At 37.7% G+C, this 144179-nt stretch overlaps 3 protein-coding genes across 9 annotated transcripts; 1 reads left to right on the forward strand and 2 right to left on the reverse strand.

The window, feature by feature from the left end:
• Nucleotides 1-30074: 30074 nt before the first annotated feature.
• Nucleotides 30075-90166, reverse strand: LOC129729985 (uncharacterized). Its single transcript, XM_055688920.1, has 3 exons — nt 89617-90166; nt 45433-45508; nt 30075-32841 (listed from the first exon to the last, which is right to left on the reverse strand). The coding sequence occupies exons 1-3, from the start codon at nt 89735-89737 to the stop codon at nt 32679-32681; spliced, it is 360 nt and encodes a 119-aa protein (XP_055544895.1). The 5' UTR covers nt 89738-90166; the 3' UTR covers nt 30075-32678.
• Nucleotides 90167-114982: 24816 nt separating this feature from the next.
• LOC129730760 (uncharacterized) lies at nt 114983-123015 on the reverse strand. Of its 3 annotated transcripts, XM_055690318.1 has the most exons (10): nt 122186-123015; nt 121501-122025; nt 119920-120095; nt 119605-119851; nt 118972-119498; nt 118195-118914; nt 117981-118128; nt 117811-117918; nt 116934-117657; nt 114983-115723 (listed from the first exon to the last, which is right to left on the reverse strand). In XM_055690318.1, the coding sequence occupies exons 1-10, from the start codon at nt 122403-122405 to the stop codon at nt 115717-115719; spliced, it is 3402 nt and encodes a 1133-aa protein (XP_055546293.1). In that variant the 5' UTR covers nt 122406-123015; the 3' UTR covers nt 114983-115716. The 3 variants fall into 3 exon arrangements, with proteins under 3 accessions (XP_055546293.1, XP_055546292.1, XP_055546291.1); XM_055690317.1 differs by having other exon boundaries at nt 116934-117918; nt 118972-119420; XM_055690316.1 differs by having other exon boundaries at nt 116934-117918.
• Nucleotides 123016-127318: 4303 nt separating this feature from the next.
• On the forward strand, nt 127319-131578 carry LOC129728794 (ATP-sensitive inward rectifier potassium channel 11-like). Of its 5 annotated transcripts, none has more exons than XM_055687254.1 (7): nt 127319-127529; nt 128660-128697; nt 128796-128884; nt 129039-129211; nt 129838-130067; nt 130186-131160; nt 131217-131578. In XM_055687254.1, the coding sequence occupies exons 2-7, from the start codon at nt 128689-128691 to the stop codon at nt 131385-131387; spliced, it is 1647 nt and encodes a 548-aa protein (XP_055543229.1). In that variant the 5' UTR covers nt 127319-127529; nt 128660-128688; the 3' UTR covers nt 131388-131578. The 5 variants fall into 5 exon arrangements, with proteins under 5 accessions (XP_055543229.1, XP_055543227.1, XP_055543226.1 ...); XM_055687255.1 differs by lacking the exon at nt 127319-127529 and adding an exon at nt 127849-128149; XM_055687252.1 differs by having other exon boundaries at nt 128660-128884.
• The last annotated feature ends 12601 nt before the right edge of the window (nt 131579-144179 follow it).

Here is a 144179-nt window from a genome sequence, read left to right on the forward strand (position 1 = left end):
GAGTCAACTTTCAAGCACTGCGGAACACTTTACCTTTATTTTGCATACGACAGCAACAGATACCATCGTATGCTGCAGGATATTTTGCTGGCACAGTTACCGGAGGACAGATCGGAGAGCTAATTTATTATGTACGGCCAAACAAAAAATTCGATGCTACCGGTGGTGCGATCATCAGCGTTCTGTGGCACACATTTCTAGTTGAAAAATATGGAATCAGTTCTTTTCAGAACTATGGAGTCTTGGATATAAGAGTTTTGAGAATTTCCACAACTACTACTAGTGTAAAATGTTCATGTATTTCTCAATCATTTTTACAACAACGACCAGGGCACCAAACATAAACGTTCATCGCAGCAAGATATAACCCTCATTATAAGAAATTCCACTGCTAAATTGGGTGAATTTCCGGTTCAATTGTTCCTTTGTGCCCACTCGAACACCGTTATCGGTCAAATATCAATAACGCAAATTAGTTAATCTAAGAACCAGAGTAATTTTGTTTCGTTTCTCTTTCTCGAGACTGCGTGGCCACGCCTCCAATGCAAAAATCTACAATCAACTCGACACAAAAGACTGCGTGTAGAACTTTTAACTTCTTTCTTGTTCTTAAGACGACATCAAGTGGAGCCCTTATACCTGTGTTAGATACACGGTGTATAACAGGCGTAGTGGAATATGTTAGACAAGAGTTAAAATCGATATTTATATCTGTCCTACGTCACCATTTCATACAACCCCTAGGGCTGTATACCTTGTAGTATTTTTTTTATACATAGCGTATAGGTATTTGACAAGGTGGTGTGCTTAAAACCAAAATAAATTTACTATGAGGAATTTAGTGAACTTAGTGTAAATACTATAATGAGCAAATAATGTTATCGGTGTAATTCCGATGGATCGATCAGTCTATAATACAGTCATACCTCGATATAATGACACTTTTTTTTGTTACGTTATATCGAGGCACGAAAAAAAAATCACCAAGCAGTACACTTTCTTATGCCCTTTTAGGAAAATTTTCGTAGATGAACATAATAAGTTACGAAAAAAGATCAATTTCACCCCATTCACGGTACTTATAGGTTTAAAAACTAACTCAAAACATCTATTCAGAACATTATACACTCCAAAAAAATTTTTGTATTGTAATTCTAGGATATCCAAAAAAGTTACGTTATATCGAGTTACGTTATATCGATTTTAGTAAAAAGAATATGGACACGTTTAAGCGTTAGCATAGGTTAAAGGTTATTTGAAGACAGATACTGACGGTTCATCAGTTTGACAAAATTATTGACTGCTGATTTTCATCAGAGTTGCCGAAACGCACAGTGAGGAATAGCTAGCCATCGACCCAAAATTGATGATGCGAACTTCATTTCAAATAACGTTTTCCAATAGTTGTATGATATTGAAATATCAGAATCCAAATTTTTAGAGCAAAACGACAACATTTAAATTTTCTTTGATTTTTCAAAGTGTACTAAGTCAGCATTTTTTTGCGTTTTTCTTTGAACAAAATGCAATGTCATGAAATTTGCTGGAGCCAGAGTTCGGAAAAAGTGCCAGAATTGTGTGAAGGCGAATAATAAGAGCATTCAGAGTACAATATTTCCAGCTATTTCAATCTATTCTATCCCTCATACAGCATGCTCTGACAAAAACTTTTTACCGTGCCGATAGCGGTGTGAATCTCTCGTTCGTTCAAATATCAACTACTTTGCGCTTGCTTGACTGAAGTCTCTGTTCAAAATTCTATCAATTCGCTGGATTGATAGTGATTTTCTAATTCCTGGTGCTGAAATAACTATTGGCCATTGCTTTCTTGTAAAATGGTTTTATAGTAACACTAATTAAAAGAATCATGCTTCATCCTGTAGAGCACCCAATGCTTGCTGTAGCCTGACGAAACTAAATAGGCGCTAAATGTTTGATATCATTCACTACTTTCTTGAACGAATGAATGGCAAAGCATGACAAAAAGTAACACCAGCCGAATCAGTAAAACGTTAAATTTGGGGTAAGGGTAACTAGATTCAATTTAGTATCACTGCAAAGGCTGAGAGTGAGTGTACAGTTTGCTTCATTTCAGGCGTATTCCAAGCATTGAATGTGAGATTTCGGAGCTCTGGCTGGATTTTCAAGGGTGTCTTTAATCTAGACGATGTCTAAGGAAAAGTTGTCTGTTAAACAGTTAAACAGTGGAGAACAAATCTTTATCATTGGGTATTGTATAATCTCATCGTAATACGCAAAAAATAGGCGGAATTAAAAAATTACGTATGCGGGGGCCTAGTGTGGTTGGTAACGTCTCCGCCAACCACGCTCGACGCCTGGGTTCGAATCCCACCGCCGATATAGGTGTCGATGGTTGTGAGGTGGCGTGATCCACTCACAACCAACCCAACTGGTCTAGATTCAATTCTAGCCGACACCGGGAGATTTTCTGAGGCGAAAAATCTCTGGGATCACGCCTTCCATCGCGTGAGGAAGTAAAGCCGCTGGCGCCGGTCCGTTAATAAACGGGTCGTGAGTTAGGGTCCTAGGCGTGGAGTCGCCTCCCTGGGCGTCGGTGATTGGCCACAACAGTGGCGGAACTAGACCGACGGAAAATAAGCGAGAAAAAAAAAATTACGTATTTCTTCCATAAAACAGCGTTTAAAGTTTGAACGGCAGGGTTTGCCACTATTGGCACTAGTTTTAAAATATAGCATGAAAAAAATGCTTTCAAATGCATCTTATCCAATCCTGCGCAGAGTTGCGCAGAGTACCCTTATTTCGACAAGAAACAAAGAATGTTTGGCAGATATCGGATTTAAAAAATGTAAGTTCAAATAGCACACTGCAAACCGTCAACAGAATAACTAATAGCTCGTATCAGTTTGATAACAAAAACGTTTTCAAACATGTTTCAGTATAATAAATTTATATTTACACTTTTTTAAATTCACAAGTTTAACTCATTTTATTTCGCTATTAAACGCAGTTTCAAAAACTAATCATTGTTTATGTTCTGGATCACCAGCACTGAGTACCAAAACAATACTTTTAGTTTGTATTATTAAACACACACGTAAAAAATGATCGTGTAAACGCAAACCATGAAATAACAAATCGCCTGCTATTTTCTACAGAACAAATAAGGAATTACACTGGTCGACAAAAAAAGGCACTTCAAAAGCTTAAACCGGAAAAAATGAAAGATTATAGCTATTCAAACATTGCTATGAATTCTGGTGCCACTAGCCATTACCAAAACGCTTCAACTTTCGTGAGAGTGTCATATCGAAATTACTCGCCGGCGCCGCACGGTGCTCCCACAGACCGTTATTATAAAAAAAGCACCAAAGAATCTGAATACACCATTCGATCCATTATGACGTCCAAAATCTCTGGTCAAAATTTTAAAACCATCGTACGGTACATTTTTAAGTAATGCATTTTTGAGTGTGACATAAACACAAAATAAAGTGAAAATAAAGTGACATAAAAACGACGAAATACTTGTTGTGAAGCACGTTTGTAAAGCATCTGGTGTATTGAAAATTAGAAAAAATATTTTTGCCTTTCTCCTAAAAAGGTATAGCAATCACTTGCAAAACCGAAAGTATAAAAGTGCTCCAAAGGGCCGAATGGCATATATCAATCGACTCAGCTCGACGAGCTGAGCATTTTCTGTATGTGTGTGTGTATGTGTGTGTGTGTGTGTGTGTGTGTGTGTGTGTGTGTGTGTGTGTATGTGCAGATTTTTATTCTCACTCACTTTTCTCAGAGATGGCTGGACCGATTTTCATGAAATTAATTGCAAATGAAAGGTCTTGGTGCCCCATAAGACCCTATTGAATTTTATTGTAATCGAATTCTTAGTTTAGAGGTTATGTTTAAAAATGTGAAAATCCAAAACAACAATATCTCAGAAACCACACAACCGATTTGAACAAAATTAGTCTCAGAAGAACGGGCTACCTGAAAACCCTTAACTTTTGAATTTTATGAAGATTGAACATGTGGTTCAAAAGTTATGAAAAGAAACATGTTTTGAAGACTACTTAATCTCACTCATGTTTCTCAGAGATGGCTGTACCGATTTTCATAAAATCAGTGTCAAATGGAAGGTCTAGTTGCCCCATAAGACCCTATTGATTTGTTTTACAATCGGACTATTACTTTACCTGTTATGTTTAAAAATGTGAAATCCAGCTATGCAAAGGAACATATTCCGAAGACTACTTGGACTCACTCACTTATCTCAGAGATGGCTGACCCGATTTCCACAAAATTAGTGTCAGATGAGCGGGCTAGTTAAGGGTTAACTGATGAATTATGATTGAACACGTGGTTTCAAAGTTTGGCTGCCCTACACGTTCCCGTTTCATTTGATTATAATCGAACTTAAGCAACCGTTATGTATTAAATTGTTAATAAAACAACGAAAGTCTATTATCTCAAAGATTACATGACTTATTTGAACATAACTAGTGTCATACGAACGAGTCATCTCTCGAACTTACAAATAACAAACTTCATAACAATTTGATATGTGGCTCAAAAGTTACGGAAAGAAGAGAAATTCAAAGACTATTTAAAACTATACCTGCTTTGATCGATAAATGTGGCCTCAACATAATTTAAATGTGGTATCGTACTATTTGAACGTTTAAAATTCATTGATTCCTTGCAATGTGTTTAAAGTCTGCAAATGCACGACGAATCGGTCATAGGATATGATCAAAGTCAAATAACAAACCGTTTGAAATGATTGGTTTTATCGAAATGACAATATCCTCGTCTTTTGGCTTCTGTACATCGCCTCAATTCTGCATATATTCATATTGAGTGGTATTCTGTCATTTTCAGCAGACTTTCTGGCATCAATCTGACACGGGAAATACCCATATTGGGAAGTATTTTTGGTTATATTCCAGAAACAAAAAGTGGTCGTCTTTGAATTCAAAATGGTGTCCAGGGTCAATGTTTGGTTTCTATGCATCATCACGTTTACGGAAATATCCATATTGAGTATTTTTCGGTCATTTCCGACTGTTGCCTATAAGTTGCCATTTAGCAATTCAAATTGGTGCCTGAGGTCAAGGCAAGGAGCTAACATTGCATAATTCTGGTTCCAGAGATACTCATATTGGATAGTATTTGTTTATTTTAGGCTGTTTTTCACAAACCGGTAGTCGCCATCTTGGATTTCAAAATTGTATTTAGGATACTGGTTAAAGAAAAACTCATATTGGGTGATATTTTGTCACTTTGGACTGTTTTTCAGAAGCCGAAAGTCGTCATTTTGGACTTTAAAGTTGCCTATGAAATCTATTTCTGTCATCTGGGCGTAATTCTGGTTCCGAAAACATTCATATTGAATGGTATTTGGTCATTTCCGGCTGTTCGCCAGACACCGGAAGTCACCATCTTAAAATTCAAGATTGTGTCTGTGATCAATTTTTAGCTTCTGTGCATCTTTCTGGTTCCAGAAATACTAATATTTAATGGGAATCGTCCCTTTCAGGCTGTTTTCCAGAAACCGGAAGTTGCCATCTTGGATTTCATAATGGCATTTGGAGACAATTTCTGGATTTTGAACGGCATACTGGTTAAAGAAAAACTCATATTGGGTGGTATTTGGTCATTTTCTGCTGTTTTCAGAAACCGGAAGTCGCCATCTTAGAATTTAAAATGCTATATGTGGTCGATTTTAGCTCCTGTGTATTATTCTAGATCCGGATATTATTATATTGGGTGGAAATCGGATATTTTTGGCTGTTTTCCAGAAACCGGAAGTTGCCATCTTACAATCCAAAATGTTGTCTGAGGTCTATTATGGAACATATCTGTTACCACTTAAAACATTCACCTGTCAATTTGGTTCCATTTAGTTGATTAGTTCGCGAGATGTGCAGAAATTTGCACTTCCAGAAGAGGGAGGGGCGTAAACCATTATGGACATATTTGTTACCTATACAAACAATCACATACCAAATTTGTTTGTATTTTCTTGATTGGTTCTTGAGCTGTGCGAAATTTGTGTTTCATTTTCATGGGATCCCTCCCTTATAGAAGAGGGAGTCGGGTGTCAAACCATTATGTACATATTTGTTACCACTAAAAACATTTACCTGCCAAATTTTGTTCCATTTGGTTGATTAGTTCTCGAGATGTGCACAAATTTGTGTTTCATCCAACTATTATGGACATATTAGTTACCCCTTAAAACATCCACATGCCAAATTCGGTTTCATTTGCTTGGTTTGTTCTTGAGTTACGCAGAAATTTATGTTTCATTTGTATGGAACCCCTCCCTTCTAGAAGAGGGAGGGGTCTCAAACTATCATAGGAACCTTTATCGGGACCAAAACCCCTACATACAAATTTTCACGTCGATCGGTTCGGTAGTTTTCGGGCCTATATGGATCAGACAGACAGACAGACAGACTTGACTGCATTTTTATATGTAAAGAAGATTACAACATCAATATTTTAGAACCTAAAGAGTGAATATACATTTATTGTATTGAAGCGGTCTTGTAAATCTATTTTTACAAATAAAAAATTGAATGAGAAAGGCTGGGTCTGACCGCTAGGTGGATTAATTTAGGTTTTTTATCTAACTGTTAGCTGGGTTAATCGAAAAACCGAAAACGCCAAAAGTAAAGCCTTGTTCTAAGAAACAATTTTGCTGAAGACATGGAATACATACAACCAATTTTTCACGGCCAAATCTAAAGCGATCATGATTTTTCGAATTTGGACCACTGTGCACTGTGGGATTTTCAAATAAATCTTTTCACCAATTGTTAATGCCTTGAAATATAATACTTGGAATGTGTAAAAACTATTTTGGAAGTTATTTCATGAAATTGTGGTTGATGAACGTGCTTTGCAACAAGTATTTCGTCGTTTCTATATCACTTTTTTGTACTTTACGACTTTCAAAAGGGCATTACTCAAAAATGCACCTTACGAAGATTTTGAAATTTTGCCCAGCGATTCTAGACGTCATAACGAATCGTATGGTGTACTCAGATTCTTTGGTGCATTTTTCTTATAATGTGGGAGCACCGTAACATACCTTGTTAATATTCATGCATTCAAGAACAATTCTAATATTTGCAATTGTCTAGTGATGAAGGACACGTCAAAAAACACAAAAAGTTTTTTGCTGTCGCTTAGTGATGCTTCATCTCCAAACCTTTAATTTTTACGAGTTCTGATTGTCAGACGAAACTTTTGAGTAGAACTCCTTCTGTTGAAATAATTCCCTCTATTGACCGCTGCAAATTTTGTTAAGTTTCGAAACACCCACAAGCTACACGGAACCGCCATGAGCGGATATTGATTTTCTCCAATGAAGAGCGATCCGACTTTACGTACTGCGTTATTTACTTTGTCGGTTGGTCAATAAGTAGAACTGCCAAACAACGACGAGACGAAGTAACTACGAAGCCGACCGGTGTTGGCCAGCTGATGAAGTAAGTTCCCATGAAGCCACGAATGTGCCAGTTTTAGCACTCCTCTATGGAACACCAATCGTTTGTGGAATGTGGATATCATCGTACTCAGTTCTAGCCTCGGCGGAAGCGAGATTTGCTCGCTCATGGTCCAATGTGCAGGTATATGGTGCAACATCCTGACAGGGGTGGGCACCGCTAACCAAATATTCAACCGCCAATCGCTAACCCGCTAACGGATACAATAGCGCTAACAGCTTTACAAAGATTATCAAATCGCTAACATATTTTGTTACAAAGAGGTTCATCGCTACGGATGGAAACTTTTTTTACTATTTACAACATGAGGTTCAAATTTATGTTGTTACAACTACAATAACATTCTTCTTAAATACAAATATACACACAAAATTGAATAGTAACAACACCAACAGTAAAATACTCGAAAAGTGTGTTAAACGCCACCAAATGGTGTTACTCCACTTCAGGCATTTGAAAAGTTTTGCCTGTATTGAAATGCCGGTTACAAGAAACTTGAACATGTATGTAGATGAAACAATATTTCCAAACCAAATGGCCAGTATAGCAGCAAGGAAAACGTATCTCAATTTTGCAAATTATAAATAATCGACGACAAACACTCAATTTTCATGCACATCATAATTTATCTACAGCATATACCACCCCGGGGGCGGTACGACTCAATTATGACTAGGCAAATCAAAGCGTACGCTGAAGAAGTCGGAACGATGTGTGAAAACATTGAATTAATGGCAGATCGATTTTTCAGAGATAATCTCTACGTGCCGCCTTACCTACTGTGAAAAGATCACTCAATTTGATGTAAACATCATGTAGCTATCATTCAATATCAGCTCAGTCGAATGTTTGCCTTTTGAGCATAATGTTTGCTTCAGATGGGTTGAAAGCGATAAGCGATTGATTTGTCGAAACCCATAAGTCACTGTAGGGCCTGCTGCTTGGGGCAACTTGCAGCTTCAGGCGCGTGTTTGGATCGATCCTGCGCCACCCTGCTGCCGTCGTCTCCGTCGGTGGGCACTTTCCTATTGTTGGTATATTGTTTGATGATTTGACGGTTCGCTTCGCCTTAGCGTTACACAGTCAAAAGGAGCCGCCAGATCAAAGGAAGATGGCGGAAGTATTTCGATGATAGTTTCACCGATTATAGTCAGCCTAATGAAGAGGAATAGGTTCAACCGCTGCGCTGTGGGTAGATAAACTCTAGTTCACACGGTGGTGTTGGGACGGTTCTGAATTAGGCTAAAATCTAAATGATATGTAAAATAAGTTCATTGTTTAGCTTTAATTTTAGCCTCAAAATTATTCGAATCTCACCAGTGTGCTGATGTGACGCATGATAATAGACTAAAGTTTTTGGCACATGCAATCACTCAGTTCGATATGGTCGGTGGGTGATGGGAAATCTCTCGGGTAATTTCTCGTCGTCATAGGTTATGGCTCACCTTTCATGTGTATCCACAGGTAACCGACCGATACGACACGCCTCTGTCACTAGCTGGCAAGGTTAACTTTTGTTCCTGGCTGCATTTTCCGGCTTATTGAACACAAACTGACACCATTGTGTGTGATTTTTTCTATGAACGACGTGAACATCGATTATATTAATGGTTTATAAAGATGTTTTTTGATGGGATTGTTGGTGTGATGTGCAAAACTGTGTAAAGATTTCTGCGTATACTTTATATAGAGTATTGCAACATAACAGCATAGAAATCTAGCAATAGTGTATGAATTTGACACATTATAAGGTCAGAGGATCACTTACTCGGCGATGATTGAGGTTCGCAAAAACATATGTAATAATACTGCTCTGAACATAGGTTTAGTTTAACCCATGATTTATTATCATTCTAAAAGAAAACGTTAAAGATGCAGTCCTGTTTTCAATCCTCTAACTGTTGTCAATAATTATGTTGCAAAAACAGTTAAATGCGATTTTTGGCCCCGTATTGTGTTTCAAGAAAAAATGTTTTAGTTTTTTAAGTTTATGGTATTGTCAGTAACGCATTAGGCTTTTTTGAATAACCAAGTCACTAGTTACTTGAGTCTTTTATAACTTTTTAAAATTTAACTTTAGAAACTCATTAAAGATAAGTTCCATCCAGGATCTCTCTAACAGCAATTAAAGTATCACAGAACTGTGTAGTCACACGCCGCCTATTTTAAATGCTTGACTGCGCACTCCTCAAGCTTGATAGGGCATGGAGTTCACTACACCGTTCTGTGGAGTGCCACGCGACAGTGACCACGTGCTTCATCCCCTACCAATTCGGTGAGTGGGCCGTCATGGTTCGATGAATTCACCGAAACTAAAGTAGGGTTCGGGGTTAACGAAAGAAAAACGAGTTGATGCCTGGGGCAATACCGGACAAACTGTCAATGTATTATGTACGACCGGTAGGTTCCGTGCGGTACCTAATGAATGTTTATTGTGAAATTCGATATGGCCAATTTCTAGTTCGCATGGAGCTTACGCCTCTGGATGGGTCGTTAACGTTCAATACATATCGGTTGATTGATATGTCTAGCGATTCGACTCGGAAGTGATAATGATAACAGTCATTTTCAACCACAGAAGACAGCATGAAGCTTGAAAAGTTTCTAAAAAAAGTATTGAAAGAAAATTTTCTGCAAACACTTTTCCCTATGCACCCTACCCCTGATAGTACTAAGGCCTTCAGGGGATACGCGAACGAAAATTCAGTAATGGCGGATTTTTTCTTCATAGTACTGAAGTGTTGTCTTACTCTTAAAACATGACTGCAGTAATCAAACAAATCATAGTTCAATTTAAATCCTGAACTAGACTACCTCAACATGATCTACCACTACTCTCTCCCACTCCACGAGAGCATTACAAGCCAGGGGGTACAATCGATAAGAAAAATATCGCCAAAGTGTACTCAGAAAAAAGGGTTGAGATCCGCTGAATAAATCAATGGAAATCAAGCTACAATTGCTGGAAACATCTTTTCTAGCAATGGCGTATTTTTCATTCAAGGCTTGAAAACTGTCAAAAATTTACTTTCACGTACGTTTCGTCATTCATCAGCATGAACCCTTCGTAGAGCTTGCTCCATTTAGAATCCGGAAATATTGTTAGTTGCTGTGCCCCTGGTGGTCGGATTTGAAATATTTTGTCAGCTATTTGTTTGAAAACAATTCGCCTCTCAGTGCTAGAAGTTTCATCTCGTTACGTGAAGTTTGGAGAATGTTTTTAGCACAACAGACGAAAGAAGAAATATAGTTCTGCTCACTCACGTCGAGAACCCGATGTGGTCCGCTCTGAAAATCGCAAAAACACTGAAATTCGCCATATCAACCGTTTATGTATGCTCAAACGTTTCCGAGAACGGATGACCGTTACCTGGAAGGATCATAGCAAGCTCCGTAGTGAAATATACGATTGGCAGCAACCCTGGAAGGTATTGAGAGCAACCAAGGTGAAGCCAGGATACTCGAATCGTACTTGCCAGATCATGCTCCACCTGGTCTAACCACCTTGCTCTTCGTGCTTTTTTTCGTCTCGTATTAACCGGATTCAAAGTGAGAATCAATTTTGCAGGGTAGTTGTCCGTCGTTCTCGCAAAGTATCCGTCCAGATTTTGCTACTTTCTGGATGCTGGGATCACCGTAGAGTTGCGCGAGTTCAAGCTTCTATCTCCGTCTCCACACTACGTTCTCCAGCACACCGCCAAAAATGGCTCTTAGCACCCGTCTTTCGAAAGCTCCGAGCGCTCTCCGAGGTCCTCTTAAAGCATTGTTCATGTCTCATGCCTGTAGAGAACAACTGGTCTAATAAGCGTTTTGTACAAGGTGCACTTTGCACGGGGGTTTAGACGTTTCGACTGTAATTTTTTGTGGAGCCCATTCAGTAGGCACGACTCCCGCTGAAAATTAGCCTCCTAATCTCACGGCTAGTATCATTGTTCTCAGTCACCATTGAGCTAAGGTACACGACTTCGTCGACTACCTCAAACTCATCCTAGCCCTGTCCTAGACGTGTCCGGTCGCGCTCAGTACCACCCACTAGCAGGTACTTCATTTTAGACGTAATTATCTTCTCTGTTTAACAGTTTAGACTGAGGCACTGCCACCGTCATCCGCAAAGCAGATTAATTGACCGGATTTAACGAAAATCGTGCTCCGCGTGTCCATCCCCCGTAAGGGTGTGCGAAATTTCGCGAAATCTCGAGTTTCACGAAATTAGACGAAATTTATCGAAATTAAGCACACATTTTTTAATAAATGTTAACAACTTATGATTTCTAAACCAATTTTTCTGCTGTTATAAACTCTAATCAAGGTCCGGAAATGCTTCAAAGCTTTAAGTCTTAAAAATTTTGGAAAATCTAGAGTTTTTATTTTTCTTAATTTTCGGAGTTTTCTTGAAAATGTTCCACTTCAATGAACCTAAAATATCTCTAAGCGTTCGTTTTAAATATGAATCAATGAAAAGTTTACTTAAAAGTTATAAATTTTAGTCATTTTTTGAAGAGTTTCGAGAAAAATTTCTTTCAGTTTCGGAAACCTCGAATTTTCGCAAAATTTCGTACAGCCTTACATACCCGCTCGTTTCTAGCGCAAAATTGAACAGCAGGCAGGAAAGACCATCATCTTGTCAAAGTCACTTGCGGAATCCGAATGTCCGAATTCGACCCTACATGAAGCCGGACAGTCGCTGGAAAATTATTTGGGATATCTCTTTGTAGACGGCATTCAGGATAATGATCGTTCGGTAGTTTCCACAATCTAGCTTGTCGCCTTTCATGTACAGGGTGCTCAGGGTGCTAGACAGTGATGCCACATGAACAGATTTATATGTATTTATACAGATTTTTTTCGTATTCTTCATACAGATATCTGTATATACAGATTACAGATTTTCTGGATTGGATTTTCTTTTTGGTTTTCATGAGGTCGCAAAATAAATTTCTTGGTTTAGTTGAAAAAACAGATTTGAAAACTAGATTTCAGACCCCCTCTCCCCCTATGTAATGATAAGTAACGTTCGATATGACTCCCCCCATAAAATTATGTAATGCTGGACAACCTGCCCCCACTCAAAATTTGCAATTATGAGCAAACATCACAGTTACGTAACGGTCTCAACTGCAGGCACAGTTGTTCCCAAGAAGAAACCTGGTATAAAACGGAGTGTTCGGACTCCAGCGGTCATCAAAGCAGTGAAGGAACGTTTCCGGCGAAATCCAGCCCGTTCGGCGAGAAAAAATGGTGTGTGAAATGAACATGAGCCACACTTCCATGCAAAATGTTGTCAAAAAGGATCTTGGATATTCAGCTTTTAAGAAGCAGAAAATGTACGGATTAACTTGTAAAAATATTGCCGACAGGGTTACTAGATCTCGGTTGCTGCTGAAGATGCCCGTACCTAATAATGTTGTGATTATTTTTTCTGACGAAAAGTTGTTTACCATGGAGGCAACTTTGAACAAGCCAAAGGACTGCGTTCATGGAGCATGTCTTTGTGATATACAAGTCGATAAAAGAGCAGTCGAGCGATATCAAAATGCGTCAGCTATGATGGTTTGAAGATGTTCATCGACCAAAGGGAAATTACCATTGCTATTTATTGACAGGGATTACTATTTGTAACACGTTATCAAAGGCTTTTTGCATCCTTGCGCTAAAATGCTTTTCGGGAAAGACAGTTTTTGCTTTCAGCAGGATACAGCACCAGCGCATAAAGCATTGATTGTTCATTAATGGTGTAAGCAGAATTTGTCTTGTCTCATCAGTTAATCTGAATGACCTGCATCGTCACCGGATTTGAACCCGCTAGACTTCAGTATGTAGGGATATATGCTAGGAAAGTTGGACGACGTTAGGCATTTGAGTTTGGACACATTTCAAAAACGTTTGGAGAAGATTTGGGATGAAATGGCGAACGAAGTTGTGCGTGCGGCTTGCAATGACTTCGAAAAGCGTCTGCTAGCCGTTATCAAACACAAAGGTGAAAGACTTGAATTCAACTAAGTACATTGTAATTTTACTACTTATATCGATTCCGAAGAGAAATAAAAACTGGTTTGAGTTTTATGGCATAAATGTGTTTCATTTACACTTGCCCTGTAAATGAGGCAAATAACCCCATTCTTCCACTCCTCCGGTAGACATTCCGTTTCCCAAATCTTGACAATTGCCATTCTAGGGTTAACCGGCCACCTCCCAATTACCCGCTATTGCATCCAACCCATATCATGTGCCCAGCTCATGTGTGTCACCACAACTCTGGTAGAAGGTGTGTCGTCCATTCCTATTCGTAAGCACCATCGTCCCCGTCCAACATACCTCCTGCAGTGCTACGATTTTGTACTTGCGGTTTTTCAACTCATTGGAAAGTACACGGGTACTTACTAGGAAATTTAGAGACCGACAATTCCATGTTCCGAACATCCAATGGTTAGTCCGTTTTCTTCGTCTGGATCTTCGCCAATTTTTCTAGTTCGAATTTTCTGTTATAGCGTTCGTTCCTTTTTGGTTTCCGCGGGCAGGCTTGCAAGGCCCACGAACAACCTCACTTTCTCGCAGAAGGACAACTTGTACAACTGTCAAACGTATACGTTTTGTCTTAATTGTTCTTAATACAGGTCAGACTCGATTATCAGGAGTTTTGGAAAATATTTTCCTCCGGATAACCGAATTCTCCGAATCGATTTTCTATTTATATTTTTCTCATCCTTACCCATCCAGAACAGTCAGTTTGTTGATCAAAAGAATATTGTAGACGGTAAATATGCCAACATAAAATATACAAATTATCTAGCGACTGTATGTCGATGTTTGTCAAATGTATAAAATTTAATCATAATGAGATGAGCCAATCGTGTCAAAAAAACAATATCGCACGCAAGCCTGGGGGGCTTATGCGGTCTCGATCAACTAGATTAGTTGAGAGAATTCGTTATCGATATTGTTTTTTGGCACATTTTGCATGTGTAGGATAAGTACAACGATACACCGTGCCCCAGTGCTGAGTCGAGAAAGTTTCCGGCTCGAAAAGATCCTCGACCTGATCGGGAATCGAACCCGATGTCACAACCGTGTGGGAGAGCTAGCCGACCGACATCGCTAACCACAGAACCACGGGGACCACATCGTGTCACCTCTCTTTATTATTATTATTGTTATTATTATTATTATTACTATTATTATTATTATTATTCCCTTTTCTAATTCATCTGATTGCGTTTGTCTACATGAATAAAACTCAAACTATCAACTATTACAAATACACTTAAGCGGCCGTGTTGAACAGTTTCAGACGGTTTTTGGAAATTTTACAAGATTGACGGAAATCGAATAAATGGTACACTTCGTCAAATTCTTCGCAAATCACTAAAACAGATTCATTTTTCCCGTAGTTAGTTCGTCTCAAGTTAAGTCTTGAACAGTAACTAGATCCTAATGATACTACCGGTACATTCAGGTTGATTTGCTCCAGCAGGTTGGGAGAGTCAATGTTATCAAGTGCTCTACATAGCTGAATTTCGCCGACACTGCAGAGTTTCCATGCCAAGGAGACGGCATCGATCTTCGTAGGGTGGTGAGTTCGTTGGGTTACTCCAAGGAAGGAACCTTAGTGCAAATTTTAAAAATCGCGACTGTATAGCTTCGATTCTAGTGGTCCAACAGTTTATGTAGGGGCTCCAAATTATTGAAAGGGTTTCCAATACTGAGCGAACAAGGGCGTAGAACAGTGATCGTGCATCGAATTAACTACGCAGTATATAGCGCGAATAATTTGGTATTTCTAGATACCTAGAAATTTTCCAGCTATTTTCCCCGCATAATCGAGCCACGGATAATCGAGCCCCCGGATGATCGTGCCTCCGGATTATCGAGTCCGACTTGTACCTTCAACCTAAGCTTCCAATTGTGATTTCAACTAGGGTAGATCTGCTTAATATAGACCACTTCCTTCAGTGGACCACCTAAACTTCTTACACCAAATGACACATTATAAATATACTTATTATGATTTGTGCTTTGACAACTTCAATAATGTTCTTCATCAGAAATGTTGCAACAGACGTTTACTATAATATTCTTCATTAAGGCTGTAAAAAATGCCTTAATAACAGCCACCTGGTTTGCCATGGTTTGTTAACGTTTTCATAGAAAAGGGCTTTACCAAAAACTGTACTGGCATTACACTTTCTGAGCGAAACTAATCAGATTTTCGATGAACGGGTAGGATAATAGTGTCTTTAAAAGATAAGCAATAAATTTTACTAGAAAAAACATTTAAAATATTGAAAAAATAGTGGCCCAAATAAGGGTGGAAATAATATTGTTTTCCTTATTCCGACATGCTTCATTTCGAACAAGAACTATCATCGATATAACGCCGCGAATCATAGTTACCATAGTAACCATAAATTTGTTATGATCGTGTTATTGTACAAAATTGCTGCTGAAATGGGAAAAACGCCGAAAATTGGTAAAAAATATAATGAAGCAGCTGTTACTGAGTGTCTTCAAGCAATAAAAAGTGGTGTTTCGACTAGAAAAGCGGCGTTACAATGTTCCCCGAACCACCGTAATGTTCCGTGCAAGCAGCAAGTGGTCAGGAAAACCACGAAGAGGTAAACCAACTGCATTGACTGCCGCGGAAGAGAATTCAATTGTTCGTTGGATAACTCGGATGACACGTAAAGGATTCCCTATTACGAAGTCTACAAGATTCATCTCAGAAAACCCTCGTCATTCGGACTGCATGATGAAAGCCGGTATGTTGATGCAATAGTAAACTTTTATGTTATTAAATGCTATTGCAATATTCCTTGTGACATTTTTCTCACTAACGTGAGTCCCGTAATAGGACTTCATTCACTTCACTCTGTTTTCACCGTGAAGTGACTCCCGCAATGGTACTGTGGGTTCATGACCCGCCATCCAATACTCTCAGTGCGTATGCCAGAGTTAGTTTCATCAGCGGCAGGTACGGTTGAAGAGATTTATTATTTAGACCTGGCCCAAATTAAGAAACTGTTGTGGTCCAAATAAGGAAACGGTGGCCCTTCAAAGGAAACTGAAGCGATGAATTATTTCTTTTATTATAAGAAAATAGAGAAATTATCTTGTTGTTTTTCATGCAGAAAAGATGATAAACATGTTACTTAATGTTTTCAAATAATAAAATACTTAATTCAGTTTAGATATTTACACTTTTTCTTGCAAAATTTGCAGCTACGCTACTAAGTGGTCCATCAAAGGCAAGTATACCCTACGACGCGTCTTCTAGTCCAACCAAACAACAATTTACATTCACGAAAATGTTTCCGCACATCATATACGGTCGATTTAGCCACTTTCAACGATTCCGGATTCTAAATGAATCAAACCTTACAGCTGAGTGAACCCAGTTAAAGTTACTAGTTCAATTTTGGGTTGATCCACGAATTATCGTTTCGAACAGCCAAGTACAGCATTCAATAATGTAACAAATTTTGAGTGTACAGCTATCACGAACAGTATTTCATAACAGTGCATACGGTGTCATGAAATTCTATTTTTATCGCACAAGGCTAATCGATTTTCCGACAAAACGCTAGCATACAAATAATAACGTGTCGCTGATGTGTCATGTGTCGATTCAATTTTGGTTACCCCGGAAATGTTGCCTGCATCAATCAAAAATAGGCTTTTTCACACATACCCTTCCAGTCTGCACATGATTTGCGCTGCAACGTGGGATGAGGTTATTTTGCATAAACGAAACGGTATTATTGGATGGCGTTGAAAGCGTTCGCTGTTATGGTTTGTAATCGATTTATTTCGATAACAAACCTGTCGATCAATTAATTCATTAAGCGCTTCTATTGACTTTCCAAGCAAACTAGTTTTGATTGAAATTACTATTATTAGTTGCGAATAGACAGGTTCGACCTAAATTGAAATGCTTAAATTAAGAGTAGATGGTCTATGGAATCGTAGTATCAGATTCGTATATCAAGATTTTTTATGTTGAATCTATAAACCTGAATAAAATGTCTGTTTTATGAGGCATGTTTCCTCTCCAATACTCGAGTGATTTTTTACATTGTTTGCAATAGTGTCGAGTTGAGCTTTAGCGATCGGTGTAGAAATGCCCGGTTGCAAGCATTATTGTTATGAACAGTTATTATGTAGAATATTTTGTAAAACTACTAGAAGATCTACTAATGGACTTTTCACTCTAAGAACTGCTTTTAAGGTGCATTTTGCCGGGCACAGAAATCGTCTCTACTTCATGAAACTACAGTAAATTCCAAGGACAGCCAAATGAATTTTTAATCATTTTATGAACATGGTATTTTTGAACAATGCATTTAAACGGCTCTCAAGAAAAGGAGGAACTTTATTTTTTAGTAAATTCTGAGAGTATTTTCGCAAAAAGGCAAAGTTATACCTCGTAACCTCATTGATGTAACCTTCTCTTCAAAGTACGGGTGAAAACCTTTTAATTTCTCTCCTTTATTTTTATCTTCAGACTCATAAAACCCGGTAATTTGAACGATGCTATGAGTTTCCATTCCGTTGTCTCGATACTAACAATACTCACAGGAAAATAAATAAAGCAGACAGAAAATCTGTAGTGCTATAATACCTAGGTTTCAACAAAATGAATACATCTTCTGTTTTTCATCTTTAAGGACAGTTGAATAACCTTTACACACAAAGTATTCCACTATTATTTGCACACTTATTAAACGTGCGATTCGGAAGCCAACCCAGTCTCTGAACCGAAGCTCATCAATACGGAAGTCACCGAAGATTTTTGCTGGTCTCTAATTAGATCTTCCATGACGTTCGGTGAAGCGCGTGCCAAATTGATTGGACAGTGTAATCATGGACCCTAACCTTGTTATTATCCTATCTGCCGCCGCATAGGTCAACATATGTTCGGCACGATTTCAGACACACACTCGCCCGGTCGTAACCCGGTTAGGTGGCTTGCTGCCAGCGTTGCCAGGTATCCAGATTTAGCTGGATTATCCAGATTTTTGAACATGTATCCGAGTAGACAGCTTTGATGTCCAATTATCCAGATTTTTCATGGATGATCCAGATTTTATCCAGATTTTATTTTGTCCGTTCCGCAAAAAGGTCATCACTTCAATTTTGGCGCGAAATTTTGCAATTTTGTCACCTCAAATTTTGCGTACCCCAAAACTTTTATCCGAAAAATTAACCTTTCACCCCACGAAATGACTGCCAGATTTTTTCCAGATTTTTATTTTGCCTTTTCCAGATTTTTGAAAAAATGACCTGGCAACGCTGCTTGCTGCGCTCAGGAATGGACGGGAAAACACTAGCACGGGTGCTGCATTAGCCTATTTATTGATACCTGAATTGACGGCGCTTTCTCAGTTCCTCATGACAGGGCGGAAGGATGATGGCAGAAAGAACAAAAAGTAAGGCTTAAATAACATCTGTTGGTTTGAACAATCCCCGGACTGCAGTTCCCTATCATGTCTTCGTAGGCGAGGGGCCGTAGATTGCTTTACACTGCACAGTTGGAATACCACCACTGCCGCATGACACACGGATCATAAATTTTCAATTTTATCGATGGAAATTCAATTAAAGTGGGAGTCAACAATCAGTCCGCTGTTTGTAAACACTCGACCCGCAATTTATGGATGGTGGAATCGTTCGTCCGGTCAAGTATTACTCCGGTTACTTAATATCAGCTTATCTCATTCTAATGGTTCGCGTTCGGTCGCAAAGCTGGATGAGAATTGTTATTACCTTTCACCTGATGCTGAAACGAGTATGTTGATTATAGCTATCAGGTTTAATGGCAGGAGCGATAACTTGGGAAAAACTGAAAACAGTGAACTTTACTACTACCGTTCTGTATATGCCGTATCGAAAAACGGAGACAACGATTAAAGTGAGTGTTATAATAAACTTTAATTCATCCTGATGTCGGGACAAAGGAGAATTCTTTTAAGTTCTAGTGGACATTTTGCCAGATAAACGCTCAATTCGGGTTTGCAATTACAAACTGCCGTTCGTGGATATTGTTATACCAATTAACCACCAACGTTTCTGTGCATTGCCTTGTTTTTGCTAGGTGTAAATCAAACGACTGCGATAAAAATGTATATCAAACCAATTAAAAAAGAATAAACATCAAATCGATCATCGTGCATATACCGTACTGAATTAATAACAGGACTTTCCCTATCGATTCACAATGAAACGTTAAAACCGATTTCTCAAAAAAGAACATTTGCCCCGACAGTTGTAGGAGTCCTGTCGACGTTATCCGTTAAATATATGAGCGTCAATAGTAGGGGAAAATTGGCTGAGCAATACCGTCGATTTCCCGTACCAGGCTATTCTAACCGAAGAGGATCTTACCCTCTTTATTAGACTGAAACTTTTTTTTTTCGATCCATATTCAACCATAATTAGGTACCTCCACCACACTCAGTAAGAAAAATTAAAACACGTAATGCAGTTGCTTCACAACCCAAACAACGGTTTTACCTTCATGAATTTTAAACAGAATTATACAAACGATCCACCACTGGGGACGTAAAGAGACCATAAAGCACATCAACCGTAACGTTCCTCAAGCTGGCGGTCTGGAATTGAAATTGTTTGCCACAGGATAATCTTTATTTCTTCATGAAGCCATTAGCTTATTTGGCTATGACTCGAGTAACAAAAGGAGAAAGGTGATTTTAAGCGTAACAAAGAAAGCATGCAATCAGTGTCTTTCCCCGCTCGGATGAAAATCGTCTCGGAAATTTACCAAAGCCGGGGCTTGCAAAACAATAATACACCACCCACACAGTGTTTAAATTGTAGCGCAATTTTCTGAATTGCTTGGGACACTCTTCCTGTTTAATGTAGAGTCTAAACGGAGACGAAATCGACAGCTGACTGAATATTACTATATAATTCATAATTCCTATTTTCAAGCAATCAAAAACGACAACAGCGCTCAAATGTGCTTACCTAATTGTTATGAATACAGTGCGTCTTGAACTGTCCTACAGATCAGACGTTTTTTCGGTTGCTTGTGGACTGGTCTTTGACTGCCTATAGCTTCAAAGTTTGTGTTTTGTCAGTGTGTCTTTTAAAGACTACCTGAAAGTTATTTCCCATCAGTCTTTCTCAAGACTACCTACTTTTAAATTTAACATTTGTTTTAACTTTTTTCGTATCACCTGAAATGGCTGGACGGAAAAAGAAACCTCGCATCGCTGCGGGGAGGAAAAGAGAGGCATCTCTTTCTGACACATCGAGTGTCTGAAGTGACAATCCTTTTGATATTTTGCCTGAGCAAGAAGCTGGTGAAATGGAAGTTACCAATAATGAAACTATACAAAATATAAAATCTTTAAAAAAGGAGAAAGTTCCACCTATTGTGGTAACTATTTCTTCTGAATTTAATATATTCAAAAAGGAACTTTCAACGTTTGTTTCTGACGTTAAAGTTACCTATCAAATTGGCCGTAGAGGTGAATGCCGCTTATTAGCCGACTCAGCAAAGGGTCGTGATCGTCTTGTTCAGTATTTAACTGACAAGATGTACAAATTTTTTACATATGACACCAAGAACGCCAAGCCGTTCAAGGTTGTCTTGAAAGGTCTCACCAACGATCAAACCGTTGATGAGATCAAACTTACTTTAACAGAATTACTTGGCATAGCCCCTACCCAAGTAATTCTAATGAAACAAAAATCACGAGGCGAAAACAGTCAGAGAACTGGAATTTCCCTTGTTAATTATTTAATTCATTTTAACCGCAATGAGGTTAACAACTTAAAATTTTTTGAAAAAGCACATGCTTTGTATAATGTGCGTGTAAAGTGGGAAACTTATAGGAAGTATGGCGGAGGTGAAAAGCATATCACCCAATGCCGTACTTGCCAACGTTATGGCCATGGTTCCAAATTCTGTAACATGGACCAAAAATGTCTTAATTGTGGAGACTCTTCTCACAAAAAGGACACATGTCCTGTGAAAGAGAGTAAAAATTTTCGCTGTGCGAATTGTAACGGCAACCATATGTCAAATTTTTATCAATGCCCAGTCCGTTTAGCAATTGTTAAGGCAAGGCAAGGTAAACAAAATTCAATTTCTCAATTAAAACCAACTTCAAAACAAAATTCTCCAAGCGTACCAGTGACGTATAGTTTACCTACTCCTTTGCATACCCGTTTAACTTATGCACAGGTTACAGGTAGTTCGAACATTATACCGCCTAGTGTTGGTAGTTCGAAAAAAACCGTTAATATGGGTAAGCAAAACAGGCTAGAAAATAATTGTACACCTATCACTCCAGCTAATATTGCTGCCGAAAATATTTTTTCTAATGTCAACTGCCTGGGGCCTATTACGGCAGGTAAACTTTCTTTTTTGCAACAGGCAATGTTCGATCTTATGAACGCCATGTTGCAGGCAAAATCAATGTTTGAAGCCATTCAAATAGGCACAAATTTTACTATTAAAATTGTTTCTAATTTAAAATTTAGCAATGATTTTAAATAAAACAATTAAAATATTAAATTGGAATGCTCGCTCATTGAAGGCCAATGAGAATGAGCTTTTTAACTTTTTAACAGTAAATAATGTGCATATTGCAATTATTACTGAAACATTTTTGAAACCTAACATAAAATTAAAATATGATCCCAATTACGTGGTTCATAGATATGATAGGATTCAGGGTTCCGGCGGTGGAGTTGCAATTGTTATTCATCGCCGAATCAAACATCGTGCTCTTCCCCATCTTGAGACGAAAGTTATTGAAACTTTGGGAATTGAAGTTCAAACTGAACTTGGGATTTTATTTATTGCCGCAGCATATTTACCATTTCAATGCACACGCGAGCTCAAAAATTATTTTAAAGGTGATTTACAAAAACTCACCAGAAATCGTTCGAAATTTTTCATAATCGGCGATTTTAACGCTAAACATCGTTCATGGAATAATTCTCAAAGTAATTCCAATGGCAAAATTTTATTCAACGATTGTTCTTCAGGATACTATTCTATTTTGTCTCCGAATAGTCCTACATGCTTTTCTTCTGTAAGAAACCCTTCAACTATTGATTTGGTGCTTACAGATCAAAGTCATGTATGTAGTGATTTGATCACACATGCTGACTTTGATTCTGACCATCTTCCAATAACTTTTTCTTTATCACATGAATCAGTTTTAAACCCTATGAGCTCTGTTTTTAATTATAACAAGGCTAATTGGAAAAGATACAAAACTCATATTGAGAGAAATTTCAATAATGAGCTTGATTTGCAAAACGAAGTGAATATTGATTCCGCTTTGGAAGCATTAAAATGTGCAATTGTTGGTGCCAGGAATTATTCTGTTTCAAAGGCTCAAGTGAAATTTTATTCACCAATAATTGACGAAAATCTTCAACTTCTAATTCGTTTGAAAAATGTCCGCAGACGTCAATATCAACGTTCTCGTGACCCTGTTTTTAAAACTATTTATAAAGATTTACAGAAAGAGATTAAACATAGATTTACTCTTCTGAGAAATCAAAATTTTGAGACTAAAGTTGAAAAATTGAAACCATATTCAAAACCATTTTGGAAGCTGTCGAAGATTCTTAAGAAACCTTCAAAGCCTATTCCAGTTTTAAAAGATGGTGAACGTTTTCTTGTATCCAATGAACAAAAGGCTCAAAGACTTGCTCAGCAGTTTGAGAGTGTTCATAACTCAAATTTGAATTTTGTGAGTCCAATTGAAAATGAAGTCACACGTCAATTTGATTTAATTTCTTCCCAGAATTTTTTACCTGCAGAAATAATTGAAACTAACTTGAATGAGATTAAATCAATTATTAAAAATTTCAAAAATATGAAAGCACCTGGTGACGATGGAATCTTTAATATACTAATCAAACATCTCCCTGAGAGCACAATGGAATTTTTAGTGAAAATTTTCAATTGCTGCTTCAAAATTGCATATTTTCCCAAATTATGGAAAAATGCAAAAATCACTCCCATTTTAAAACCGGATAAGAACCCAGCTGAAGTTTCAAGTTATCGACCAATCAGTTTGCTTTCTTCAAAAAGTAAACTGTTTGAGAGAATTATTCTTAACAGAATGATGTCACACATCAACGAAAATTCAATTTTTGCAAATGAACAGTTTGGATTTCGCCATGGGCATTCCACAACTCATCAATTGCTCAGAGTTACTAATATGATACGAGCTAACAAATCTGAAGGTTATTCCACTGGAGCTGCTCTTTTAGACATAGAAAAAGCATTCGACAGTGTTTGGCATAAAGGTTTGATTGCGAAATTGCAAACTTTTAATTTTCCAATTTTCCTAATCAAAATTTTGAAAAATTATCTTACTGATCGAACTCTGCAGGTTGTCTATCAGAATTCAAAATCTGATAGATTTCCTGTCAGAGCAGGTGTACCTCAAGGTTCAGTCTTGGGTCCAGTCCTGTACAACATATTCACTTCAGATCTTCCTGATTTGCCTCCAGGATGCACAAAGTCATTGTTCTGCGATGACACAAGCATTTCCGTAAAAGGAAAAAGTCTTCGTGTCATATGCAGTCGATTGCAGAAAAGTTTAGATATTTTTTCTTCCTACTTGCAAAAGTGGAAAATCTCTCCCAATGCTTCTAAAACTCAAATGATAATTTTTCCGCATAAGCCTAGGGCTTCTTTCCTCAAGCCAAACAATAATCACGTTGTCAAGATGAATGGGGTTATTTTAAGTTGGTCCGACAAGGTTAAGTACTTGGGACTAATTTATGATAAAAAACTTATTTTCAAAAAGCACATTGAGAGTATACAAGCCAAGTGCATCAAATATACGAGATGTTTATATCCTCTCATTAACAGGAATTCTAAACTTTGTTTAAAGAACAAACTTTTGATTTACAAACAAATTTTTAGACCAGCAATGCTTTATGCTGTACCGATCTGGTCAAGTTGCTGTTCAACAAGGAAGAAAACGCTTCAAAGGATTCAGAATAAAATTCTGAAAATGATTTTGAAGCGTCCTCCTTGGTTTGGTACACTCGAATTACATAGACTTACTGGTGTTGAACCATTAGAAGCTATGTCAAATAAAATTATTAACAATTTTCGACAAAAATCGTTGCAATCCTCAATTGCTACGATAAGCTCTCTTTATAGCCAATAAGTTAGCAATTAAGTTAGTTGTAAGTTTACTTCCCCTTTTCTGACAAGTAGGTTTAAATCCCTACGAATGATAAGTCCTAATTGCGAAAGCAAACAAATCCTAACAATTAAAATTACAAATTTCCAACAGTGTTGAGAAGTCACCATTTGTGATTGGACACACATACTCATTATTTACTAATATTTATCATAAATACTTAAGCTACTAACAAATCCCCCCTTAAAAAAAAAAAATAATTGTTATGAATATAATAATCGAAATCTTCTCGTCAAGGAAATGACAGTAAACTTAGTCGGCGTGGTGTTTATTAATTTACAAGAAAAAATCATCACATGCAAATTTGTTTAGTTTAATTTAAGTACCTCATGCACGCAATAATCTAGTAACGAATACCCCGTGTCTTTTCACGTTGCATAAAAAGGTGAATTAATAAGGATTTAAAAGTTTCTGATAATTAAATTTTTTTCTAATCTGTCGAGAGTAAAATTGCAGTTGGATTGCGAAGGAACGGTGCGCAATCGCGGTACCTTGTCAGAGATATAATTTTTGATCAGAACTCAATTTATTTGATGAATTTCCTGGAGAGGGCTACCAAATGTCGTATCTGTTACAATTATTCGTGTTAAAATTTTGTGGAAAACAAACCGTGGAATACGTATTTCATTGACTTTAGTGCAAAAATTACGTATTATTCGAACAGTTGAGAAAACTCATAGGACGTCGATAGCGGTCCCGTAATTTCACTAAAACAAACTATGCTGAAGAATGGGCAGTACAAATACTACTGATATTGCATTTATAGTTGTCTTGAGAAAGCTCGCAAAAAAGCTATCGAGGGAAATAAAATTTAAATTTTTTTCGTTTATTCGTTTTTATCTTAAACTTAGATTCTATTGAACTATGAAAGTGCATGATTGTATTCGCTAAATTAATGGTTTCGACAAATTTACGGTGATTTTTTTTAGGCCATTTACTTGTACTGCATAAGTTTAAAATTTTGTGCAAAAGAGGTATTAAAGTACTACCCAATTCCAATTTGCACCAGGCTTCTTCCGTTCTCTTGATTTTTGCTCAAATTTCTTTCTCTACCTGCCAAGCCCCTTGAAGAACTAGACTTTCTCCCACACAGAGTGAGTAATTATCCACATTTAGGCGTAGAGTATTGGCCCTGACGACTCTGTTGATATTGGTTTGGTTTTTATTTGCGAAAGTGAAGGAGGGGAATATTTTTGCTTTTGTTTTCACACATAAATTGACAATTGCATATGAAAACTCGCGTAGGTGCGAACAGCCTTATAAATCTCTTTTACTTGTGTCAGGGCCAATTTCAGTCGCAGAGCTCCTTTTCACTCATCGCGTGTGAGGGGTAAACATTTGTTTGCTCTCTCAGTTTAAGAGGGAGTAGTGTTCGTTAGCATCTGGACAAATATCAAATTTAATATTATAGGAAGATTCACAACTCACCATGGGTGCGTATTCTGTAGAAAGTTCGACTTTATACTGTTTTTGTCGCACCCCAGAGCGATGAGAACGGTAACGCAATGCTAAGTTGATCGCCGAGTAATTTATTTCACTTTTCTTGCATGCGCGGATGAGCAATTTACAAGAGTTTCATTGGGTTTTTGCTCTGTCAAATTGGGAGCGTTTCTTTGTAAGAGAAACTATTACTCTGCGCTCTCTTTACAGCAGATGGTGTAATGCACTTTGAATGTAAGCTCACAGTTGTTAAGAGGGAAGAAAACTGTTTTCTCTTTACGATGAAGATGAGCAAAACAAAGCGTGTTTGCACATGTATCACTGAACAGGAATGGAACAAACACTGTGCAGCACAAACCACAAAAAAAAGTTATGTGTTGCCAAAATACGGCAGAGCTTTTTACTGGAGGAAGTGTTGCACCTACCGCTGATGCTGCCGCTATCGTAAAAGGCAACTTTTTACTTAAGGAAGTGCCTCTGTACCTAACGTTGAGGCTGCTACCACCACAACTGCTATTGGTATCCGCGGCAACTGACGCTACTGGTACCCGCAAATATTAACTCTTCAATTAAGTATTTAATTTATCCTCAAAAGAAGAGTTTTTGTTCAATTTTATATCGGATATAATGCTGTTCGTATCTCTGTGTTATCCCCGACAGTAAGAATAAAGCATTCTTCCATAACACATTTTTCACCACTGTATTTTCATTGCCAGCATATCAGAACGTTTGTGTGTTGTCAGAATAAGGCAACTTTTAATTGAAGGGAGTGCTCGTCGTTGTACCTACTACTAATGCTGCCCGCTACCGTACAAAGGCAGCCATGCCGCTGCACCAGCTGTCCCTTTCGCTGCTGATAGCCGTTGCTAAGTGAGGACTGTTGTAGCCGCTGATTTACTAGGTCCATAACTCTTTCGATCGTCTTGGGGAAAGCAATCATAAAAAGACCAATCATATCAATCAAGGTTCGATTATGCGTTTCGTTTGCAAGCAGTGTCGTTTGCAAACAGATAACAGAAGCTTTTGGGTGTTGCATATTGCTGAAGGATAAGAAAATTCAGTACGTTCTGAGGCATGGAGATGAAGTCGAATTAATAACTGTTCCAACATTCAAATTGAAGGGTAATAAATAATCGAGAACAAATCAAATCTTCAATTAGGTATTAAATTTATCCTGAAAAGGACATCTTGTTGTTTAACTAAATAAGGGATATGATGTTTTTCGCATTATGATGTTATCGCTGATAGTGCGAATAAGGCATTCATCTGATAACACAGTGGAAAGCTGTTTTCACAATGAAAATTTGATGGGCCATATATTTTGAATGCCAGCATTCCAAAACGTTAGTGTGCCCGCTACCGCACAAAGGCAGCTTTTTACTAGAGGAAGTGCCGGTGCACTAGCTGGCCCTGCCACTGTTAATGCTGATACTCGCTGCAACTGCTACTGCTGCCTGACTGTTGTAGTCGCTGTCTAGAACTAATATGAAAAGTTTACTGTATTAGCTATCATATAGGCCAAATAGTACATTCCCGATTCACTCGGTTTATAACTCTGTCCACCGTGCTTGGGAAAGTAAGCAATAAGCGACTAATAAGAAGTCCAATTTTGCGTTCTGACAAGGCTTGATTTTCCAATCGATTGCTGCAAGAACGAAGGATCCATTGAAAACGAACCGATTTATGGGAATATGGCCGAACTTCCTGAGAGAGGTACTTCTACGTCAAAAATTCAATCTGAAAATTTCACGAGTCCATGCAAACAAACCATTCCCAAGAGACGCCCCTCAACTTTCCAACACTAGGAAAAATTCGGATGTTGCTTACAACACTGTAATATCATTGTTAGTGCGGCGGTGAAATGGGGATCGAATATTTTTACTGGGTATGTGCTCGAATATCAACACATCATAAATTCGAAACAATAATTTGTACTTATCTTACTAAATCCATTGAAATCGCTGCGTATTTGAGCGCCCCCAAAGCCTGCAGTAACTAATCAGACGACTGGTGAAATAACACTCGAAATTTTTACTAAGCTCACAATTCACACTCGCCGACGTTAGCTGTGCTGCCAACCGATTGATGATTTGAGATCTTCGGAAATTTCCATAGATCTAGTTTCTCTGTTGCATGCTTGTCGATTGTTTTATCTCAAGTTTCAAACGATTTATGCAAAATAAAAAATGAACCAATTACTCTGCATATCACATGATATTAGATTATTAGGTGCCTATTTATATCCTCTTGAAAGACATTCGATTTTTTGGAAGAACAAATTTATTATCATCAGTTTTGCTGAAGACGCAGTACCTACTGATCAAACAACCCGTTTTGATTCTACAAATATTTTGCATTGTCAATGGACACTTGGATTACGAGATAATTCGAAATTTTGATCTAAGTTAGCACAAAATTCTTTATGACAGAGAGAATATTGGGCACATTTTAATATTTTTTGTAATAAACTTTCTCGTATAGAGTGCAAATAATTCTGATACAAGTTTCTACCAATAGTTGTCTCGTATTTATTAGAAACTGCATAGAAACTGCAAGAACTTTACCTAGAAGGGCAGTTAAGTACTTACCTGGAAGGGAAAAATGGATACAAAACGTGGGAGTTTCATAGAACCAGAATGAGCTATCATTGACAATCAATTTGAAGCAGATGAATAAATTTTTATTATTAGTGTGTGGATCATGTCAGCATACTTCACATTTGCGTTTCCTAAATTTACGGCTTTGATCAGATTTCATTTTGAAACGGAAGAATCTCGTAACCAGTTTTACCAAATACTAAGTGTCACCCAAAGGTGCCAGATGTTTTGAAAAAAAAAAATGTCTACAGTTGCTCGAAAACCCGAAAAGCCTGCTTGAAATCCGGAATACTTAAACTCGAAAACTTAAGCAAGATGATCGAACCAAAACAACAAGCGATCATTGTAACACTCTGTACGTATTAATGTATGCATTCTATGAGTTTGTTTACGGTGCTCACTTGGAGCCCGATTTAATAGGTTGTTTGGTATTATCTATTACACCGTCCATAGACAAACCAAAAAAAAATTAGGGATGCTTTTTGAAAAGCATTTTCTAGAAGTTACAAAAGCATATAAAGTTTTGAAAAATGATTCATTACTTGTTTTAATATCAAAGGTCATATTTGTAACGAGGCACATCGACTGATTTCGGATAAGTTTCACCTGATTTATCTTGGTAATACTTTATGGAAATTGGAGAACTAAGAGTAGATTAAACAGCCATTAGAAGCGGTTACTCACGCCTTTGTTAAAATACGATGATGTATGTTGTTTGTAAACTTTTAAGCTTCCAGCAACAGCATAGAAATATACAAACAACAATGGCATGAGTAACCACTTTTAATGGCTGTTCAATATTTTTTCTAAAAACTTCACCCATGATAAGATACACCAACAACCACAAAACCTTCCTAGAAGTCCCGTCCCGTCTGATACTTACCACATAATGCAATTAGCAGCTGTGAACGAGTGAATTTTTATACTTGCTTTCGAATTAAGTAGTAAAAATAAAAAAAAAATTTTTTTCTTATTTAAATATTCAATTCTTCTAAGACATTCAACAAGGCTCATTCACAGTAAAAAAAAGGCTCAATCATACTTCGATTATCGATGTATTTTTTCGAACAATATCCTTTCACCTCCGAACGCAACACATTTTATATTTATGTTTTAGTTTAATCTATCTCACCTAATATAGGAGGATCATCAATTGCAAGCGTAACCTTCAAATTCCCGCGCCACACTTGAACCGTAGCACCAGCGTGACAGTCGTTTTGCGAATATCCATCGAACAGTGAGGTGAAATGTTTACCCCCAAATGGCGGTCATCATCAATCATCTACAGCAGCTCAGTTTTTGCACCCTCAATTTAGCGAAAAAAATAAAACTCTTGCTTGAACTCACGTTGCTTACATGTTTTTTGTTAAATGAACTATAATTTTGTTTATTTCTTAGTTTGTTTATCCCTTTGCGTGCTATTATCAGGTTCTTTTACACTTTACACTTTTTACACATTTACAAAGGGCGCCTGTCAGCAGCAACCTAGCTCTAATGGGTTTGGTAATTCAATTAGTGTGGGAAACCAAAATACATTCGATAGAGCGTTCTGCATGCGTTGCGGAACTTTTGGCACAAATGCCGAGGCGACCACCCTGGAAGAGGCCTCTGGTTACGAGACCATTGATTAGTGGTCGGATGCTGAGGCAAAACCGATGACTAAATGGAGAACATGCAATGAAAATGGTCGGAAAGTCATTAGTCTGCAGTTTATATTTCCATTCCGATTAGTCAGCAAAGCCAGCGGGGACATGTTTTTGACGCCCTCGTGACGACAGTGAGTTGCTCCTGTCGATAACAAACGGTGGGAGGGGAAATTTTGGGGTTGGTAGAGAGAAAAACATATCACTTGTTTTCTATCATCCAGAGGGGCATCAAAAGATGGAAAATTCTTCATGAGGCTGTTGCGTGACGTAGGTTTGTCTGGAGCCAGCAGTTGATCACATGCCACCGGTTTCCCATGGTCAAGATGGCCAAGATATGAATGCTGACGTTCGAATATTCTTTGTGATTCATGGCTTACTGGGAAGTCTCACCGGAATACATTCTTTGTTTCTCTCTCTCTCTCTCTCCGTGTGGGAGTTGGATTCACTCTTCAATTTCACTTCTTCACATGATTGTGATTAGGGAATCTATTTTAGAATATAAATTTTATTGGATTCATTCATTCATTCCATTATGATGTATTGTTTGAACTATCGACGAATATCAAACAAATCAGTCTAACCTTAGATGAAACCATTTTCCCCTGTTCAGTGAAATTCATAGTATTTTGAAAAATCAGATGCTCGAACTGAATGCCAGTAAGTTTTTTTTTATTTCCACTAGGTATTACAGAAATATTATATTGTGATTTGTTATTGTTTAAAAGTGATATCTGCCACCAAATTTGGCTGGATTGTTTTCAACATTCCCGCGTTCTTTGCAGAGGGCAATTAAGTTCTCGATATTCAACGATCCACACCAAAGTTGAATCAAATAGCGGGAATTCTCCAAAAATGTATGTAATAATTAAGCTGGTTGCTTGGGAGTGAAATACATTCATACGTTTGAAAAAGATTGAACTGTCAGTCTGCATGACAATAATGGATGTTTTATTAGATAATTCAATCACTTTTGTTTAGAGGATGAACGCAAAGCTCATAACGAGTGTAGATGCCAATATGTTCCTGTTGCTAGAGGACTAGAAGTGAACGAGCAGTAACAAACATGCTGGAAAAGGGGAGATAAATCGTATAACTATGGTATAAGAACATCGGAGAGGAAGTTTGATAAGTGTGCTTAAGCTAATCTCATATTTGTTTGGGTTTTATTGGTAAATATTATTTATAAGTACTCGAGGAAAAGATTTTTCGGAGTACCTTTCTCACTCGACCAAGACACATTCGTTTTTAGAGGCTGGGAAACGGTTGCTGTCCGGTGGACGATGGACTGTCCGATGATTCGAGGGGAACTGTGCTCCGATCACTTTTCCTCTGTTGCTACTGCTATTGTTACTTTTATTACCTACGTAACTGATCCGATATCAGTCCCTAACATAATATAAATGTTTGCTTTTTATTTTAATGATCTGCTCCCATTACACAAACAGCAAATAAATTAGTCGTATCAAAATCCACTGGACATCTGAAAGTAACATTTAACGTCGTTTCACAAAGTTGAAGTTAGCTCAGCTCCTCTCAACATCGTGGGGCCTTAAGTAGACGTAGAGTAATTGATAACTAGCTGCCGGTTGGTTCATATTTTGCTTCATGGTTTTTTAGTTTGTGGTTACTTGTTTGACTATCTGATCTAGATCTTAAATAATTCTTGCCCATTAGGCTTGCATCATGACTTCTCTCAACTCATTGTTTAAAAATGAATAAAATTAACATTCTGATCAACTCAGACAATATTTTCTCTCTGTATATTATTATTATCATTTATATCATTATCATTATTATCATTATCATTACGTTGTGTTTTTTTATAAAACATATTTCCTCACATTGTTTTTTCAATGCTCTACTGTTTTGGTTTTTGTTTTCATATATAAAATTACCCTTCTGCCGTCAACATTAAAATACATAGTTGATAGATCCATAGAATTCGATTCATTCCCTTTTAATTTGATTTAGTTTAAAAGCGCATGAACCAGATTTCACCATAAAATACATTGTATTAGAACCTATTTGTTTGTTCCTCGTCCATGTGTTCATGTACGAATGTGTGTTTCAGTTTGCCGCATACAAGTCTTCGCCGTAGTTCTCCAATACCCAGTGGTATAAGAATTGCACCAGAGTCCAAACGTTGCACCGTAAATCATCAGCCGTTGTACGAAAGCGTTTTTATGTGTCACATTTTCCACCATCCGGTGCCGCTGGCAGTCGCACAAATGCTACCAAAAGAGCGACTACCAACGGAACCGACACATTGGTCATTCCGGTCAGAGCACTCACCATTCATCCCCATTTTTGGAACAGGCCCATTCGCTGACAGCGACAGTTAGAGCCCCACAGGTTACATCGGCAGGAGCTGTTGTAACAGCAGTCATTGGATCGATGGTCACAGTTACCACCACGTCGTATACACGCCCTCCGGTAGACTTGAATCAGAGACGAGCGTCTGGAAGCGAAACGAAATGGAGAGAGAGAAGCAGTTGACAGATAGTAATAGAGTGGAAGGCAGCATGTTCCATATACGCAGCAATTCTAGGCCAAACATGAAAAAATATAGGTATCTGTAGCATTACACTAGTAAACAGTTATTTTGGTGTTAACAACTTAAGCGTAGTCTTTTGAGTGTTTTCAGCCCGCTAATTCTGGAAATTTTAGTCGTTTTAGTAGAGCAGTTATTGGTTAAGCATTATTATAGAAAAGAATCAGTTTTACAAGTTGTCTAGATCGCGCTAAACCATCCGCGATGCCACATTATCGGTTAAAAAGTCTTTGGCCTGACACAGAGATGGTGTCGCGAATCAAAAATCTTTGAGATTACCCTATTTTACCAACAATAGCTAGAATGCTGTTGATATGGACATGTTATCAAGGCCAAATTTTGCTGTGGGCCCAGGGGACCCCCACAAATCAAGAAAAAATAAACTGCTTTCAATCCAAAACGAGTGTACAATATAAATCCTGTAAACATTTTTAATAGGTTTCTGATCGTTCACTACGGCTCTTTATTTCGAAGTTTTGACTGATTTTGTGGTATTATCGCTGTGTTTCATGCTAAAAATCTACTCTGTTCTGAAAGCTTGCAAATTCTTCAATACCATGTAAAAAAGTCCTATCCGCTATTTTTTACTACGATCATGCCTAAAATCCATATGTTAATTGGGTTTTATCGAAAAAAAATTGACTTGTATTTTTAGTTTGGTCCTTAGGCGTCAAGCACAAGTTACATACGGCAAAAAAAAATCTATAATTTAAACCCCTTTTCCCCTCTATGTAACAATAAGTAACGTTTTTTTCAGTTTTGAAAAAAATGTATTATTTACGTAACTGTTCCGAGTACTCGTCCTCCACCACATGTAACAATAAGTAACGCAGGCTCAACCCCAAAAAAAGACGGTCAAACGGCTCAAAAGTTAAAATGTTTTAATAGATTGAAAATTTAAAAAAAAGTCGATTTTTGGGCTAAAATATTTCAGAAACATTCATCCTAGACAAATGAAAAAATACAGGTCAAGAATTTATCGTTAAACTATAGCGATTTCAAGTATGATCGGAGGACTTTTCTACATGTAATTGCTAAATTGATGTTTAGTAAAGGGGGCAACGTATGTAATTTTACGAGGATGCGAAAAATGAACATGATCTGTGTGATTTAGACCTAGACAAAAAATCACAAGGGTTGTATGCAAAGCTACGACCGTAAGGTTAACGTAGAACTACATAAGGTTATTTGTTACATTACTTATATTGAATATGTTTCAAGTTTTAAGCAAAAGAACAAACACTAAACAACGCAAACAAGTTTCAACAATCATAGTGCATGCAGATTAAAACACTTTCAATTCTTCTAATTTAAATTTTCAATAATTTGTTTGCTGTCCTTATAAGTAAAATTGTTGTTTACTTTCATATCGGATATAATGTTGATCGCATCTGTGGGGGGACGGGATTAAGGTGTTTTTCTGATAACACAGTTGAAAGCTGTTTTCACACTGAAAATTTGACGGCCCATGTATTTTGAATGCCAGAATTCCAAAACGTTTGTGTTTTGTCAAAATACGGCAACTTTTCATTAGAGGAAGTGCCGGCTAATGTAGCAACAACCGATGCTGCTCGCCACTTCACTTGCTTTTACTAAAGGAAGAGCCTCTGCAACAGCTGCCCCTGCCACTATCGATGCTGATACCCACTGCTTCTGCTGCTAATATGAGCAGTTTCGGCTAAAATACATCTTATATAGGCCATATATTGCCGTTCCAAGTATAGTAGTCCCATGTTCTACACTGCCCATAATTCAAAAATTGGCTAATATGCCATTTTTACCAAAATCGAGAAAACAGTTTTTCGGGATGGTACACACCCTAAACAAGGTCCCTATGAAACCGATTGTCGAAAAATGCATTTGGGAAGGCAGCAAATGTGAAACAATTTTGGCTAATATCCAAAATAATTGAGAAGTTGGCTAATATCACATCTGTTCAACTAAAGAACCGAAAACGAGACAAAATCTCTTCAATTTGAGTATCGACATCTAGCGGTTAATACACTTATTTCATTCATACCTGCTCGTGGTGAAGAATTATTTCAGTCTCTCTTGTCCTCATACGAAACCAAAAGCAAAAAAAAACTGTGCGACCTCGCGCCATTCTTTCGTCGAGAGAATTCTTCGTTCTCTCCGGTACTGGTACAGCGAGGGTGTCTTCTCATGATAATCGTACAGTACCACCCGCATACGTGCAAGGTTTTTTGTTCATTTTTTTATGAATTTCATTGCTGCCCGAGTTGAAAACTGAACATCTTGACTAACGACAATCGTTTTCATGTTAATTGTGAATGGTTACAAAATTTCTGCTCAAAAATCTCTTGAATGCGGTTTTGTCTTAACTTGATTGTGATAGATTCATGATCACCTCTTTGTTTGGTCATTAAAGCAAATAAAGAATAGATGTTTGTTGCATGTTCAAACTATTGGAGCGAACTGTTTCAACGATTCACTGTAAAATCAATGTAGGATGGAAAGGCGAAAAACAAATTGCGAAAGCGTGGGCTAGGATTTGCAGCAGAGTTTTGTTCGAAGTTGCATATCTGTTCTGTGCTAATATCCAATATGTTTTAACCTGTGGCTTGTACACAAACCAGTGCGTTATTAATGTACTTTGTTTCGTCTCACTTTCGAAAGTGTGTTGTAGCCTGGTGGTCACTGGCTTTAGGTAAGGGATCTTAAGGTCCTTGCATCAAGTTTTATTTTTTTACGAAGAATATTTGATGCAACAAGAATTTATTCGTTTTGCCGCAAAACCCTTGACCGTTGGAAGCGTGACTGTTTCCTTCTGTCATAAATATTTATATTCTTAGAAATGCTATTTTGCTCTTTGATTAGAGGTTATAACAAAGAGAAGATTCAGATTTTTTTTCGGATTTGATGAGAAAAAATAGAAAAGTGGGTTGTGTGATTATCATGAATTAATAATATTTTTGTTATATTGTTATATTGTTGCACGAAACAATTGTCTCGTCGTGCTTCTCGTCCTCACTTGTGCTTCCGTATTGTTTTATTGAATTTAAAGCCATTTTTACTACCAACGAGCACGATATAATTCACATCGTATGGATATTAGCCAAATTGCACGCCGGTTTGTCAATTGACTTTTCGTTAATAATTGAAAAAACGGCTACTGCGTGAAAAATACTTAGCGGGTGGAATTTTCCTGCAGATTTCCCTGTTTCAACTCAACGGCAAGGTTCCAGCATATACGAAGGGTGATATACTCAATAAAAATGTTGACATGGACAGTCAAAACGTGTTGCACCGACAAAGAACTTTAAAATGCGTTTTTCTCGAATTGATGCCTATGGCATATTAGCCAATTTTTGAATTATGGGCAGTACACAAACCTTATGCACGCTGGGACAACTATGCTCGGTACGGCAGTATAGTACACTCCAAATTACTAAATCTATAATTCTGTCGACCGTGCTTGGCAAAGCAATCATATAACGACCAATCAGATGTCGAATTTTGCATTTTGACAAGGCTTGACCATTTTCAATAGTACAATAGTTCGAATAATAAAATTACAATTTTCTGCATTTGGAAGAAATCTTAGAAGCATTTCCAATCAATTGCTTAATAGAAAACAAAAAGCACATAAAATATATAAAAAAGACAACAATAGCGAAAATCTTCAAAATTACCAAGAAATTTGCCGTCAACTTGACGCAGCCATTAAAATTGCGCATGAAGAGCATAACCGTAAAGTCGAACATCAAATCAAGTCCTGCCTTAAGAACTTCTTCAATTACGTAAAAATCAAACTAAAAAGTAGCAACTTTCCATCACGAATGCATCTTGACAGTAAATTAAGACAAACTAATAATGAAATATGTAGTCTTTTTGCCACTTTTTTTCAAGAAATATACACCACATTTGAAGAAACAGATCGCAACCGCGAATATTTCTCGTATTTTCCTGAATTTCCGAATTCTTTATCTGTCAATCAAATATCCGAATTCGAAATTCAGAACGCACTTAAAAACTTAGACGCTACGAAAGGTCCTGGACCTGACAGAATAGCTCCAATTTTTCTCAAAAACTTGGCAGAAGAACTATCTAAACCTTTACTACACCTCTTTAATATGTCTCTCTCTGAAGAATGGAATTTTTCCAGAACTCTGGAAAACCTCATATTTAGTGCCAATTTTCAAATCTGGCGCTAAATCTGACATTCGTAATTATCGTGGAATTGCCATTATTTCATGCATTCCAAAATTATTTGAATCAATAATTAATGAAAAAATCTTTCAGCAAGTAAAAAACAAAATCACAACTCAACAGCACGGCTTTTATAAAGGCCGATCAACTACCACAAATCTTTTGGAATTCATAACTTTCACTTTGACTGTAATGGACAACGGCAACCACGTAGAAGCTCTTTATACGGACTTTAGCAAGGCATTTGACAGAATCGACATACCTTTATTGCTCTTCAAGCTCGAAAAATACGGAATGGAAACAAAATTCTTGGAATGGCTGCAGTCATACTTGACAAAACGAACACAAATAGTCCGCTTTTAAAATTCCTTCTCAAACCCAATAGAAGTAACTTCCGGGGTTCCTCAAGGTTCTCACCTGGGCCCTCTTCTTTTTATATTATACGTGAATGACATTTTCTTTCTTCTCAAATCAATACGTGTGCTTGTATATGCTGACGACATGAAGCTCTTTATAGAAATAATCAATGCAGAAGACTTCGAAATATTCCAGAATGAAATAATGTATTATACACTTGGTGCAACAAAAGTCTATTGCAACTCAACATCAAAAAATGTAATTCAATAGCATTCAGCAGAAAAACAGTAACACCACCTACAAACATTTTCTTAGGAAACCAACCAGTAGAAAAATGCAAAATTGTAAGGGACCTAGGCGTAATTTTAGACTCCAAACTTACATTCATAGAACATTATAATACAATTATCAACAAAGCAAATAGTATGTTGAGCTTTTTAAAACGCTTCGGCCACAATTTTCAAGACCCATCAAACTATTATATATTACATACATCCGACCAATTCTGGAATACTGTAGCATTGTATGGAATCCCTATATTGTAACACATGAAGAACGCATTGAATCTGTCCAAAAACAATTTCTTTTGTACGCGCTTCGTAAGCTAAATTGGACAGCATTTCCCTTACCATCATATGAAGCACGCTGCATGCTCATTAGGGTGGGGAAAAATGAACGATTTTCCAGAGCCATGTTTTTTTGGTTCCTTTTGGGGTCCCATACAACCTTAAACTTACTTGAAGTCGATTGCTTTTGTCTCCGCTTGGCGCATTGCATTTCAAATTTGTATGAAAATTTATATGGGAAAACCTACTTTTTTGCATTTACCTTTCTAGAGAGCTCAATAATGCTCTAATAATGCACTACATTATGTTAAGGTATAGTATTTTAGATGCCCAACAACTTTGCAAAAGACACTGAAGAGCTAGAATGTCCCTAAGAAGAGCCATAGCTGTTCAAAGTAGCGTATGTCGATTTAAATGCAGAAAATCTTGTTTTCTGCCAACATTACCAATGTACCGGCGTCAGTAGGATTCCCATCAGAAGTAACCTGTCAGAACAAGTTTATACACTCAGCTGGACCAAGCAAACAAATTTAGGTCAATATTCTAGGGGTAAATAGAATCTACAACGTGTTTCAGAGGTAACTTCTGATGGAAATCTGACTGACGCCGGTACACTGGCAGTGTTGGCAGAAAAAATGATTTGCAACATTAATTTCGACATACTCAACTTTGAACAGCTCTATTATTTTTTTGGCACACTCTAGCTCTTTAGTGTCTTCGGCCAAGTTGTTAGGCATCAAAAAACCTACCATATGAAGTCATGAAACTTATGGTTTGAGTAATTTTGAGCTCTTTAGAATGGAAAATGCAAAAAAGTTGGTTTCTCCATACAAATCTCCAAATAAATTTGAAATGCAATGCGCCAAGCGGAGATAAAACCAATTGACTTCCAATAAATTCAGGATTGTTTGGGGCCCCAAATAGAACAAAAAAAACTTGGTTCTGGCTTTCTGCTATCAAATTTCGTTTTTTCCATATAACGATTCCTCACCCTAATGCTCATAGACATACAAGCACTTAAAGAACGCCGCGAACTTTCAATGCTTTATTTTATCAATGACATTATTTCTCAACGCGTGCAATCTTCTAAATTATTATCGCAACTAAATTGTTATGCACCCAGTCGTTAATTTAGAAATCGTAAAATATTTTCGGAAAACTCTCACAGAACTAACTACTCAAAAAAAGGCCCAATAAATCGCATGATGCGTCACTATAATCAGCACTGCGAAAAAATCGACATCACTATGGGCAGAAATCAAATCAAAAAACGACTAACTACTGCAAATAATGTATAGAATATAAGAAAACATTGCTTGACGAAAATAAATAAATAAATAAATATATATTAGCATTTGAAATTGGACATACTTTTCACTTTCCCCGATTTTAGATTTTCATTTTACATCCCTATGTAGGTGAATTTCCTGAGAGACGTAGTTCTACGTCCAAATTCCTTTTTAAAAAGGGACTCGAATGCGCAATCCCCGATGTCTTCGGCAAGCTGTTTTGGTCATTTTGTTGATCAGACACCGCAAGCGAGAGCCATGTGAAGGTTCTACAGCTCTTCTACCATGCGCAAAACCACGCGCGAAACTGCAATAGAACTCATAGCAACTAACTACCACAGGCTGTCTGCTCTGCTATGCATAACCCATACACCTGCTGCTGCGAGCAAGCAAAAAATTAACTTGCTACAGTTCACACTCACAGGCATAGGTACTGGCTAACGCCGACTACGCACACGAATGACTGGCAAAAGTGGAACGAAAAGAGCGAATGAACTGATTCACTGATCTTCTGAATCTATAAAGATGCAGGCAATCCGGTTGCGAGCTGATCAGCATAGTTAGTACTTTGAAACAACGAAATCTTTTGAAACCGAGCGCAATGCCTGCGGGCTGATCAAAAGAGCCAGTCCATCGGAAGAACTAGTTCTTCTGAGAGCGATCAAAAGATTTCGTTTTTCCGAAGAACTGATTCTTCTGATCAGCTCGCGAGCGGATTGCCTACATCTTTATAGATTCAGCAAATCAGTGAACCAGTTCTTTCGCACTTTTCGTTCCACTTTTGCCATCCATTCATGTGCTTACTCTGCGTTATCCAGCCACTGTGCCTGTGCGGAACTGTGGCAAGGTAATGTTTGCTCTCGTGGCTGGTGGGTTATGCATAGCAGAGCAGACAGCCGGAGGCAGCTGGTTGCTGGTAGTTTGATTGCAGTTTCGCGCGCGACTTTGCGCTCGGTGAGGGGTGTAGAGCTTGCGGTGTCTAAAAATAAGCTATACTGCTTGTAAAAAACTGTTTAGAACGAAAACAGCAAGTGAGCTGTTAAAAATAACTAGTTCATCTTAACTCACTAACCGCTTAGATCCGCTCACTGTAGTGAACCATTTTTTCCACCTCTAATTACACGCAATAGGAATAAGTTCGTTGCATAAGTGAAACAAGAATACATCACTACACACCCGAGTCCATTCGGCAGTTGGCATAGCGGATTTTGCCTGATGAAAGTTGTCCGAAGCACCCAAAAACGCAACAATCAGCCAATGAAATGTTAGCAAGGTATAACATTGATTAACTATCTTGAACATGGTAAAACAATCAATAAACAATATCATAGTTCATTATTGGATCGGTTCAACATTGAAATCAAGACAAAACAATCGCATATGGCGAAACACAACATGCTCTTTCACCAAGACAACGCTCCCGCTAATTCTACTCGCGATACTACCAATAAATTGAAGGACTCACGCTACGACCTGGTTCTCCATACTTTGAAGTCATTAGGTTTAGTCCCGAGCGACTGTTTCCTGCTTTCTTGCTTGTAAAATGTGGCTTCCTGGCGAGCGATTCTAAAGACTGGAACGCGCAAAAGTTGGTCGACAAAAAAATCGTTTCTTTCAGTCAAAATTCGTAATGCAAAAATCTTCCTAGTTTTATTTTGTTAGTTCAACTCACATATTTAAAGGAAAAAATGTTCGTTTGTTATTTTGCTTTACCAAATCCAAACTGCCGTGCCTTCCGCTTAACCCCTTTCATTAAATTTTGTACAGTGGTCTTATCGACCTAATTCGTCGCCAAACGCCAGATAGATTTATTCTGCTGCTCGTTTTCGATGGATTTATAAGTTTTTTTTTGATATTCCGTTTGACCAAGTCTCAATACTGCTCGATAGGGCGGAAATCTGGGCTGTTAGGAGGGTTGTGGTCTTAAGGTACCACAACCACGTTGTTCGCATCGTACCACTCGATCGCCTTTTTTCCCATAGTGGCAGCTTGCCAAGTCCGACCAGAACAGCACATGCCTGTTACGTTGCTCTAGGAATGGTAGCAGCCGATTTTCCAGGCACTCCTGGACGTAGATTACTTGATTGACGATTTCGTAGTGATGGAAATACCGCTTTTTAGACCACACGTGCATATGGCCCACCAGGAGAGGTATTTTTTCGAGAACTTTGATAGTTTGCTGGTTTTGAAAATGTAGGCCACCTTCCCTTTTCCTGGTACGGTATAAAATTACTGTCCCGGAAGCTGCTGGAAATCAACCTTCATATAAGTTTCGTCACCCACGGTCGAACTTTGTAAGCAGATTACAGTTTTACGGACCACCACTTTGCCGAGGTGTTTTGTACGAAATCTGGGTTCGCCACCTTCACCGTCCGTCACCGTGCGCCAACATCGACAACCCGGATCGTTTCTTGGCCCGCTGCACTTAAGTATGGGAGACAATGAGCTTGCCAGTGAAGTACCTGATGGAATGTTTATTCCGTTATTCCGCATATAATTCGCTGCCACCTTCTTCATCGTCGCTGCCACGTCTGAATTACGATTGCCGCCGCTTCCAGGCTTCCTGGCGGTCGACAGGCGCTCCCCGAACACATTTGAAATATATGTTACGATTGATTTGGTCACATCCAGCAATTTTGCCAATTTGAGGTGCGAGAACGTCGGATTCTCTTGCTGCGCGAGCAGAATTTTGACACGCTGTGAAAACCCATTTTAGCAACCATTGTATACACGCTCAACTTTTAAATGCAACATTTCATGGTTTTTCTAATGCATTTTTAACAGAAATACACCAATTTGAAGTCGACTAATTTTTGCGCGTTCCAGTCTTTACTTGAATGCAATGATGAAGTTGGAAACAAACAACTTAGACTCGACGAGCAGCACAATAAAATTGGCATTGAAATGTTAGAACACCTCTACAATAAGTGATGGATATGGAGAGTATGTCGAAGAATAAAAGGATTTTTCATGTTTCAGGAAGTCCAATGAGTTTACCAGATGCAAAACTTACCCTCGCACTGCTCAAATTAACTTTAAGCTTTACCAGTGTATCTTGAGAATAAGAACTATTTCATCTTGCTTTTACTTTTCTGTTACACGATGTCACTTATAAAAACATTATTCAACCTTATGTGGCTATCTATTACATTAGACACGATGCTAACTACTCTGAGGAGACGAGAACCACATAAATTATTCACATGAGTGTTTAACTAAATTTCTATTTCACACGCAAGCTCCATCATATAAAAGAATTTGCGGCAGCAGTATATCTAGCGAGGCCAAACGATAAACCTGACAGAACTTTATCAGTGAAATTGTGCTCAATTCGAATCTTCGTATGATAAGATCAACCTTTTAAAATCGGGTTGCAAGTGAACCAAACCTAGTGTTAATTTTCTAGAATTGAACTATTGACGCCAGTGGATGTGAAAATCGATATTCGCTTTGTGTTTGGGGTCATTGTCTTGGTGAAAAGAAAAACTATTTTCAATACCCATCTTAAACACCGACTCTTCCGGATACTCACACAAAATGTCGATATACCCTTCTGCCGTCATAATACCATTGATTTGGGACAAATTCTCTTCGCCAAATCACGAGAAACTGTCCCAAACCAAAATTTTTCTACCGCCGTGCTACATTGTTGGCTGTAGATGTCTATCGCTTTACTAATTTTATGACGTACGATCTATTGTGAAAAATTAGGCCACTGGAAGACACCATTGAATTCACTGCTACGAAAGAAATAATATCATCATTCGTAGATTTTTTGATTCATAACTTTTCACGAAACAGTCCAAAATGCAGTAAGTATTGATATATTTTCTTCAAACCGTTTTCTTCGGTCTCCATTCAACTCGATAATACGTCATTATTCCCCCCCCCCCCGATGAGTGGTGCGTCGAAAGTGATTCGCTTGTTATATTCTTCTCCCAAATTTATATTTCACTCTCACCACAAAATGCGAAGAAAATGTGATGGGGGTAATTCAATTTCAGCTCAACTCAAGTGCCCCAAATCGAAAACGAGAAATACCTTCGTATACACCCACAAATCGAAAGCTCTTCATGTTATACCGACAGTTTCCAGTTAGTATCGATGAAGTTTAGCTGATTGATTTAGTCCATTATAATTTTGGGATATATAAAGGTCCGTTCGATAAATGTGTTTACACTGGCAAAATAGTTGTTTTATTCCAGCTTGCGCTGACCTTTGATTTTGTTTCATGTCTAAATCTACCGAAATGGTAAAATTTCATTTGGATCGAATTTAAATTAAAATCCCTTGATATTAATTGAAAAGTTCAATATTCACTGCGGAGTTAGACCGGAGTTATCTGTTTACTGCATAAAATAGTCGCGAATGTGCTTCACTACCAAGAGTATCACTACCATACGAGAGGCTATTTTACAGTGATTCACAGTCAAATGTAATTTTATTTTTCATCTGCCAGTAAATCAAAGTGGATAAAGGTAATGTGCTTACCCTTTTAAACTGAAACATTTCAGTGCATTATTTGGCAGTTCACTGTATGCCCTTGTAACTATAGTAATGCACATTAGCAGAATGTCAACACAATAACGACAACAAAATTCCACTACGAAACTCCACATGCAAAGTGATGCTATCCTGGGAGTACCAAACGTTTACCTTTCAATGCAGATGATCTCACTGTACTACGCTAGTAGCTTTCACTAGCCACTAGGTGTACATTCCAATCTTCATCTCACGCGTTCAGGCGATGCCATCGGCAACAATTTCTGTCACGTATAGATAAGAGTATCGAATAAAGTAAGTGGATTCTACTTCAGACAGCGGAAGGACACATTTCATGATATCCTGCATGGTAGTCCGTCTGTCCGATCCGGTGGAGTAAGGCAGACGCGGGGTCTTTTATGTCAGAGGATTTGTGGAAATTGAAAATTCGTTATTTCGACGTGACACCACGAGTTCGCATTCCCGCCGTTTATTGAAATTCTAAGACTGTACGATTCCGGAACAATCTGAGCAGCTATGCTTTCTGGTTGTTGAGAGAGTATGCCTTTGAAGAATGAAAGAATAATTGTTGTAACCTAATGTTCGGCTAAATATTTTCTTGTGTTTTGAATCGCAAATTTTGCATGATCTCAAATAACAAACATTTACATGTAATTTTGTTTATCAAGAAGTCATAATGGTTTTCATCCATAGCTTACAGGCACTTGGACAAACAAATCATTGACAATCGTTGACAAATACTGATATTGGTTGATTGCCAAAGCTTGTTAAGCTTGTTAAAAAAAAACTTATAGAAATGAAGAATCAGTTGCTGAAAGCAAACAATATTTGTATCAAATGAATTCGTGTATAATACAAAATTCTCTACAAACACACTTGATGTATATTATGCCAATATTATACTTTATAGTACTAAAATATTTTTTAAATATTATTTTAACTTATGAGCACTATTTCTCAAAAACAATGTTTAGGTTTATGCTTCAAAGGCTATGATGTAAGCAATAAGAGTTTCGGCAAATATTTGCTCAATTCTTAAGATTGTTAATACAATAAATTCAATGGTATATATAAAGGTGCTCTTTTATAGAAATTGCTTTTTCTATAACACTGGGAAACACAGGTTTTGCCCTTGAGCTCAAACTAGAAAAAATGACAGATTATAGCTTTTTCACTTTCCTATGCATTTTTGTGCCTCTAGTAAAAATAACTTTTTCGGAGACTTAAACGTTTTGTTTCTGATAAGCAAACGAACCCGGTAAACAATTACTCTACAGTTTTTTGACGTACTTCTGCATACACTAAAAGAACCAAAGTTAACAGGAATGGTTTATAAGCAATATTCTTTTTAGGGCAACTTGTTTGAGCTTTAAAGCAACGTTTTTCGCTTCTTTCGGCTAGTGTTATCCTTTCTGAATGTCTATAAAATCTTAAGCAGAACTGTTGTGTCTTATTGAAACAATAATACACCAGAAATATTATCATAGCATTCTGGTCACTGGTAACAGTAAACCCAGATAATCTTCGGCTCGGTACGAAAAAAATTTCATACGTTAATAACTTGAATATTTGATCAGCAATTTATTTTTTGCTGCAATCACATCAATACTTACTTGGAAGCACCTTGTTGCAACATGTTATCGAGAAAACTATCGTCTGCTAAGCTTTTATCGCTACCTTCAGTATCATCTGGAATAAGATAAAAAAAAGAAAATATTAATAAATAATATAATTGAGATTTAGGGGGTTTAAAGACGTTTTGGACGTCGATAAAAATGTTAGAATGCCACGACCTTATAGGAATTAGATTGATTGCCCTGTAATCTTAGAATGGCAACCAATATCAATATATAATAGCGAAAATGCAAAACACTGATTACAAAAATTACTAATAGTCTTGTGACAAAAAATTGATAAAATAATAATCGTTTTAACAAAGAAAATATAATAGAAGACCAAATTCGATGACAAAAGAATTAGAATAAATTTTCAAATCTATTTATATATAAGACAAGGTTTGTATGTATGTTTCAGCATAACTCATGAATGCCTGAAGCGATTTCTATTAAACTTAGCAAACATGTTCTTTGTACAGAGGAAGTGGTCATTGAAATATTGGAAAGGGGGACGGGCAACTTTTAAAGAAAAAGGGAGTCAAAAGTCAAGAATTTTCTTGCATCATTGAAATTTCTTGAATACAGGGTGGTAACGTAAAAGTGATACACTTTGTGTATGTCATAAAACTCTAATCAGTTTTTATTTCTCTTCGGTATCGATTTCAATAACGTGTTTCACCTTTGTGATTGATAACGGCCCGTAGACGTTTTTCGAAGTCATTGCAAGCCGCACGCACAACTTCGTTCGGCATTTCGTCCCAAATCTTCACCAATCGTTTTAAATGGGTTTAAACTCAAATGCCCAACGTCGTCCAGCTTTTCTAGCATGTATACCCAGATACTGAAGTCTAATATCCAAGGTCCTTTTTGATAACATTTTGTGTGGCTCATGTTCAGTTCACACGCCATTTTTCTTGAAAAACGGGCTGGATTTCGCCGGAAACGTTCCTTCACTGGTTTGATGACTGTTGGAGTCCGAAGACTCCGTTTTTTTTACCAAGTTTCTTCTTGGGAGCAAGAGCGGAACTGAAAACTGGCTGAACCTATTTATTAAGAATAAACAGTCAAAACGTCACTCCTTCAGAACTTGCTCAGATGTTTATCATGCTGTGACAGAAAATACAACGAACGGCACTCAAATACGTGTATCACTTCTACGTTGCCACCCTGTATATTTGACGATTTTCGAGCTCTCGGTCATGTCCGGAAGCCGGAAATTGATATTCAGAGACCAAAACATGGTGTTCGATGCCGTTTTTAAATCCAAGATGGCGTCTCTCGGCCTCTGAGCAGCAGTACGAAATTGTGGAAAACGTTTACAGACCCTCGATACTGGTGTTCCCGGAACCAAAAGGACGCCTCAAACCGGATATTGATGCCTGATGACATTTTGAAACTCGAGATGCCGATTGCGGCTTAGGGAAATCTACGAAAATCGATTATGTACTCTGCAGTACAGGTATTTTCGAAATCGGGATGTCGTTGTGGTAAGAAACTCGATCATATATTCCTCAATTGAACGGGGAGACGTCTGAAGAGCTGAAGAAAATGCTGAATTACTCAAATATCCTTGGTATTTTCGGAACTGACAGCACGTCAAAAAACAGTCAATTCATTTGTAACACCATTTTGAAATGTAAATACTGGCGTTTACAATTTTAAAAGTGAAGAATGTTTGAATAATCCCCTAGATTAATATTTATAAAACCAGGACTATCCCTGGCAACCGATAAACCCTTAAAATTGATAATTGGTGTTCGATGCCATTCGAAAGCACAAAACGCTTCAGTATCGGTGTTTTCGTCCATCTAGAGACACCTAGAGGCTGTAAAATTGTGCCTCAAGTTTGATATGGTTAGCGCAGAAAAGTTGTGTCATACTTTGTATCAAAATCTGTTTTAAGAAAAGGTTTTTATCGGTAAATTAACATTTTTACTCCCCAAATAATCACCGTTGTTTCTATTGATGACATGATGAAGTTTATTGGTTAGGTTGGCGATCATGTAGAAAAGAGAGAGAGAGAGAGAAAAAGTTTAAAAAAATCAGAAAAAAGAAAACAAGAGAGACATCCACAGGAAGAGAGAGAAAAGCAAGACAATTAGAGAGAATGTGTTAGCGAAGAGATGGAAATGATAAAAGCATCAGTTCGGAAAGAGAAAAAAATTGGAAAATGGAAAAAGGAATTTCTGTGCAACTTTTTGCTATAAGTCAAATTCATTCATTCACAGGTGCACTCCAAGAGCTCAAACCGGAAAAAATGATATATTATAGCTATTCAACCATTCCTGTGAATTTTAGTGTCCCTGGCCACTACCGTTTGTTCAAAGACTTGAATGAGTTTTCTCGTAAACATAACGTTGAAGCGAGGAACCCAGCGAGCAATTTTTATACGACAATCTCACGTAAGTTGACACGTTTTGGTAATGGCTAGGGGCACCGAAATTCATAGGAATGACTGAATAGCTATAATCTATGTTTTTTTGCTGGTTCGGCGGCATTCATAAGTTACGTAACTCTCATAGGGGGGAGAGGGGGTGTCTTTGAGCGTTATGATTTGTTACATAGGGGAAGGGGAAGGTAAGGTCAGGGTTACGTAACACAAAAACTCTGGAGATTTTCCAAAAACGAGCATTTTTACCAGGCAAATTTTCCTACAGCGTGACGTAATTTTTATGGGGTGATAGGAGTTGGCGTTACATATGGGGGGGTGGGGGACCAAAAATTGAGTTTTTCGCGTTACGTAATTTATGGATGTCGCCTTTGAGCTTTTGGAATGCATTTTTTCTTATTTTTATTTTGTCGACCAGAGTTATTTTTAACATACTTGGCAATATCACAACAACTAAAAAATGCATCAAAGTAAAATGTATTACGATGTGATTTGTGAGAGCGGAACATTTCACTTCACAAACAACTACTAATTGAAATATTATTCCACTAAAAGTCATTACACCTTAACATGTTGTTCATAGGAAATTTCTGAATTTTTTGGTAGCAATTCCTTGAAGAACTCTACGGTAGCAAGAATATACAATTACATACATTGATTTATTTCAATATAATTAGAATAATTTTCATTATCATTGTTGCTTTCTATTGGTCGAAAGATGATCCTCCTACAATCCGGTTTAAAATTATAGATACAATAAAGATATAGAATGTCAATGTCCAACTTACCGCTAACTAAGAGCTGACATTACTTCCCGAGTGAGATCGAGTATTCAGCTAGTAGTTTTATATTATAGGAGGCACAGCTTCCACCAATACAAAATCCGACATGCATGGTTTTATGTAACTTTTGAATGGTCGTATAAATTAAATAAAACCACAAAACAGCACAGGAGAAAGCGGCAACCTTTATGACATTCGGAATGCAGCATAAAAAATATTGTTACTACTTTGGGATTCGTTCAGCATTTATCTCTACTCCAGAGGCCGGACAAAGAGGACCACGACCTTGGAATAACACAAAGGATCTTCCATTGCTTTGGGCAAATCAAAAAATAGGGAAAATTCATTTTCTCAACCCAGGAGCTGACTAGAATAGAAATTCAAGTATGACTAGAAGAGGAATTTGATTTAACAGTATTTAACAGTAGCAGTCGTCAAAATAATACAAGAATGAACTGGTTTAAAAATGAATGGCATGAAGCATATTCTTGTAAACATGAAATATTTCTGATTAATTTTGTTTTCATAGTACACGGATTTTTTTACACGCCTTTTTTGCACGGTTTCTCGAAATAACACGGTTTTTCTTAACACGCTTGTTTTTGCACGGGAAGCATCCCCCGTGCAAAAAAGAAATTTTGCATCAGAAGAAATTTCAACTATCATTCGTTGTTTTGCTTTCGTCTCGATTAGACGCAAATTGTTCATCTCCGTTTGAGTACGCAATATAACAAGACACGAGTTATCGTACGGGTGTTTTTTTTTTGTCGATTAGTTCTTGTGCTGCGCGATAACAATAGCCTGCAGTTTATCGGCAGAAACATCTTCTGCACACTGGTAGGGGCAGCCTACCCCGCCAGTGATCTGATACGCAGCTGATATATCAACAAGAATAATTCTCCCGCACCGCTGTTACCCCGCTAGCAGCACGGACCACCATACGATCGAGCGAGTGGAAGTCAACTACAAGTGGCATCTACAAGGCCACTGTGTCACAACACGAAGCTGGATCGTCATTGGTCGTTCTGCGGAGACGCTCGATTAATCCTACTATCAGCCGTGAGGTCGTGACTTAGACGTTCGGTGAAGTATTCTTTTTAGAATTTTTATCATTATTATTAATATTATTATTATTATTGTTATTATTAAAATTATTATTATTATTATTATTATTATTATTATTATTATTATTATTATTATTATTATTATTGTTATTATTATTATTATTATTATTATTATTATTATTATTATTATTATTATTATTTTTATTTTTATTATTATTACTATTGTTATTAGTATTAGTATTACTGCCTTTTTTTTATTTTGATCCATTGTAGTTTAAAAAATTGTTTTTAAAATTTAATAGCAACTACTGGACCCCCCCCCCCACATTCGAATATTTATCGTTTGTGTGCGGTAGAGCGTAACGCTCCCGCAAAATGGACGACATGCAGGTGCAACTATTCCTGGATGTGGAAACAAATGGGGAAGGGATTGAGATCTCCCCCATCAATTCCCCTCTACCTTCCCCGCTACCTAGCCCCGTACCAAGGGTACCGGCAACACGGGTGAAAGCTTACCCAGATGCTTCGAAAGGTCCGTTCGTAGTTTACTTCAGGCCCATAAAGAAGCCTCTAAATATTTTTCAAATCGGCAAGGACCTGGCAAAACAGTTTTCGGACGTAACCGAAATTACAAAGGTTAGACCGAACAAACTGCGAGTTGTTGTGAGTAGCTTGAAGCAAGCAAACGCAATTGCTAGCTACGAGCTCTTCACGAGAGAGTACCGCGTGTACATCCCTGCCAAGGACGTGGAGATCGACGGTGTGGTTACCGAAGGAAGCCTCACGGTCGATGACATTTTGCGTCACGGGGTTGGCTGCTTCAAGAACCCCCTGATTCAAGATGTAAAGATACTGGATGTCAAGCAATTGCATTCAGTATCCATCGAAGAAGGGAAGAAGAAATTCTTCCCTTCGGATTCCTTCCGTGTAACATTCGCCGGATCCGCTCTGCCGAACTACATCTCTTTGGACAGGGTTCGTCTGCCTGTACGCCTGTTCGTACCGCGGGTCATGCATTGCCAAAACTGCAAGCAGTTAGGTCATACAGCCACCTACTGCTGCAACAAGGCACGCTGCAGCAAGTGCGGAGGCAATCATGCTGAGACCACTTGCAGTGAGAATACTGAAAAGTGTCTTTACTGCGAGGGAACTCGGCATGACCTTCCGGCGTGTCCCGCGTACAAACAGCGCGAGGAAAAAATTAAGCGTTCCCTCAAGGAACGATCAAAGCGCTCTTTCGCAGAAATGCTGAAGAGTGCTGAGCCACCCTCGACAGGAAACATCTTTTCCTTTTTGCCAACCGATGAGGGTACATCTGACGATCCCGTCGAAGGGTGTTCTTATGCCATGCCAGAAGGATCTAGGAAGAGGAGAAAGATCAACTCTCCTAATCTTTCTCGCAAAGGTCGCAAGATAACCCCTAGCGGAATGACCAATAAGCCAACACAAAAAGGAAGCGGTGAAGAAAAACCGAAGCAAGTACCTCCCGGTTTTAATTTTAAATCTAACCAGGAGTACCCACCGCTTCCTGGGGCACCAAAAACCCCTCGTGCACCAATTTCTCAATCAGAAGATAAAAAGAAACAGGGTTCATAAAATTTTCTGATATTGTGGACTGGATATTTAAAACATTCAACATACCAGATCCCCTACAAAATATTCTTCTTGCCCTTCTTCCTACAGTGAAAACCATTTTGAAGCAACTAGCAGCAACTTGGCCCCTCATTCCAGCTATCATATCTTTCGATGACTAATACGGCGAAAGAGGTTAGGAATTTTATCACTGTATTACAGTGGAATTGCAGGAGTATCATCCCCAAATTCGATCTATTTTCTCATTTAATAAATACATACAATTGTGACGCATTTGCGCTCTGTGAAACCTTTCTCAAATCAAACGATCAACTCAATTTCCACGATTTTAACATTATTCGTCGAGATCGAGACTCACACGGTGGAGGGGTACTTTTAGCGATTAAAAAGTGCTATTCCTTCTTCCGAATCGACCTCCCCTCGATCTCGAATATTGAAGTCGTTGCCATTCAAACGAATATGAATGGAAAAGACCTATGCCTTGTTTCGTTATATAGCCCTCCATCCGCGCGGATTGAACAGAGGCATCTCACTGATATAGCAGAGTTGCTTCCCGCGCCTTTTTTGATGTTGGGAGATTTTAATTCTCACTGTTCGCTATGGGGGTCGCTGTACGACGACAACCGATCTTTTTTAATCTGTAACTTAATCGACGACTTCAATATGACACTTTTGAATACTGGGGAAGCGACACGTGTACCTAATCCTCCAGCACGCGAAAGCGTGCTTGACCTATCCCTTTGCTCGACATCACTAGCGTTAGATTGCCAGTGGAAAGTAATCAATGATCCCCACGGTAGTGATCACCTACCAATCGTTATCTCAATTGCTAATGGGTCAACTCCAACGGATCCAATCAATATTGCGTATGACCCCACACGTAACATTGATTGGAAGTCCTATGAGACCATAATATCGCAAAGAATCGAGTCCCACGTGGAACTTCCTCCGGAGGAAGAATACGCGTTCCTTTCTGGCTTGATCATCGACGCCGCGACTCAAGCTCAGACGAAACCGATACCCGGGGTAACGATTAGACGGCGCCCTCCCTCCAAGTGGTGGGACAAAGAGTGCTCAGACCTGTACGCGCGAAGGTCCTCGGTGTATTTGGCCTTCCGAGAACAAGGCACTATCGATTTGCTCCGAAAGTACGATGTACTGGATAGACAAATGAAGAGCTTGATAAAAGCAAAAAAACGCGGATACTGGCGGCGGTTTGTGAACGCGTTGTCGAGGGAAACAGCGATGAGCACTCTTTGGGATACCGCCAGGCGCATGCGGAATCGTAACGTTTCGAATGAGTATTCAGATCGCTGGATACTCGATTTCGCCAAAAAGGTCTGTCCGGACTCTGTCCCCGAACAGAAGACCTTCCGCGACGCGTTTTTAGTAGCTACGGAAGAGCCTCCATTTTCGATGTTGGAATTTTCAATGGCTCTCCTCTCGTGCAACAATAAAGCTCCAGGGTTGGATAGAATTAAATTCAACTTGTTGAAGAATCTACCCGACTCTGCAAAAAGACGCTTGTTGAACTTGTTCAACAAGTTCCTTGAGCTAAACATTGTTCCGCACGACTGGAGGGAGGTAAAAGTCATTGCTATTCAAAAACCCGGAAAACCCGCCTCTGATCACAATTCTTATAGGCCGATTGCTATGCTCTCTCGCCTCCAGAAATTAATGGAGAAAATGATCCTCTTACGGTTAGACAAATGGGTCGAAACAAATGGTTTACTTTCAGATACTCAATTTGGCTTTCGCCGGGGCAAAGGAACGAACGATTGCCTAGCGTTGCTTTCTACCGAAATTCAACTCGCCTTTGCTCGAGAAGAGCAAATGGCTTCTGCATTCTTGGACATTAAGGGGGCTTTTGACTCTGTCTCTGTTGAAGTTTTAACCGAGAAACTTCATTCGCAGGGACCTTTACCAAATTTGAATAACTTTTTGCTCAATTTGTTGTCAGAGAAGCATATGTATTTCTCACATGGCGATTCGACAACTTCCCGAATTAGTTACATGGGCCTTCCCCAGGGCTCATGTTTAAGTCCTCTCTTATATAATTTTTACGTCAATGACATCGATGATTGTCTTGCAAATTCATGCACGCTAAGGCCACTTGCAGACGATAGCGTTGTATCCATTACTGGTAGCGAGGCTAGCGATCTGCAAGGACCATTGCAAGATACCCTAGACAATTTGTCTGAATGGGCTCTTAAGCTGGGTATCGAATTCTCTCCGGAGAAAACTGAGTTGGTCGTTTTTTCTAGGAAGCGTAACCCAGCTCAGCTGCAGCTCCTACTAACGGGTAAAACGATCACTCAGGTTTTAGTCGCTAAATATCTCGGGGTCTGGTTCGACTCTAAATGCACCTGGGCTTGCCATATTAGGTATCTGACACGAAAATGCCAACAGAGGATTAATTTTCTTCGTACGATTACCGGAACCTGGTGGGGAGCCCACCCAGGAGACCTTCTAAGGCTTTACCAAACAACGATATTGTCTGTAATTGAGTACGGGTGTTTCTGCTTCCGCTCCGCAGCAAACACACATTTGATCAAACTGGAACGAATACAATATCGTTGTTTGCGTATTGCCTTAGGTTGCATGCAGTCGACCCATACGATGAGTCTTGAAGTGCTAGCGGGTATTCTTCCGTTGAAACATCGTTTTTGGAATCTCTCTTACCGGTTGCTAATTCGATGCACACTTACGAACCCAATAGTAATTGAAAATTTCGAGAGGTTGGTCGACCTTCAATCTCAATCCAGATTTATGACTTTATATTTTGACTATATGGCTCAAGATATTAATCCTTCTTCATACGATTCCTCCAATGTCGCACTTTTAGATACTTCTAATAATGCTATATTCTTCGACACCACCATGAAACAAGACATTTCTGGTATCCCGGATCAATTGCAACCCCAAGAGATCCCTAAAATTTTTTCCAATAAGTTTAAACATGTTAGTTATGATAAAAGGTTTTACACTGACGGATCTAATCTAGATGAGTCCACTGGCTTCGGTGTTTTCCACGAAAATTTTACCGCCTCCTACAAACTCGATGCTCCTGCTTCCGTGTACGTCGCAGAACTTGCTGCTATTCAGTACTCTCTTGGGATCATCGAAACCCTGCCCATAGACCACTACTTCATCTTCACAGACAGTCTCAGTGCCATTGAGGCTCTGCGATCGATGAAGACTGTGAAGCACACCCCGTATTTTCTGGGGAAAATACGGCGGTTTTTAAGTGCTTTAACAGATAAAAATTACCGGGTTACCTTAGCGTGGGTCCCTCCTCATTGTTCCATTCCGGGCAATGAAAAGGCTGACGCTTTAGCTAAGGTGGGTGCTATTGATGGCGATATTTATGTAAGACCAATTGCTTATGATGATTTTTATAGCATTTTGCGTCAGAGAACACTCAACAGTTGGCAATCATCATGGAACTCAGATGAACTGGGACGGTGGCTACATTCCATTTTTCCTAAGGTATCGACGAAAGCATGGTTCAAGGGGTTGGATGTAGGTCGGGACTTCATTCGCGTGATGTCCAGACTTATGTCCAATCACTATACGTTAAACACGCATCTCTCTCGTATAGGACTTGTAGACAGTAATCACTGCGTTTGTGGCGATGGCTACCATGACATCGAGCATGTTGTTTGGTCGTATACCGAATACTGTGGTGTTAGGTCTGAGCTTATAGATTCCCTTCGGGCCCGCGGAAAACAACCGAACGTACCCGTTAGAGACATTCTGGGAAGCGGTGATCTCCAGTACATGACACAGCTATACGGGTTTATAAAAAATGCTGGCATTAAAATTTGATTTTTTTTTCTACTTGCTAGAATACAATTTCTGTCACAAACTGGAAGAGAATGATACACCCGGCTGGAGACACTAAAACGAAGACTCGGCATCTCTATGTTTACGCAGACACCTCAGACCAAAACTGCTCAAATAGAACATTACTGGTTAGCCACGTACAAATGAATACATTCTGTAATATAAAATAGTTAAAAACAAAATTATAACACCCCTCCTCTCACCTTAAATCCCCACTAGCTCGTAGTCGGCCGCGAGAATAAAAAAAAGGCCTCCCTCTTTTCCCTGCTAATTTAGAATTTAAAAAAAATGTACTTGGCTCAGTTAAACATAAATTGTATCGTGCCGTGTCAAATAAACTATTTAAAAACTAAAAGAATTTTCAACCATCCTTTTTGGTAATATTATAAATTAAAAACCCGAGGGGTTAGACCCAGCCTTTCTCACTTATTATTTGTTAAAATAGATTTACACGAACACTTCAATTTTCAGGAAAAAACACACCTTGATAATATCTTCTGGATTTATTTTTCACTCTAAATAACAATTTTCTGGTAGCCAACAGCGAAACTATACCGAAAATTTGAAACATATTATACAAACACATATGAACATACATTAACACATGCAAATAACAGGAAATAAATATGTTTCAAATATATGACGCGAATTTTTTTTTATCGTGATATAATCGAAACGTCATTGTACTCATATTTAGGATGGACCAGGCATGCCAATGGTACAGTGTTTTTTTACTGTTTGCTAAGGGTTTTCTTCCCTGTTGCTGTTTGTTCGTGATATCTATCGTGCTGGCAGTCCGATATAGCTATATTGAGAACGTATTGGCAACAGAGCATCATAAAAGGAAACGATAAATGTCCTCCGTGTTTCGATTCGGCATTATTTGAGCCGTTGCGGAACAGAGTGGTCTAACGACCATTTTTTTCGAAAATGAGTTTTTTGCATAAACCGCATCTACTCAAGAAACTGAAGTTGGAAGATTAAGAAAATTTCGAACTTTAAAGCTGATTTATACCGTGTTGAAATTTCGTCCGAAAGAGAATGGCCATTTTGTTTCGGAACAGAATGGTCTATGTACATAAATCGGTGTAATACTATCATGTAGCACGTAACATGTAGCATGTTACATGTGATAAGTAACATGTCACTTGTTCTGTACATGTCACACGTAATATGTAACATGTTACACGTAATGTAACACGAAAAATGTAACATGTAGAATATTATGTAATATGTAATATGTTGTGTCACATGTAATGTTACACGTGACATGCTATATGTACCATATAACATGTGACACTAGCCATTTTATACGAATTACCGTCATTTTCTTTGTCATTTACCAGGTTTGTGCACATAGACCACTCTGTTCCGAAACGAATCGAGGATTCCAGTGAAAAAAAAAAAAATAAAAAAAAATTAAAAAAGAAATAAAAAAAAAAAAAATATATATATATATATATATATATATATATATATATATATATATATATATATATATATATATATAAACATATATATGTATATATATATATATATATATATATATATATATATATATATATATATATATATATCTATATATATATATATATATATATATATATATATATATATATATATATATATATATATATATATATATATATATATATATATATATATATATATATATATATATATATATATATATATTAGGGCGGTTCGATTTGTAGGGGATCAAAAAATCGCTTAGGCACATATGATTTTCGGATTCTAGGGATCAAAATAAGATACTTTGCTCAAGAAACCGTGCCTCTAAAATGAATTCTGATGTCCCTTGTACTAACGTGTAGGTACCCAAAAGGTCAAATTTCAAAAAATCCTGTTTTGACCCATTTAGAGTGCCCCAATCGAGTCCAAATGTATGACCGACCCCCACTAACTTTGAAGGGCCGACCCACCCATGCTAGTGTTACCCCCCTTGGACCCCCCTAGGGGGTCTCCCATACAAAAATATCAAAAAATATCGAAAAATCACCATTTTTGGCACTTTATATGACAAAAAACAGTGAAATGGCTATTATTTTTCCGCACAAATGAAGTTTCTAGGAAAAAAATGTTTTTTTTTGTTTTTGGATTTTTGTTTTCTCCTGCTTCGCATGGGATTTGGTCCTGAGTCTTCAGCGCATACATACACAATTACACATATTTCTGAGCCATTCTCATTGCAGATGGCGTTTGCAGTTGGCGTCCTTTTGAACATAAAATCGTATATCACTCTGTTACATCATATGTAATATTTTTATTTCGACCAGTCAGGCGAGCACCGCTGGTATGCTACCACAACGGCTACCACGCACGGACGCTCCGTTTCCACTGTTCCCACGCACACTGTAGAACCAGAGTGAATAAATAGAGTGACGCAGAGTCTGAAACCAGAAAAACCAAACGAACACTGCAAAGTCGGGTGTTTTCGTCAATGAAATAGTCTGCTGGGAGGCAACAAAAATCCATCCACTGTTTCCTCACAATCGGATTCTTCGGGAACCGAAAAAAAACTCACATTCCTTACTGTTTTTTGTTATTACACAAAACGCACTTCATTTTATCTATCTCTATCAAACTTTATCAAACGAACTTGTTTTAAATTTAAATACAATAACTATCTTTTCACTCTGACAATAACAACACTCCGTTGAAGTCAACTGGAACTTGAGCAAAAAGGGGCTGCCAGAAAAATATTTTGGTGGATACATAAAAAAACCGTGTTGCTGTTTTGACTGAATTTCTCTCTGCGTCACTCTATCTATTCACTCTGTGTAGAACTAGTGTAGGTTTCGTATAGGATAGAAACGTCAACATAAATCATTCTACATCGTCCGCCAAAGAGTCAACACCTAAAATAAAACCTGAAAGTGAAAGTGAAAATTGTTAAAGTCAAAATATATTTTTTTTAGTTTACAATGAACCCGCAAGATGAAATAGCAACAACATCATCAGCTATCGAAAACCCAATGAGTCATATACCCAAGCATGATGTTGCTGTTTTTGGTGTGTCTTCTGATTTGAATGATATTAATTTACCAACCGATCTGGATATCTTGAGATATTATTTTTACTTAAGCGAACGTGCAAAAACAGAACAAAAAAAGTTTTCTTATAAACAATTCTCTAATCACGTAACAGATAGGTTGGTTGGAATTTGGGAAAAACTTGGTATGGAAATAATTTCAAAAAAGTATGTTGCTGTTAAATTGAATAGATTGGTTGACAAATACCAAGCCGAAATTAAGAAGACGAATAGAGACCTTTTAGTGTTTACCGGTACTCTGAACGAAATTTTTTATATTGGAGCATGTAAATGCGATTTGACGGCAGCTCAATGTAACTGCGGTTTGGTTCCAGAACGCCTCAAAGAGTTTATGCACGATCAACAATGTTCTGATCGAATAAATTTTTAAAGAGAAAACAAAAATCCAAAAACAAAAAAAAAACATTTTTTCCTAGAAACTTCATTTGTGCGGAAAAATAATAGCCATTTCACTGATTTTTGTCATATAAAGTGCCAAAAATGGTGATTTTTTGATATTTTTTTATATTTTTGTATGGGAGACCCCCTAGGGGGTCCCAGGGGGGTAACACTAGCATGGGTGGGTCAGCCCTCAAAAGTTAGTGGGGGTCGGTCATACATTTGGACTCGATTGGGTCACTCTAAATGGGTCAAAACAGGATTTTTTGAAATTTGACCTTTTGGGTACCTACACGTTAGTACAAGGGGCATCAGAATTCATTTTAGAGGTATGGTTTCTTGAGAAAAGTATCTTATTTTGCTCCCTAAAATCCGAAAATTATATGTGCCTAAGCGATTTTTAAATCGACCCACCCTAATATATATATATATATATATATATATATATATATATATATATATATATATATATATATATATATATATATATATATATATATATATATATATATATATATATATATATATGAAGTCAGAGTGGTCTATGTACATTGGTAAGATAAAATCACCGATTTCGCAAAGAAACTGTTAATTATATGTATCCCCATGTTAAACCACTGCATAACCTTTATATTAGAATATTTTGTTTGAAAGAATCCGTTGAACAGAATTTTATTCAGAGATTTTTCGAAAATTGCTTCTCCTGAACCATTCTGTTCCGCAACGGCTCATTTGAAGGATGTCTTCGGGATTGCGAATGTAGAAAAGAGAAGAAGTTGTTTTTTTATACAGACGGTCGTGTCCGCACTACGAACAGCGAACAGCGCGTGTCGGTAACAGCCCGAATCCACCGGAGACATTTTCCCTCTCTTTTTTTATATGCCTATGTTAAAGTGACCAGACGTCTCGCATTTCGCGGGACAGTCCCGCGTTTTAACAAAATGTCCCGCGTTCATCTAAAGTGTACTGCGCGCCTTTGCAAAGTCCCGCGGTTTCAAGAAAATGAACAAATGTGACATATTTTCACTGGGACCGTTGTCGGTATCGAATTTTTTAATGCCAAATGTCTGAAAAATGCATGAAACGTCGTGATCTGGTGTTATCCCGATAAAATGACTTCCTGGGACTTTGAAATTCCCGAGCGGGCCAACGGAGAGTTTTCCAGCCCAAAAATTTCCTCAAAAAAACCAGAAAATCGAGTTTTTCGATTTTTTTTTAGATAACATCAGATCTTCACTTTTGATGCATTTATAAAACATTTGACATTAAACATTTCTATGCCGACAACCGTCCCAGTTCCAGTTCGATATTGAAATGAACTTCATCAGTCAAAATAGGAAAACTTGGACTGCTTCGAGGCATAACTTTTCGAAGTACAATTGATTGGAACTTTTGTATGTCATTGTCATTGCCGTTCTACTATGCACGTGTAATTTTTTATTATTTCAAAGAAAAGTATTAAATCCAAACCACACACCCCCCCCCCCCTTCGACTAAGAATTCAATTGGTGTCCCGCGATTAGGCCCTAACTATCTGGTCACTTTAGCCTATTTGGATGTCGGGTGACGGCTGTTAAAAAAGGCTGTGGGAAGAAGAAGCGTACGGGCTGCTCGGCACCTTGCCGACAGCCTTCATGTAAAGAAAAACAAACTCGGCAATAGAGCGGCTGTGCACTGAAGGATGTGTGTATCGCATACCGAATGTTATGCGCAACGATACATGCCATCGTCGACGTGGGAATAAGGTGAACAGCAAAGAAAAAAACATTCGTGTATGGAGAGCTAGACGGCAACGTTATAGTCGCTATATGTTTTATTTGTCGGGTGTCTTTATTTTGCCAAAACCAACACTGTCATAGAGGGAAGTTCTCGGATGTCATTAAAAAAATGTCATCACTCGGTACATATTTTCCCTGGGTTCGACTCGATTATATATAGACTCGAATTTATATCATTCGTTTAAATATCACTTGAAATTCAATTATTTAAAATAGGTTTTTTTTTCTATTCGAAATACGGCTTTCTTTTTAAACTTTTGAACCACGTGTTCAATCATTATAATTCATCAGTTAGCCCTTAACTAGTCCGTACATCTGATATCAATATTGTTAAAATCGCTTGTGCAGATTCCAAGATAATAAAGTTCCGTGATTTTCACATTTCGGTACATTACAGATGAAGTTACAGTCCGATTACTGCCAAACTCAACAGCGTGTTATGAAGCAACAAGACATTTCATTTGACACTAATTTTGTGAAAATCGGTTCAGCCATCTCTGAGAAGAGTGAGTGAGTTTGAGTAGCCTTCGAAATATGTTTCTTTTCATAGCTGGATTTCACCTTTTTGAACATAACAGGCAAAGTAAAAGTCCGAGTGCAAAAAAATCAATAGGGTCTTTTGGGGCAACTAGACCTTCTATATGACACTGATTTTATGAAAATCTGGATCGATTGCCATCTCTAAGAAACACGAGTGAGATTAAATAGTCTCAAGAACATGTTTCTTTTTATAACTTTTGAACCACATGTCCAATCTTTATAAAATCCAAAGGTCAGGGTTCTTTAGATAGCCTGTTATTTAAATCCAATTTTGTCCAAATCAGTTGTGTAGTTTCTAAGATAATAAACTTTCGTGTTTTTCACATCTTGATAAACAATATGCAAACTCAAAATCCGATTACAATAAACCTCTTATTTGAGAATAATTTTGTGAAAATTGGTCCAGCCATCTCTGAGAAAATCGAATGAGATTGGAAAGTTGTACATGCACACATAGAGAAAATGCTCAGCTCGTTGAACTGAGTCGAGTGGTATAAGGTATTCGACCCTCTGGACCACTTTTATACCTTCGGTTTTGCCAGTGATTGCTATACCTTTCTAGAAGAAAGGCAAAAAAATAAGATTATTTAATTTGAGTATGCTATATTTTATAATTTTCAATTGGCTTAACCGCCATTTCTACTCTACGTGTCATAAGTTCAACAGTTCAACACATTTGTCGCGTGCTTACTCTTATAGTGCGGATATAAAGAACCACAGGATAGAACATCCTGTTTAACAATCACTAAGAGTGGATTAGCGTGTGATAGTTATTTTAGTACCTGCTTCTATCTTTTCAATTATCGCTTTTAATCCAATCAAAGCGTGGCAGTTATTATAGCTCTTTTGACTTTTTACTTAACATCACGTTTTTTTCAACGAGCCTGTCAACCTAATACAAAAGATATAATTAAGCTTGCCACCTGTTGGATGCCTCGCCTCAAGTTATGGCAAGGAAGATTTCTTGCAATTTATTTCTATTTCCAGGTAGAAAAAGTTTTACTAGAGACATCTGCCACAGTTTTCCACCTGAAGAACACAGCACAGTACACCGTTGTCAGTGCACCGGAAAAGGATTTGTCTAGAGTATACTGTAATTAAACCTTAATGCTCAGCAGGAACGAGATGAAACTTTTAAGTGGAACGACATAAATAAATAAAAACCATGCAAAAAAACAGTTGAGTGCTAAGATCTGCTCTGCTCTTCTATTAAGAATGAACAGAAAGGGCAAAACACTTATGATAAATAGCCAGTAGAAATTTCAATAAAATTATAACCGGTTGATAATAGACACAATAAACATTATTCAATTAAATGCTTTATCCCAGATATGCGCATCCGTAGTGATTAGGTGTAACAAATACGACTTTTAGCAAAAAATAAACAACCCGGCATAGTAAGCAGAACGGTGGATTATAATGATAGAGATGCTCGACAAGACGGCAACAGAATCCTTCGAAGGCTTCGAGACCCCAGGCACTTGTCGCTGCGCTTGTGCCAGCCCCAGGATGCCAGCTGTGTAGAATATCAAATAAATTAAGGTGCACATAATGTCAGCAAACAGGATTTTCCGTTGCAATGCATTGCAGTTGGAAAATGAAATTTGAGACGGAGGAGATGGTACTCCTGTAGGTGATTTAATAAAATGGTTTAGTATTCAGTTCAGCCTTTTCTTTCCGTTTTACTATTACAATGGCTGTAAAAAAGGAACTTACATCTTGTAGCAAGCTATTTTAAGCCATTCTTCAATGATAAATTAATGAAGATTTGTAAGTTTAGCCAATACTGGAAATCGTAAAATAGTTGGATCCGAGGAATACGGTGAATTACAGAGAAGTTCTCCATACGTGATTGACTCACTCAAGGAAAACGTACTACCCCTGAAGATAACTTTCAAAACTCGACCCAGTTTTACAAAATGTAAAACTTGTGATTAAAACCTAGTTTTTCACTATTTTAGAAGCTGCATTTTGTGATATAAAGATAGAAAAGCAGCACAACATAATCACATCTCAAATGTAATAAAAATGTATTAATAATTTTTGCTTTTCTACACTTAGCCAGTGTTCTCGCAGTTTTCGCATGTTTGCGTTATTTCCAATTATTATTATATTACGCATTACCCTTATTTCATTACATTTTCTATTGCATTATTAAATTATGAATTCAGGTAAAAATGCATCCCCTCTTGCCACAAAATCTTCAGAAATACAAAATACATAAATAAAAAGCTATGAAAACTCTATGAAGAATCGTTTCAGGTGCAGCTTTGTTGAGCAAATATTTGAACAACTCAAAATTAATTAGTAAGGTAAGGTAAAACGATTATTAATAAACCGCGCACAAACAATTTTTTCGTTGTAATTTGTTCACAACTCTAATGCCTCGCCTAGGGCGACAAACTTATTCAGAGTTTCAATTAACAACCGGTTGACTAACTCCGAGACTTTTCACTTTGGAAAAACTCGCCACACTGTCCATTAAAAAAATTAAACAGACCTATTTGGATAAGATGCGGTCATACTGGGCTCACATCGGCGGCTGCAAGTTAAAATAACATCGGTACCCTTAAAGACCACTAAATGCGGTAAAGATTGTTTGAAAACTTTTGATCTATTTCAGAAAAAGGAAAAGAGAAAAAAATTGATCATATCATTTATGTCGAGTGGCTCTGAGTAATTGCAAAAGTTTTTTTGTAACAAGGATCAAAGTAGAAACGAATTCAATGCGAGACACAATCACACGAGAAAATAAAACACTTGCGTGTCCAATTATAAGTTTACGAAGCAACAATAACAAAATCTGCGGCTTCATAATTGTTTTCGAAAAGTTTTTGCAGAACATAAGCGTGTTAGGAACACTCAACACATTTTATTTAATTGTTAACATTCCAGGTAATAAGCGGATGGCAATTAAATATGACATGAACCGTAAACAGCACTGAATTTAATTTATTTTCCTTTTGTCATATCATTTGTTAATAATAATATAAACAGCAGCATGAAGAACTCGGTGCTATATTTTAATACAAAAGGAAATGGGATTTTTGTCGAGGAAAAATACACAAATCCCATAAAATAACGAGGGGACGAAATGTGAAATGGAAGTAATTTCTGCTCTGCATATCGCGAAAGAATAGAGTATCACATTTTCTTCTGCATATTGGAGTTATAGAGGAACCATTACCTAACAACTATAATTGTAATTTTTTTTTCGCGAGCGGAGAAAATGGGGGAAAAAACTTTTGCATTACTACATTATCATGCGCTCCATGCACACAAGACACAATGGTGGAGCAGCTGAATATTTTATATTATGTTTCGCATTCATGCATTATGGAGGTCACATTCAAGACTTGTGATTTACTTCAGGAACAGCTGAGTCGACGTGTGTACTTCTAGGACATACTATTTTCTTCGTGACGGCAATAGTTTTGAAAGAACACCAAATGCATGGTGAATTTTTTACTTAATTACCAATTGATTTGGTTCTAGTATCGGTCGCGAAGTTAATAAGCTAAGAGCAAGCGCACCGGTGAGTTGCCATTTGAGTTGCTGTTTCACAACGCTGGCCGTTGCACAGTGGGGCTACTCCATACAAAGGCTGGCCAAGCAAAAAAAGTGTCGATAAATGCGACAAAAACTTGGTATTAACATAATTTTGGGGCGCTGAACACGAATTTGGCATCCATTTTTTGTTTGGGGCCGTCCATAAAGCACGAAAGCCAAATTTAATATTTTTTTTGGCCCTTTTTTCCTTTTTTATAGAATTATATGATCTTTGATCACAAGTAGTGCCACCGGGCGTCCTTCCCATTGAAAAAACGTAATTTATGGACGACCCCTCGAACTAAACAAATTTTGCCTAAATATATATATTTTTTAAATAAACTAAAACAACATAAGTAATACAAACTAATTACAAATTGAAAAAATCATCTACAGCATCATCATCTTTTGCTGTGATCGCTTAAATCTCGTGTTGAATTGTTTCCAGAAAATTTGAAGTTCATTATACTTATCAGCAGGAAAAATGTCTTTCGCTGCAATTTTCATTTCTTCTAGTAATTTTCGATGTTTCATTGTTTCATATATATGTTATCTTCCTAATCCGGTTTCTGTGGTTTAAAGAGGACATTTAAATACATGTATAACACCATGAATTGACAACTTACTAGACATTGAATTATTTGGTGCCGCTGAAGTTGAAGGCTCCATAATAAAATTCAACGAATTTATGAATTTGAAAACTAAGACACTGGAATGTCACAACGTTCTAAATGAATACGAAAGGATGCGGAGGGCGACGACTGTTCTTTGTTTTTTTTCTCATAAAGCAAAATGTGTGCTTTACTTTTGTATGCAAACGAGTGCGAAGCAAAAGCAATCTTCAAACGGGCTATTGTTGGCCGGAGTTTGATAGTATGAATTTGCTGCTAATATTTGACACTACAATCAGTTTAACGAATTTCATGATCATAAATTGAAAAGGACTGAATGTTTTTAGTATTGTTTTAAATTTGCAGAAAGTGATAAAGTTTGAGATAATTAAAATTTCAGATTTGTTTACTGTTTCTATGTTTAACACTTATTTTATAACTTTTCATTGATAAATTTTGTGATTTTTGCCCAAATTTATATTTTATCCTTACTGATTGAGTACGATATCATAAATTTTTTTTAATGGGGTATCATGGTTATGATTAAAATTAATCTTGGATGAAATTTCAACTTCAAAAATAAAAACTAAAAAAATCTGCTATCGCTTTTTTCACTAAAGTGACAATTTGCGCAGTTTTGCGCAGCAGCGGACAGTATGCATTTGAAGGCTTACGTTTTTACCTAAATTTTGAATGTAGTCACAACCGTGGCAAACTGCGGCAACTAAACTTTTAAGCTACTTTTCTACAAAAAATCCCGTTTTTTTTTAATTTTTTCTAGTGTCAGGCCTATTATGACCAAATTTTACAATATCAACTGAAAAGGGTTTGTTTTGCACAATATTTACAACAACTTTTCCTTTGACGTCAAAAAAAAAATTGAAGCTACAGAGCGTTTCAAAGTAATGTACTTTTTTTCAAGAAAAAGACAAAAACCGTCAGTTCGCCAAGATTTGAAAAGTCATAAAAAATTTAGATTTTATGATATTGCGTCCAAATTTTGGATTTAGACACTTGAATGTTATAGCAATAAAGGAAAAATATTATGAAACAGCTAACGAAAAAAATTTTTTTTGGCTGATGGCCAGCGATTCCCCACTGTGCGTTGCTAGTTTATATGTTCGCACCGGTCGTTGCTATTGGGGATTACCAATTCATCTATTTCTTTTTACCGCCGGCAGTTGCCAATTCCTAAAGACCGTCACTAGCTAGCGTTAGCAAAATGTTTGTGTGTGTCGTATTTCCCAGAATTTCTGCGCATCTAGTAATAAGGCGTCGTACACAAATTACGTAACGCATGAAGGGGTGAGGGAAGGTGGGTTGAGACTGCAATACTAATTGTTACGTAGGGGGGAGGGGGGTCAGGCTGTTCAGCGTTACGTAATTTTAGGGGGGAGTCATATCGAATGTTACCTATCGTTACATAGGGGGGAGGGGGTCTGATTTTTAGCGTTACGTAATTTATGTACGACGCCTAACCAATTTATCTATCCGTCAATTGTTTCCAGAATGATCTGCGTTCTTTCTGCTTCATAAAATGTCCTCTTTATTTCAAGCAACTCTGTTTTAACTTTGTTTCCGTTTTCCCAAATTATCGACAACACAATTTTGTTGCAGGTTTCTCCGTTTGTGCGTGCATGGATTTTTTTATCCTTGTATGTTTAATTAGTGTAATTGCGTTAGACCGTGGCACGTTCCCCAACGTTGCCTTCAATAACTATTATACTTAAAATTGGCGAACTGTCATTAATTGTATTTTGTACATTGTGCTGTCTCGATTCCTACAATTTGCTATTAATATTTGCAAATTTGCAGCCAAAAAAACGCGGAAATTGTTCTCGAGTATTTGGTTGATTCTAGTGACGAAGAAAATTATTTCGCGGAACAAATGTTTTTATACGCGAGTATGGAAAGGATTTTTGTAAAGATTCGGGGTAGCTCTCAGCCTGGAAAACGGTAAAATATTGACCGCTATGCTGAGAAAGTTGCCATCCGGCGTTTTAACAATGTTTTTTTTTTTCGGAAACACCGGTCTTTACCGATGACCAATGACCGACGCCACTTTCGAATTCGTCTTACGTTGTTTTCGAAGATTAAAACAGCTGTAGATGCGAAAAATGGTTTTTTATTCAACAACCGGACGCAACGGAAAAATTGCGACTAACATGCCTTCAAGAGTCAGCAGCAATAGTCGGTAATACTCCCGAGCAATTCGCTCAAACCTTCCAGGTTTATTGAAATAATGACATGGTTGACCAATCTTGTGAGGACTTGAGCTTTATGGTTCGTGTAGATTAGAGTGCCAACCAAAATGGTCATCTCGAATTTCAAAAAAAAAAAAACAACTATAAATGTTTACCCGCCCGAAAAAAAAACACTTTGTGCAAAATTTCAGCTCAATCGAACTTAAAATGAAGTGGCTCACTGGTTCACGTCGTTACTTGCGTCCTACGACGTGTTAAACCAAGGCCAATTATGTTCGGAACCCTCATTATTTTCATAATATTGTTACGAACATTTACTATCGAGCATAACAAAACAAACAACAGTTTGACATTGTTTATCAAATAGCAACGATGAGGCACGTTGCTATCGCGTTGCCAAATTTAATAACTCGCTACTACCCGAGGTAAGGATTGCTATTTCCCAAATCAACATAGCAACGCCCGGTGCGGTTGCCGCGTTATGGTGGGAGTTGCCAAACTAGCTTCAGAAACTTCAATTTAGCCACTGGTGGGCTTGCTCTAAGTGACTTGATATCAAAATGGTTGGTGCAGTAGATAACATTTCAAAGATTCTAAACTAATCGATGTTGTAATATCTAGTAGCTAGCGGTCATTTTGTAATTTCAGAACTTTATGAAATATAGATGAACAGTACTTAAAAATTATATAGATAAACTAGCTGACCCGGGAAACTTAGTCCTGCCCCTTTTTTTCTTTATTTAAATAATTTTAAACATTTTAAATTGATTGATTCGTTGCGATTTGTTTATAGTCTGCAAATGCATGACGAATCGGATATTAGTTACGATCAAACTCAAAGAACAAATCGTTTGAAAAGATAGGTTCTATCGGAATGAGAACATCCTCGCCGTTTGGCTCCTGTACATCACCATTGGTTGGTATTCGGTCATTTTTAGTTGTTTTCCAGAAACCGGAAGTCGTCGTCTTGGATTTCAAAATGATATGTGGAGCCAATTTCTGGCCTCTGAGAATCATTCGCGTCCTGGAGATACCCATGTTAGGTAAGATTCGGCCATTTCCAGAAAACGAAAGTCACCATCATAAAATTCAAAATGGTGTCTGAGGTCGGTTATGGGTTTCTGTGCATCATCACTATTACGGCATTACCCATATTGGTGGTACTTGGTCACCTTTCACTGTTTTTCAGAAACCGGAAGTCGCGGTCTTTGAATTCAAAATATTGTGTGTGGTCGATTTTTTGCTTCGATGCATTATTCAGGTTCCGGAAATACCTATATTGGATGTTTGATTACTTTTGGATGTTTATTAGAAACTGGAAGTCGTCACCTTGTATTTCAAAATGGCATGTGAAGTCAATTTGGCCTCTGTGCGTCATTTTAATTCCGGAAATATTTATATTGGATGTATGCATTTGTATGAGCGTCATTCTGGTTCCGAAAACATTCATATTGAGTCATGGTCATGTTCGGCTGTTTTCTAGAGAGCGGAAGTTTTCATCATAAATTTGAAAATAGTGTCTTCAGTCGATTTTCAGCTCCTGTGCATCATCCCGATCAAAAATTGGAGTCCACAAAAATTGGTTGAAATATATATATGAGCAATTCTCACTGAAACCGTCCCACTGATGACATGAGGTCTTTAAAAAAGATATTTTTGTGTCTAAATGATTGAAAATAGTGAAAAAATGAGAAAACCACTTTGGTTAGCTCATATTGATGGACCCCTCGGGTACTAATCGGTTAAACGGTTTTTACAAAAATTGATTTTTGAGCAATTCTTGATCTTTTTATTGATTTATTTCTCTTGATTTGTTATTGAACCCCCTGCAACCAACACATCGTTTTAAAGAGGAATGATAGACCTTTCGGTCGTCTTCAAATTCAAAATGGTGTCAAGGGTCAATGTTTGGTTTCTATGCATCATCTCGATTACGGAAATATCCATGTTGAGTATTATTTGGTCATTTTCGACTGTTTCCTATAAGTTGCCATTTAGCGATTCAAAATGGTGCCTGAGGTCAATTGTTAGCTCATTGCATCAATCTAGTTCCAGAGATACTCATATTGGATGGTATTTGGTTATTTTAGGCTGTTTTTCACAAACCGGAAGTCGCCATCTTGGATTTCAAAATGGTATTTAAAATAATTTCTGGCCTCTGAGCGTCATTCTGGTTGAAGAAACACCCATATTGGGTGTAATTCGATCATGTTCAGCTGTTTCCCAGGAACCGGAGGTCGCCAACCTGGAGTCCAAAATGGGGTCTGTGGTCGATTTCAGCAGCTGTGTATCATTTGTTACCACTAAAAACAATCACCTGCCAAATATGGTTCCATTTAGTTGATTAGTTCGCGAAATGTGCAGAAATTTGTGCAGACACATGTGCTTCCATAAGAGGGAGGGGCGTCGAAGCATTATGGACATATTTATTACCCTTTAAAACATCCACATGCCAAATTCGGTTTCATTTGCTTGGTTTGTTCTTGAGTTGTACAGAAATGTATGTTTCATTTGTATTGGACCCCTCCTTTTCAGAAGAGGGAGGGGTCTCAAACTAGCATAGGAACCTTTATCGGGACCAAAAACCCCTACATACAAAGTTTCACGTCGATCGGTTCGGTAGTTTTCGAGCCTATATGGATCAAACAGACTGACAGACCGGACTACATTTTTATATGTATAGATTACAACATCAATATTTTAGAACCTAAAGAGTGAATATACATTTATTGGATTGAAGCGTTCATGTGAATCTATTTTTGCAAATAAAAGTTTGAATGAGAAAGGCTGGGTCTGACCGCTAGGTGGATTAATTTAGGTTTTTCCGGAAAAATTGGTTGAAATATGTGTTTTATTTGTGAGGGATCAACTCTCCGCTCCTGAGTCGGAAGGGGTGTTAAGCCAGTAACCCTCTAGTGCTCAGTGCCGCCTTTGAACGGTCTCCAGTTAAACCTTCAAAAAGCCTCAATCAAGTTATACAGATATTTGTGTTTCGTGTGTATTGGAGCTCTCCCTTTTAGAACAGGGAGAGGTGTCATATCATCATAGAAACATATCTTGTCCCAAAACGAGCCACATGTCAAATTTGGTTCCTTTTACTTGATTAAATCTCGAGTTATACAGATATTTGTGTTTCGTTTGTATGGGATCCCTCCTTTTTAGAGCAGGAAAAGATGTCAAACTATCAAAGATATATCTTCTGCTTCCTATAACATTCACATACCAAATTTGGTTCCATTTGTTCGATTAGTTCTCGAGTTATGCAGAAATTCGTGTTTCATTTGTATGGAAATCCTCCCTTCCAGAGAAGGGAGGGATCTCAAACTATCATTAGAACCTTCCCCGGCCCAAAAAACCCCTATACACAAAAGCCAAACGGTTCAGTCATTTTTAAGTCTATATGGATCAGACAAACAGAACTCCTTTTTTATATGTATAGATAGATTTTGTACCCTGTCATAAAATAAACTTAAAAATCGTGGAAATATCGTTCAACAAGAATACTCTTTTATCAACATGACGCATTTGTATTGTTGGAAAATTTCCAGCGATATTTCCAAAAACCAAACTAATTGCATAATTCATCAAAAGTTTGCACAAGGTATTTGCTACCGGAAAGAGCAGGTATTTCAATCGTTTTAAATTCTGAATATTTACTAAAACTGCCAGAGAATAACTAGCTACAGATCATACACACCTACAGCCTAACAAAAGTAAAGAGGTGGAGCTTAGAAGCGTCCAATTAAGGTAAAGCTCAATATTTTTAAAGCAGGTATAAACGCTAACAGTAGAATAACAAAATTTCACCTAAGATAGAATTGAATTAATTATTCTCAACTAGAGACAGAGAATGTTCTAATTCACAGTTGACAACTATTTAGTTTTACTTATCGTACTTGTTGCCAAGAGGGTATTGTACATGCAACAGCAAATGCTGAAAACTCAATCCAAATCCACAGTTTGGATGCAAAATAAATGCGTCTCCTAAGATCGAATCTTAAATTGCATAGAGACGAATGCCGAAACGGATTAATAACTTCGATCATTTTTTGCCTTTCTCCTAAAAAGGTATAGCAATCACTTGCAAAACCGAAAATATAAAAGTGCTCCAAAGGGCCGAATGGCATATATCACTCGACTCAGTTCGACGAGCTGAGCATTTTCTGTTTGTGTGTGTGTGTGTGTGTGTGTGTGTGTGTGTGTATGTATGTGTGTGTATGTGTGTGTATGTGTGTGTGTGTGTATGTGCAGATTTTTATTCTCACTCACTTTTCTCAGAGATGGCTGGACCGATTTTCATGAAATCAATTGCAAATGAAAGGTCTTGTTGTCCCATAAGACGGAATTCAATTTCATTGTAATCGGATTTTTAGTTTAGAGGTTATGTATCAAATAGTAAAAATCATAAAACATCATTATCTCAAAAACTACACAACCGATTTGAACAAAATTGGTCTCAAAAGAACGGGCTACCTGGAAAACCCTTAAGTTTTGAATTTTATAAAGATTGAATATGTTGTTCAAAAGTTACGAAAAGAAACGTGTTCTGAAGACTGTTTAATCTCACTCATGTTTCTCAGAGATGGCTGAACCGATTTTTATAAAATCAGTGTCAAATGGAAGGTCTAGTTGCCCCATAAGACCCTATTGATTTGTTTTGCAATCGGACTATTAGTTTGCCTGTTATGTTCAAAAATGTGAAATCCAGCTATGCAAAGGTACATATTCCGATGACTACTTGGACTCACTCACTTTTCTCAGAGATGGCTAACCCGATTTCCACAAAATTAGTGTCGAATGAATGGTCTAGCTGCCTCAGAAGACCCTATTGAATTTTACTGTAATCGAACTGTAACTTCATCTGTAATGTACCGACTTGTGAAAATCACGAAACTTCATTATCTCAGAAACTACACAACCGATTTGATCAATATTGATATCAGATGAGCGGGCTAGTTAAGGGTTAACTGATGAATTATGATTGAACACGTGGTTTCAAAGTTTGGCTGCCCTATACGTTCCCATTTCATTTGATTATAATCGAACTTAACCCTCTAGTACCCAAATTAATTACTAGACGGACTTCGAAAAAATCACTATTAGGCCTCATAAACATTTTTTAAGTTCTTATTGAAGCTTTTTAGAGGTTCGACTGAAGACCGCCTAGAGGCGGCATTGGGCACTAGAGGGTTAAGCAACTGTTATGTATTAAATTGTTAACAATACAACGAAAGTCTATTATCTCAAAGAGTACATGACTTATTTGAACATTACTAGTGTCATACGAACGAGTCATCTCTCAAACTCACAAATAACAAACTTCATAACAATTTGATATGTGGCTCAAAAGTTATGGAAAGAAAAGAAATTCAAAGACTATTTAAAACTATACCTGCTTTGATCGATATATGTGGCCTTAACATAATTTAACCCTCTAGTGCCCAGTGCCGCCTCTAGACGGTCTTCAGTCAAACCTCTAAAAAGCTTCAATAAGGACTTAAAAAATGTTTATAAGGCTTTATAGTGATTTTTTCGAAGTCCGTCTAAAAATTAATTTGGGTACAAGAGGGTTAAGTGTGGTATCGTACTATTTGAACGTTTCAAATTCATTGATTCCTTGCGATGTGTTTAAAGTCTGCAACTGCTTAACCAATCGGCCATAGGATATGATCAAAGTCAAATAACAACTCGTTTGAAATGATTGGTTTTAATCGAAATGACAACATCCTCGACTGTTGGCTTGTGTACATCGCTTTAACTCTAAATATATTTATATTGAGTGGTATTCGGCCATTTTCAGCAGATTTTCTGGCATCAATTTGACACCGGAAATACCCATATTGGGGGGTATTTAGTTATTTAGGTTGTATTCCAAAAATTAAAGTGGTCGTCTTTAAATTCAAAATGGTGTCCAGGGTCAATGTTTGGTTTCTATGCATCATCACGTTTACGGAAATATCCATATTGAGTATTATTCGGTCATTTCCCACTGTTGCCTAGAAGTTGCCATTTGGCAATTCAAAGTGGTGCCTGAGGACAATTGTTAGCTCCTTGCATCGTTCTGGTTCCAGAGATACTCATATTGGATAGTATTTTAGGCTGTTTTTCACAAACCGGTAGTCGCCATCTTGTATTTCAAAATAGTATTTAGGATACTGGTTAAAGAAAAACTCATATTGGGTGATATTTGGTCACTTTGGACTGTTTTCCAGAAACTGAAAGTCGTCATTTTGGACTTTAAAATTGCCTGTGAAATCAATTTCTGTCATCTGGGCGTAATACTGGTTCCGAAAACATTCATATTGAATGGTATTTGGTCATTTCCGGCTGTTTGCCAGACACCGGAAGTTACCATCTTGAAATTCAAGACTGTGTCTGTGATCAATTTTTAGCTTCTGCGCATTTTTCTGGTTCCAGAAATACTCATATTTAATGGGAATCGTCCATTTCAGGCTGTTTTCCAGAAACCGGAATTTGCCATCTTACAATTCAAAATGTTGTCTGGAGTCGATTTGTGGCTCCAGTGCATCATTACGGTTCCGGAAATACCCATATTGGGTGGTATTTGGTCGTTTGCGCTGTTTTTCCGACACCGGAAGTCGCCATTTTGGATTTTATAATGGCATTTGGAGACAATTTCTGGATTTTGAACGGCATACTGGTTAAAGAAAGACTCATATTGGGTGGTATTTGGTCGTTTTCAGCTGTTTTCAGGAACCGGAAGTCGCCATCTTAGAATTGAAAATGCTATCTGTGGTCGATTATAGCTCCGGTGTATAATGCTAGATCCGGATATTATTATATTGGGTGGAAATCGGCCATTTTTGGCTGTTTTCCAGAAACCGGAAGTTGCCATCTTACAATCCAAAATGTTGTCTGAGGTCGATTATGGAACATATTTGTTACCACTAAAAACATTCACCCGCCAATATGGTTCCATTTAGTTGATTGGTTCGCGAGATGTGCAGAAATTTGTGAAGGAACATGTACTTCCAGAAGAGGGTGGGGCGTAAACCATTATGGACATATTTGTTACCTATACAAACAATCACATACCAAATTTGTTTGTATTTTCTTGATTGGTTCTTGAGCTGTGCGAAATTTGTGTTTCATTTTCATGGGATCCCTCCCTTATAGAAGAGGGAGTCGGGTGTCAAACCATTATGTACATATTTGTTACCACTAAAAACATTTACCTGCCAAATTTTGTTCCATTTGGTAGATTAGTTCTCGAGATGTGCACAAATTTGTGTTTCATCTAACTATTATGGACATATTAGTTACCCCTTAAAACATCCACATGCCAAATTCGGTTTCAATTGCTTGGTTTGTTCTTGAGTTGTGCAGAAATTTATGTTTCATTTGTATGGGACCCCTCCCTTCCAGAAGAGGGAGGGGTCTCAAACTATCATAGGAACCTTTATCGGCACCAAAAACCCCTACATACAAATTTTCACGTCGATCGGTTGGGTAGTTTACGAGCCTATATGGATCAGACAGACAGACAGACCGGACTGCATTTTTATATGTATAGATTACAACATCAATATTTTAGAACCTAAAGAGTGAATATACATTTATTGGATGAAGCGTTCATGTAAATCTGTTCTGAATGAGAAAGGCTGGGTCTGACCGCTAGGTGGATTAATTTAGGTTTTTAATATTCATGTCAAAACAATTTAGTCGAACCTTTGCCCTACATCGCTCTATACAATACACATATGGGGTGTAAATAGATGAAAGCAAAAGCAAAATTCGTAAACATTTATCTATAATCGATGACACCTCAGCCCTTTTTTTTTTTGTTTTGCTCGATTACGAAATACCTCGATTTCAATTTTTGCAGATCATTTAACACTAGATATTTTAGGGCCGATTTTATGACACGAGTCGGAGCATAATGTACGTAGTTATATGCTAGCGATAGTCATAGTTATTCTTTGTTTCCATTTCTGCACTCTGAAACATTGCTTGGAACAAATGACACTTTCACACGCTATTCGATGGAGTGTGAATCGAGCAAACAGTGGTCATTCTGTTCGAAAACAACAGGAATTATTTTTAAAACTTATCAATACTCAGTTTATGAATGAGAGGAGTTACATTATGGGTATTCATGTCGAGCTCGTATACAAATACCCAGCCGTAAAAATACTCACCTCCATTGACGAGTAATGGAAGATACACAGTTTACGGCTGATTATTTGTATACGAGCTCGATGTGAAGGCCCCTATTGAACTTAAGACTCAATATTGGTAGTGTGAAAGTATATCACCATTTGTGTGGTAACAGTCACAAACCAATATATTCGCTATTACACATTTGACCTGAGGCAGTCGCTGAATGTTAGGCCTGCGAGAGCTAAATTTTGCTCTTCGCATGGAGTAAACACTCAGAAATAGGTAAACAAGTTTTAATAGAGTATCGAAAAAGTTGATATTCAATTTTCGCTTCATTTACATAACGTTATTGGTGCTCACACTCAGCATGATGAAATCCGCGGAATAAAACACCGGGCACGCAGGCACAGGGAAGAAGTTGCTCATGAACTTTAAGGTTTTCCAAGATTCATGTTCATTTACTTCGTAATTGAAACCGTCTGGCCATTTTCCTATCACATCGCAAGGATTGTTTGAAAATTCATTTGTCTATTCCGTCAGCATCATTCAGAGCATCAAAGTAAACAGTATACGCGAAGCTGAAATCACACATTGAATTTAACAACAAAGCTTTGCGAATGGTAAATAAATTTTCTGCCATTAATCCTGTGCTTTGTACTTCTACAAATGAAGAAAAGTAAACAGCTTAACGACAAGAATCAGTGGCAATTAAACAGTAGGTATCACACCCAAGACCACGTCCAACGAGGGTTGTGTTGGTCCCTTAAGAAGAAAATATTTGAGCACGGACAACAAAGTGACCAATTTTCCGCCGATTCGTGTTCAATCCCATCTCATTGGCCAGCGTTGTAGAAACAATTTATCCATAAAGTGCCACAGCCAAGTGTGCCGCTAACCTTTTCGGAAAAGTGAATCGAAAACTTTTCCTTTCTAACATTGCTGCCGGTGTACTTTAGTGGGTTAATGATGATTAAGCGGCTTCGTTCAGCTTTGCACAAATAGAAGGCTTTGAGGCCGAAAATGATTGATTTCCTTTGAAACTTTTCTTTTCAAGTTGTATCGTAATTATGATGTAATGCGTTGTGATTGTTAACGCAACAATATTAAATGTTTCAACTTTTACACCATATTCACATTAGCACCAAGTAAGAATGCTTTTTTTCGCGTAGGTAAGTACAAAATACTTTTTTGGACTGGAAGGTCTCACTAGTTAGTAACAAGTAAATTGAGTTGACCGTAGTCTTTTTGATCAACGATAAGACAGCTTTGCAAAGCCAGCAGCATTTGTATTTATAAAACGGTTTGCACTCACTACTCAAAAGGAAAACTTTCCAACTATATGAATGAATTATAAATGATAAACTCCTCACAATTAATTCGAATATCATTCGGCCGGAACTTGATAGGAGGCATCAATCAATCACATCCTAGCTTCGAGATGCGATCCTGCAATATGTTTCGTTGATGTGGGTTCAAGTGGGGGGTGATTTAATGTGAAGGACCGAAAATTTGTTGCCAGACTCCATTCCACATGACGTCGTCAAATCATTGTTGTCAGCACCGGCAAAGTAACCGCAATTTAGGGGACAACGAACGTAATCAAACTTTTTCATTGTTGTGCTGTGGAGAGTTTACATTCGACTGAAATCAACTTTCGCTACCACTGGTATGGCTCTGAAGTTTACTCATCATATTGACGTCATTTAATGATTGCCATAGTAAAAGTACCTCATCAATATAGATAAGCTTACAACTGACAGATACTACGGGTTTCTATTTTGAGTGTTAATGGCGTTTGCCGTTATTGATGAGACAACCTATGCTTTAAAAAATATTTTATAAGAGGCGTTCTCTAGTCAACAACCAGTTCTTATTACAGCGGATACAATAACTTCGAATGGCAAGCAAAATGAGTACAAATCAATTGATCAAATACATTAACATACAAAACTGTAAATAAAAAATACTTGTTAGGATAAGATTGCTTTCGTTTTTGGAAATCAATACGATACAATAAAAACTACGAAGCGGACACAGTATTTAAATTTAGGTTATAAAATCACTGGATTACAAAACATAAACTCAATAACAAGAGCATTCCTTGCTAGAAGCGCGTCAGTGAAAAAGCCAATCGCTTTTTTCTCCCGCGGATGGCTGCCGAATCTAGCCAAATCGAATCAACTCGATCGTATTCACAAACAAGATTATGTATGGCATAAATATGAACACAATAACGCGGGGGTTGACAATTTCCTAAATATTTTTCCTGTTGAAAAATGGAGCAGCATGATCTCTTTATAACGAGTTTCAAATTAAATCTCAAACTTGTTGAGCTAAGGGAAACAAATTTTGAGGTACATCGTTTGCGTGTCGCTTGGGAAAGATAGGATCTTAGTCAAAGTGCCAACCGTGCAGCTGTCGAGCCAAGTTATGCAAAAAAGACAGGAAATCCTTTATACCGTTCAATTTCCTATCTGACAACAGTGCGATGAGTGGGTACGAGCTTGATACGCGGTGTCGCTTGCGTTTCAGATACCGTTCCATCGATATGATGGGTAGTGATAATTTCATATACAAAACTTCTAGTGGAAATCGATAGGCAGCAGCTGGTTTGATATCGGTTGTTCCTACGTTTTCACGAAAATCAAGTTTTAGTGAGTTGAACAGCACACTTGAAAAGATCCACCTAAATTATTAGCGTACATTGATACAATGCGTATCGAAAACTATACCTGAACATGTGTAAACTTTTAGAGTTGAAAGTTTCTGGTAATGTACTAACAACAAAGGGATAAATCAAATTACAGTGCCTCTGAACCTTTGTTTAATTTGATTTTGAATAAATATTATTAATATTCTTCAAACTGAAACAGCCTCATCATTACTGAGTTCGAAGTGATTGCTGTTGCACAAACACAATGTAGGTATTCATAATCTTTGTTCGAACATATTACATCATAGATATTTGCACACTGACCATTAATGCTAGCAGCAAAAAAGAACACGTAAGACCACTCCAAGACATTACGATGGTACATAGTGTAAACATGTTATGCGAGCGTAGTGATTTCCACATTGTCCAGGCGTCGTACACAAATTACGTAACGCATGAAGGGGGGAGGGGGGTTAAGTCTGCATTACTTATTGTTACATAGGGGGAGAGGGGGTGGTTGGGATCGTTACGTAACTGTGATGTTTGCTCGAAATTGCAAATTTGGAGGGGGGGGCAGGTTGTCCAGCGTTACGTAATTTTAGGAGGGGGAGTCATATCGAACGTTACTTATCGTTACGAAGGGGGGGGGGGAGGGGGTCTGAAATCTAGGTTCCTAGCGTTACGTAATTTGTGTGCGACGCCCAAGTGTTGAATATCCACTAGAGAAAGAAATAAATATTGGTGATAACATGTCTATGTTTATGGAATGACTATGTACAACATGTACAACAACATCTTGTCCTATTTGCATCTCTACGCAGTGCGTAGGATAAAATAATACTATAAAACTATTCATAACTGACCTACCAGCGAACATGAATCAACCACTAACAGATTTAAGGTATATTCAATACAATTAACAATATAAACAAAAAAAAACATTATATTTCGAGGAGAATTGAAAATGGACTCCTGGATTCCCTGAACGCCCTATTTTACTCTGTTTTATTTTTGCTAATTTTTTACCGGCTCACATTGTCACACAGTGTGGTACCAATTACTGATAGTCTACCACGGACCCTAAGTTGGAATCCTGATAGGCAAAACAGACCGTGTCCAAGTAATTTGTCGCTTCTTATAGTTTTCAGGATAGAAAAATTGTTTTGAAAGCTGTTTGTTACATCATTTATATTGTTGCATTCGCGAGTGATTGCATCGCTCCAAGCAAACTTCTCTTTTGACGTAGGACAACGCTCTTGGAAATTTCCCAAATTTTATGAGACCACAGAGTTTGCAATAAATAAATCTTCTTCTTCTAAACGTTCAAAAATATTTCAGTATCAGCCCTTTCTGTATGTTTGTCTGTCTGTCCGATCCATATAGATTTGGAAACTACTGAACCGATCGACGAGAAAATTTGTATGTAGGTGTCTTTGGAAAGGTTCTTATGATATTTTGGACCCCTGAAAGAGAGGATTCCGATACAAATTAAACACAAACTACTACATAACTCAAGAACTAATCAAGCAAATGAAACCAAATTTGGCATGTAGAGGTTTTTAGGAGAAAGAAATATTCTGCGACAGTTTGACAACTCTCCTTTTTCTGGAATGGAGGGCTCACATACAACCGAAACACAAGTTTCTGCATAACCAGGGCTGGAATTCACCTCAGTGCAGACAGCACCACACAAATTTGTACACAACACATTTGCCATCAAACCGTGCGTGCCACTCCCGATATTTCGTTTGTATTCTCTTCTCCCCATTCGCTCTATTCTCCTTTCTTTTGCACCGAAAAAATGCGACTGAGTACACTTTGTGCATTTGCCAAAATGTGCGACACCACACATTGTGTCTTACTTTGTGTGTTGCTTGGGGCAATGATTATTGGATTTGACAAACGAACGACTATAGTATTAAATTTTTTTTTGATTTTGCACTTCATTTGACTCCTACTGAAATAATTTAGGAGCTACCTAATTTTCAATGCCGCTCAATGGGTTTTGTCAAAACTAAAAATGGTTTTTTTCCCGGAGATAGCCGCAATATGTCTCGTACATGAACAGTAGGGTGGCAATAGAAATCGACTTTTCAAATTTCGTTTAGAAGTAGGGCTCAATAGTTTCGTCTTCGAAAAAACGTCCCATACTAAACTGCAGCTTAATCTGATTTCGGGAACATGAAAGCATTATTTTGTAACTAATGAAAAAAAAAGCACAAGTAGTTCATAAATTTGTGAATATCAAAAAATTCTGATGCCAAATGTCCTAAAAATTCATGAAACATCGAGAATTGGTGTTATCAAAAAAAAAATCGAAAAATCGATCGGTTAAACGACTGAACGAACTTCTAAATGCGACGAAGAACAATTTTTTCCATACAAGTCATTACCACCCTAATGAACGGTATCAGTAGTGAATGCATGTAGCGCTTGTATATGAATACCGGGACATGTCTGGACGTGCGTAATATGTCCTAAGAAACACGTCCACGCCATTGAGAATCGTGTTTAAATGAATTCTCAAAACTGTATATGGTCCTTTCTTGGTTCCTTTTCTTTGCTATTTTTTCGACTCGCAAAGCAACGCAAACTGCTCAAACTGAAGCTCTTTGTTCTCACACAATGTGTCACAAAAAGCAGCACAAAGTGTTGCTCCGTTCACCCTCTCTTGAAATATTTCCCACTTGGTAATATCTTTCATAGTCATTTCGTTTTCGCTCTTTCTCATTGTGCCTGTTGGTTGTCAAAATGTGTAGGTACCGTTCTCGTTGACGTAAAATTAACTCACTGAGCGCAATGAGTGTGCGAATGAGCAAATGAAACAAAATTTGGCATGTGGAAGTTTTTAAAAACAAAAAAATATTTCTGTGGTGATTGGACACCTCTCCTTTTTTTGGAAGAGTAAAAATTTTTAACATAGTGGTCTCATACAATTGGAACACAAACTTCTGCAAAACTCTAGAACTAATTAGGCAAATGGAGCCAAACTTTGTATGTGAAGGTTTTTATAAGAAAGACATAATTTTTATTGTTGTTCGACACCCTTCCCTCTTCTGGAGAGGAGGGCTCCTATAAAGATTAAATACAAATTTCTATGTAACTCAGGAGCTGATCAAGCAAATGGAACCAAAATCAATATGTGGGAGTTTTTAGGAGTAAGAAATTTTTCTATAATGGTTTTACACCCCATTATAATCTGGAAGGGGAGTGGGGTCCCCCATGTATATGAAATAGATATTTTCACCAATTTTCCTGGAAACAGCCTAAAATTAATGATGCACAGCAGCCAAATATCGACTACAGACGGCATTACTGAATTCAAGATGAAAACTTCTGCTTTTTGAAAAATGGCAGAAATAAACTCCACATTAGGCTGTCCCAAGAAAAATCGATGTTGAAAAAGTCAAGGTGCTCAGCCCTAAATTGAAAGATAAGGTTATTTATAGCATTTTTGTAGAACATTTCGACTTTCTAAAAAAATATTTTCAGGTTGCCCAAACGTGATTTATGAAAAAATGACTTTTTTCAGCTACAAACCCACTCTTTTGCACTTTTTTCAACTCTGTTCGATTCCTAAATTTTTCTATTTTTGTGGGATTGTTTTTGAATATTTTGCATGGTTTGGTTCAGCATCGCATTCAATTATTTGACTCACAGAGCTCATTGAACATCACAAAAAAGTGAATTTTTCTTATAATTTTCAGATAAAGCCCTTCAAAACAAATATAAAAAATTTTAAAAAACTGAAATTTTTTCTGCAAAGCGGGACTCAAGACGAAAATTTACATGAAAAAAGATCCTTGATATCTTATCGTGGGGCTGAGATATTGGCGTTTTTACATGTGATGGAAAACTATGCATTTTGTCAAAAATGCCACTAAAGCTCAATATCTCCATTGCACAGTGTTTTATTTTGCCGTTTGTGCGTATAATTTCCTAAATTGTGATTCAAATGATGATTATAGCCATAAGGTATGTTCGGAGGAGTTTCAGGATATTTAAAAATGCATCTTTTAATGTAGAAAGATGGGTGATCAATCCACCTATGAATGAGATAAAAAAATTACTTTTTAATCAAAATAAGATAGACGCACGGTGTCTTCGACAAAGTTTTAGGTTATATTAAAACAAGAAACTTTATCGAAGACATCATGTTTCTATCTCTTATATATTACGAGCACCATTGAGTTTTCAAAGAGAAGGCACTAAAAATCACAATTTCCGTTCTAACTTTTCTCAAAAATTTTTCCGAATTTTTAAACCTTCTACTAAGTTATCAGACATCTGAAAATGCATTTGTTTTCTAAACATTGTTGTTTTTTATCTCCCAAAATAAAACAGTTATTCAACATATTTGTTAAAATGCATAGTTTTCCATCACATATAAAAATGCCAATATCTCAGCTCCCTGATAAGATATCAGGTATCTTTTTGCATGTAAACTTTCGTCGTAAATCCCGCTTCGCAATGAAAATTTCAGTTCTTGACCACAATTTTTTTTATTTGTGTTTTGTAGGGTTTTATCTAAAAATTATTAGAAAAAAATTTTTTTTTGTGATGTTTAATAGGCTCTGGGAGTCATAAAACTGAATGAAATGCTGAACCAAATCATGCAAAATATTCAAAAACAACCCCACAAAAATAAAAAAATATATGGAAAAATTTAGGAATCGAACAGAATTGAAAAAAGTGCAAAAGAGTGGGTTTGTAGCTGAAAAAAGTCATTTTTCATAAATCACGTTTGGGCAACCTGAAAACAATTTTTTAGAAAGTCGAAATGTTCTACAAAAACGCTATAAAAACATTATCTTTCAATTTAGGGCTGAGCACCTTGACTTTTTCAACATCGATTTTTTTTGGGACACCCTACTCCACATGCTATTTTGAAATCCAAAAGGGCGACTTCCGGTGCCTGAAAAACAGCCGAAAGCGACAAAAATTCCACCCAATATGGGTATTCCCGTAATCGTGAAGATGTATAGAAGCCAACAATCGACTTCAGGCTCCATTTTAAATACTTTTGCTTCCGGTTTACAGCTTTGCTCCCGACCGAATACAGGTCGGACTCGATTATATATGTTTCAATTAGTACAGAGTGGCAAAAAATTTTTCAAGATGAAATTCCCTGATTTTCCGTGATATTCCCTGAAATATCATATTAATTTCTCTGATATTTTTAAGCATTCCGCACAAAAAAGTGCAACTTAGATTAACACAACTCCGGAATCCCAGTGAAAAAAGTAATCAATCGGATATGGAACCGAATCGTAGTGGTCCCAAAATAGCCTTTCATGCTGAAAAAAATCAGTTTTTGCGCTAAAGAATCGTTTAAAAAAGAATCGTGCCTCGGTTAAAATTTTTTCCCTGAATATTTTATTGGTTTCCCTGATTTCCCTGAGCGAAAAACGAATTCTCTGACATTCCTTGATTTTCCAGTTTTTTCCAGGTTTTCGACACCCTGTAGCAGTTTAGTAGATTAGCAGGGAAAAAATAAACAATTTCAAACATGACTTATTTAATGCTAATATGTCGTAAGGAAACATCCTAATAATACGTAACGCTTGATAGCACGGAAGGGGAGCTATCTGACAAAGCGTAGCAACCCATACAAAAAATTTTGAAGATCTATACAGAAGGAGGGAAGTCGAAAACAGTTAGCTTTGTGCAACTTAATTAATGGATGTGCCTTAATTGATTCATGAATAAAAAAAAATAAAAGAAATAGAAATAAATAAAAAAATTGAGAAACTTTACAAATTTTAAAAAATTTCAAAAAATATTTTTGAAAAATTTAAAAAAATAATTGAAAAAAAAATAAAAAAATTAATCTAAAAATTGAAGAAAAAAGTTTTAAATGTTATATATGTGTTTTATATTATAATGTCTCTATTTCCCTGAGCTGAAATGATGTGACGGTACAAAAAAGATACTTTTTACAAGTAGGGTAGGGAACATATTCTAAGCAGCTTTAGGTACAGCCTGTGTATTGAGACGAAATACTCGAAATGTGTTGGGTGAAATTCAAACAGAAGTATATCAATTTGTTCTCTATCTTTTTCTCTGTCAGAACTAGTTTTCAGATTGTACAACTAAGTTAGCAAACTTTAACAATAATCAATTAAAGTTACCAATCGAGGGACACTATTCCAATCACCCCGAACCTATTTTAAGCAGTTTCCATCTGTTTTGCAAGCGTTTTTTTTTCAGCACCCGAAGTCCTGAATGGCTGCAATATAGGTCGATTTGTTTCGAATGGTGATTGTTCACAGATTTCTTTGTGATTAACGGTATTTCTTATATTCGTAAGACAGCTAGACATTCGAAGTTTTCGTTTCCATCATTGAAATTGTCGATATTGGTTTTTTATTGTTTTTACCAAGAAAACCACTTTATTTGGCGTTTTCTAAAAAAAAAGGTTGCCGCGAAATTACCGCGAGTTTTGAATATTTTTTATTTTGCCACCCGCGAATTTTCAACTTTTTTGCCGCGAATTACCACTGTCTCTAGTTATGAGGTTTTGAACGCAGATTTCGAACATTCAGAGTTGAAAACAAGGTCAAATAGTACCCAATATGAATATTTTCTGAACTAGGATTGTATCTAGAGGCCGACCATTCATTTTCGAACGCAATAAAGCAAGCAATGTGACAAAAAGCTTTACGTAGTTCTGCGTCAACTTTACGGCAGTGGTTTTGCACACAACACTTCTGATTTTTCATTACGAGAATAATAACACATTAAAATAAAGTTAAATTGAACTTTTATTGATACTATTGATTTATCTAATTCTGCAATATAGACCCTAACATTTGAATTGCTGAACGTTTCAAAAATTATATATAAAAAATACGGAAATAATTGTTTTTCACCCAACATTAACAGCCAAGTATTCTGTTTGAAGACTTGAACTTCCACATAACAGTACCAATCAAAATAGGGTTGAGGCAGTTATCACAATGGATAGATACCTCTTTTATTTGTAAGTACTTATTAAATTAACCGATTTCAATGTGTCAGAAGGACTAATTTACACGCATTCTTCTTGAATCAAGCAAGATTTAGACTACGCTTAAGTTATTCTTGGCCACAACAAATAAGGTCGAATTCCCGAATGTAATGTTTTAATGGCACATTTGAAAGATACTGCAACAACTGCACCAATTTCGAGGAGTTCTTCCTCCTAACGTAGTTATTTGATTTCTTCTGGTTGAAAAAATCTTCTGCGCAAAGTTCCTTTTCATTTATATTTTTATCTAAAGAAAACCAACAGTTATAATTGTTTTAATAAAAACTAAAGAGTATCGCATAATTCTGAGAATTTTTTTTACAACAATGTTTATAACTTTGAATAGCTTTGGTAAAAACTATATGTTACCTTCCTTCTTCAAGTGATCTTTGAAGAATGAGTAAGGCAGAGTTTATGTGTATGTACACGTGCCGTATTCCATTTCTACCTCCATCAGTTTTCTCATAGCCGACGTCACTTGAAGGGGCTTACCGTCTTTTTGATCATGAAAAGTGATTATTATGGAAGCGCATGGTGATTGGTAGTGTCACGAAAAAAATCAGAATCGCAATCTAAACATGATCAGACTTAGCGCAATATTGCGGTATTTTAATTAGTGTAAAATAACGAATATTAGTTTGGTTTAATCAAACACCTTGTTTCATGAGGTTTTCATTTCCTCATGAAATGGATCTTGTGGAAATCAAGTCCCAATGTTATTGAACAATATTCAATTCAACCTATAAACAATATTCATTTTAACTAGAAACTTGATAGAAGCCCATTCATATCATAATAATTATTATACGCAGAAGATCAGAGTGAGGCATGTAATTTATAAAAATATTTCAATGGTGTGCCATCTCCCACGAGGACACCTGTTGCTGCATGCTAGGCGTTGTCATTATTCCCCTGTTCTTTGATGTATAAATATCAACTACAGAAATTCATCTCATCATCAGCCGGATATTGCATACATTATAACAGCATGGTGCAGTGTGGGTGGCCAGAGCATCGAACCATTCAAAGACTCGAGGGAATATCTATTGCCAAATAAAATGAAAAAATATCAAAAAGTCATACTGTCACCGTCGAACTTGGCTTGAAACCGGTGTCAACGCTGACATCAGATTATCCCCAGAGCGTTGGCGGATAAGAGGAAAAATCGACTGCAGGCACAGCTTGAACAAGTGCCTGCATGAAATTCGAATATGTATTTCATAAAATCTGAAGGGCAATCACATATCGACGAAGGTAGCCAGCAGTGATCCGTAGGTGGCGTAGCTTAGAGGGCGACATAGCAATATGCACTTGTGATAATGAAATTTTGCTCTTCGTGCGGCACGAATCGAGCGCCAGTGCAGATCACTATTGTGATGCAGGGCGACGAACACATTCGCTATCACATTGCAATGTTGGTTTGGAAAAATAGAACGAATACCAGGTCTTGCGCTTTGCAGTACGAAAATGACAAACGAAACAACTAGTTTTCACATATATAATTATTATCAAATCATTCACAAATTAGTTTGAATTGCTCCGTTTTCAATTTTCCATGAATAGAAGGAAGCATCTAAGAGATATATTAGACTCGTCTTTCGCAATATAAATGGTTACTGAGCTTGGTTGTAAACGTGACTAATAAATTAATTATTTAAATAACTAGGAAGCAGCTGCCCAAACAGTGCTGAAATTTATGCAAATCGAATTGCCTGCCAAATTCTAGCAGCAAATGATTTTCTCGGTAAAAAACATATTTTGCAACGCAAATTGGGTAAACCCCTATTAAATCTAGTCCACCCACATAGTGGTAGCACATTCTATCTATAGCTTTGGTTGACAGAAAAGACCAACCGGCAGATAACGACGTCAGCGTGTCAGCTTCGGTTTCCTGCATGGGGCATTATTACCCACTATGGAATATCATCGCCATCGGCGGCCTCCAGCTGCGGGAAACAAGCTCCCAAAAAACACATGTCGAAGACTTCAGCTGTGGACTTTGGACTTACCACTATTCTGATTACAAACGAATGATACGCAAGTAACCGAGCTGATTGGGGATTAATTGAAATAGATAGACGCGGTAATTTTGTATTCATGTTGCGAAAAGATGTCCCCTGACAGTGGCGAGCTTAAGAGAGTATTTTGAAAACTGAAATATAAAATCATATTGCAAGGGTTTAAGTGGCGAGCTTAAGAGAGTATTTTAAAAACTGAAATATAAAATCATATTGCAAGGGTTTTCTTAAATTGATATTTTCATGCGAAACCCCAATTCAGGACAATAATAAACTGAACTGTTTGGGAAATTTCTAGTATGAGCAAATGTTACACTCAACAATACCTACAACTTAGAAAAGGGCACTTCAGGAGTTATTGCACTATTTTTTCATTTGTAGCACAGCGCAATTTATATCAGTTACTTCACCTAAGTCTCCACCACCTCCACGATGTTGTATTTTGGTAAGACCCGAGTCTGCCTATAATTTAAAAATGGGCTAATATGCCATACGGTCCGGTTACGCTTCTACGTTATCGGCTCTACCGAATTCACACGCTACAAAGGTGTTGTTTTTCCAAAAAAAAACTAGACAGCTGTAATATCCTCCCTGTTACTTGAATTTAGCACCTTAATTAAGATTTGCAAAAAAAAAAAAACAACATAAAATATGTATCCATTTTGCCATTCACTCTGTTGAACATCTGTTCAACATCACATAGAAAAACTATTTATCCTCGAAGCTGAAAAAAAACCTTTAATACTAAATCCTAATCGTTTTACTCTCTAAATCATATATTTATTTCACATAAGTCTCTGAAAAAATGTTAGTGGCTGGGGACACCAAAATTAACAGGAATAGCTAGAACCCTATATCCTTTCATTTTTTCTAGTTACGTTTGTCAAAGTCAAAGTAATGTTTTATTTTTCTCACTTCTACATATTTCTAGCTATTAAGAAGCCAACGAAGTATAAGATTAGTAAAATATTAAGGGAACAATTGGTGTCGGTGGCCATAACGCGACTAACCTAGGTTATCTTATTAAGGCTGCTAATGCCGATCCGTATGTTAGTAACTACGAATTTTTTTTTGGAACAGTAAGTTAGCAAGATTAATTGGCAGAATGCAGGAAATTTAGAATGAGAGTATGGAAAAAAACATTTGTTTGTAATTAATCAGCGCTCAAAACTGATCTTCGAGAGTAACAATTTTAAATGCTTCAGAAACCTGTTTGATATTCTTCGTATAGAGCGGCTGCCCTTTAGGAATTAATGACTTACAAAGTTTATATTTAACAAGTACACTGGATACTTTTTTTACACAATTGATGCGTCCGTGCAAAAAAGAATCGCCTTAAAAAAAGTCGCGTAATTTTGAACAAATCGTGTAAAAAAAATCGCGTCGATTTTGTAAAAAAAATCATGTAAAATAAAATCACGTAAAAAACAAACGCGTGAAAAAAGAATTCTCTGTATTGCAAAATCATTATTGTTTCATGAGTACACTTTTTATCATTGACAGGCAGATCTATAGTTGTTCTTTTTTTATGATGTTCAATGATTCTCCTATATAATTTTAATTGACCAACTGAATTTTTGTTGATTGAAATTGAAAACTAGCAAAAGTATTCCATACGATGAAAACAAATGCGAAAACGATTCTCCGAATGAGTGATTTTTCCCATTCATTCAAAAAGTTACATTAAATAATCCCGTTAGCTTCCAAACAAATTCAGACTGCAAAAGATTTTCATAGAACCCAGTTTGAATACAATCGCACACACATTGTTCGCCGCAAGGGAATGAATTTTTTTACTTTGTATTCTGTACATTCAAAATGTTATATGATTATCGAATCATCCAACCGTATACGTTGGGAGAATTGTGCTAGTGAATGATAACCTGAACCCTTGGGGATGAAAGATAAACTTTATTCCATGCTCGTTAAAGGTCAAGGGTTGTATAAATATTCTTTCGCTGTTGGATGATGTCTTTTTGCTGAAAATTCTGCTACGCTACCTTAGGATTTAATAAAAGATTACTTTGGCAATTTGAACTAAGGAATATAATAAGGTAAACAGCCTTGACATTAGAAAAAGACATAAATATCATTTGATTTCCAAAATAAAATATGTAATGTTAATGAGTTAATAATTTTAAAAAATCCCAAAATATGTCGAAGAATTTAAAACAAATTAAATTTTCACTTCAGCAGATAACATTTTGTGCACGGTTAAAAAATACACCAACGGATGTAGGCTAAAAGATTCATTGGCTGGAACATTTTTTCTAATATATACTGACAAAAAAACGACGCCCTTTAGATGCCGAACCCTTAAGTTATTTCATAGGTAGTGTAATAAACACGTGAATCAAACTAAATCAATCATAAGAAACCACACAATACAGCAAATCATTTGCAGATATGGGCTGTGAATCTAACAAATGCCTTCATGAGAGAAGCCATACCATGGCAGCTGCCTTATATGACTGTCATAAGATATCCATATGTTATCCAACCCCATCCTGTATAAGGAAACGCTAACAGCTTCGAGGAATTTTCTTTGCCGAAATAGCATCAGGTTAACTCACCATCCAGCGGGTTTGGGTATCGTTCGTCTGAGTCATAGAAATAACTGCTAGCACCGTGCACACCTGCAACCAACATGATCAACAAGCAAACTAACAGTCTTCCAATTAAATATTTATTCATTTTTGCTCATCTGATTGGTTCGGATCCTCAGTGGAAAAATGGACTAGACACTTTCACTGTTTCAAATCACTTCCGGTGTGCAGACTTCCGAAGAACGTAGAGGATCTATAATTTTTTCACAACACCTGGAGACTTGTGTTATCATGAATTTAGACAACAGCAACGGTTTTGGCCTCTCAGTTTAGTATATCAGACGGAGGTAACCGTTTGACTTTTCCACTTGACAAACACAGACGGCTTGCGTTGATGCACGACTTTACACAAAAGGAGCACCAACAGCGACCGAACGTGCTCCCACTGTGTCACGAAAGCACAGGCCGGAAGTCTAAGTCTCAGTCTCACAATCTCTCTTTCTCGCTCGGTTTGTTTTTCCTCCTTGTGACAACCGCGAGCAACAGTAACCGACAGTAAAATGATGAACTGATAGCGCAAGCCAGCCATTCTTATATGAGCTTTTCCCTGCTCACAGCAGTCCAGCAGCTCGGTCGAGTTATCGCATCGGTATACCGAGACCGACGTTTCGCGACGTCCGATTTGAACCGAGTCGGGTCTCATTTTCCCGACTAGCAACACCGCCAGCCGGAAGCTGATGCGCGCCAAATTTACCGAGTGTCGACTTCGCCGCGAATAATATTGTTACAGTGCCAGGCTGTCTTGAGCAAAAAAAAAACTACGTTCCTGTTCGACTCAGGACATGCAGCGACGGCGCCTTTCGCAGACGATAACATTGCTTGTAACCGGTGGTAGGTATATAATCTCACCGCATGGTATACACATTGGTAGGTCATGCGACACATCACAATAAACAAATATTAATATTGATAAAATTTAAGATTACGTATTATTAGTTTATTAGTAGGTATTCAATGTACATTTAAATTGAAGTCTAGATTTTATTTTACTCCACGTAAAAAATGTTCTCCGAAAGCAAAAATTCTTTCAATACAAGCATGTACACAAATCATCGATTACGTGACTAATGTGTAACGACAGTTCATCTGGAGAGTCTTGCTCCTAAGAGCCCTTGATGGGACTTGAACGCTGAGTATCGATAGCAATCAAAAGCAGTCAAATTCACCGTTAAGAAGTTTGGCCACAAATGTTATCTAATGAAATTGATAAGCTAGCAGCTATCGTCTCATAAAGTAAAATCCTCAAAAACTCACTTAAAAGCTCTAAATTTGATATAATAGTCAGACATCTGCACTCGAAAACTCATTTAATCCAATCAACTAGGGGAACCGCTCCCATATTCATCTCAGTACCTATATTCATCTCATCACGCCTTTTTTATCAATTTATCGTCTGATTTTACCATATTTTCAACGTAAAACTTCTAGTCACTTAAGAAAATAAAGAAGCAAATAGATTTATTTTCAAAAATTTGTAGAAATTTAAGTGCACCAACCTGTTGAGATGAATAATGGAGCGATTACCCTACCTCAGAAAACCAAATCCGTACATTGTTCTGTACGGCTACAACGGGACTCGTTCAGCAGCCAACCAAAGTTTTTCTCATCAGTAGCGGACCATTTTTTATTTTAATCACTAAACAAAATCACTCACTACACTAAGAATACTTTAATCTTTGAAACGTTCACCTCAAATTTCCAAAAACCAGCTTGAATAAGCAGAAATATATGAGATGAATTTCTACAATTCCTAAATTTCAACTGCATGTGATTTCATCTGTTTTCACTGCCTTGAAGAAAATCAAAAGTTGCCAAATCGGTTTCTGGTAATACGAACAAATCATACATTTTGAACTATTCCGACATAATTGACATAAATGGACAGCACTGCTGTGGTTACCTAGGTTACCATATTTGCACGTAAACAACTACAGCGGATATCTAGGTAACCTACTACGACGGGCTGCGGCTACGCTCATTCATGATAATGTGATTCACTCATGATTAACAGTGCACTGCAGTGTGATGAATATGGGGGCGTCGTGAGATGAATAATTGAGCAGTGATTTAAGTTTTGAGATGGATATGGAAGCGTTGTGCAAAATGGTTTGTTTTACAAAATTCAGGATAAATCTAGCTAAGTTTACTAAATATACAATACTGAACGATTCTATAAGAGCACGTAAGCGTATTTTGTTTATTTGTTCAATGATTTCATGAAAATTTGTTGTTTAATCCGTGCATTCTTCGTGAATATCGGCTTAATGAGATGAATAATGGAGCAGTTCCCCTAGCAAAATTATTATAAAAAAGTTATTGTCATGTTTTTCAATGAATACAAACTATTTTTATACCATTTTTCAAGTTTATGTTTACTTACGTGCCATTATTTTCAATCGGATCTTATTGTTGAATGGAGTTTTTTATGCGATTTTTTGAAATTACGCGGTTTTTTTATACGCGGATTTTTTCAACGCGGCACAACCAACCGCGTAAAAAAGAAAGACCCCAGTGTACACTAAAGTCGCTTTTTACGCGGGGGAACCGTGCCGCGTAAAAACAAACGCGTAAAAAAACCACGTAAATTCCGGAACCCGCGTAAAAAAACCAGCGTTTATTCTGCAATCCGAGTGAAGAAAAACCGAAATCCGCGCAAAAAAAAAATACCGCGTAAATTCCGGAAACCGCGTAAAAAAACGCGTAAATTTCGGAATCCGCGTAAAAAACCGCGTGAATTCCGGAATCCGCGTAAAAAACCGCGTAAATTTCGAAATCCGCGTAAAATAAGCCGCGTAAAAACCGCGTAAAAAGCTAACTTAGTGTAGCAAACTCTCTATTTTTTTAAATTTCATAAAGTCTAAAACTTCGAAGCAACTCGCGACCTACATTAGAATTTATAAGAGTAGAAAAATTGATCCAGAAATCATAAGTTGTTACTAATTTCATGAAAAATGTGTGCTCAATTTCGTTTAATTTCGGGAAACTCGAGATTTTGCGAAATTTCGCACACCTTTATAGTTACGATGTTTTGAGCAATACGATAAAATGTGTAGAATGATAAATTAAATACTATTGAGTGTGTTGAAATATATGAAAGTATATGAAAGATTAATCACAATTGGATGGACGGATTGGATATAACGCAATATGAGAACGTAGCAGGGTTTTGTAGCCGCAAAGTTCGGTTAATAAGGTGGTAGTAGAGGTGGTTGTAGGTTTGAGTTCTTATTAGAACTATGTTTCCTATTTCATTACTTCTTGTGCGAATTCGCTTGGAATTGTATATACAGAAAAATGATACTGCACAGTAGTATTAGCAATGAAAAAAATGTGGTGGAATATAATACAAAATGATGCGTTTAGATGAATTAAAATGAAATATAAATGTAGATAGTAGAATAATATGGATAATGGTGGAATATAATAGAATAATGTATTTTTGGGTTTCACACATACGAATACTTAATAAATAAATCAAACTAACAGTCGTATCGCTTAACGTAATTTCGTGAGGGAAGATATAGCGAAAGGATCTTTGTTCGTAGATATCTACTACAGAATGATGTAGAAAATAAAGTTATAAAAGATTTAATGTTTTGGAGAAATTAAATAAGAAAATCAGAAGGCCTGTGTGCAAAGCCACGACCACAAGGTTAACGTAGAACTACTTAAGAGAGTTTGTTACATTACTTGCGGTTTTGCTTTCAAGATTAACATTAGGATTTAAATAGACTATCTTGTATAGCCATCTTGAATTTCAAAGTGGAGTATGGATTTGGTTTCTGGTCTCTGGGCATCACCTCGCTTCCGGATCGACCATTTGCGGCTGTTCTACAGAAACCGTAGGTTGCCACTTTAGATTCAAATTAGCGTCTGAGATCCGTTTTTGGCATCTGTGCATCAATCCGATTACATAAATGAAATACCCATATTGGTGGATATTGGGTCATTTTAGAAAACCGGAAATGACGACTTCCCGACTTGAACATCAAAACGGTATCTGGATCTGATTTCTGGTCTCTGGACATCATCTCGACTCCAAAAATCTACATGTTGGGTAGTATTCAGTCACTTAAGGCTGTTTTTCGGAAGCCGGAAATTGCCACATTCGAGGCGTGCATAGAGCATGGCACAATAGTGAAGAGTGATCAATATTAGTTTACCTCCCCAGTAGTTTAATTGACCAAAACACCATGCCAGAGACATTGAAGATTGCGGGTTCGAGTCCCGTCTGGACGAGGGAAATTTTTTCTAAGTCTAAATCACACCCTCAGCCCGTGTTCATTTTTCGCGTCCTCGAGAAAAGAAATCACATACACTGCCTACTCTAGAACATGATTTTTAACATTACTAATAAATAATAACTTTGAGCAGTCCAACTTTTATACAATGAATAATTCCGAATAATGTGAGGTTACAAAATATTGAAGCTCAGCTTGAATGGTGACAGTTGTTTAATCTTGTCACTGAAGCTAATTAAAACTACTATATTCAAATTGATATGCTCAACATTTTGAGAACAAAAATTCACATGAAATATTTTCAACAGGGTTTGAAACCTTATTCAATTTCTTACAACGAAACAATGTGCGGTTACTTCAATGACAAAAAAAACTCATGATACTGCAGGCTACGCTTTTTTCTCGCCACGGCGTATGGTTTAAGTGTCAATATGTTAAACTGGTTAACAACGAAGAAAACTACCCAGCTAGTTGGCATTTATCGCTTGCTGGTGTCATTCTTGTAACTTTGTCATTTAAGCCATGACTTTCCAATTATTATCCTGCAAGAAGAAAATGTGTTGCGTAGATCCCGGCAGAAGTATCGTTAGGTGAACTCCGCCATTCCGGCATTCCCTTTCACCACCACCGAAGCAAAGTGTGCCGTCGAAGGCAAACTAATAGCGGAGCATCACGTTTTTGCCCATGTTTCTCTTTGACAGTCAAATACATGGTGTTGTTTCAGAGGATCTGCTACACCCGCACAGCATCCGAGGCGTTTACCCGAGGTGTTACATTCCGCACTCAACGACTTGTGAAGAGAGCGACGAGGCGCAGCCATGCGAAAACGTTGCTTGTAAGATATGATAAGCGCACGGTATTCATAATCTATCACCACACAACCCAACCAGCCCTTCGTTGCTTTTAAGTGGGTGGTGATAGACAATGATAGCTGCTGAAGGCATCTTTGGTCGCCCGGCTGGAGACTACGGAGCATGAACGACACTGGAGACCGTACAGTATGTGCTGCGCCAGGCGGTGGCGATTAGTTACATGTATATGTATGCAAGAGTGATATGCATTTTACTATGTGCGGCATCAACTGTGGAGCCATTTTTTTATATGTCACACTCTAAACTGTGAGAGCTTTAGCAAATTACAGCCTTACGGTTCGATGCGACATACCAATTTGTAAAATAAATCATTTTTACGATTCAATAAACGATGGATCGAAGTTAAGGGCAACTATGCTTGTCCATGGGATAAAGGGAGCCACCAGATTTGAAAATTTTCAACAAAAACCACACAAAGCACAAATGGATGATCTATTTTAAATTGTTACGACGTTTCAAAAAAGCCAATATAAGATCAGTTACCTTATACATCTCTCTTTGAAGTAACTGCTTTTCAATCATATCCCAGCCCACGCAGCCTAGTTTGAAAAGGCGCTAGCGAAGAAAATGTGGCTGGAAATCTTAAAATAAGCAGAAGAACGCGATACACACATTTCACTGCGTTGTACATGAATAAATGTTCAAACAATTTATGCGCATACGTATAAAGTTATTGACTCTGGAACATGTAATATAGACTTCAGGAATGTAAGTGAGCGAAGAAAACTCCTTGGTTACTTCGTATTGTTGCATAAATTTTTACTAATTGCATTTCGTGCAAGCACGTGGCGAAATGTTGCAAGTACATGTTTTTTTGTTGTTGTCGCATTTTGATCATTTTCTTGTTGCCAGAAGTTCTCGTTAGTAACTTTCACAAGAGTTCAATAGAAGATAATCGTTTTATTGCGTTAAACATGTTGAAAACCATTGTTCTCACCCAACATGCAAAAAATATTGACAAACGATCGATAAACGATAACAATTTACGACATGTTTTTCCTTAGTAAAAGTTCAAGGTATCTAGGAACATGCGACTACCTGAGTTTCACACAGAAATGTTATCAATAGCACAAATTGATTTTGAATTCATTAGCGGTGTGGACGATAGGTGACTCCCCAAGCAGCTCCTATAGGTCGTGGTTCATTCGCCTTCTCCACGCTCCGTTCTCCATCAGCGTTTCGCCGAAGATGGTACGCAACACCTTCCACTCAAAACTGCAAGGGTGTGTTGGTCCTCCACAAGCATAGTCCATGTTTCATGGCCCTAGAGGACCACCGGTCTGATCAGTTCTTAGTCATGTTGGTGCGGCGACGAATTCTGCCATAATGTACCGATGAATTTCTGTGCTGGTATCGTTGTCGGCAGTTACCAGTAAGGCCAAATACACGAACTCGTCGAGCACCTCGATTTCATCACCACCAACTTAAACTCGAGATGGGAGGCTAGCACTGTTTTCTCGTAAACCCCTTCCGCATTTACGACCAGTCCAATCCGGTTGGCTTCGGGCTTCAGTCCGATGTGCGTTTCCGCTATCTTCACAAAGGTTGAAATCGTCGCCAAAGCAAAAAAGTTGGACCGATTTTTGGAACATCGTGCCACTCGTGTTAATCCCCGCTTTTCTTAAGACGCCTTCCAGGGCAATATTAAACAGTAGGCACGAGAGATTATTACTTTGCATTGAACCTCTTCGAGTATCAAAGGGACTCGAGGGTGCCGAGAAGGGACTCGAGAGTGAGATACTCGATCCCTCGTCGCTTTGACCAATCGCGTTAGTTCGCCCGGAAATCTGTACTCCTGCATAATTTGCCATAGCTGATTTCGATCGATTGTTTCGTGTACCGATTGGAAATCGATGAATAGATGATGTGTTATAGAGATGACGTTGTATTCACGGCATTGCTGCATCACTTGCCGAACCGCGAATATCTGATCCGCAGTTGCGCGGGCATCCATGAATTGCGCGGTAGTTCTCCTGAACATTTTGGAGAGTACTTTGCAGGCGGCGTTCAGTAGAGTGATTGTCCGTTAATTGTTAATTCCATCTTGTCGACCTTTTTGTAGATGGGACACATATTACCTTCCATTCACTCCTCCGGTATTCGTTCTTCCTCCCAAATTTTACTATGACCCAGTGCAAGGCTCTAGCCACTGTTTCTCCACCGTAGTTCAACAACTCGCTAGGAAGTTGGTCTACTCTAGCAGCTTTACTGTTTTCAACCAGCCAATCTCTTTATCCACCTCCAGAAGATCGAGGGCTGGAATCGTGTTGTCTTCTGCTCGTGCATCAAGATTAGTTGCCATATTTTCCTCGCGTTCTATTGCATGGCCGTTCAGATGCTCATCGAAGTGCTGCTTCCACCTTCCGATCACCTCACACTCATCCGTACGGAGGTTGCCGTCCAAACTTCTGCACATACCGGCTTACGGTACGTGGCCTTTACGGGAGCTGTTCAGCCTGCTTCTCGTAGAACTTTCGAGTGTCGTTAGCTTGGTACAGCACTTCCATCGCTATGCAATCTCTTGCTGGGCTTCTTTTTTTTTCTAGAGAACTGAACTTTGGCTGTTCGGTGTTCCGTGCCCGGCGGTATAGTTCCACTTCGCTCTCGTACGGTGTTCAACATTCTCGCCCATGCTGCGTTCTTCTCCTCGACTTACTGTTTGCATTCGCCGTCAAACCACCCGGACGAACACATACGATTCGCATAGATTCTCTAGGATTCCTCACATTGGATTCCTGAGCGTCCTTGAAAAGGATTCCTGAAAAAGAATCCTCAGGAATGCCCTGTATATGGCTCTAGGATTCTTGAAATAAGAATCGTGAGTGGGAATCCTCCGGATCGTGTTTGCGATTCCTTTCACGATTCCGTCACCGAGTTATAGGTATCCTGGGGATGAATTCTCTGCGTGTTAGTAAGGGCAGTCATTTCTTTGATTCGGAGCCCTTGTACCTAGTAACGCTAGAGCAGTGCGGATCGAATGCTCCTCCAGCCATCTTCAAGAGTACCTGCGCCAAGCAACTCTTCCGTGAGTAATGCAGCCTCCAGTTGCTGCGCATATTCCTGTGCAACCCCGGCATCCCGCAATTGCTCAATAATTGGTCGAAGCGTGTGATTTCGCGAGTGTTATACATCGTCGAGAGTTTTGAGCGCATGCACACGCAGCTACCAGGTAGTGGTCCGAATCTATATTCGCACTGCGGTAGGTGCGAAAAAGCGTGTGATTTCGCGAGTGTTATACATCGTCGAGAGTTTTAAGCGCATGCACACGCAGCTACCAGGTAGTGGTCCGAATCTATATTCGCACTGCGGTAGGTGCGAACATTGATGATGTTGAAAGAAAATCTGCCGTCGATTAGGACGCGATTGATTTGATTCTCTGCCTGTTGGTCGGATGTTCTCCAGGTAAATTTGTGTTTATCTTTGCGGGGTAAGCAGGTACTTCGGACAACCATACCACGGGAGGCTGCAAAGTTCACGCACCGACGCCCGTTATTATTAGACAAAGCGTACAGGCAATCCGACATGATTGCCGGTCTGTGCATTGCCTCCCGTCTTACATAAGCATTAGGGTAAGGAAAAGTGATCGATTTTCCAAAACCAAGTTTTTTTGGTTCCTTTTGGGGTTCCAAACAACCCTAAGCTTACCTGAAGTCGATTGGTTTTGTCTCCGCTTGACGCATTGCATTGCAAATTTGTATGAAAATTGATATGGGAAAATCAACTTTTTTGCATTTAACTTTCTATAGAGCTCAATAATGCTCTAATAATGCACTACATTATGTTAAAGTATAGTATTTTAGATGCCTAACAACTTTGCAGAGGACACTGAAGAGCTATAATGTCCCTAAGCAGAACTATAACTGTTTAAAGTTGAGTATGTCGATTTAAATGCACAAAATCTTGTTTTCTGCCAACATTACCAATGTACCGACGTCAGTAGGATTCCCATCAGAAGTAACGTGTCGTTACGAGTTTGTACACTCAGCTGGATCAAGTACGTGTTTCAGAGGTTACTTCTGATGGAAATCTGACTGACGCCGGTACACTGGCAGAAAAAATGATTTGCAACATCAATTTTGAGATACTCATCTTTGAACAGCTCTAGTATTTTTTTTGGGACACCCTAGCTCTTTAGTGTCTTCGGCCAAGTTGTTAGGCATAAAAAAGCTTCCATTTGAAGTTATGAAACCTATGGTTTGAGCCATTTTGAGCTCTTTAGAATGGAAAATGCCTAAAAGTTGGTTTTTCCATACAAATCTCCATATAAATTTGAAATGCAATGCGCCAAGCGGAGACAAAACCAATCGACTTCCGATAAATTTAGGATTGTTTGGGTCCCCAAATAGAACAAAAAAAACTTGGTTCTGGCTTTCTGCTATCAAGTTTCGTTTTTTCCATATAACGATTCCCCACCCTAATAAGCATTCATGTCCTCAATGACGACTTTTACGTCCCTTCGCGGGCACCTATCGTAGAACTAGAGCAGCTCCAGCTGTGCGTAAAATGCTTCCTTCTCGTCGTCAGTCTTTCTTCATGTGGGAATTGCACGTTGATGATGCTGTAGTTGAAGAATCGGCCCTTTATCGGCCCCCTCAACTTGCACATCTTTGCGTTAATCGGCTATATTGTTTTCCGGGTATCAAAACAGAAGTACCGAGCTGCATCAAATTTCGAACAATTGAGCTGTGATGTAATTTCTTGCACTAAAATATCAACGAAAAATGAACTTCCTCATTGATCTTAAAGGTTCAGCATGTTGATTATTCTATTGCTGTTCCAATAAAGTGTTATTTATATAGATATAAACACGTTTTGTATTTGAAAACAAAAAAAAAATCTTCACCTATAACAAGAAACATTTAGAAATCGGCTTTGATTCAAATTCCGAACACTTCAACGTTATCGCTAAGAGATAGATAGGCAAACCGTCTGAATACTGACTGTCACATTTTTCAACGCCTGCTGATTGCCCGGGAGTGGCCCTACGGTAAAGAGCTACACATCACTGGGTGAAGGACATTTCAAGGAACGAAATGGTATATAATAATCAATCTTTTAATTACGCTAGCTTTAATAATTCGATTTTCATTGTGAAGTGTTCGAAGTTTTAGACTGAGAAGTTTGAATCAGAACGGTATAACAGTTGACAGAACCAGAAGACTAGTAACTGCCACAACACTCCGACAGTGAGAATAAATTTTACCCACCACCAAGTGTATAAATCGTTAATTAATGAACTACCTACATGAAACTGTTAACCACCGTTTTTAGTGATGAAACCGTTTGATATAGTACGAATATTATTATTTTTCCCTTGATGACGACACCAACAAATGCAGAAACGTTGGGACGAATACAAACCATTACGTGCTGCATCGTTAAGGAAATTAGATCAGATAGACCTTAACTGTGGTGTTCTTCATGGATGACAGTCAGGCTCATCGATTTTCGTACTCTATCACTATGCATACACATTTATTTCCGTCTTAATTGTTCGGTAATTTTTATTACGGTCGCGTTCAGAACACTTGAAATTTTCCTGATCATTCTGTAATTTCTTGAAAAATTACTGATGTCGGTTAATTTTTTTGCCGAAATACTGTTCAATAAAATTCACTTGACGAGTTCAGCAAATAACATTGCTGACCCATTCAGTAAAATAAAATATTTTTGCACTTTTTTATAGTTCAGTAAATATTTAACGATCTATCAGCACTTATCCAGATGTTGCTGAAAAACCTTCAATTGTTTTACTGAACTTTTGTTTTTTTTTAACATTACTGTTCAGTAATTTTTCTACATCTGTCAAAACAAAATCGCACATCAGAAGTCCGCCATTTTGAAATTTTCAGAAAATTTTCGTGGTTGTGTTTTGAAAGTGTTCCGCGAGTGTATTTGAACAATTAAATTAGACATGGATATCGAACTTTCAAATTTACCCCACCAGTAGATAAATTTATTCGAAGCCTTTAATAAAAATTTTTATTCGCCATAAGATGAGCGTATTTTTATTCTATCTAATATGCTGAAACAGTAGGTATATGCAGAAACAGTATAACTGATAAAAACAATCCGAAATACCAGTAAGAATTTTTTCAACGGTTATAATAGCAACTATTAGTATAATTGTATTTATATTTATCCATCCTATAACCAAGAAAAAGCTTAAATTTCATTTTGCAGAACGTTTGGTAAATTGTGACGAATCGTTAGATTTGTATGCCGACTCATTCAGCAACTTTTCATGGACGGTTTGTATTTTTTTTGTTGAGCTATCTTCTTTTTTTGACGTTTCAGCGACAATGAAAAAATACAGAACCGATTACTGATGGCTCAGCTGTTGACAACTCAGTAAAAAATTTGCTGAGTTCGGTAAAAGAAACTAAGTATGTACAGATGATGTTACCAGTAAACGTTTACCATGCGGAATAAAGTTGACGATTGATAGTGTTTTGACCATATTATGTTTTAAGTTTGATGCCTATCAAATACCTAATCTAAATAAAATAAAATACCTAACAAATTTGGATATGCAAGGAAAATATATTTTAGTCACTACAGAGAATATTAAAGTAAAGAGTATGGAATGACCTTTGTATTCAATTCCTCCTATAAAATGGACCTTAAAACGAAAACTCCATCTTGAAGTATCTAACATTAGTTCCGCTGGAATGAACAACTTAAGCAGATAAAAAAATAATGGAAAAACTAGTGCTTCCCACTATCAGCGATGGTCCACTCGAGCGCAGCTGTGCATTTATCTATTTTTCTCGGTCGCATCGGCTGGCTGCCTATATCCTGCACACAGTAGGATGTTAACAGCATGAAACCGATCCCTTTAGGCCACAATCAAACCATAAAAGCCGGAGCCAAGTCAAGCGTAGGAACCAACCGTAACACCGACAGCAAACAGATGAACCAACGGCGGCGAAAAGTAAGCGCACACTCGTAATCGTCACTAAGTGACAAACGTCTTTTCCGACTAGACTTTTCCATGCATTTCCCAGGACAGCAGAGAGCATAAACTATTTTGTCAGTGTGAGAAGTGTTTCTGTGCCAATGAGAAAATAGGATGGTACTCGGGAAAAGCTTTTGAATGAATGGTACCTATGTTTGAGAAACAAACATAGGCAGTGAAAGAAAAGATGTTTCAAACAAAATGTAGTTAGGAGAATAATATTGTCAGTGGAACCTAGCTAGCTCCTAGCTAAAGTTCAGGTAATTCTGCCAGAAAATTATTTTCAGGGTTATATTGATTTATATATAACAAATCTTCTTTAACTATCTAATTGCACGGTTTCACTTATGCATAACGCTATGTGTTTCATGATCGATCACATTTTTATTATTATTTAAGTACGTTATAACAGAACGTTGTAACAGAAAAATAACATAAAAATATTTCGTTTTATTGTTTTCATATTTTATGTTTTAAAATAAAACATATTAGAACAAACTGTTATTAAAGATTGTCAACACTTTCTCATATTCAACATTATCAAAGGAACCAAAATATTAACATGTAAAACACATCACAGTATTCAGCCAGTCAATGCAGAACCGCATGAAATAGAGAGATAACTAAATTTTGGCCACCCACGTGAAGTAATCGCTTTGTGAAACAAACCCAAATCAATAACGTCAACAAGAAGTGATTGGAGACGCATCCTGTTTCCGGAATTTGTAAAACAGAATGCGAAGCATAATTGAAACATCGCGTGGTAACTGTGATTGTAGGAAGGTTCTCTGGAGCACATTGCAAAGAGGATTTTTTTAGCAAACTACAATGTTTATCTAGCAAACAGCTCTTTTTCATACAGCCTACGATGTTCATAATTCAAAGTCTGGAGCGTCATTGTTTACTTTTCATCGTATCTACTTAAAATTCAGATTAATGCGGACAAAAATCATTAACAAATATTGAACCTGTTAACTGCCAGCTATCACCAGTCAAAATAAATTCTGATTTGCATGGTATATGGTTTAAGAATTACTCCTACGTTGAAAATATGTCGTGGACATGAAAAACATTAGTTGTTAGGATAATTTTTTTTTTGATAATGCCTATTTGGAATTGTTCAGAAGAGGCCACTGAATTGTCTATCTAAAAAACTTACACACTCAATCAGATAATAAAAGTTCGGTAATTATTATTACAATTTCGATCGGTGAGTTTGAGAAAATACAGAGTAGTTTGTAAAATTGATATAACTTTACATATTTTCTGTATTCAACAAATAATTTTACTGAATACTGCTATACTTTCTGCTGAACTGTTCGGTTAATTAAGCTTTTACCGAATATTGGTAAAAAACTACCGGACCAACTATAGCGCTGTCAAATTTTCTCTATTCGTTGTTCTCCTTCTGGTTGTCAAGTCACATTCTCGGTTCGTTTGAACATTGAAGTTCCTGCGTAAGAAAAAAAAATGGAGGAAGTTTTCCAACAACTTCAGCAAGAAGATGATCGCATAGAACAAATTTTTCGTAAGTATAATATGATAAAATTTGTGAATATTTTAGGCATCAAACCATCACAATTTTTGCTTCTACTTTTGAGCATCTGTTGCATACTACGTAAATAGTTTACACCGCCATGTTAATGGACACATCCGGAAGATCCTCGGCTTTGAAACTATGAGCACAACTGGCATGAAGTTCATGCATAGTCCACAGCAGTAAAAAACGATTGATTTTCACTCATGCAAATTCGGTGCGGTGAACGACGATTTTTGATTTTTTTAGTTTTCAATGATTAAAATTTTTAATAACATTTGAATAAAAATATTAATATAAATTTACGTCATATTTCTGGTTTTCTTAAATAGTTAAAAGTGAACAAAAAACAAACATCACAGATCTTTCGGTACTGTCTTTCACAACTTACAGATTTGATCGGTGGTTTTGGCAACTAATTGCATTCGCCGTTTTCACAAATTAGGTCGGTAATAATGACAGAAAGCAACAACAATTTGATTACTGATCGGTCGGTAGTGGTTTATATTACCGAACGTTTAACCGAGCGCTCAGCTGTTGAAAAGTCGGTGAAAAAAAAAGAATTCGGTGATTACATGTAAGAGTGTATGTTTAAACAGATCTGAGATAAACATTATTCTTATAATTTTTTTGTCTGCAAATAAGTTTTTGCAGTTTATGATCTCATTTTTTTTATTAAAAGACAAATCGTGAAAATTTTTTCTTTACAACCTTCCTCTATCTCTTTTCATAATTAAGATATATCGATTTATAAACATACTTTGAAAGCTTCAGCCCTTTTTAAATCCTAGTCTAGATATTTAAAAAAAATGAAGTGTGCAAAGTTGCTTAGTTCAGTAAGACCTACACACCCACAAAGTTTCATTCAATTCTGACTGAGGGTGCTACCAACATCTGGTCGAATGGACATGAAACCTGTCAAATTCAAATTTATATTATAAAAATCTTAACTGTTTCGAGACGCTGCATGTCGCTAAACAATTATTTGAATTTAATTGGGAATCTAATTTTAAGGGTATGCTTAGAACAAAAGAGTATTCATGCACAGCACAGAAAAAAGCACATTGGATTACAAATAATTCCGCCTCGAGGGATTAGAACTAACATACTGATGTGCTGGTTTGGACCTGTTGTATCCGTTACACCACGGTGCTACCAAATCTCTTGTCGTACAGTTCCGTGGAATAGCTTTTCGTTAGTGAAAATTTCTCTCCTGTCTCCTGAACCGTAAGTCAAATAGTTAGATCTGTTCTAGGTGGAAACTACCTGTCTGACTGTTATATCGAATTTATTCATCCTACGTGAATGGTAAGTACTAGGATTGCATGAATGATATCTGCTCGTGTCAGTGCTTTATTAAAAATAAAATCGATATGGATTCAGCCGCAAAAAAAACGGTCGTTATCGAATGATACGACTAGTTGGAATTTATGGCCTTCTAATGTTACCTCCCACTTTGTTTCTATGGATTATTGCTTCGTAAGCCATTATACCTATCGTGCTGTTAATTATTTGTCGCTCAACAAGTAGTGACTACTAACGACCATGCTGAGTGTATGGAAAATAGAAATACCGCTAGAGGCTTTGACTGGTTACTGTTTACGTATAAAAATACTTCAAAGTTGTTTGCAATGAATGCAATCTTCAGGATTATCCAAGATCGGATTGGTAATTAAGATTCAAATCTAAAATGAGCAAAAAATTTAATAACGAGCAATTTCCGATATTTCATATCAAATTAGGTCCTAATAACTGGAATCGACGTGTTGAAATGGGATACGTTAGTAAAATCTCAAGGCACACAAGATGAAAGACCAATCGGTGTCATCCGAGAGGCAGACGTTGGATTCACATTTCCAATTACATCCCAAAATAGCGCTGACAAACTGTCTCCACAGTAAGTGACCATAAATGAAGGAATCCTAATCGAATCCGAAGTACATGGATACGACTGCATTCCCATTGATGGCGGGTTGGATTATCGCCCCCGCGCTAAGATTTGTCATACTTTATCGATTGTTTCGGCAGCATCTGCTATGTACAATCTGATGCTAAAGGGAGAAATGAAAGACAAGTCACAATGTGTGCACATTTAATCGGTAGAAAATGCAATTAACGCGGTTTATTTGAAAAGTGGCAAGTAACCGAAATTTCTAAAGTGTGTCCAGTTTCGACAACTTTTTTCAATTGACCTTTTCAATTTACATGAGTAACGATAGTTTTAGAATACATGTTGTTTATAATTATCATGGTGTTAAAAAATATCTCCAAGAATCTGTTTTGCGTTGAACTTTAAGGATTGACTGAAGAGTTAACCCTACATTACAACATATTATAAGGTTACGAGAATGAGACTTCCCCTTCGAATCACAGAAATTCAGTTCGCGTCTAAGTTTAACCGATTCCTTGGAACTCCTCCGAGAATAGGAACACAGGCACTTATCAACTCAAGCAAGGAAAAAAATTTTATATTGATAGTTCTAATTCTTAATTTCTGTAATTTCTAATTCCTAAGGCTACTATTTACACTATTTAGGGGGAATAGGGGCATAATGAGCACCCTAACTTGGTTGCTGATTTAAGCATGGAAAACGTCAAAAATTTTAAGCTGTCTTCAGTGCAAAACTTGAATTAACTTTCTTTAATTAAAGGTACACTATTCACAAATTGAAAAGTTTATCGTAAAATGGTGAAAAACACAAATTAGATTCATGCATCAAAAACTCGCAATCAGCCGATGTGTGGGGCACAATGAGCACCCCACTGGGGCATAATGAGCACCCACGGGGTATAATGAGCACTCTTATAGAACATATCTTGAAACTGCGTAGAAGTACAACTAATGGGCCAACGTTGGTCGCGGGATGCCGTGATACTTGGCGGGTTGTTTCTTGAATGTCCCGTCGCGCCGATTCGGTCTCAAAGATTTTCTAATATATGTTCGCACCATTACTGTAAACAAACACTGACTATGGAAACAGACAAACTCACAAGTCTACTGAGATCAATTTCAGATAATTTTATGTGACAAGGTGTGCTCATTTCACCCCATCTAAAGGTGACCATTTCGCCCCTATCGAATTAGTTGAAGTTAACATGAAATTTTAATACTAATTATAGCTCAAAATCAAAACTTCAATGATGGTGAAATTTGGGGTACGACCCATACGTCATATTGATGTATCTACATACTTGGTTGAGCCATTTAAACGACCGTAGAAGCTTATTTTGTAGTGCGCAATAATAATAATTTTTCCAACATCCGGGAACCAAATTGATTTTTTCAATATATTTCCATATTTCAAACAGACAAACCACTTTCGTTCTACATAAAGAGATACTGTACTAACTACGGAAGAGTTCCACATACCATATTGTATTAAAAAATGCGTAGTTTCGCATAAAAGAGGGGTGCCCATTTCGCCCCGTGTGCTCATTATGCCCCTAACCCCCCTACAATTTTGTGCAATTCGCGAATCTTCTTCTGCATCGATTTCCCTCGTCGCAGTATGTGCACACACTATCGGCATCAAACTTGACTCACCGGGATCGCAGCGAAGACGCTCAACTCCAGCAGCAATTTACAGTTTTTACTTTGAATTTTGTAGATAATCGAAGCAAAACAAATTAGCCGACTCGAAAAAGCCGTCTGAAAAGTGCAGACCTGCTCGAAATCGTGAATGCTGCTTAAATATACTTTTTTTTTTTCAGCGTAGATCTTTTACATGTGCTCCGCGATGTTTTTTGAGGCAAACAAAACTTATTTTCCTTTTTTTATGGAGACAGGTCACTAACGAAGCAAAGCAAAGCCTTGGTGCTACATTCCGATTCGGAACTTGACCTTCTGTTTACTACATACAGACTTCGCAGCCAACCGTTAAGTGTAGAGGACAATTACGGGGCTAGTGCTACGATCCTACTGACACTAACAGTCTTTCCCGAGTCAAGACTCGAACCTAAGACGACTGGCTTGTTTGTATTTGTATTTGTATTTGAATTCAAATATAGGCTGAAAGCCCGTTCCTCATTCTTAATAATAAATTTTACATTACATTCTTACTAATAATAAATTTCATATTACACTTATACAGATTAGCTACATACATAGATATAAATATAAGACTGATAACTCTAGTCAAACATTAGAATTAAACACTACACGCAAAAGTTCAAGCTTTAATCATCCAATGTGTCCTTTCAATTCGCACAGAATTTGCTCTGACTTCGCACAACCAATGCGTGAAACGCATAACGCAAAAGTTGTACAAGGAATACATTGACAGAGATCAAAATCAGAATATGTATCATATACACAAAAATCGTAATGTCTCGGTAAACTTCGGCTTCGAGCGAACGATCAGCACAGACTAACAGACGTAACACTGGAACCTAGCTCCATCGCCACAAAAACGTTCATTTCAAATTTTCAATCGAATAACAGTGATCGCGCGAAAACGTCGTCTGGGGCGCTGTCATGCAATATCATGCATATTTTGTAGTTTCCCATTTGACATATGCAGTAACGCTGGCGCTGATGTCCAAATACATGACGCAGCGCGAACACGACAGCAGATGGTGCTAGTGTTACTAACATAAAGTACTGGAATCATCCAAACGATGATTTTATTGAAAATTTGTTCGACGTGTTATGTCTGTTAGTCTGTGCGATCAGTTTCGAGGCACTCAAAAAACCGTTCTTTACTTTCGCGAGCCGGTGCGTATCAACGGCTCGTGCATCCCTAAAAATCGTCAGCAACCGAAACAGCCAATAGCGAGCTTTGTTGCCGCGGAAGTTATTGACGCTGGTGCCAGTAACGTAGAACCGAATGCATGTGAATGAAACCAGAGTCATAATTAAATGCAAAATGTTTTGGACTAATCTCATGTTTTTGTTTATTGTTAATGATTGAATGATGTTTTCAAATGACCTGAGTCATGAAAGTGAATCGATCAGACAATAATTTCTTCAATGGAGTCAATACCCAACTTATCAGTATTGATTGCTGGTTGCACTGTTTTGCGATGCCAACCTTCTGAACAACGGCTGATGCATTATGAGTGTAGTGGTTTGGAGCTGCGCAGTACATTCAAAATACGCTAGAGCATCAAATGCGTTATGCCCAACGCACATGCGTTGTACTGGTTCCAAATTTAATCAGTAAATGCGCCAATTTCGCTCATAAATGATGTGGTTACGCACACTCCAACTTTTGCGTGTAATACAGTTGTTCTTTGAAGTATAAGTTAGGCCTATGTTTAAACACTGATGTACACTAAGGTCGCTTTTTACGCGGTTTTTTGTTACGCGGGTTTTTTTACGCGGATTCCGGAATTTAAACGTTTTTTTTCACGCGGATTCCGGAATTTACACGGTTTTTTTACGCGGATTCCGGAATTTACGCGGTTTTTTTGCCCGGATTTCGGTTTCCCTTCACTCGGAATGCAAAATTAACGATGTTTTTTTACGCGGATTCCGGAATTTACACGGTTTTTTTTACGCGGATTCCGAAATTTACGCGGTTTTTTACGCGGATTCCGGAATTTACGCGGTTTTTTACGTGGATTCCGGAGTTTACGCGTTTTTTTTTACGCGGCACGTATCCCCCGCGTAAAAGCGACTTTAGTGTACTCATGTCGATACTGATGATCTGCTGCAGTGTGTTGAAGGTAATCATAAATCGAGTAGTTGGCTCGTTCAGCGAATAGTTTCTGGATCGGAAAGGAGGGTCGAATGCAATAAGATATATTACAAAGGAGTGGCAGATAAGTTTTCGAAATGCGATCGGAGGTGGCGAGTAAAAAGTTGTGATGTCACAACAATTGTTTACGTTCGGCATTCAGTGCGGATTTTCGACAAATTGTTCTTTTTAGTTTTTTCAACGTTCTACGGTTACCAAAAACGCGAATGCCATCGTATGTAGATTTATCATTTGGTGTTTCAGTTTACCAAACCAAAAAGTTAGGCATATGCATACATGCTTCTTCCAAAAATCCCGATGTTGAGAAACGCTGGTTTTGTCGGGTAAAAGATCTTCCCGCAAAGTTTTTAATTTGTTCACAACATTTTCGCGCGGAGGATTTCGAGCATAGGTTCAGGTTTATGGATTCCCCGCGCATTTCAGCACCGGAAGGTAATGTTTAAATTTACCATTCGTAGCTGCCCAAAAGTAATTGTTAATGTTTCAGCTGCTCAACAATTTTTACACCTCACGGACGGTGCGAGCAAAGGCTAGATTCGCGCATGGTAGCAAAGCTTTTAAGACAACACGAGTCAGATGCACCAGCTGAAGGATGCGCTCCTTAGGCCGAACAGGTGCAAAACACCGTCGAGAACGTTTTTTCGATTGAGGTCGACGGTGGCTTGATGAATAAAGCGAGTCAACCAATCTCTAGCTCTATTACAGATCAACTGTAAAAATGAAACTAGAAAGCTCAAAGACCTACGATCTATCATTGATTAGAATCCATCTATTGATTGTGTCCCACACATAACCTCGCAGGAGGTTCGAAACATTGTAACATATGGGGGAGGCCAAAATTCAAAAAAAATCTGAATGAATGATAATAAAAGTTTATGGGAACTTTTCCACATTTGAACCCTGCCCAAAATAGTAACATTATTCAAGACAATACCTGGAAAACACATGTTGTTTCTGATATTATCACAATACAACATAATTCCTTATGATTTCAAACAAAATCCATATATTTTCCTATGCTAAACTATGTTCAATTGGTTGTTGTGATGTCACGATCTCGGCACGCGAAAAATGTTACTATCCAACACTTGCAACCACGCTGACTAGCACCTATACACCTAGTGAACCTATAGATATGAGAAATGACAAGACACTCACCGTTAAGGCAACTGTCAACATCAAAACGGATAACGGCAATGCAAAATTATACAGATCGCCCGTTTTGATGTTGACAGTTGCCTTAACGGTGAGTGTCTCGGCGTCTCTCTGGTGTATAGGCTGACTATATACACCAGAGAGACGTCGAGACACTCACCGTCAAGGCAACTGTCAACATCAAAACGGGCGAGTCGTATAATTTTGCATTGCCGTTATCCGTTTTGATGTTGACAGTTGCCTTAACGGTGAGTTTCTTGTCATTTCTCTAATATACAGGTTCCCTAAACCACGCTCATCTGCCGCTCCTTCGTATATACCTTATTGGATACAACCTCCCTTGTGAAGGTGGTTGCGGCACACGCGAACTGGCTCTTAATATGCTATCAATGCTAACATCGTCGAAGGCTTTGCTCATGGTGTATATATACAATCTACTTGAAACCCTTTGGAGATGTAGTCCGTAACCAAAATGGTAAATTCACAAAGGTTTGTAACGACGGATTTCTTTTTCAAAAATCCATGCTGCACTGGAGAAATCTGATGAGCGATTGTTTCATAAAGCTTTTTATACACTAGTGATTCGAAAAGCTTCGGGACAGCTGATTGTATTTTGTTAGGCCAGCATCGTACCTCGAGACCAGCTGGGGAGGCTGGGATCACTAACGACCATCTGCCGAATCCAGAATACGTTCCCACATCACTCGATCGTGGGATTTTCTCCAATCGCCCTTAATATCCAGGTCTTTTCCGGAAGTTTGGCTTCCACGAAGCCGTCGACGCGTAGTCAGTCTGCTGTATTTTATCAGCTTGATGATTCCCGCGTATTGGTATGATTGGCACTCCAGTATTCCGTCAAATATTGAACGCTGGATCTTACGCTCGAAGACCCCAAGTGTTCGCCGGTCGGCCATCTTTATAGAACCACACTCACGGTCGTAGAAGAGTAGGTATCTCCGGGAGAATCAGTTTGCTGCAGAGCACTAACTTCATACTGACAGGAATGCTGTGTAATCTCAACTGGTTACGTAAGCCGTAAAAGTTCCTGTTTGCGGTTGCAACCCGTCTCTTCACTTCGCGGTTAACATCGTTGTCGCACGTCACGAGAGTATCAAGGTAAACAAAGTCGTCGACTACTTTATCTCAGTACCAAGACTCGACGAACTTCCGCGCTATCTAGTTACCAGCCACCATGTACCTACTTAGTTTTGGTATAGTTGATGATAAGTCCAATTTCCGCTACTTTCTTCTTGAAAGCAAGGATGAAAATTATCACTCGCGTTTGTTTTTTTCGCAAATCGATAGCCCATGTAATAAGCACATTTTCGATAAACTTAGTAAGACGAACTTGAAGTCCTCAACTTTGCTGTAGAAAGTATTGCTCGTACTTAAACACCGGAGTTGTGAGAGGACATGCTCGCAAATTATCACGATTATTATCACGATCGCGATAATTATAATAATTATATTTATAATTATTATATATTATAAAGATCTAACATCACTGTAAATAACAAATGCAAAATACTGAAAAAATGATGATAGAAAAATATCGCGCAATTATAGCTAAAACCAATAGCGGTATGGATCATATATTTTGTGGTAGGGAAATTTCAACCCCGATTATTGTCACATATTGCATGTTGTAGGTTTAGCCCACTGTACCCCAGTAAGAACCGAGAAAATGCCCAACCCGAAAAAATTCTCAATACGATTGAAAATTGAACCTGTCAGATTCGTGTAGCAGACATTATTTTAAAATAAGGAATATTTCAACTTTAAATTATTCTAGTAATGTATTATAGAAATTATAAACTACATTAAAATTTTATTGAGAAAAGACACCCTTACTGACCTGATTATTCCAATGAACTCCGTTTAAATGACTCCTTTTATAATACTGCATACTGCATGCTGCTTAGAGAGAGTTACGTGTTTTACAAGCCAAATTATGAAGGAATTCCAGTTTAAGTGTTGAAAAAAATTACGGTGAAGAAAATGTCAAACAGCAGGTTTGTAAGAAGAAAGAGTCAATCGTTAAATATAGTATTGCGAATGAGAAAAAGTATAAGAAATCTGAAAAATTTCAATTGACAAAACAACATTACACTCAATAAGCCCTTTTTAATATATTTTTTGTTTGATAGGTAAGAAATCATACAATTTGAAATAATTATTGACGTGTTTTGGCAGATTGAAGCGGTAGAACTGACAACGGATGATAACGAAAAAACTTTCGAATTTTCCCTGGTTCCTAAACTTTTTCAAAGATATAGGTGATTTACAGCATCAAATGCATTGTCCCCACGTTTATCGCCGTTGCGTTTTGATTGATTACCTATTCTATTGAATAACCTACAGAAGGCTTGAAAAAAAAAATTGGCTCATTCCTCATATTTCTCATTTCTTCGTTTTTTTTTCGTTCGAAATGGCACTCCGATCAAGACTCCTTTCATCCTCAATCCCTCCACCGCCATTTTGTTCTTTTCTTGGTACGGCAAACAAAACGTCATCAAAGGAATCTTCGCCGAACAAAACGACAGAGGGTTGCTTTTGAACAATAACGTAAACGTCACGAATACCTGTGTAGAGATTCAATTCGTACTCAGGTGTAAAATTCTCTCATACTAGCATATCAGGACTTCCCTATACCTGACCTATGTCATTATCTTCCACCGCTGGGAGATGATCGAAAATCATTATATGCTTGCAATATTGCTTGCTTGCAATGACCTCCAGCTACTATCATCTTCACTGATAAACATCGTGCCAATGCCTTATCGAAATAAATGGTCCTCTGGGTTGTCCTCTATCGCATCACTTTTCAAGCGGATGAAAATGCATTTTTTTACACTCGGTAAGATAATTGACCAGCCCTAGTGACCAATTGCCATCTACATTTTGTTATTGGAGATCGACTTCTTGGTTAACTTACTGTGCAGCACATTTGAGCTCATATATCTTAAAAATTTGAAATTTTGGCCCTATCACAGAAAACAAGTTGACTCGACTCGCCCATGTATTTGCTTGCCGAAGCTTCTGTAATACGGCCCATACAAATGCTCTTAAACTTACTCTTCAGAAACCAAATTATCTGACTTTCTTTTTCTATGTGTGGACTTATTATTGCTACCAGAGACATTTGATCTATTGTGATATAGCCACTGGCGTAGCGTGGTGGGGGCGGTCCGCCTCGGGTGTCATTCTCAGGTGGGTGACACCCATGAGAATATTTTCATGCGTGTCACCTTTAGACATTCGCGAAAATAATGATCGATTATCATACGTGTCATCCTTGAGAGGTGACACCCACGAAAACTATATAGAGTTCTCCAGGCCCGTTGGCACGCTGTGAGAATTTTTTGTCACTTGTTAGAACTGTCATCTAGAAGAGAGAATAAAAAACTACCGAGTTTGATGCACACTCTCACAAATTTCAATACACAGGGTAAAGCGGGCCGTGTCGTAGTGTTTGTGTGATTTCGCTTGGAGAACTCTATACTTTTTCTTCTGTTGGTTTCATGATAATTTTACTGAGACTTAGAGGAGTGAAACCTAAAATTTTCCGCCCGGGTGTCGCCCAGACACGCAACACCACTGGATATAGCCCATTTTTTTCTGTACTCCACACTTCATATTATTGGCTATATCACAATTGAAGTAAGTGACACGCTTATCATTTATATCCGCGCTTGTGTGTGAGGTTTTACCCTTCCGATACAAGCTTACTGCTGCTCTATCAAATACCAAGCCTCTTTTCTATCCTACCAATTTCTCCAAATTACAATTCCGAGGAGAGAGACTTAACCTAACGTTCCGCTCTGGCCAGGTTTATTCTAAGAGGGACTTAGTAAGTCAAGAGGAAGGAGTCTCTTTTAAACTTCGTACCCCGTGCAATATCGCCATTCCATGGAGGATTAATATACCTCTACTAGAGAGTCTGACATTACTCCATCCTAATTTTTTGATTTAAATTTTGTGTATTCAAGCTTTAGACTTCTTCTTCCAAGATTATTGTACTGTGACGCAACATACAAATGCGAAAACGATGACACAAACCCGAAGTTGATGTTGCATGACCATCTAATACCTTAAGCTAAATTCCAATCAACATTGAAGAAAAGAAAATTCTTTAAGGTCCTGAGTAATTGATGTTAATGAAACCTAATCGAGAACAAACTTTCATCTTCAGAATTTAAATAGAGAGTCCGTCGAAGATACTTGCTTATACTGGCAAAATCAACAAAACATGATTAAAAATCGGGCCTATCTTGCCGAATGCATACAAAGTGAGTGAAGTGGACCTTGTAGTTCTCCAATCTCGTCCCCTGTTCTCGAAGTTACATCACTAAGTGAAGGGTTGCTCTCAATTATCACCCACTGTGAGAATTCCACTAGCGAAGCAGGTGACTAACAGATATAACAACCAACAAAATCTTGACAAGCAAAATTTCAGCTCTACCAAATATGATTAAATCTATTTTGACTCAGGAGCTACAACAACAACCGAAATCCCCCAGTTCGAAATTTTGTACCCTCATCGAATTACGAAGTTTGGTAAAATCTTTGATGACACTGCCCCAGCGGTTTTATTTTAATCAACGAGAGTAATATAAATAACTGTTACTACGTCATGTGGACAGGATGAAATTCAAACGCAATTGTTTTATTTTGCCACTCTGAAAACACTTACTTTTTGATATCAATAGCATTGTATTTATAATGTACTGCTAGATTAGTGAAGCGATGTTTACAATTGGATTACATAAAAAGAAACACTTGTCACGCCAAGCGTGATATCTCAACTCGCTAACAAAGGGCTCAGCTATAGGCTTTGATTTTATTCTACTCGTAAAAGAACTCTTGTTGCATTATTTGCACTGTTTTATTCCAAAGTTTTATCTAAAGTAATAACGAATACAGCTCATTATTTCAATTTAAGATCTTCCAAAAAATCAACGCTGCCTTACAGGTGATAATCTACCTTACTAAGTGTAAAGAGTAGCTGTGAAACACAAATTTTGTATTGAAGAAAATCTGCATAAATAACTGTATTTACACGTTTATTATATATCGGAAAAAAATCTCCTGCTTAACTTTCATTTCACTTGTTTTTTTTTTTGTTTTCATAGAGTACAACAGTACGCGGATGTTTGTATTGATGTGTTTAACACGTTGAGTCCTGGTGTTTCAACCTGTAATTCTGAATGACAATTATTAACGTAAAGTTTGTTTGGTTTCTATTATTTTAACGCTCGCCCCATTGAGCTCTAGCGAAAAGAAAAATATCCAACTAGTTTATGCACATTCTAATATATGTGAAATAGTGTCCAAAAAGATCAATTAGAAGAGTTTATCCTACCCATCTTCGCAATCTAGTTGTTCAGATTACTGCTGTTTTATATATCTTTAGTAATAATGACTTAAGATTATATTATTTTTGTCCACAACTTATACACTAGTATTTACAAGAAAAAATAAACGTGTTGTTTACTGTTATTTTTTCGCTAGTTGATTGGAAATAGTTCTCGCGACACCATATCGACTAAGCAGGGCTGAATTCTACTCAGAAAAGGAGTTTCATTTTCTTTTTGCTCTATTACGTTCAATCCCTAGAATAAACAGATACCTATAAGCTCATACAGTCTTTGTTTACTGCAGTGCATTGACATACAATGAAGAAGCGAAATGGATGGCTTTAATTTAGTGAAAAGGTAAATATACTTGTTTTCGGATTGTTAACTTTACGATGTGCTATCCCCCAATGAAGAATCATTGGACGGTAAAATCGTTCATAGCTAATTGTCAGTACTTCCGATTCAATCCGCCAATTACATGGAATTAATTCCTGGTTATTAATAATTTGAGAAATATACCTTCGCTGCTCTGTGGTTCTACTAGGTATTCATAGAAAGTTGGAGTTTCTCGGTCTGGGGTACAGTGTTCTTGTTATTCAAAAAAGGTTTTAAGGCCTTCGCGGTTCTCCGAGTCGAACGAGGCCGCAATACCGCGCGTGATGTTAATAAATAATCCTGTTTGTAAAAAATACTTTATGGTTTTGTATCGGAATTATTACGCTCAACTTATTTTGATACATAAACATTTACTCAAAATTTGCGTTTAGTCTGATTTAAATTGTACGTTGCTACCCCATTTTATTTTTTAAAGTTCCGTTTTTCAAACATAAAAAAAAACATAATAAAAATAGATCAACCAACCCATCTGCTAACTCTATCTTTGTAGTTGGTCGGTGAGCAGCCGAACCGGGCCAAGCGCGCAAAACATTATTTCGGGTTATCGGCGTTCAATGTTTAACCACCCCGTATATTTTCTGCAAGCTGCTACAGAGAATTTTTGTTAAATAACTCATTTCGAACCAGACCAGTTGTGAGTTATTAACTCCACGATCAACAAATCCTAACGATTAAATTAGTTTTATTTTGTTGTTTGAATTTCATAAATTTAACGTGGCACGTTATATCGAGAAAATGAAAAAAAAAAAACGGACTGCTCAAAATATAGCGAAACACAAATATTACTCCAGTTTTGGGAACAATATTTCATCCCTCTGATCAAACCGAACGAGTAACCTGTCGAATATTTTTGTTTTGCCAATTTATTCAACAAGCAAAACAAGTTCAGCGTCCGCTTACAACTAAAATATTGATGCCACTATTCGCTGGTTCCATTGTCTGTAAATTACACCTGCATTGTTTACCATTGTATCAACATACAGACGCTCAGCCACACTATCGTATTCAAATCGCACAATCACACGTACACAAAAACAAAACGAAAACAAAATAATCTGAAGTTATTTACCAATTTCCTCCTCGGTTATTGTGGTGACCTCCTCCACCTCGGAATCCTCGAAAGTTACCTCGTCCGCCTCCACGATTACCGCCTGCACCACCCCGGAAATACGGTGAACCATGCCTTGGACCTCCTCCACCGCCATTGCCTCCGCCTCTTCCACCCGGCCATTGGTTTCTAAAGTTGTTCTTATTGTTTCCGAACGGAGATCCACCGAAGGGTGCTCGGTTTGGGTTGCCAAAGTGATTGAGACCACCACCCATCGGAATACCACCGTTTGGGCCACCCATCTGATTGTTCCATAGTGGTTGACCCCACTCGTTCGGCGGAGGTTGATTAAAATTACTCAACCCCGCTGCCAAGCTGGGGAAATCTCCGAAGTTAGCCAAATCAGCCAAACTTGGAATATTGGGATTACCAAAGTTATTCAAAGGAGGTGGTGCTAACTCCCATGGTTTTTGCTGCTGCGACTGGTGTTGTTGTTGTTGTTGTTGGAAAGCGAATGATGGAGGAAATTCTGGATCCGGCAACAAAGGAGGACGTGCTTGCTGAACAGTTGGAGTCGTTGGCGTCGTCATAGTTGTTGTTGTTGTCGTCGTGTTAATGCTTTGTACGTTCTCAGTAAAATCTGGGATGTCCGTTAAAGGATCATCAACATCTTCACCTTCAAATGGTTCATATGGTTCCGTTGAATCTTCCAGCGGAATATCGTCGTCATCTTCTGGTAATGGCGCTGAAAGAGAATTTATCGTCGAGTCGACTGAAGTTGTACCGGACGCTGGTGCGATTGATTTTGAGTTGCTACTTCCCACCACCGTAATCAGCGAAGAAATTGAAGAACGAGGAGACGAAGCTGAAGGCTTGTCCGACGAAGTTCCACTCTTACCTGACGTTGATTCTGTTGGATGCTCTGGAACGTACTCTTCATCAGAAAGATCCATGTCCACACTCTCGTTGTTTTCTGCAGGATCTTTTTCGTCATTTTGCGGGGTGTCTGTGGTATAAAATAGAATTCCATCAATTTATTTAGATTATCGAAAACAGATAAAATGTTACCATTGTTATGCTCACGAGGGGTTCGTTTTGGTGTCGAGGCATCGGCATCCAGAAGCGATGGAGGAGGCGAAAGCGATACTTCTGACTGATTACTCATTAGCACACTGGGCGGTTTACTAAGGTCAAAATTTTCCCTTTCGAAATTTTGCTGAAAAGTAAAGAAACAAAATATACACTCTACATTTGACTTAGAAAACTAAACATTATATTTCACCAGAAAGTCATCGATTTCGAGTAATGAAGTAGGTGTTTGTAGAAGCTGAAGTGAGGACAAGTTGCTTTCTGTATCCTCGCCACTCTTGGAGTTATCAGTGGACGCTCCAAAATGCGAATCGATCGCCTTCTGTATCGATTGTATTCGTAAATCGAGATCTTTCGTTTCACTAGCAGTTGTTGTAGTAGTACTACTACCGTTACTGCTATTGCTAACGGTAGTCACTGTTGGAGCGGGCACTGGCGGTGGCGGGGGTTGTAGCAAACTGGCATGTCTTAGATCAACGTCGCCACCGCTACCCCAGAAGGAACCAACGGCTGACATGAGATCTGAATTTGTAGTTGATTTTTCAACTTCGACAACTGCTGTAGTCGATTGCACCTGCGATTCTGTATCGTTATCGTTATCAGCCTCTAACAATAAATCGGCATCTTCATCATCATCATCAATATCTTCAAGATCGTCCAAACTGGATTTGAGCAGTGGACCAGGTGAACCAGTAAGCGAAATTAGATTGCGATGGTCCACATCCATTAGTCGACCCTTATCCTTCAAGAAGGCAGGAATTGGCATGTTAGGAAGCTGCCGATGGTCCACATCTTGTAGCGGTTCGTCTTCATTCGCCCCATCAATGTACTCGATTACATTGGAGTTGATACCCTTCCGTTCGTAGTGCGGTGGTGACACCGGAGTATCAAGATTTTGGAAACCAGACTGATCCTAAAAACATAAGAAGGTTGAAGCATTTTGCAAGTAAATTGTCAGACAGAAACCAACATGTGGTCCGTCCCAAGTCATTGACATGTCCCAGGTAGAATTATACTCATCAGATCGATCCAAGTTAACTGGCGCTGGTGGCGGCAGCAAAGGACCCCTCGAAACGGGTTGAGGCCTTCCCGCAGAATAATCCGAGAGCATTGGTTGATTGTATTGTGGACCACTATTGAAGGGACGATTCATACCAACGGGATGGTGATTATTTTGCCGCGGTACAAGACTTGGCAGTCCGTAGTCCGAGGCAGTACCGACCACACTCGATGGAACTCCGTAACTGTTGAGACTGGCAGTATAGTCAGCTGAAGTTCCTCCGTTGGCAAATTCCTCCAAAGAGGAATTACTGCTATGCGACGGTACATAGGGGCCGCTACTGTTCGTTCCTGAATGAATTGGATGACCAACCGCTCCTGGTCTACCTCTACTTGCAGCAAATGACTGATTGTTGGAATCTGGGAAAAACGTTTTCAGAAAGTCATTTACTCCCTCCGATTCTTCCTTTCGTGAATTTATCACTTGTATCGATTGCACTGCGGACGATATAACACACACAGAATTATGTTAGTTACCAATTATACCGTTACTAAATTCGTTAGTTTCTACTATGCGTGGACAAAAAAAAGTGAGGCAACTTACCCGCGCTTGCGGTTGGAGAATCGCGCCTGAAATCATTGATATCGAAGGGGAGGTTTCCGTCCATGTAGCTGTTCATCATCCCGTTTACATTGAAAAAACTTTGGTCGTCAGGAAGCTGAAGGTCCATGTCCGGCTCAGGCGAGGGGGCATTGATATCCGGCGAAGGAATTGGGCTTGGCAGCGTAGTTGTTAGCTCATCCAGCTTTTTCTTCATACTTTTCAATCGATTACCAAAATTTCTGTATGCCTGTGTAGATAGACCAGTAATAGTGATTCAATTATGCGGAATAAATATAGGAAAAGGTAAATACGAACGTTGGCAACAACTTTCACTTCCCCGCGCTGATTGTGGTAAAAAGTTTCAGCCTGTTCTAGTAATGTAAGCAGCATTCGTCTGGACTTAAGCTCCGTCTTCAGGCTGTGTACATAGCTCTGGTAGTGAACAAGATTTTCCTCGATTTCGCGTTCAATATCTTCAACTCGTTTTCGATCTGGATAAGGAGTAATGTTGGAAACGAAAAAAAAGGTTTACCTTATTTAAAACGTGGGAATTGTATTTAGTAGAATGAAAAACTTTTCAAGTGTATCTGATTAATCAGAAAATTAGGTATTGAGCAAAACAATACAAGTTAAGGAGAGCTTACATACCTTTTCATTACTATATAAAAAACTTTTTCTAATTGACCGAATCTTGAAACAATCACGAAAAGCTAAAACTTTATAAGTCCGATTAACGAAAAGCCAAATATGTGCGAATGGAGCACATAGAGAGAAATTGGTTAAAATATAAAATGATAAGAATGCGTCTGTATCCTTTCGTTGTTGAGGATTCGGGTACCACAGAAGATATCTTAAAATAATTTAGCCAAAAGCCGGATTCTAAAAAATTAGATTCCAAAATCAATTCAATCATTGTGCGATCATTAAATTGAGCCACATGTTTTACTTCATCAGATACTTTTAGCCTAGTATATTTGTAAAGAAGCGCCACATGAATATTCCCAATAATTTTATCCTTATTTTTGCAACTCATATTGTGAGTTAAGAGCACCCCAGCTGGTTTCGAGAAACGATGCCTATCTACAAGCCAGTATTAGAATCCAGGTTTGGGAGAGACTGTCAGTGTCAGTAGGATTGTAGCAACGCAAGCTTCGCGTTTGCCGTATACCTACATCAAAAGCTGGCTACGAGGTCTGTGTCAAATAAGCAGAACAACATGAACCCTTGGTTCTAATTCTGGATAAGAAGGAGATTATAACTTTAGGCATTTCTAATCTAAGACCCGTATTACAGAGCAACTCGCGAGTGAAACTTGGCTGGTGACAGCTAAGTCACGAATAAGTGGAGCAGTTTACTCAGAGGAGCTGCTCGTCCAAAATCCAGCCGACTTGCTATCTGTAATACCAAAATTGGCAGGCAAGGAGGTCGCCGCTCGCCTCGTCCTTTCTAATAGGCTTTTAATTTTAGGTTTTCTACTCAGCCTCATATTACCGAGCGACTTAAAAAAATTCTTATTATTGAGTAGATTTGGTAAAAAAAAAACCAGCGAAACCATCGTTTATGAAAATCGCTGATGCTTTAATTTCATTATACCTGTTTTATAAGTGATTACGAAATTTTTAAACATTTTTACAGAAATCTGTATGTACAAATTACAGATTTTATCAATAAACAGTATTTACTGTATGCTTTGAAACAAATCTACAGAATTCCGATGAGAGGAACCAGGACATTTTTTGAAATCAGATTACAGATGAATATTACCCATTCCTGCTTCTTTAAATTAACAGCTTCAGCGCTGGTTGTATTAATTTGACTACCTTATGTGCTTATCACGCTCCATGTTGTAAATCAAAATCAATATTAGGTATAATATAGATTATATCATTGACTTACCCTTGCCTTTGATCGAGTTCTTCACTAGTTCTACATCGAGTGAAGGGGTCTTGTTCAGACTCTTAAACGTAGTATCGGTATCGGTTTCGTTCTTGACACATTCCTTGATGATCGAAACAAGTGAAGCTGTTTGGAAGTCTTCGATGTCGATAGCAGCCGCAGCTGCTGCATTCTTGGCTTCAACCAATCTTGTAGGACCAGTAGCCAAGGTTGCCGTTGTGGTACCACCGGTGCTTCCCGCGGAGCCCGAGATCGACGCATTACTCGACGAATCAGTTTTCTTCGCTGATGTCGCACTCAGAAGGCCATTTAAATCGGCCAAAAATTCGTCATTGTATATTTCCCGCTGTTCCCAGATCCTGAATATTCGCAGTATTTTGTGCTTCACTTTTTCATCCCGAACCAAAGTCGTCGCTTTCTGCAAATATGTTCCCCAGCTATCGACATACTCGTAGTTTTTTCGCTTGCTGTACTGGATCACATCATTTGCTAGGTAGAACAGAGTCAAACGACTTTCCACTTTTACTGAAATTTAAAAATTGAAGAATGAGAAATTCAGTAGGCAAATTAGCTGGAAATATTATTTAAATTCATCTAATCGTTTGTTTAAGGGACGTTACTAAAATTTTATCGGAAATCTGAATTCAAAACTATTTATTAGCAGGTAATAACAAACATTACATACCTTGTTTCAACACATTAAGCCAGCTGGAAACAATTTTTTTGTGGTGAGCTCTTCGTTGCAAACACCACGCAGATAGCTGCTGTATACTGTCTTGCGTGTCCTTCAAATCCCGCAGCCTCTGCTCGAATCCCGGAACATCGAACTCACCACCTGCAGATCCTCCTCCGGCTATTCCTCCTGGCGTCGTTCCTGTCACCGACAGCACTGTTGTTTTCGACATTATGTGCTACTTTCCGATTTTTGTTTACTATTTTTCTCAAACTGCGCGCATCATAATTAACCGATTGTTAGACATTTGCATTACACTAACTTTTCATCGAATACACTATAGTTTGAAAACTTTGTCCAAAAACCAAACTCTTCTAGTTCAAGGACAATCAAAGCGGGAAATTCAGGCCAGCTTGCAATTCCACCAGAAAAAAACGTAAACAATACTTAGCTGTGTTAAAAGTTTGTATGACATCCAAACTTTTCATATAAAGATAGTCGGCTTCAACTAGCTAAATCAATGCCAGAATGTTTAAATTTTCTTCTTTTAACAGATAATCCCGCTAATTAACGCGGCAAATTCGGGAAACACACAAGCACGCGTCCGATTTCATTTTCTGCACAACGAAAACAAGTCGTTCTTTTGTCAATTTGCTACCACAATTTACGACTATTATCGTGAAGTCTTTGCACTTTATGGAAGAACTCTAAAAATGTTTATATTAAAAGCACACTAATCCCATACGTAGTTGCTGAAGTACGGGATAATTGATATTATATTTTACAGTTCCGACACGAAGCAAAATTCTGCTAAAATTTTGATGGCTGCTAATAAGAACATCAGAAAGTAAGCTGTCAAGTGTCAATTCAGTAACAGTTGCGTGAATCTGCAGGAAAAAGCAGATGGCGCTTGTGGGAAAAAATTATAGCAGTACAGTAGGTCATTATATTACGATTTACCACATGGGCCACGGGAGAATAGGGTACAGAACAGATTTTCGGTCAATTTTTTTGGTTTAAGTGCTTGCAGGTTGTCCGACTTTTCCTAGAAAACCATTCCCCAGAAAATAAAGTGTCGAAGGATTTTCCCCAGAATGAACCATTCTCCAGAATACCGAATCCCAGAATATACTAGTTACCAGAATTCTAAACCCCTGAAAGTACTAGTTACCAGAAAACCGTTCCCCAGAATGCCCTAATGCCCAGAAAACTATTCTCTAGCATCACCGTATCTAGAAAAAAACATTAGTATTCAGTTATTATATTGTTAACTTTCTAAATTATTCGACATTTTAATTAACACGTGCGTAACTGACCCCAGAGCCGGAAAAATGAAAAAAAAAATTACCTGCCATTCCGCAAGATCTAAACCGAACTTGATCCAACTTTTCTCAAAAGATCATAAATTTATCATACTTTTTGGGACAGTAGGGGACATTTGTTCAGGATTATCGAGGGGAACCGTGGGGTAAGTACCCTTTCAGAGACACAGGCTAAATTAAAAACGATAGCGAAACCTTGATTCAGCATATCAAGCTTTTGGTTTTTGAAAACTTGTTGCCACTTTGTTTTAATTAGATAGTCGAATTCCCTCAGCCGTGCCAGTTCTGAATTGACTGTTTATCGATGACTGCAGCCCAAGCCGGGAAGCGTATAAACCCGGGCCCGACGGGCGAGCGGACGAACGGGTGGCCCACACGGCCGGATGCCCCGGAGTGCGTTGAGGTAGAAGCGCCGGCAGGTCCACGGCGTGACACCCGCGCGAACCTGGAGCACGCGCGGACCTCCGACCCGGCAGCCTTGTAGCTCGAGTCATCCCAGTCTTCAGAGTCAATCCTTATCCCGAAGTTACGGATCTAATTTTCCGACTTCTCTTACCTACATTGATCTATCGACTAGAGACTCTAAACCTTGGAGACCTGCTGCGGATTCGGTACAAGCTGTTGAGAGTTTGCGTGCCCCAGTCTTCGATTTTCAAGGTTCAAGAAGAGAATATCGACACAGCAATTTAATACCATGCTCTACCAGCCTGTCCAACCATATCTCTCGATGAAAGACTTCCATGGCTAGTATGACTGTTAAACAGAAAAGAAAACTCTTCCGATATCTCTTGTTGACTTCTCGAAGAAAAGGATTCATGTTGCCATGATTACAAAGGCACTACAGTTTCCGGTGTGCACGCCAATGCAAACGTATACTCAACAAACTCCGGGATTGTAACCGGATTCCCTTTCGCTCGTTCAATATATACTAGTGGATGTTGCATCAACCCAGGAAAACGAACGAACCTATACAGAGGTAATTTCTGCAGGGGGCTGCCCTCCATATAAACTAGATTTACCGAATTAAGATAAGAAGGGGTATTTTAGATTTCTGGTCAAGGAGCCTCAAAAATCAATTCGCTACTGTGTTTTTGTGGTTGACTTGTGATGTTCCTTCAGTCAAAAATGATTACTGAAAGTTCTCTGATTTTATGACTAAGGCCTGGTGTCAAGCGCTTACTTATTTACTCCATGAAAGAACAAATGTAGGTATTAGTTGATAATAAGTTGATTCAAATGATAAAATCGCAAAACACAAAACTTTTCAGGCTTTCAGCTCGATTTTCAGTTTTCTATGATTAAGCACATATGTATACATTTCAGATATACAAAAACTCAGTTTTACCAGCTTTTGCATGTTAAAAAAATAAGAATGCATATTTCTTCGTATAACAGTTTTTTGGAAAACGGTATTTTCTGGGAAATAGTTTTCTGGGCATTGGTTCATTCCGGATAATAACTTTCTGGGGATTAGTACTTTCTGGGTAGCAGTTTTCTGGTGATTGGTACATTCTGGGATTTTGTTTTCTGGGGAAAAAGCTTCGGCGTTTTATTTTCTGGGGAATGGTTTTCGAGGAATTGTTATACAATCGTGCTTGCACAGGATTTTCACAGATTACAGAGGATAAAGTATAAAAAATAGAAAAACTTATGTGCGTGCAGTAAAAAAAATGCTACCAGAATCCTCAGACTTAAGGGGCTAAAGTGCGCAACGCACACACTTAATTTGTCTCAGCAAACTTCCCAACATCTGATTGAGCTTGTCGAAGTTTTTAACAAATGTCAGCAATATATTTCGACCAATGTTCGGCAAATATATTGATCTACCATAAACCAGCAAGTATTGACATTTCGTTTGCCGAAGTTCTCGAAAATTCTGCCGAAAAGTTTGCAGAAAATTTTGCTGAGTTTATCAGCTGTTGAGTTCTCGGCAATAAAATCTAAGTGTGCAGGCCATAGTGATCACACTTAATTTATCTCAGCAAATTTTTCAACATCAAACTCGGCGAAATTTTTTTCCAATGTCAGCAATATGTTTCGATGAATATTCTATTCTGCAAATATATCAATCTACCGTAAACCTGGGAGGGAGAAACGAATACTATACTCAAAACAGAAAACACGCACATGCGCCGTTTTCTGATAGCGTGTAACTATCTTCTTGCTGTAACGCATGCATGACTCAAACGAAGGAATACTGAATGTGCAAATATTACAGACTAATTTTTCGAGTCTGTGTTTTCTTCAATTTGCCGTTGCATAAAAGTTTTTTCAAAGTTTTGAGTTCGACCGTGATGAAGTGTGTTCGAAATTGTAACCAAAGCCTTAAATCATGAGAAGCGCAAGTTTAATAATCGAAGTACGCTAGCATGATTATTACTAAAAGCTTATGAAATTTATTATTTTACGTGAAAACAAACCAAAATGATTTGTAAAACGACAATGTATACAAAAACTGTTTGCGATAGATATTTTCTCGAGCAACGCGATACCTTTCAGTTATAACAATACTCATCGCAAAAAATGCTTATTTTTCCTTGGTTCAGATTGACAGTCAATGACAGCTCATTTTGGTTCATTTTGACACTCACACAGCTTCGTATCCGTTTCTCCCTCCCAGCCGTAAACCAGTAGATATTGGCATTTTGTGTGCCGAAGTTTTTGAAAATTCTGCTGAAAACTTGTAAAATATTTCGCTGAAGTTTTCAGCTGTTGAGTTCTCTGTGATTAAATTTAAGTGTGTCGTATGGTAAAAACATGCGTATAGTAATAACATACCCATCGTACAAAAAAGAATAGAATAGAGAATATATGGCATGTAATACACACTTAATTTATCTCGGCAAACTTCCCACAATTGAGCGAGCTCGGCGAAGTTTTTAACAAATGTCAGCAATATATTTCGACGAACATTCAGCAAATATATATCTCTACCGTGACCCAGCAAGCATTGACTACTCGTTTGCCGAAGTTCTTGAAAATTCTGCCGAAAACATGTAGAGCATTTTGCTGAATTTATCAGCTGTTGAGTTCTCGGCAACAAAATCTAAGTGTGTACGTTAGCAGGATAACAGAATAAGAATAAATCATAGCAAAATTTTTAATGTTACAGATTTCTATGCATCATAATAATCAACCACAAAATTCGTTCCATTTGTACTACACCAAATCCAATACTCAAACCTGGCCCGGATTTAAGGGGGGCCAAGAGGGCAAATGCCCCGGGCCTCACGGTTCGAGGGGCCCCCTAGTCTTGAGCCAGATGGGAAGATGGGAAAACAGAGTGTTGATCTTTTTTTTGCTTTTCGCCTTCCAGTAAAGCGAAACTTTTTTACCGTATTTGTTCTGAGGACAGATGGCCCCACGAAAATATCTGACCCGGGCTCCCCTCCACCTTAATCCGGCCCTGACTTAAACAGAGCTAATAGTAAGGTAGATATTATTTTAACAGTTGTGCTTTACGTTTTTAGTAAATAAATTTACAGTACTGGTACTTTGGATAACGTGTTCGATTCTCGATGTTTCAGTAAATACAGAACAATGGTAAGAGAAAACTTATTGTAATTGAGAGTGTAGTTAAAAACTTAAGAAATTTAAATTGCAGTTTCGAATTTAGCTAATGCTTCATATCTCAAATTTGTTTTTGTTGGATATTCGTCAAAAGTATTAGGCTTTGGTTTTGTCGTATTCCTATTTATATATTAAGACAGGTTGGCCACAAACGGCAAATTGTCTGTCAAACGTCTGTCACATTGAGCTATAACGTCAAACTTCCTACCACTTGGAATGTCGCCTCAATGCAAGAAAGTGAGGAGATGTAGGCAGCAGTGTCAAGCACTAATTATTTATCAAGTATTTCAGCATACGTACACATAATCAGACATTATCTGTTCAGGAATAATGGACTGTTTTACGAGCTGACAGAAAACAAAAAGCTATTGGTATTACTTACGTCATGTGCTTTCTCTCAAAATTCAATTCAATCAGTGGTTCTGAAACGTCTCATAACGTAGGCTAGTCGTACATATTGCAGGGTAAGTATTCGAAGGAACTAAGCTTAGCTAGAAGAGATAAAAATACTAGTTTGCTTGACGAAGTGTTTTATGCATAGTATTATTCCTACAAAACAGCAAAATTTTGCGTTTTTTAACAAGAAAACTTAATCTTAGATACCAACAGATTATTATCATTCGCATTCCTAAATTCGAATTATTCGTTCAAATACATTTTTATTGCGTGACGCGTGCTTATCAGCCACCTTACTAAGCGCATAAAACAGTGGCTCTGTTCCGCATTGCGGCGGTGGCGCGATTGAATTTTGAGATCTTCGTGAGAAGTACACCTGCAAATGTGTTAAAAGTGCACAACAGTTTACAACAAATAGTTTTATCATCAAAATTATGTTCGAATCCACAACTGCCTTCTTGCTATGGCTTATCTTATCGACAGATATTTATCTTAACGTTCGTTGACAAGATAATGGTTATCAGCAGTTCTTGGGCGATATGGTTTGCGACGCAGTCGTGCGTAGTATTGCAAATTCATCGGATAATAAGTAATGTTTCCGAGCATATGGCTGCTTCAATAGTTTACGACGATTTGTGATTTTGCAAACATAAAGTGCTCAGTTTGGGAACCGACCAATGAGTATAGAGTGAGTATAACGCGTGTTATTATTTTGAGACATGGTTTGTGGAAGGCATGTTCATTGAAAAATTAGGAAGTTGGAGAAAATTGTATCAATATTCAAAGGGTTTTGTGATTCATATAATTCAAGAGCTCATTGTCTGAAACCTACTGCTTGCATTTCACACGAAGAAAATGTGTACTAGTGGAGATTGAATTTCCACATTCAAAGTTCGCAAACATAGGTTTCACCAGCATAACATAATGTGAGGTATTCCACATTCAAGTAAATAAATTTGACTAACCATGACTAAATTGTGGCCTGAAAAGAAAACAAAACATTTATGAAAGCATAAACAATCATATATTGATTTGAAAAAAAAACAATAGAGAGCAAATCATTGTGCTTCAGAATGGTGAATTCATCACAAGATTAGAAAAAATTACTTCCAATTATATGACAACGGTGTCCGGTACATAAAAGAAAACAAAATACACAATCAGTCATGTTACTGAAGCTCTGAAACCATTTTTGCAGCACTCTAGAATCCAGCTCTGCTAGCCCATATGCACACGGTAAGCATTGGCGTCGCCGTTGGGATGTCCCTACCATGGACAACAATAATGCTAATCGTTTTTCCCACCCGATGACCATCGTTAATTACAATCGACAGGAATCAATGGAACTGTTCGCGGCCCCTGGGAGCCCATACCACATTCGGAAACCCGTTGCGATCGATCGAAATGAGCGCAGCCGAATATGGTAAGCTATAGAGAATCGACACTATACTATTGTAATTTATAAACATATTTTCAAAAACTTTATACTATAATTGCTCAAAAAACTGGATTTTTAGCAGCTGATTTGAAAAACGGTAAAGTGTCCAACCCAATCCACGTTTGTTTCATCGTTCTAGGGTAGAGCAACAACAGCAACAGAACAAACATAATCACAACGTAGAATGGAAAAGTAGTCAAGAATCCGGTCTTGATCTGGACCGCCCGCATATAGCGAACCTTGCCTCGGAAAATGCACATCGACATCATCATCACCTTGGCGATCGAAAGTTCCACGACGAGGCAGACGAACGTAAGTCCATTAAAACAATTAACCGGTCACTGTCAGACATTTCCGGATTTGCTTACGCGACACGCCTTCAATCAGTCGCAGTCACCAGTAAGATGAGATAAATAATAATTCCAGTACTTCTCAGCTACTAATTGGAAGTTTATTATGTTTGACGCAGAGCATTGCGCTTTTATCTGTGTATGTTAAGCTTAAATCTTGGGTTTTTATTTGATTGTATTGTTCATTTTATCCATGCTTTATTGCGCGTTCGCTTGTGTATGGAAGACATAACCGCTGAGATAATAATCAAGTATTATTTATTAAGATAAATGTATCACTATAAATAAAAGCAACTAGGGATGCTATTCCTATGTGCATTATCTCTGATTCAAAAGATATTAAATATTTGAACATCATAAGAGCTCTCCTGTTTTGTACGAAAAGATAAGCCCCTAACAGTGGTTATTAGATTACGTACATATGCAGAAGCTGGAAACAAACGAATCACGCTGACCGCAGTGACCGCGCTTCTCAGTAACCAAAGACCGCGCAGCAGTCAGTACACTGTAACAGAGAGATCGTGACCACGCTTTAAATTTTCTCGCAACTTGTGATCTTTTTTATCTTTTTTTTTTTTATACAACTAGCTATCCCATTTAACCAGGCGGAAGACGAACCGCTTCAATTTCCTATTATACTGCAAAGTGCTCGAAATATGCAGCAGATACGGCAGCGGCTAAGACGGGATCCTGAGCACCAGGGAACACGTGCTATTCGGTCGACACGAGTTATTAATAAGGCCGGCGAGCGAAACGTACTATTTTTACATCTACCGCAGAAGTCGGTTCGCTTTGTGAAGGATCTTGTCACGACACTGGTGAGTAATATTTTAACTTAAAACACGCTTTTTGAAGTGATATAAAACTAATACCCAAAAAGCATACCAACAAGTTCGTACCGAAATGAATTATACTAACCTACAAACCTAATTTTAGGTAGAGGAGCAATGGCGATACACTTTAACCGTTTTCGCGTTAAGTTTTTTCTGCAGTTGGATCCTTTTCGCCATTCTGTGGTATCTGATTGCCTACGCGCATGGTGATTTAGACTTCGACCCTGAAACGGGCGAACGTTTGGGAGATGGAGCTCTTCCGTGTGTCGAGGGTGCAACCTCGTTTGCTGCTTTTCTGCTCTTTAGCATAGAAACACAGGTTTCCACCGGATATGGCGCAAAAACGCCCACTGAGGAATGTCCGGAAGCGTTGTTTTTGTTAATCGTGCAGATCATAGTTGGAGTAGTGATAGACGCATCGATGGTCGGAATTGTCTACGCAAAGATGGTACGGCCTCCGAAAAAGATATCTGATATGAAATTCAGCAGAAAAGCGGTCATTTGTCAAAGAGACGGGAAGCTGTGCTTCATCTTTCGGTTGTGTGATCTGAAGCAGCAACATGCAATTGAAACTAAAATCTCCGCCGTTATGCTAGAGCAGCGTCGTTCACTGGAGGGGGAACTTATCGAGAAACACGAGTCCTACATGAAGTTGGAGAATGGAGGCCGAATACTGCTGATGTGGCCTGTAACAGTTTGTCACGTCATCGATAGTGAGAGTCCGATGTTTGATATCTCAGCCAAAGATTTACTGCAGAAAAGGTTCGAAATAGTAGTAACATTGAGTGGTGGAACTATGACCACCGGTCAAGTGAATGAAGCTAGAACCTCCTATCTACCAGGAGAAATTCATTGGGGTCATCGGTTTCCAAACATCATTCATTACGACAGAATGCACGAACATTATGTTGCTGCTAATGAACAAATGGATGTTATTGAACCTGTAGACACACCACTCTGTAGCGCCCGAAGGTTAGAGGAAGTTTTGAACGAAGTGCAGCAATTTTTGGAGCACGACCGACAAAGGGAGTTTGATGGCTTAGAATGTCGATCGATTAACGAAGAAAATGTAAATGAGGTATATTCCAAACGTGTTCACTGTATTATTTGTTTATTTATTCGCTCACTTTACAGGATAGTGACTACGATGGTGGTCTGCAAATGAAACAAATCAAATTAACTGGAAAGCAAAAGGAAGATATCTCGAATCAAATTGATGGTGACGTCATCTTGGAAGATGCTTCAGAAAACCGTGATAAATGTGTACTAAATTTAAAAGAACTCGAAAAGTCAAGTGAATGCTGAACGAGTGAACGAGTGATATCAATTTGTATTTGTGAATGATAAACTTACCCCTACCCCATATTCGTAAAAATGAATATTAGAATTTTATACACTAATTAGTGAAAAAAATCAAATACATTGTTTCAAACAATGTATTTTTTTAATGAATTCATATACGAAAACACAATAAATGAACTCATGAATATCTAATAGATCAATGTTTCGAATCTTTAATTTAATTACTTTTTAGCAATCATCAAAAATATGTTACGATATGCCGACAAAAACAACTATTGCCCCTAGGGCTTTTATATGATGTCTCGATATTTGATCACATAAAACTAAACATTTTTGAGTTATTTTCTTCTTCACCCTAATGAAAAAGTATTTCTCGAAATAATTGCTTGTTAAACAATAAAAATATGTAGTAAAGATGAATTCAAAAATGTTGCAACAGGATAAGTTGAGAAGTGATAGAACATAGTTTATGGAAAACAGGTTTCTTTTATTTTCTGAAATTTGTTGCAGTTACTTTGGCCAAGCAGATAAAAATATTATTTAACCGTAACCGTACTACCGTCAGATTGTTTACCTGTTTAAAAAAGACCGATACTCACAGGCTCAAAATCTGATTAGCAATGGCTCCGAGGGCATCCTTGTGTTCCTTAACCCAGTTCCAGGCATCGCTCAACCATCCATGGGCCAGTTCTGGGTTGTTCTCCATAGCCTCATTAATAGCCTTCAGGTGTGCTTCTAGACCATCATTGGGAGCTGGTAGAGCAAAGGCTACAGCCAGTAACATCGCTAGAACAAGTACGAATTTCATATTGTTTACTTTGAGATACTTTCTTGAGAAGACCTCTAACGGAAACTTGTACTACACTTTGAATTAGATCATCTTTTATAGCTCTTCATGTTTGAACAATTGTTTTTGACATACGCTACTAGAATTCAAAAAACTTTTTTTGTGTCAAAAGATTTAGAATCGAATCTGTGTTGTAGAGCAATTGATTCAATAGAATCGTTTCTGTAAATATTTACCGCAACTGAGTAATGTGCACGTAAATGGCATAAACGTACAAAATAGCTACAATTTCCTCATTACGTTTCAGTTATTTTGAATGCCAATAAAATTTAGTTCTTTTTTTCTAAATTTTCTTCTAGCGTGCTCTCTTACCTGGTTGACTAAAAACCAAGTAGACGGCTGGGAGTATTGAACAGCGAACCACATGGCCCTCAATTCATTTACATTTACGTTTCGATATTGGCGTCAAATACCATCAAAATCTATCAAAACGCGCAAAGCGTAGGTGTTACAAGCCGATCCGAATTTCGACCTTTTGTTCCACTACGATCCTATTGACTTTGACCATCTCTTCCAGTCGGTATTCGAACATGCGGCGACTGGTCTGTTATTCTAAAAAAAAATTAACTTTTTTAGTTTTCATTTTTCTGTGTTCAAATGACCATCAATATTTAGCTAACATTTTAAAGTTTTTATAGCTTTTGGAGATGCCTTATTTATAACTCATATTCCAACTTCCACAAAGTGCCGACCGGAATACAAGTGACCTTAGCGGAGATCGGGTAATCAATCCTCTGTGGAAAGTTCGATCGTTTGCTGACTAGGACTCCCCCTCCCCCCCCTACGCGGCTGTGTCCCTATTTTAGGGGCGGCGTACAACAGCGTTTGACCCGAAGCGGACGGCTGAATCATTAAATGCTCTATCCCGCCAGCTACGCCTAAGATGGCCCCACCAGCAGGATGCAAGTATCGCGACCTTAGTAAGGTAGCATACCGAAACAACTTAAAATAGTGTATTTTGTTTGTATTATCTATCAATCGATTATTCGAACTTTGACCAATCAGATAAAAATGTTATTCAATTGATTTTCATAGTTGTCATCGTCTAAAGGAAATCCAAAGGTACTGCCGTCAAGTTTTTAAAACGCTGTGGTAATAAAATAAACCTAAAACTGTGTAAAAATGTAAAAAAAGCACAATAATGTAGGTTTTAAGAATTCTACCAGCCCTACATCACCAGCAATGCTTATGAGAACATCTTTGTCGGCCTTAATCCAGTTCCAGACATCGCTCAACCATCCATTTTACAGTGGGACGGCTGCAAACAAATGGGGACCAAGCAAAAAATATCTTCAAATTGAAAAAAAAACTATAATTTTGGAATGCTAGACCCGAATTCAAAAATATTTTTTCATGAAAATGTGTAAATGTGTTTTTTGGACGTTGATGCGCATCCGGACGGTATAGAGGTTTAATAGCTAAAATGTCCAATTAAGGTAACAAACAAACTTTGTATGGAGCGAAAAAAAATCCACACGAATAATTTGAATGGCTTATTGAACTGCTAATCGAATACTAAGCTGCCATATGTTTTTTTGCGAAGAAAAACGAAACAGTATTTAGTGATAATTATCAACTTTGCAGTGTCCTTGCTATTATACCGTTTCTCTCCAGGTCAAAATCATTTCAATTGGTTTTTAAAATTGCTTGACTAGAGGTCGAAATCTGTGTAAAATAAACAGAAATTTGAGTTCCGATACGGAATGTAGTGCCAAGGCTTTGCGTTTTAAAAGTAGGTTTTCATCAGCACAAATTAACTTACTATCACAAATTTCTTAGAATTCGAAATCTCTGAACACCTCATTCATAATAATATAAAACCTCTAAGCCGTAATCCAAAGCCTAACAGTCATAACATATTTATATATTTATATTTATTTTAACCACTTGATGACTGCTGGTAAAGTAAACATTGGGTGGGATAGGTGTTCGGTTCAAGAAGCCGTCAATGTTTTACGTTGCTTTAAATGTGGAGAATTTGGTCTGTGCAGAGTGTGTTAATCCTGAAACATGCTCCAAGTGTAGCGGACTACATAAGACATCGGAATGCTCATCGACTGATTTCAACTGCGTAAATTGTTTAAAATCTAAGAAAGAATTTTATTTGAACTTGGACGTAAAACATCCAGCATTTAGCACACAGTGTCCGGTATATCGGAGACTGTTTGAAAAAAGTAGGAGGGTGGTATTCAAGACACGACCGCATGACGTTGGACTACGGTATTCTTATATTCCATTAAAACAAATAATAGAGAGAATTGCAACTCTAGTATTTGCTGCAATTTTATCTAACAGTGCATTTCTGGATGCTGAGACGTTAAAACGTTATAAATAATAATATATACTAAAAGAATGGATATTTTTTATTTAATCGCTGTCATTTCATACATATTCGAATCAACCCTTTGTTTGCTGCACTACCAAGACAATCATTTAATTGAGCGAATTGGTAAAATTTTCCTATCTAAGCAAAAAGCAAACTTTACGAAACTATCTGAAATTGGAGCCCAGAACGATTCAACCGAAAATTTTAAATTTGAAAATTGTTTGACATTTAATCGATAAAACTCATGCTAGGTTAGTTCCAGCCCAGCATATAACTTCATGTATTTGAAAAGAAAAAAACGTTTGGTTCAATAACTCAATATAGCAAGAGCTCAATCACACGTTTTTCGGTAGTTGTTATCAAGGTTTGGGCGAGTGACTGGAAAATATCTTAACTTCTTCAGTTGTGATTTAGAGCATTTCTAATTGTTTTGTTATTTTTCACGATAGCGACAAGTTTGTTTCTTTCTCTGTGTGCGAGAAACAAAATCAAAACCGCGCACCGAGAAACAAAAACGAAAATTTAATGAATGCTCATTGAGAAAACTTGCAACTCTTTTTACCAATAACTTATGATACTCAAAAGAACCCGTTTTGATCTAAATCAAATTTCTAGTAAATAAGTGTTGATCATTCATAGGTAGTAATTTTTCCTCGATGAATAAAGACTGGCTGAAGAAGTTAAATCGCTGCTGTAAAATCAAATTCACAACTGTGTTCGTTAAGACGTTTTAATATTTTCAATGACAATAATAATCTTCGATAAACACCCGCTATAGTTATTCACACACATGCTATAACTATCTAAACACGCGTTAAAACTATTCATACACACGCTGTAGCTATAGCTATCTATACACACGCTATTCCTTTCCATACATCCGATACAACTATCTATACACACGCATAAGCTATCCAACCATGTGCTATTACTATCCATACATACGCTATAACTAATCATTACACACGCAGCAGCTATCCACACACAAGCTATAACTATCCGTACACACGCTGAAGATATACACGCAATAGCCATAATATGCTACACATGCTAGTGTCTTACACACGCTATAGCTAGCCATACACACGCGACAGCGCCATCCCTATCATCGCAAATGTCATGGCAATACAGATGCACATACGCTATATGTGCACACTGCACACACACCCAACGTTTTCACCCAACGATATCTGAATTGGATTACCGCTGGTGGGGTCCAACTCAGATCGAAGGAGCACCGAGCTGAATGAAGAAATGCAGCTTCCCACTACCTCCGCCGCTGCTGCCTGATACCACCGCTCTGGTTCTGCTGCAGCTCAGTTTGGCCGCTGGAATCAGCCACCGCTGCTGATTATACAAGACCGTCCTGGTGGCCTTTCACTTGTTAACTGATGACTGCTATGAGACGACACAGGCTATTATATAGCCCAAAGCAAAAATCCATCCGCGAGCAAACAAGAAGCGAGCTTGTGATTGGTTGAATGTGCACGACTTTTAACACAACTTTTAACTAGTTTAGTATCGAAAACATATTTAAATTATTATATGACAATCTTGCGCAATATTTCCCCTATCAATCAAGCCATTGGTGTTTAGAATCTGTTCAGTGGTAATGATAAAAGAAGCATTTTAAAACGGTGTTGAAACACCTGTTGCAGCTACCGAAAGCGAGCTCGTTATTGGTTGAAAGCTGTGAGACTGTTTACAAAGTCAGATCGGTTGTATCCGTTAGTGTCGACTGTGCTTGTGAAGAGAGGTGGTGATTGGTTGCTCGGTATGATTTAGACAATCGATGTGATTTATCAATTTTTCAATAGTGTATCTCGAACAATAGGTTATTTTTGTTACATAAATTCAACCGTAAAAGAATTTCTGATCGGTTGATGCCAAAACCTCGAAATTCTGAAAAGAAATGACTGATATATAAGCGCTCAAAACCTGACCACTTTTCCCTGGTTTTCCCCGGTTGAATTACTAGATTTTCAAATTCAGGTGCCTAACTTCGATATAGACGTTAGTCCAACGTCAAAAGAAAAAGCAACATGTTGTCAAGTAAATAGCAGCTGAAGCAAATGCAATGTGAGAGGAAGCGAGAGATAGTTTATCTAAATATTGCTGGTTTATCTACAAATTATGCCGCATTGCGGCATTTTGTGGAAACAACACGTCCGATGTTAGTATTGCTGGCTGAAACTCATATAGTAGAAGCTAATGCATTTGATCAATATAACATACCGGGTTACAAAGTTGCTTTTTGCCTTTCACACTCCAGACATACAGGAGAGGTTGCTATTTACGCCAAAGAATCTGATAAATTCAACACTCGGTTAAACGAATGTGTTGAAAACAATTGGTTCCTGTGTATATCAGTTGAAAGAGGCATGACGATGGGAAATTTCGGAATTGTATACCATTCCCCCAGTTCAAGTGACCAGCGTTTCTTGGAAATTTTAGATAACTGGTGGGAGAGTTTTGTAGATTTGAATAAATTAAACGTTATCGCCGGTGATTTTAATATTAATTGGCTTAATGAACCAAATTCGAATCAATTAAAGCAATTAGCAGATTTTTTCAATTTGCGACAAACTGTTTGTCCATATACAAGAATTTCCAGACATTCTCGTACATTAATAGATCACGTGTTTTCAAATTTTGATAATGTTCATTCTTTTACAGAGACCGATTACAAAATTACAGATCATGAGACAATTTTTGTTTTTATCGAAAATGACCGAAACCGTGATGATAAAGTAAAGATAAAGTGCTGGAACAGATATTCGAAACAAGCAGTGTCTCAACTTGTTTCGAGAAGCTTGGATTTTCAACCAGTAACTGGTGATTTGGACAATAAAGCAGCTGTTCTTACCAACGCGCTGAAAGAATGTACCAATAGTTTAGTTTTAGAAAAACATGTGAACTTGCATAATGCAAACAGCTGGTACTCTTTAGATCGTCTGCGTTTAAAACGAAAAAGAGATAAAAGGTACAAGCAGTTTTACAGAAGTAACAGTAGCGATGGTTGGTATAGGTACACCGCGGCGCGTAACATGTATTCACGTGCCTTGAAAAAGGCCCGGTGTGAATATATACAGCGGAAGATTGATCAACATCAAAATAACAGCAAACAGTTATCGAAAATTTTAAAGAAACTAATGAAAAGTAAAGATTGTTGTCCGCAATCCATAACTTTTAATGGCTTAGAAGAACAATCGGCGCGAGTAATAGTAAATAAATTTAACAGTTATTTCGTAAACAGTGTTCAATGGATCAATCAAAGCATTGATTTGGTCAATGAGCCGGACGAGATAATACAGCCGATCAATAATAACTGTAGCTTTGATGGTTTTCATCCTATTACTTTTACAGAGTTGAAAAATATTTGTTTTTCTTTAGAGAGATCGGCTGGTATCGACAATGTCAACGCAGAAGTAATACAAAATTGCTTTCATGTCATTGGACACGATCTGCTGGACCTTATTAATGAATCACTGCAAACGGGGCACGTGCCTGAAGTTTGGAAGGAATCACTTGTGGTTCCTATCCCCAAGATTACTGGGACGGATAAAGCCGAAGAGCTCCGTCCCATTAACATGTTACACACATTAGAGAATATATTAGAACTTGTTGTAAAAGGCCAGCTGATGGATTATTTAAATCGTAATGATTTGCTAATTCCAGAGCAATTAGGTTATCGAGAGGGGCACTCTTGTGAGTCTGCATTGAATCTGGTGTTAGCAAAATAGAAAGAAAAAATCGAGGTTAAGAAACTATTCTTGCTGTATTTTTGGATCTAAAACGCGCTTTTGAAACAATTTCTAGGCCCTTATTGTTGCAAACATTGGAGCGCTTTGGTATCGTAGGGACAGCATATAAATGGTTTGAAAGCTATTTGTGTGCTAGAACTCAGAAGACTCGTTTTAATGATTTTGAATCGGATTCCATTGCTAATACACTTGGTGTACCGCAAGGAAGTGTTTTAGGGCCCATTTTGTTCATAATTTATATTAATGACATGAAGCGAGTTTTACGGTTTTGCGATATAAATTTATTTGCCGATGACACTGTTCTGTTCTTTGCAGCGAAAAATCCAAACGATATTGTTGCACTTTTGAATCAAGATTTACATTATCTGGCGAATTGGTTTAAGTTTAAACAGCTTAAATTAAATATTAGTAAAACACAGTACTTGATTATTTCTTCTGCCAACTCCAGACCAGACGTAAACATTGTAATTGATGATGAGACGATTGATCGCGTAAATGAATTAAAGTATCTTGGAGTTATTATTGATGACAAATTAGCCTTTAAGTCTCACATAGATAATGTCATAAAAAATGGCGAAAAAATACGATATTTTGTGCCGTTTGAAAAATGAATTGACTGTTAGTAGTAAAACTAGTCTTTTTGAGTCAATCATTTCACCACATATAGATTTTTGTTCATCCATAGTATTTCTTGCAAACAATACACAAATGTTGAGACTGCAGCGCTTACAAAATAAAGTAATGCGATTAATATCAAGATGTAATAGATACACTTCCTCGAGTTTTATGCTGGACGCATTGCAATGGCTTTTTGTGAAGCAAAGATTATACTTTTCGACATTGGTGTTTCTATATAAAATTTTGAATAATATGCTGCCTCGCTATTTGTGTGATCGAATTGGTAGAGGAAGTGATTTTCATAGGTACAACACTAGAAACACGGATGATGCTAGAACACCACATTTTTTATTCGGAAGATCACAGAACACACAACTCTCTGTTGTATAAAGGAATAAACTTTTTCAATTCGATGCCAAGACAAGTAAAACGTTCAGCAACACTGGCGGAGTTTAAAAGGCTTTGTATTTCACACAAAAAGTCTGTTTTGTAGACAGATTATATATATTTTTTTGTAAATTAATGAAGAAGATTGTAAAATATAAATATTTTTTCCTAATTTATTGGGTACATTAAGTTATTATGTTCATTGATGATGATGGATTTTTGTTTGAATTTAGTTATATAATAATTAATATTAGAGTTAAAAAAAATGAGTCGGCTACACATTCTTGAGCCACGCGCGCGTAGACTGACATAGACAATCTGGATATTGAGTACATCAGGTTTAAACCCCTGAAATTGAAACAAAAAGCATAACGGGTTGATAAGTTGCTTTTTGGTTTGTAATAGTATATAGGTATGCTGTTACCTTTATTTTCTTAATTTATCTGCTTTTACGATTCACGGCAAGGGTTCGCAAAAGGGTTCGAAGAAAGAACTGAGAAGGCTTAGGTTTGCCTGTGGACTGTAGAGCTCGTTATCGGGAATTATAGTGTCATAGAATCTCTCTCGTAGTTCTGGATCGTTATCTAGAACCAATTCTGATTAATTAACGCTCCTAAATGTTAGGTTCAATTCCTAACCAAGTCCAGATAACTTTCGGGTTGGAAACGTTCTGGATGAGCCTTGGATCAATGTTATTGAAGAATCGTTTTTTTTTATGTATTTTCAAATTATTGGTATTCTTTTGAAGGGTTACTATGTCTGTATTAATAACCAGTCCGTTATTTGTTTGTCAACTGGTTACATTGTATGACTCTATATAATATCTTACTTAGATAAATCGACCAGCTCAAACCGATGTAGGGGTATGAGGTGGGACCATCATCATCATTTATATAAAATGGCGATGGAGTTACCACAAAAAAAAATTATTTAAAATTTCCATTGGAATTATAGTCATTGCACAACAACACCGTCTGGGGCACTGTCATGCAATCTTTGTGCTTTCAATTCTTAATTGGTTCCACATCCTTCCAAATATTGTCCTTGCTATTTGTTTATAGTCTGCACAGGCTGCAAATGCCTTAGAGTGATCGCAAATGATAACTTCGAAACAACCTTCTCCTCTTCAATAACTCTATGAATTGTAGACCTTAATATTACGATCGATTATTTTGTATTAATTTGTTTATGTCAATAACATTTATCTAACACTAATAAAATAACTCACTGGAAGTAATATGCTGGCCCTGAAAAGATTCAAAATGGCCTCTGGGGTAAATTTTTGGCTCCTGTGCATCATACCGATTATGAAAATACCCATATTGGATGGTATTCAGACATTTGAGGCTATTTTTCAGAAACCGGAAGTCGTCGTCTTGGATTTATATTGACATGTGAAGTCATTTTTTGGCATTTGAAAATCACTCTGGTTCCGGAAATACCCTTGTTGGGTGATATTCGACCATTTAGGGCCGCCATCATAGAATCAAAATGGTGTCTGGGGTTGAATTAAAGCTACTGTGCATCATCCAGATTACAGAAATATCTACTGGGTGGTATTCGGACATTCTGGACTGTTACAGACAACGAAAGTCGTCATCTTAGAATTCAAATTGGATTTTCGATTGTAGGTGTCCATCATCCCGATTACGAAAATATCCATATTGATGATATCCGACAAATTTGGGCTTTTTTCTACGTGTTCAGTGCATTATCGTTAGCTTCTTGCTGATAGCTTTTTGTGCTTTGCTGATAGCGTTTCGTGCAAAAAAATATTTTCGAACAGACCTTTACGGAGCATTGTCAGCAACACATGTGCCAATTATCAGCGACTGCAAACCTTGGATTTATTTATTCATGTTTCAAGAAAAATAAACATAACTGTAATAATTTTCACATTGCATTTTTTTCACCTCTACGTCGCGCATTTTGAGCATTATTTGAACGAAACCGCGGTGGTTTTGAAATACGATCGACAAAGGAAGTTTGATGGCTTGAAATGTCGATCGATCAAGGCGTCGGTCACAAATTACGTAACGCATGAAGGAGGATGAGTCTATGTTACTTATTGTTTTATATGGGGTAGAAAGGATACTTTGGACCGTCACGTAATTTTATAAAATTTATTAAAATTAAAAAACAAAAATGTAGTTTTTTGGTAAACAAATCTATGGACTCCTAGAACGACTTGCTTACTATACGTATCCCCATGCAAATACACTGACCACTATTATTGAGTGATCAGGCACGTGCATCGACACGTTCCTAAGTATAACATGGTACATAAAATCAACTACCTATTCAGGATTGAAATTCTAAATTTGTTTATGCTTTTAACTACCTATGTAAAGAAACCTTGATCTACGTTTAAATATTGCACCACAACTGCACAACAGATGCTCTAATGTCCTGCTTTCCATATTACAAAAGCGACAGATATCACTCTGAGGCCGACGAATGTTCTTCAAATGATATCTACTCAGACAGTGCTTAACAAGAAACTCTCAGATTAGGCCCATTTTTGGCAGCTAAACAATTGGTCATCAGCAGTGGTGGGCACCATTCCGCTAATTCGCTAATTCGCTAATTAGCAACGCTAAAATTTAGTTAGCGATTTAGCGATTTTGCTAATTTTTGAGCTGGTTAGCGAAACTGTTAGCGTCGCTAAAATTTTGGCCTTCGAAACGCTAATCACTAATTCGCTAAATTTTGTGGAGAAGCGACAATAGAAATATTTAGAAAAACTGTGAATTGCTGATGGCGTACGTAAATTGCTTCGAAAGATGAACATACTTTACTGCGAAAGTTACTTTTGTCAGTTTTTTTACCCTAGAATGGAGTTCCAGTTATCGTACAAGCCACAGGAGCATTTTGAAGAACAAGCACAAGGTCTAGATTGTATTTTTGGCACACCAAAAACTTTGGTAAATTGCAATGCGCTTGAAATTATGACAACTTTGGTTCTACTTTTTCGATTCAGATAATAATTGAATTTTCATGATCGAAGCAAGCTGTGATCAAGAACGGACGTGAAAATGTTTCTCGTCGGAATTTTTCATCGTTTTTTCAAGTTTTTATAAGATATATTTTCTATCCGGAAAAGGGATGTGTCTACGTTTATTGAATAAAGGCCGCTGTTGTTTCGGTGTGAATTCCAAGTGTTTGATTTGAATCGCGATGAAGTGTTCCGAGGGTTGTCGTGTACGGTTGGGGATAGTGCAATAATGTCGACGTATTTTATTTAGCCTTCCCGTCGCGTAATCGTTATATTTTAAGTGCAAAGGGTGGAGTAAAAGGCAATACGAAATGTGGCGGTTTCGTATTATCGGTGAGAGTGACGTCAATGTTGAAATCCGTGAAAGATTCGTGCAATTTTGTGACTAATTTGTGAGAGCTGCATTTCTTTTTCGGTGGCGGAGCACGTTTCCCGCTAGCCCTTGCCTTGCCATAAGTGTGTGTGAGTAAGTGCAAGGTTGCTCTTGCGTGCGGTACGTTCTCGCACCAGCATGATGGTTCAGAGAGGACGCGAGAATTAAAGGATAAGTATTAGTGTTGGTGACGTTTTGCCTGTGTTTTTTTTTTTGTTTGATTTGCATGCAAAAGGGAGCCAATGTTTTTTTTCTGCTTTTCACAATTCCTTTTGTGGGGATCCTACATTTTTGTATACTGAACATCGAAAATGTTTTACAGATTTCCAGTATAAAAGTCTGTATAAAAATTTGTAAATTTCGTAGAAAATCGTAGGAATCTATATGGCTTTACAAATCTGTAAACTGTAAACTGTATGGATGAGAAATTTATAATTCACAAATAAATTTAAATTTACATATGTGGCATCTCTGATTGTTATCGCGGTTTTTTAGATGCCGGTTTTGGAATTTTCTCACTCAATCGTTTACAGTAGGTACGGTGCGTACTGGGGCCGATGCTGTTCGGATGACTGCGTCGAAACAGTTCTGGATGTGTTTTAACGCGCGTCAGTTTTCATTGTTTTTTTTCTCCTTGCGTGAGAAAGGACGCATTTCGCGCCGCGTCCTTTGCAGTGTGGCGTCAGCCTAACATCGGCCTGTATTTTGAAGGGCGCGTTTGCAGTTCTGTATGTACATATACTTGTGTGGGAATTTTGTTTTGCACAGATTGGTCTGTGTTTGTGGCATCCCTGCTTGTGACCGCGGCTTCGTGGAAGCCGGTTTTGAATATTTTTAATCTACCGATTGGGCCGAAACTGTGTCGAAACAGTTGCGCGTCAGTCTTCATTGTTGATATTATTTCCTCAGGTGAACGGAGACGCTGTTACGAACATTTTGAGCAGTTTTATGCCCTTGTTTTATGATTTTTATAGCTTTTGAGTAAATACTGAAACACATAGACAATTTTAAATTTAATTAAGTAGAAATCTTGTCGGTCAGCATGGCAAATAAATTTTGATTGCGATTGTTTTGGCATTTTGTTAAATCTAATTAGTACTCGGTCTTGTTAGATATGCATATTTGCATTTTTAAAAATTTTCTAGCTATGAATGCATGAAAATGCCAGTTTTTCATACTCAGTAGGTATCTTCGCTTTATTATTCAAGAAGTAAGTGGTAATCAACGCGAAATACCGTGTCTCCGCGTGTATGCGTCGGTAAGAGGGAATAGAGCGGTCGCGCATAAGTTTCCGGGGTAAACGTGTTTTCGGCCCAGGTGAGCTTTGCTCAAATATAGATTTTCGGTGTGTTGTGACTTCCGAGGTGTACCAAACCATTTATTCGCAGACTGTCCACCCGTAGGTTCTATTCCAGCACGCAGTGATTCTGAGTAGGTTCCGTTCGTTCGATAAATATCGTAAATAATTAATCGCGACAAAACATT

The sequence above is a fragment of the Wyeomyia smithii genome, chromosome 3 (assembly GCF_029784165.1).
Source record: "Wyeomyia smithii strain HCP4-BCI-WySm-NY-G18 chromosome 3, ASM2978416v1, whole genome shotgun sequence".
Taxonomy (NCBI): domain Eukaryota; kingdom Metazoa; phylum Arthropoda; class Insecta; order Diptera; family Culicidae; genus Wyeomyia; species Wyeomyia smithii.

Bases quoted from the DNA above. Each gene is read 5' to 3' on its own strand.
- LOC129728794 (XM_055687251.1), top strand. The intron at 130,068-130,185 runs GTGAGTAATATT...ACCTAATTTTAG, and splicing joins AGGATCTTGTCACGACACTG to GTAGAGGAGCAATGGCGATA. The intron at 131,161-131,216 runs GTATATTCCAAA...CTCACTTTACAG, and splicing joins ACGAAGAAAATGTAAATGAG to GATAGTGACTACGATGGTGG.
- LOC129729985 (XM_055688920.1), bottom strand. From the start codon at position 89,737: ATGAATAAATATTTAATTGGAAGACTGTTAGTTTGCTTGTTGATCATG. The intron at 45,509-89,616 runs GTGAGTTAACCT...ATCTTATTCCAG, and splicing joins ATACCCAAACCCGCTGGATG to ATGATACTGAAGGTAGCGAT. The intron at 32,842-45,432 runs GTAAGTATTGAT...TTTCGCTTCCAG, and splicing joins TTGCAACAAGGTGCTTCCAA to ACGCTCGTCTCTGATTCAAG.
- LOC129730760 (XM_055690316.1), bottom strand. From the start codon at position 122,405: ATGTCGAAAACAACAGTGCTGTCGGTGACAGGAACGACGCCAGGAGGA. The intron at 122,026-122,185 runs GTATGTAATGTT...TTTAAATTTCAG, and splicing joins GCTTAATGTGTTGAAACAAG to TAAAAGTGGAAAGTCGTTTG. The intron at 118,129-118,194 runs GTGAAATATAAT...TTTACTTTTCAG, and splicing joins TCGAAATCGATGACTTTCTG to CAAAATTTCGAAAGGGAAAA.